At 39.8% G+C, this 144,179-nt stretch overlaps 2 pseudogenes; both read left to right on the top strand.

Annotated features, from left to right (window-relative positions):
• The first annotated feature begins 26,781 nt into the window (after positions 1-26,781).
• On the top strand, positions 26,782-91,670 carry LOC100660899 (ubinuclein-1-like; annotated as a pseudogene).
• Positions 91,671-91,765: 95 nt separating this feature from the next.
• LOC135227237 (ubinuclein-1-like) lies at positions 91,766-92,507 on the top strand (annotated as a pseudogene).
• Positions 92,508-144,179: the final 51,672 nt, after the last annotated feature.

Consider the following 144,179-nt stretch of genomic DNA (forward strand, 5'->3'; position numbering starts at 1 on the left):
TAGCTTCATAGAATGAGTTGGGTAGTATTCCGTCTTTTTCTATGCTTTGAAATACCTTCAGTAGTAGTGGTGTTAAGTCTTCTCTGAAGGTTTGGTAGAACTCTGCAGTGAAGCCGTCTGGGCCTGGACTTTTTTTTTGTTGGAAGTTTTTTGATTACCGTTTCAATCTCTTTTTTTGTTATGGGTCTATTTAGTTGTTCTACTTCTGAATGTGTTAGTTTAGGTAGGTAGTATTTTTCCAAGAATTTATCCATTTCTTCTAGGTTTTCAAATTTGTTAGAGTACAATTTTTCGTAGTAATCTGAAATGATTCTTTTAATTTCATTTGGCTCTGTTGTGATGTGGTCCTTCTCGTTTCTTATTCGGGTTATTTGTTTCCTTTCCTGTTTTTCTTTAGTCAGTCTGGCCTATGGTTTATCAATTTTGTTAATTTTTTCAAAGAACCAGCTTTTGGCTTTGTTAATTCTTTCAATTGTTTTTCTGTTCTCTAATTCATTTAGTTCAGCTCTAATTTTTATTATTTGTTTTCTTCTGGTGCCTGATGGGTTCTTTTGTTGCTCACTTTCTATTTGTTCAAGTTGTCGGGACAGTTCTCTGATTTTGGCTCTTTCTTCTTTTTGTATGTGTGCATTTATGGATATAAATTGGCCTCTGAGCACTGCTTTTGCTCTGTCCCAGAGGTTTTGATAGGAAGTATTTTCATTCTCGTTGCTTTCTAAGAATTTCCTTATTTCCTCCTTGATGTCTTCTATAACCCAGTCTTTTTTCAGGAGGGTATTGTTCATTTTCCAAGTATTTGATTTCTTTTCCCTAGTTTTTCTGTTATTGATTTCTAGCTTCGTTGCCTTGTGGTCTGAGAAGATGCTTTGTAATTTTTCGATGTTTTGGATTCTGCAAAGATTTGTTTTATGACCTAATATGTGGTCTCTTCTAGAGAATGTTCCATGTGCACTAGAAAAAAAAGTATATTTTGCAGCAGTTGGGTGGAGAGTTCTGTATAAGTCAATGAGGTCAAGTTGGTTGATTGTTGTAAGTAGGTCTTCCGTGTCTCTATTGAGCTTCTTACTGGATGTCCTGTCCTTCTCCGAAAGTGGTGTGTTGAAGTCTCCTACTATAAACGTGGAGGTGTCTATCTCACTTTTCAATTCTGTTAAAATTTGATTTATGTATCTTGCAGCCCTGTCATTGGGTGCATAAATATTTAATATGGTTATGTCTTCCTGATCAATTGTCCCTTTTATCATTATATAATGTCCTTCTTTATCCTTTGTGGCGGATTTAAGTCTAAAGTCTATTTTGTCAGAAATTAATATTGCTACTCCTCTTCTTTTTTGCTTATTATTTGCTTGATATATTTTTTTCCATCCTTTGAGTTTTAGTTTGTTTGTGTCTCTAAGTCTAAGGTGTGTCTCTTGTAGGCAGCATATAGATGGATCGTGTTTCTTTATCCAGTCCTTGACTCTCTGTCTCTTTATTGGTGCATTTAGTCCATTTACATTCAGCGTAATTATAGATAAATAAGTTTTTAGTGCTGTCATTTTGATGCCTTTTCATGTGAGTTGTTGGCCATTTCATTTTTCCACATACTTTGTTGTGCTGAGACGTTTTTCTTAGTAGATTGTGAGATCCTCATTTTCATAATGTTTAACTTTATGTTTGTTGAGTCGTTACGTTTTTCTTGGCTTTTTTCTTGAGTTATGGAATTAATATTCCTTTTTGTGGTTACCTTATTATTTACCCCTATTTTTCTAAGTAAAAACCTAACTTGTATCCTTCTATATCGCCTTGTATCACTCTCCATCTGGCAGTTCAATGCCTCCTATATTTAGTCCCTCTTTTTGATTATTGTGATCGTTTATCTATCGATTTCCATGATTCCCTGTTATGTGTATTATTTTGTTTATTTATTTATTTTTTAGAATTAACCTTAATTTGTTTGTTTTTGTGCTTTCCCTATTTGAGTTGATATCAGGACGTTCTGTTTTGTGACCTTGTATTGTGCTGGTACCTGATATTATTGGTCATCAGGCCGACCAATCTCCTTTAGCATTTCTTGCAGTCTTGGTTTAGTTTTTGCAAATTCTCTAAACTTGTGTTTATCTGTAAATATCTTAATTTCTCCTTCATATTTCAGAGAGAGTTTTGCTGGATATATGATCCTTGGTTGGCAGTTTTTCTCCTTCGGTGCTCTGTATATGTCATCCCATTCCCTTCTTGCCTGCATGGTTTCTGCTGAGTAGTCTGAACTTATTCTTATTGATTCTCCCTTGAAGGAAACCTTTCTTTTCTCCCTGGCTGCTTTTAAAATTTTCTGTTTGTCTTTGGTTTTGGCAAGTTTGATGATAATATGTCTTGGTGTTTTTCTTTTTGGATCAATCTTAAATGGGGTTCGATGAGCATCTTGGATAGATATCCTTTCGTCTTTCATGATGTCAGGGAAGTTTTCTGTCAGGAGTTCTTCAACTATTTTCTCTGTGTTTTCTGTCCCCCCTCCCTGTTCTGGGACTCCAATCACCCGCAAGTTATCCTTCTTGATAGAGTCCCACATGATTCTTAGGGTTTCTTCATTTTTTTTAATTCTTTTATCTGATTTTTTTTCAGCTATGTTGGTGTTGATTCCCTGGTCCTCCAGAAGTCCCAGTCTACATTCTAATTGCTCGAGTCTGCTCCTCTGACTTCCTATTGCGTTGTCTAATTCTGTAATTTTATTGTTAATCTTTTGGATTTCTACATGCTGTCTCTCTATGGATTCTTGCAACTTATTAATTTTTCCACTATGTTCTTGAATAATCTTTTTGAGTTCTTCAACAGTTTTATCAGTGTGTTCCTTGGCTTTTTCTGCAGTTAGCCTAATTTCATTTGTGGTGTCTTTAAGCATTCTGTAAATTAGTTTTTTATATTCTGTGTCTGATAATTCCAGGATTGTATCTTCATTTGGGAAAGATTTTGATTCTTTTGTTTGGGGGGTTGGAGAAGCTGTCATGGTCTGCTTCTTTATGTGGTTTGATATGGACTGCTGTCTCCGAGCCATCACTGGGAAACTAGTTTTTCCAGGTAATCAGCTGGTACGCTGGCTCCTGGTTCTGAAAACGATCACTGTCTGCCCATATTTGTTCGTTCTCCGTCTCTAAGTCTGTGTTTGTTGTTCAGAGTTCGTAGATTGTTATGTATGTGATCGATTCACTTGTTTTTCCGAGTCTTTGTTGCAAGAGGGATCCGCGGTAGCGTCCACCTAGTCTGCCATCTTGGCCCCGCCTCCAATCCGACTGATTTTTATATGCTTATCTTGCATCCTGATACTCTGCTGAACTCTTCCATTAGTTTTAGTAGTTTTCTTGAGGATTCTTTAGGGTTTTCTGTGTATAAGATCAGGTCATCTGCAAAAGGAGATACTTTTACTTCTTCCTTACCAATCTGGATGCCTTTTATTTCTTTAGCTAGCCTAATTGCTCCGGTTAGGACCTCCAGCACAATATTGAATAAGAGTGATAATAAAGGGCATCCTCGTCTGGTTCCCGATCTCAAGGGGAATGCTTTTAGACTCCATTTCGGATGATGTGGCTGTTGGCTTTGTATAAATGCCTTTTATTATGTTGAAGAATTTTCCTTCTATTCCTATTTTGCTGAGAGTTTTTATCATGAATGAGTGTTGAACTTTGTCAAATAACTTTTCTGCATCAATTCATAACAGCATGTGGTTCTTGTCTTTTATTTTATTTATATGATGGATTATATGAATTGTTTTTCTAATGTTGAATCATCCCTGCATACCTGGTATGAATCCCATTTGGTCATGGTGAATTATTTTTTTGATATGTTGTTGAATTCTATCGGCTAGAATTTTCTTGAGGATTTTTGCATCTAAGTTCATGAGGGATATAGGTCTGTCGTTTTCTTTTTTGTGGTATCTTTACCTGGTTTTCGTATCAGGGGTATGCTGGCTTCGTAGAATGAGTTTTTGGAGTATTCTGTCCTTTTCTATGCTCTGAAATACCTTTATTAATAGTAGTGTTAACTCTTCTCTGAAAGTTTGGTAGAATTCTGCAGTGAAGCCATCCCGACCAGGGCTTTTTTTTTGTTGGGAGTTTTTTAATTACCTTTTCAATCTCTTCTTTTGTTATGCGTTTATGTAGTTGTTCTATCTCTTTTTCTTTTAGTTTAGTTAGGTAGTGCATTTCAGGAAATTCATCCATTTTTTCTAGGTTTACAAATTTGTTAGAGTACAATTTTTCATAGTACTCTGTTATGATTCAATTTCTGTTGGGTCTGTTGTAATATCGTCGATCTCATTTCTTATTCAGGTTATTTGCTTCCTCTCCTGCGTTTCTTTTGTCAGTTTGGCCAGTGGTTTATCATTTTTTTCAATTGTTTGAAGAACCAGCTTTTTGTCTTGTTAACTCTTTCAATTGCTTTTCTGTTCTCTGTTTTATTTAATTCTGTTCTAATGTTTACTATTTGCTTTCTTCTGGGGCCTGAGGGTTTCTTTTGTTGCTCTCTTCCTATTTGTTCAAGTTGTAGGGATAATTCTTTGATTTTGGCCTTTTTTTCTTTTTGGATGTGTGCATTTATTGATATAAATTGACCTTTGAGCAGTGCTTTCACTGTGTCCCAAAGGTTATGTTACGAACTGTTTTCATTCTCATTGGATTCTCTGAATTTCTTTATTCGATCCTTGATGTCTTCTATAACCCAGTCTTTTTGAGCAGGGTATTGTTCAGTTTCCAAGTGTTTGATTTGTTTTCCTTGCTTTTTGTCTTATTGATTTCTACTTTTATGGCCTTATGGTCAGAAAAGATGCTTTGTAATATTTCAGTGTTTTGGTTTCTGCTAAGCCTTGCTTTATGACCTCATATGTGGTCTATTCTAGAGAATGTTCCATGTGCACTAAAAGAGAAAGTATACTTTGCTACTGTTGGGTGGAGTGTTCTGTATATGTCTATGATGTCAAGTTGGTTGATTGTGGCATTTAGGTCTTCTGTGTCTTCATTGAGCTTCTTTCTGGATGTGCTGTCTTTCACTAAAAGTGGTGTGTTGAAGTCTCCTACTGTCATTGTGGTGCTGTCTATCTCATTTTTCAATGCTGTTAGAGTTTGCTTTATGTTTCTTGCAGCCCTGTCACTGGGTGCATAAGTATTTAATATGGTTATATCCTCCTGGTATATTTTCCATTTAATCATTATATAGTGTTCTTTCTTATCCTTTGTGGTGGATTTAACTTTAAAGTCTATCTTGTCAGAAATTAATATTGCCACTCATGCTCTTTTTTTATTGTTGTTTGCTTGATATATTTTTTTTCCATCCTTTGAGTTTTAGTTTGTTTGTGTCTCTAAGTCTAAGGTGTGTCTCTTGTAGGCTGCATATAGATGGGTTGTGTTTTTTTATCCATTCTGCCACTCTCTGTCTATTTGTGTGTTTAGTCCATTTACATTCAGTGTAATTATGGATAGGAATGAGTTTAGCCCTGCCATTTTGATGTCTTTTTTTGTGTGTTGTTGACAGTTTCTTTTTCCCACTTAATTTTTTGTGCTGAGTGGTTTATCTTTATATATTATCTTTTCCTCTTATCCATTGTAGTTGAGTTTGTTTCTGTTGAGTCTCTTTTTTTTTCTTGTATTTTATTTTGATGAGTAGGATTGTTAGTCTCATTTGCGGTTACCTTACCCCTATTTTTCTAAGTTTAAAACTAACTTTTATGTCTTTATATCACCTTGTCTTCCTCTCCACATGAAAGATCTATGACTACCTTTCTTAAAACCCCTCTTTATTTTTTAATGTTGCCTTCTTTTACATAATGACATTGCTGTTTCCCTGTTTTGAGCGTTTTTTTGTCTTGATCTATTTTTGTGATTTTCCTATCTGGGTTGACATCTAATTACTCTGTTCAGTTTTCTAGTCTTGGGTTGATATCTGATATTATTGATTTTCTAACCAGAGAACTCCCTTTAATATTTCTTGTAGTTTTGGTTTGGTTTTGCAAATTCCCTAAACTTCTGTTTATCTAGAAATGTCCTAATTTTGCCTTCACATTTGAGAGAGAGTTTTACTGGATATATAATTCTCTGTTGGCAATTTTTTTCCTTCATTGCTTTATATAAGTCATTCCACTGCCTCCTGGCCTGCATGGTTTCTGCTGAGTAGTCTGAGCTTATTCTTATTGACTTTTCTTTGTAGATAACTTTTCCTTTATCCCTAGCTGTTCTTAAAATTCTCAGTTTATCTTTGGTTTTGGCAAGTTTGATTATAATATGTCTTGGTGACTTTCTTTTAAGATCTACCTTACATGGAGTTCGATGAGCATCTTGGATAGATATCTTCTCATCTTTCTCAATATCAGGGAAGTTTTCTGCCAACAAATCTTCAACAATTCTCTCTGTATTTTCTGTTATCATTCCCTGTTCTGGTACTCCAATCACTCGTAGGTTATTTCTCTTGATAGAGTCCCACATGATTCCTATAGTTTCTTCATTTTTTAAAATTCTTTTATCTGATTTTCTTCAAATATATTAGTGCCATGTGCTTTATCTTCAGTCTCACCAATTCTGCGTTCTATTTGCTCAGTCTGCTCCTCTGACTTTCTATAAATATGTGTAATTTTGTAATTTTATTGTTAATCTTCTGAATTTCTAATTGCCGTCTTTTTATGGATTCTTGCAGCTTATTAAATTTTTCATTATGTTCTTGAATAACCTTTTTAATTTCTTCAACTGCTTTATCTCTGTGTTCCTTGGCTTGTTCTGCATTTTGCTTGATCTCGTTCCTGATGTCTTGAAGAGTTCTTTATATCAATCTTTTGTATTCTACCTCTGGCAATTCCTTGATTATTTGTTTCAAGAGCTTGTTGAAGCAATCATGGTCTGCTTCTTTATGTGATTTGATATTGACTGTTGTCTCCGAGCCATCTATAAGTTATTGTATTAGTTTATTTTATGTTTGCTTACTATATCCTAGCTTCTTGCTTTTTTTTTGTTTCGATGTATCCAAATAGGCTGCTTGAGTGAGCTGGCTTGATTATTTTCACCTTTGAAGGTCTAATGTCCTCTCAACAGATGGCTAGAGCTGTTACCAGGTATATAAGCCTAGGAGTCCATTCACTTTTCTTGTATGAATTCAGCTAAGGTGTCCAGGTAGTTGGTCATCAAATGTGTGGTATAGGCTCTGTCTTACAGTCTTAGAGGGGCAGGGGTGATTGCTGTAGGTACTGGTATCTTGTTGCTGCAGGGGGTCATGCTCTGAACAAGGCAGGGAGCTGACAACCATCCACTGTCTGTGAGGGAAGTGCATCCCTATTCCCTAGTGCACACAGGTGGGTGGGTTCTGCAGATGGTCCTTGGGCACCTAATGCTTTTTGTTGTAAGGACTGGGAGGCACCAGTTATCCTTGGGCCCCTGTTGCGGGTGGCTGGGTGACCTGAGTGGAGCCACCAGTCCTTAGGCCCTTGGTGTGGGTAGGTGAGGACCCTGTTTATTAGGCAAAATGATGTCAGACATCAAACGCCCACCACTCCACTGCACAGCTGAAACAGTTGCAGTCTGCCAACAAGGGCCCATTCTCCTGAAATAGGCCCCCACATTCCATGCATGGGGGAAAGGTATTCAAAGTCCATGGGTCATATATGCCTGGACAGGAGCCACTTCTGTGCTGTGCTCCCCAGGTTAGTGGAGCTGGCAGATTATCTTTTCCCCAGTTGTGAATTTATTCCTTCTCCAAGGCCGGGAGAATGGCTCAGAGCATGCAATAGGACCTATCTCAGGCCCAGGGAAATCGACAGCCACTGAAGCTGGCTTGGGGTGGGGGAGGGGGGCGCAGTAAAATATATGCAGTTACTTAGCTTTTGCCAAGAGCGCTGTTCTTCTCTGGTTCCGGAGGTGTGAGTAGGCTGTGTGGCTCGCTCTTTCTCCCTGAGGAAACTGCGGCTAAACACTACCACTAGCCCACTGCAGCCTGAGGGTTCCCAGCAATTCAGGTCTGTCAACTTCTCTCAGCTTCTGAACTGTCTCTCCCTCCCTCTGCTGCTCAGTCCGTTTTCTAACTTTGCCCTTCATGTTCAGGGCTTCTAGCTTGTCATAAATGTAATTGTTTCACTTGTTTTTTGGGGTCTTTGTTGTAAGAGGGTTCACTGGAAGCATCTGACTACTCCGCCATCTTGGCCCCGCCTCCTACAGTTCACTTTTAACACAGAAGCCAGAGCCAAATGCAAATAAGATAATGTCACTCCTCCATCCAAACCCCTCTAGTGGTTGCCCATCTCATACTCTATGTCAAAGTCAATGTCTTTACTATGACCCATAAAGCCTGGCATGATCTGCCCCACATCCCCTTGCCTTCCTGACCTCACTGCCTACTCCCCTTCCCCTTGCTTACTCCAATTCAGGCTCAGTGCCCTTGTTGATATTCCTCAAACATGCCAAACACATGCCTAACTCATGTCCTTTGCATTTGTACCTCCAATTCCAGTGATTTCCCCAGTTATCTATATGGCTCAACCACTCTCTTTTTTTTTTAATTTTTATTGTGCTTTAAGTGAAAATTTACAAACCAAGTCATTCTCTTATACAAAAATTTACATACACCTTGCTACATATTCCTAGTTGCTCTCCCCCAATGAGACAGCACTCTCCTCTCCACCCTGTATTTCTGTGTCCATTCAGCCAGCTTCTCTCCCCCTCTGCCTTCTCATCTCCCATCCAGACAGGAGCTGCCCACATAGCCTCATGTGTCTACTTGATCCAAGAAGCTTGCTCTTCACCAATATCATTTTCTATCTTATATTACAGTCCAATCTGTGTCTGAAGAGTTGGCTTTGAGAATGGTTTCTGTCTTGGGCTAACAGAAGGTCTGGTGACCATGACCCCAGGGTTCTTCTAGTCTTAATCAGACCATTAAGTCTGGACTTTTTATGAGAAATTGAAGTCTGCATCCCACTGCTCTCCTCCTTCAGGGATTCTCTGTTTTGTTCCCTGTCAGGGCAGTCATTGGTTGTAGCCAGCCACCATCTAGTTCTTCTGGTCTCAGGCTGATATAGTCTCTGATTTGCGTGCCCCTTTCTGTCTCTTGGGCTCATAATTACCTTGTGTCTTTGGTGTTTTTCATTCTCCTTTGCTCCAGGTGTCAACCCCTCCCTTTCTTCAGGTTTTTGCTTAAATGTCATTTTCCTAGTAAGGCCTTCCCTGAATACTCTATTTAAAGTTGTCACCACTCAGCATTCTCTATTGCCCTTCCATGCTTGACTTTTTTTTCCACAGCACTTACTGCTTCCAGCATACTATAAAATATTCTTGTTTACTTTTGTTTACTGTCTGTATTACCCCTTCCCCCCACCACAAGAACATAAGACCTGGAGATAGAAAGTCAAAAGGGAAGAACATTTCTCAAGCTGAAAGAACTGAAGAAAAATTCAAGCCTCAAGTTGCAATATTGAAGGATTCTACTGGGAAAATATTAAACAACACAGGAAGCATCAAAAAAGGAGATGGAAGGAATACACAGAGTCACTATACTAAAAAGAATTGGTCAACTTTCAACCATTTCAGGAGCTAGTATATGATCAAGAACTGATGGTACTGAAGGAAGAGATCCAAGCTGCACTGAAGGCATTGGTGAAAAACAAGGCTTCAGGAATTGACAGAATGCCAATTGATATGTTTCAATAAATGGATGCTGCACTAAAGCACTCACTCATCTATGCCAAGAAATTTGGAAGACAGCTACCTGGCCAACTGACTGGAAGAGATCCATATTTGTACCCATTCCAAAGAAAAGTGTTCCAACATAATGTGGAAATTATTGAACAATACCATTAATATCACACACAAGTAAAATTTTGCTAAAGATTATTCAAAACTGGTTGCAGCAGTACATCGACAGGGAACTGCCAGAAATTCAAGCCAAATTCAGAAGAGGACTGGAACAAGAAATATGATTGCTGATGTCAGCTGGATCATGGCTGAAAGCAGAGAATACTAGAAAGATGTTTAGCTGTGTTTTATTGACTATGCGAAGGCATTTGACTGTGTGGATCGTAACAAATTATGGATAGCATTGTAAAGAATGAGAATTCCAGAACACTTATTTGTGCTCATGAGGAACCTGTACTTAGACCAAGAGGCAGGTGTTCAAACAGTTAAGGGAATACTGCCTGGTTTAAAGTCAGGAAAGGTGTGTGTCAGGGTTGTATCCTTTCACCATACTTATTCAATCCGTATGCTGAGCAAACAATCAAAGAAGCTGAACTATACGAAGAAGAATGTGGCATCAGGATTGGAGGAAAACTCATTAACAACCTGCAATATGCGGATGACACAACTTTGCTTGCTGGAAGTGAAGAGGGTTTGAATTACTTACTGACAAAGATCAAACTACAGCCTTCAGTATGGATTACACCTCAACATAAAGAAAATAAAAATCCTCATAACTGGACCAATAAGCAACATCATGACAAATGGAGAAAAGATTGAATTTGTCAAGGATTTCATTTTACTTGGATCCACAACCAACACCCATGAAAGCAGCAGTCAAGAAATCAAAGGATGCATGGCATTGGGCAAATCTACGTTGAAGACTAAGGTGTGCCTGACCCAAGCCATGGTGTTTTCAATCGCTTCACATGCATGTAAAAGCTGGACAAGAATAAGGAAGACCGAAGAAGAATTGATGCCTTTGAATTATGGTGTTGGCAAAGAATATTGAATATACTATGGACTGCCAAAAGAACAAATAAATCTGTCTTGGAAGTAGTACAGCCAAAATGCTCATTAGAAGCAAGGATTCTGAGACTTCATCTCACATGCTTTGGACATATTATCGGGGGGACCAGTCCCTGGAGAAGGACATCATGCTTGGTAAAGTAGAGGGTCAGTGAAAAAGAAGATTCTCAACAAGATGGACTGACACGATGGCTGCAACAATGGACTCATGCATACCAACAATTGCGAGGATGGTGCAGGACTGGGCAGTGTTTCATTCTGTTGTAAATAGGATCACTATGAGTTGGAATTGACTCGGCGGCACCTAACAGCAACAGACTATAAGCAGAGATTTACTCCCGTTTTTCCCCACTGCTATTGCAAAAAAATTTTTTTTTTTTTCGTTTTGCCAGCAACTAGAACAGTGTCTGGCATTTAATAGGTGCTCTGTAGAAATTTGTTTTATGAATTGGATAAATGAAATCTGCAAATGTGAGAGCTTGTGGAAAAGCCTGTCTGAACAAGGCCAGTTGATATTGAGAACCAGCACTCTCCACCCTCAGGAAGGACTAATCTCTGTTCCTGTCCTCCCAGAAGTTGCAGTACCTCTGTCTCTACCAGGATTTTCTACATTTGCCAATAAATACCCTTTTTGCCTAAGAGAGCTCCAGGTAGGTTTCTGTCACTTGCAATCAGAAGATTTCTGACTAATACATGAGCATTCTTTGCACAGACATATACAAGGCAAATTTTCTCTTCTACCAAGTAAAACCCTTTCTGAGTAGTCTAGGTCCATAGCTCAGACTCTGTTTCTTTTTCCAACTTCAGCTCTCCCTGACTTGGCCAATGGTAGTTGATTCCATTCTTGGAGACTGCAGTTGAGACATCATTTTCAAAGTCAGTCACAATCTCCATGAAAATATGTTCACCAACCTTGTGCAAAGTATGGCACCAGAATATAGAGATAAGGCAGGGTGTGCTGCCTCTCACCTCTGGCTCTATACCCACTCACACCACAAACACCAGATTTCTAGATACTTGCATACTTAAGTGTGTTCTCCCACCTCCTCTTTGTACCATAGTAATCCTACCCTGCCAGTCAGAAATCGGTATTAGAGAAGGTGGAAAACAAGGATATTGAGACACACCAAGAACATCTTCATGACCCACCAAAGTGTCCCAACCTTCTGGTTGGGAAATAACAGCTCAGAAAAGCATCATATGGGCTGTTCATTTTGCAAAACAGTCCACCAGTGAAATGGAAAAGGATTCAGAGAATTTAAGAGACATATTTATAAAAAGTTTTTAAAAATCTGAATAAACACATATGATGTTATAATAGACCTATTTTGTAACTTCTTAGCCAATACTACTACACACTCACATCCCAGTGCTATTAATGAACCCCGCCGCTCTTTCATCCAATCATTCATTTAACAAACATGAATCGAATCCCCGTGTCTGAGTCAGGCATTGCCAGATGCTGGGCCCTGAAGGAGCTCCTAGTCTGGAAGGAGAGGCAGACGCACAATAGACTGGGAAAGAAAAGCTAGGCTCAGGATATTTTGAAAGCACTAAGGAGAAGCATCTTATCTTGTTTTGAAGAGTCCAGAAAAACATCTTAGAGGAGATGATGCCTAGAGATTAATCTTAAAGGATTAGTAAGAGTTAATCCAACAAATAGGGGAAAGACATTTTAAGCAGAGAGGCAGCCTGAGCAAAGGTGTGGAGGCTACCAGCAATTTAGTACTGCTGGGCTATAAAGGGAGGTAAAGATGGCAGAAGAAGGGAATAGAAGGGTCAGGGATAGAGCTGTGTTGAACATGGAGCTGCACCTCCCAGAGCCCCCATCAAGGACAGACTTGGTGCCCCAGTTATGGGAGTGGTGTGGATGCACAGCCCTCAGCTGTCAGCCCCTTCAGAATCAGCCTCAGCTGAAGAGAACCACCTGGCCCCAGATAACACTATTCAGGGGACAGCCCACATACAATGACTGACAGAGGCAGGGGTATAAAGGCCTGGCCATTTTGGCCAAACTTGGTGCAACTTTGAAGGACCATGTCATTCCAGAGCTCCCTGTGGAGCTGGCCAAATCTGTCATTGGGCCAACATCACACCACAAGTTCTCACTGTGCCCATTCCTGCTTGCTTCTCCTCCCTTCCACAGGTGTTGATCTCAAGGGCCCTCCTCACTAAACATTCTGCATGTTAAACTCAGTCGCAGAGTCTGCTTCCCAGAAAACCCAACCTGCCACATTGGCCTTTAACACCTATCAAGAAACTTGGATTGAAAGCTATACTGGGGTTCTAAGCAAAGTTCGCTTCCAACATGACAACAAACCAGCTGCCTTCATCATCACCATGTGTTTTCCCCTCGGGAAACAACGCTGTCAGACACAAGGGGCATCCCTTTCACTTACCCTAGCAACCACACCTAAGCATGGCCACACAGGAGAGAAGTCCAACTGTACTCTCCAGTTTTCCCTGAAGGTGCCTTGAGTGTATCTGAGGAGATGGAAGTATCCTGACTACAGAACTTCACCCAAGGCTCAGCCACACCCATCCATCCATCCTTTGCTTACCCCTTCAAGAAATATTTCTTGAACATATGGTAAGCACTGCACTAACTCAGTCACTTCTTTTCCCAGTGTTAACTGTGGTCATACCAAAATTAGATTAAAAGAAACTTAGTCATAGAAACACCAATGTGTACGTTTTGCATTGGAATTCCTTAACTATTATCTGATTCCAAACCCACTCAGCGTGCACCTTTGTTTGCAATTTGACTTCCCTTGTGATGCTTGCAGAGAGAGACAAGGCCAGCGGGAAGACTGTCGGAACTCTCTGCAGGTACAGCTCCTATTGAGAATCCATAAATAGACATTCTGGACTCCCTTACCTGTGTGATAAGTTTATGAATTATGGAATACAATACAGAAATCCTTGGTTCCAAACACAAAATAGAAAATTTTGCTCAAAGTGGTATTAAGCTCAGCAACATTTATTAAGCTCTTTGTGCTAAGCACTGTGTGAATTAAGCAAGGCATATACAGGACCTTACAAAGCCCTCAGGCAGTTAAGATAATCCCGCAAATGACTGGTAAAATCAATAAAGATATAATAAAGGGAAAAAGAAAGGAGAGTGAGGGAGGATATCAAATTTGGATACCTTTTATGTGCCAGGCACTTCATCTATTTCATCTCATTTAATGCTCAAAAGAATCCTATTGTTGTTGTTGTTGACTCCATGAGTGCACTCTACAGGTTTTAAGGCTGTGGCCTTTTGGAAGCAGATCACCAGGCCTTACTTTTGAGGCATGTCTGAGTGTGTTTGAACCACCAACCTTTTGGTTAGTAGTTCAGTGCTTAACCATTTGTGTCACCAGAGACTCCATGAAGTAACTATTTTATCCCATTTTATTGATGAGAAAAACTGACGAACCCATGATCACGCAGCTAGTAAATGGAGGAGCCGGAATTCAGTCCCAGTCTGCTTGACTCCAAAGGCCAAACTCCTTCCCTTACAACCTGCCAGCTCCTGTAGCATCATAACAGAAATATGAAAAGGATGCAGCTGTTGAGGTCTTCAAAAGTGAAAGCAAAGACTTCTGGGTTGAGAAATCAGGGAAAAGTTTATGTAATAGGTGATGTTTGGGGAGGCCACGTATTGTCTTGGAAGAAGTACAGCCAGGATGCTCTTTAGAAGTGAGGATGGCGAGACTTTGTCTCACATACTTTGGCCATGTTATCAGAAGGAACCAGTCCCTGGAGAAGGACGTCATGCTTCGTAAGGTAGAGGGTCAGCAAAAAAGAGGAAGACCCTCAATGAGATGGATTAACACAGTGGCTGCAACAATGGGCTCAAACATAGCAATGATTGCACTGGACTGTGCAGTGTTTTGTTCTGTTGTACATAGTGTCGCTATGAGTTGGAACCAACTGGATGGCACCTAACAACATCAAGCATGGGTAGAGTTCTAACCAGTAGTGGATTATAGGGAGGGAAGGATGAATCCCTGGTGATGCAGTGGTTAAGAGCTTGGCTATTAACCAAAAGGTCAGCAGTTGGAATCCACCAGCCACTCCTTGGAAACCTATGAGGTGATTCTACTCTGTCCTAGGGTTGCTACGAGTCAGAATCGACTTGACAGCAATGCATTATAGGGAGGGTGGAAGGAACAGCATGATCAAAGGCCCCAAGCTATGGAAAAGGCCCAAGGATCTACAAGGTGTTTTGGGTCAAGTTTCCCAGGAAACAGACTCTGAGATGGAGTTTAGCCTTCAAGAAGTTTATTAGGCAATGTCCTTGGGATCAACTGCTGTGGGGGTGTGAAGGAAGTAGGATTGGACAGAGGAAGGTGTTGGCGTGCATTACAGTCACAAAAAAAGAAGAAAGAAAGAAAAAGAAGGCCTTAGCCAATCCCATGAGTTTCTCTGAAGCTTGGATGAGTTTTCAGAATTGTCTCACCTTCCGACAAGGGTAATAGCCTTTTGTTGTTGTTGTTAGCTGCTGTAGAGTCAGCCCCCAACTCATGACAACCCCATGCACAATGGCATCAGACTATTGTGATCCATAGAATTTTTGCTGTCTGATTTTCAGAAGCAGATCACCAGGCCTTTCTTCCTAGTCTGTCTTAGTATGGAAGCTCTGCTGAAACCTGTTCAACATCAGAGCAACACACAAGCCTCCACTGACAGACGGGGGATGGCTGCACATGAGGTACATTGGTCGGGAATTGAACCCAGGTCTCCCACATGGAAGGCAAGAATTCTATCACTGAACCAACACTTCCCCCAATAGGCATTTATAGCCCTCTTATTGGCGGGGTGTAAGCTGCCCCTGGGAAGTGAGTGTGAATCTTGGCTGAGGCAGTTCTCTTCAGTTGAGTGTAATTTCCAAAGGAGGGCTCATCTGAGAGGCATCAGCCACCAACATTCCCAGAAGCTGGGGGAATATGTGCCTCAGTCCCGGAGGGTCAATTCTAGGTGGACACCACAGCATCCACTATAGGATATGTGCCCGGGCAGTAAGCAGGCTGATTTGGCAAGACAAGAGAGTACAAGAGGAAAGAAAGCATGAGGTTGGAATGTTGGGAGGACATAGGTATTGAAGGCCAGACTTTGAGTTTTGTAAGGAAGGGAAAAGGGTTATTAAGTTTTGCATGAAGCAAGGCTAGAAGTTGCACCTGACACAGAACCTACAGGAAGAACCATTTGGTATTGTTTCCACAGTCCAGATTGGAAGTGCAGAGGTGGTGGGTCGGGGGGAGAGCTGGACAAGTGGCAGTGGTGATGGGAAGGAGGGGATGAAGGAGGCAGTAGCATTGAGGTCATACAGATATTGCATGCTAAGCATTTCCTACAAAAGGCCTATGAGACAGATCAAAAGACAGTAACCTTAACATTCCATGGAGTATAACCCAGCTTTTTGATGTAAACTCCATGTGGGCAAGGAGCATCTAGAACAATGCCTGGCAAATAGTAGGCATTTGTATCAGTCAGCTTTTGCTGTGCTAGTGCTGTGTTCCAAAATTCCAAAATCTTAATGGTTTACAGCAATGAATACTTATTCCTTGCTCATGGGTTTACAGTCAGCTGTAGCAATTCTGTTTCAACCCTGTTTAAGGCTGTGGGTTGGGTTCAGATCTGTTCCTATGCTGGGGTCCAGGCTAAAGAATGAAGGGGGTGTACTATTCTTTTAGTGGAGGGCAGGAGCCCAAGACGGCTGACAGAACTCGTAATACCTCTTAAAACCTCTGCTAGGGTCTAGTACACAGTCACTTCCATCACCCACATTCCCTTGGCCATAGCAAATCATATGACCAAGCTCAACAGCAATGGAGCAGGGAAATATACCTGTGCCCTGGAGCTGGGGAAAGGAGAGTGAATATTTGCTGAACAATAACAAAATCCACAATAGTGATCAATAAATACTTGATAAACAATTGTATGAATAAATCTACATATATTAATACGGAAACATCCCTAACATATCCCATTAAGTGAAAAAGGCAAGTGGCAAAGCAATGCATACAATGTGATTTAATTTATAAACCTATAACCCATTGCTATCAAGTCAATTCCAACTCACAAAGACCGTATAGGACAGAGTAGAATTGTCCCATGGGGTTTCCAAGGCTGTAATCTTTACAGAAGCAGACTGCCTCGTCTTTCGCCCATGGAGCAGCTGGTGATGTTCAAACAACTGACCTTTTGATTATCAGCTGAGCCCTTAACCACTGCACCACTAGGGCTCCTCAATTTATAAACACACATATCAAAAATAAAACCGTACATTGATACATGCACATATTTTTTCATAAATGCATAGAGAAGGAGCTGGAAGTGTATACACTAAACTATTAACGCTGTAACTTCTGGAAAGAGGAGTAAGATTGGGTAGGAATAAAAGGGGACATTTATTTTTTCATCAGTTAAAAGACTTTTACAATAAGAATGTATTTGTGGTTAATTTATATGGATTTTTAAAAATTGTTATGAAAAAGAAGAAAAAATAAAATAAGGCAATGCCCTTTGTGTAGCTCCTCACGCAGCCTGGATTAGAAAAATGTCACATGAGCAATTTGGAAGAAGGAAGTTAATGTCATAGTAAGAGTGACAAGTTAATAACAAAATGTGCCATAACTCTTATAATTGTTCAGTTACTGCTCTGACATTTAAAAAACATTACAACCTTTATGGCAACTGCCTTTATCTGGCTTATGAAATTGCTTTAACAGTATCTTGCACTTGTTGTTGTTATTGTTGTTAGGTGTTGTCGAGTCGGTTCTGACTCATAGCAACCCTATGCACAACAGAATGAAACACTGCCCGGTCCTGCGCCATTCTCACAATTGTTGCTATGCTTGAGCCCATTGTTGCAGCCACTGGGTCAATCTATCTGGTTGAGGGTCTTCTTCCTTTTTGCTGACCTACTTTACCAACCATGATGTCCTTCTCCAGGGACTGATCCCTCCTGATAATAGGTCCAAAGTATGTGAGACACAGTCTCACCATCCTTGCCTCTAAGGAGCATTCTGGTTGTACTTCCTCCAAGACAGATTTGTTAATTCTTTTGGTAGCCCACTGTATATTCAATATTCTTCGCGAACACAATTCAAAGGTGTCAATTCTTCTTTGGTCTTCCTTAGTCCTTGTCCAGCTTTCCCATGTATATGCAGCTATTGAAAACACCAGGGCTTGGGGCAGGCACACCTTAGTCCGCAAGGTGACATCTTCACTTTTCTACACTTTAAAGAGATCTTTTACAGCCAATTTACCCAATGCAATGCATCTTTTGATTTCTTGACTGCTGATTCCATGGCTGTTGATTGTGGAGCCCAGTAAAATGAAATCCTTGACAACCTCAATCATGTATCTGTTTATAATGCTTATTGGCCCAGTTGTGAGGGTTTTGGTTTTCTTATTTTGAGGTGTAATCCATACCTAAGGCTGGGGTCTCTGATCTTCATCAGTAAGTGCTTCAAGTCCTCTTCACTTTCAGCAAGCAGGGTTGTGTCATCTTCATAATGCACATTGTTAATGAGTCTTCCTCCAATCCTGATGCCCCGTTTTTCTTCATATAGTCCAGCTTCTCAGGTTATTTGCTCAGCATACAGATTAAATAAGTAGGGTGAAATGATACAACCCTGATGCACACCTTTCCTGACTTTAAACCATGCAGTATCCCCTTGTTCTGTTCAAATGACTGCCTCTTGATCATGACAGATTCCTCATGAGCACAATTGTTCCGTAATTCCCATTCTTTGCAATATTATCCATAATTTGTTATGATCCACACAGTCAAATGCCTTAGCATAGTCAATAAAACACAGGTAAACATCTTTCTGGTATTCTCTGCTTTCAGCCAGGATTCATCTGTCATCAGCAATGATATCCCTGGTTCCACATCCTCTTCTGAATCTGGCTTGAATTTCTGGGAGTTCCCTGTCTATACACTGCTGTAGCCACTTTTGAATGATCTTCAGCGAAATTTTACTTGCATGTGATATTAACGATATTGTTCCATAATTTCCACTTTTGGTTGGATCACCTTTCTTGGGAATAGGCAAAATATGAATCTCTTCCAGTCAATTACCCAGGTAGCTGTCTTCCAAATTTCTTGGCATAGATGAGTGAGCACTTCCAGCGCTGCATCCGTTTGTCAAAACATCTCAATTGGTATTCTGTCAATTCCTGGAGCCTTGTTTTATGCCAATGCCTTCAGTGCAGCTTGAACTTCCTTCAGTACCATCAGTTCCTGATCGTATGTATATTACCTCCTGAAATGGTTGAACATCGACCAATTTTTCTTGGTATAATGACTCCGTGTATTCCCTCCATCTTCTTTTGATGCTTCCTGCGTCATTTAATATTTTCCCTGTAGAATCCTTCACTATTGCAACTCAAGGCCTGAATTTTTTCTTCAGTTCATTCAGCTTGAGAAATGCTGAGCATGTTCTTCCCTTTTGGTTTTCTATCTCCAGGGCTTTGCACATGTCATCCTAATAATTTACTTTGTCTTCTCAAGCTGCCCTTTGAAATCTTCTGTTCAGCTCTTTTACTTCATCATTTTTTCCTTTTGCTTTTGCTATTTGGAAAACCCTGGTGGCGTAGTGGTTAAGTGCTACAGCTACTAACCTTAAAGGTCGGCAGTTCAAATCTGCCAGGCACTCCTCGGAAACTCTATGAGGCAGTTCTACCCTGTCCCATAGGGTCGCTATGAGTCGGAATCAACTCGACGGCAACAGATTTGGTTAGCTATGTGATGTTCGAGAGCAAGCTTCAGAGTCTCTTCTGACATCCATTTAGGTCTTTTCTTTCTCTCCTGTCTTTTTAATGATCTCTTGCTTTTTTCATGTATGACGTCCTCGATGTCATTCCGCAACTCATCTGGTCTTCAGTAATTAGTGTCCAATGCATCCAATCTATTCTTGAGATGGTCTCTAAATTCAGGTAGGATATACTCAAGGTTGTACTTTGGCTCTCATGGACTTATTCTAACTTTCTTCAGTTTCATCTTGAACTTGTATATGAGTAATTGATGGTCTGATCCAAAGTCAGCCCCTGGTCTTGTTCTGAGTAATGTTATTGAGCTTTTCCATTGTCTCTTTCCACAAATGTAGTCGATTTGATTCCTGTGTATTCCATGTGGCAAGGTCCATGTGTATAGTAATCGTTTCTGTTGGCAAAACAAGGTATTTGCAATGAAGAAGTCGTTGGTCTTGTGACATTCAATCATCTGATCTCCAGCATTGTTTCTATCACCAAGGCCATATTTTCCAACTATCGATCTTTCTTCTTTGTTTCCAACTTTTGCATTCCAATCACCGGTAATTATCAGTGCACCCTGATTGCATCTTCTATCAATTTCAGACTGCAGAATTTGGTAAAAATCTTCAATTTCTTCATCTTTGGCCTTAGTGGTTGGTGCATAAATTTGAATAATAATCATATTAACTGGTCTTCCTTGTAGGCATATGGATATCATCCTGTAGGATAGATCTAGAAATGTTCTTTTTGAGATGAATGCAATGCCCTTTCTCTTCAAGTTGTCATTCCCAGCATAGTCGACCATATGATTGTCTGATTGAAAACGACCAATACCAGTCCATTTCAGCTTACTAGTGCCTAGGATATCGATGTTTATGTGTTCCATTTCATTTTTGACGATTTCCCATTTTCCTAGATTCATACTTCATACATTCTAGGTTCTGATTATTAGTGGATGTTTACAGCTGTTTCTTCTCATTTTGAGTCACGCCATATCAGCCAATGAAGGTGCCGAAAGCTTTATTCCATCCACGTCATTAAGGTTGACTCTACTTTGAGGAGGCAGCTCTTCCCCAGTCATCTTCTGAGTGCCTTCCAACCTGAGGGACTCATCTTCCAGCACTATATCAGACAATGTTCCACTGCTATTCATAAGGTTTTCACTGGCTAATTCTTTTCAGAAGTAGACTTCTGGGCCCTTCTTCCTAGTCTGTCTTAGTCTGGAAGCTCAGCTGAAACCTGTCAGCCATGGATGACCCTGCTGGTATCTGAATACTGGTGGCATAGATTTCAGCATCACAGCAACATGCAAGCCCCCACAGTACGACAAACTGACAGACACGTGGGGGACATAATGGAATAAATGAATATATTTCAAATGTGTATTCTTGAATGCTCCCTAATTTCCCAACATCTGAACATCATTCAGAAATTTACATTTACCTTTGCATTTATAGCTCCTTAGATGCTCCCAATGATGTTGTGTCTAAGAAACATTAGAACTTTAGAAATATGGAGTCTGAGGCTCAGAGACTTGTCTGAAATCTCCCATCACTACATGATCCAAGTCCATTAACACCCACGTAGATCTACTACTTTTCATTACACATCAGATAACAAAAGGTGGGTTTTTTTCTTAGTAAATACATATAGAACATGCTTGCCTTGAGTATTAACTTTGATAGAAGTAAGAAAACCCTCTGGTATTTAGTCTTTAGGACTTAATTAGCTTACTCAACAGGATGGCATCTAACATATTTGAAAACCATTCATTTGGTGAAAACATAGACCTCTGACTCCAGTAATTTGCAACCTGTCCAGTACATGTGGAATGGTGTTAGTCTCTGAGTGGTTTTCATGAATATTTTCTCTTCTTCTGAAATCCAGGAGGACCTACCTACCCATGGGAACCAGTGGGTCCAACCACTTTGCAGAATGCTAAAACTGTGTCTGTTTCTCCCTTTTAGAGGGAATATGAGTGCCAGAAACCTGGAATGAGGGCAGAAAATAACAACTGTTATCTTACCACAAACTTTAGAGAAAAAAATAGTCATCATGAGTAGTGTAAGCTTTGGCCCATTCTGGAATGCAGTACCCTTTCCATGTGGGCAAATCCTTGATAGTGTTGATTTGGTTTTGTGTTGGCTTCTAATAATAAAAGAGAAGTGGGGGATTTCTGCTGGCAGGTGGCCAAACCATTCATCTAAAGATTTATTGTGTGTATGTGTGTTTACTTTGAATTATATAAGTTATTCCTCTTTAATGATTTACATTGACTGTAAAGAAGCAAACAGTACCTATGTGAAAAGTTAAATTTATCATGCGATACATCCAGAGATTTCTTCAGAAGTCTCCTATTCAAAAGAAAACATTCATTTGTCTAATCTCAATCAAATCCTGTGTGCATGGAACAGAAGATCACAGAGTCAAAGATGAAATAAATAGCACCTGCTGGGTCCTTTGAGAGGTATATCAGTTATGAGCGGGAAAGTTCTTCAGGACATACAATGCACATTGTTCTATGGGTCTCTCTCTCCTTCTTTGTCTCTCCACCCACCTGCAAGCCAAGGGAATCTGTGGACTTGCTGCCTGCCTTCATCTCAGCCAGTCTACAAGTGCACAGTGCCATACTCTGGGATCCTTTAAGAATAAAAGATGACTTCCTAAACACAAGATGTTAGTTATTATCACAGATTGCAACCCAAAGGAATTTTCTATAATAAGAGTACACCTGCTGAGCAGAAGTTCAGTTGCACTGGTTCCCTGGCTCAGGAAAGGTTTCAAGCAGTCTGATCTCAACACTGACATCCTTATAGTGGACACTGTTGATGCCTCACCCAAATCCACTTTTCCGGACCAGTACACTTGTTTCCCAGCTGCCAGGGTTGTTTGTTGCACAGAGTTCACAACTTCCCCCTTCTTCAGAGAATTGTCCTTGGCCAAAAGAAGCCATCTGGAAGAGGAGATTACACCCTAGCCATCACCCCTAGGTAGGCCAAAGTCATGACTGACTGGGAGGTACTAATTTTGTAATGCAATTAAGTTCCAGAGCTCTTCATGGGATCAGGCCGAAGCTAGTCTTTATGTTTTCTTTATGTTTTCCTTCTGCTCCAACCTTCTTCCCTCACTCTCATTCTCCTGAAAGCATTTCCTCAATAAATCACTTGCCCAAGAATCCTGTCGCAGGTTCTGCTTCTAAAGCCTCACCTAAGACACCTCCTTTATCTGGAGAGCAAGAGCAATCCTAGATAGCAGAAATGCTACCTCTTTGCCACACCCCACCAGGAAGGCCTGTCCTCTGACCTCTGACCCTCACCCTTGTGTCCAGTAAGTCACCAAACAAAACCTCTACCTCTTTGACATTTCAATATTTTGAGCCCTTCCCAGTCACCACCTCAGTTCAGACTCTTGTGACTCCTTACCTAGGTTAATGTCATTTTTTCCTGACTTCAGGCCTATTTAGCTATTGTTGACACCTTTCTGAAAGATAGATACGTTACTTTATCTTCAAAATCTTTCACTGACTACCTTATTACTTTCAGAATAATAATAATAGCCACCACTTATCATATACTTTTTTTTATCATATACTAAGAGATTTATATTCATTATCTTGTGGCGTAAAATGACAACAAAGTTATAATTATCCCCTTTTTACAAGTAAGAACATTGAGTATCCAGAAGGACAAGGAATTCACCCAAGATCACACAGCCTATGGAATAAGTTCTAGCTGACTCCAAAGATACACTCTTCACACACATGTTTATTGCAGCATTATTCACAATAGCAAAAAGATGGAAACAACCTAACTGCCCATCAACTGATGAATGGCTAAACAAATTATGGTACATTCACACAAGGGAATACTGCATAATGATAAAGAACAATGATGGGTACATGAAACATTTCACAACATGGTTGAATCTTCAGGGCATTAGACTGAGTGAAATAAGTCAGTCACAAAAGGGCAAATATTGTATGAGACCACTATTATAAAAAGCCAAGAAAAGGTTTAAACACAAAGAAACAATCTTTGGTGGTTATGAGGGAGTGGAGGGATGGGGAGGGGAAATCACTAACTAAATAGTAGACAAGTGTTAACTTTGATTAAAGGAAAGACAACACACAATATAGGGGAAGTCAGCACAACTCGACCCAGGCAAAGTCATAAAAGCTTCCTAGACACATCCAAACACCTTGAAGGATCAAGTTACTGGTGCTGAGGGCTGGGGACCATGGCCTTGAGGGACATCTAGGTCAATTGGCATAACATAGTACATAAATAAAATGTTCTACATTCTACATTGTTGAGTAGCACCTGGGGTCTTAAAAGCTTGTGAGTGGCCATCTAAGATACATCTACTGGTCCCATTCTGTCTGAAGCAAAGGAGAATGAAGAAAACCAAAGACACAAAGAAAATATTAGTCCAGAGGATTGATGGACCACATGAACCACAGCCTCCACCAGCCTGAGCCCAGAAGAACTAGATGGTGCCCAGCTACCACCACTGACTGCTCTGACAGGAATTGCAATAGAAGGTCCCAGACAGAGTGGGAAAAAAATGTGGAACGAAATTCAAATTCACCAAAAAAGACCAGAATTACTGGTGTGATGGAGACTAGAGGAATCCCTGAGACCATGGCCCCCAGACACCTTGCTAACTCAGAACTGAAGCCACTCCAGAAGTCCACATTTTAGCCAAATATTACGAAGGTCTATAAAACAAATAATAACACATGTGAGGGACTTGTTTCTTAATTCAATCAAATAAATGAGACAAAATGGACAACACCTCCCCAAAAGCAAAGACAAGAAGACAGAAAGGGACAGGAAAACTGGACGAATGGACAAGGGGAACCTGGGATGGAAAGGGAAAGAGGGAGAGTGCTGACACAGTGTGGGGATTGCTACTAATGTCACAAAACAATTTGTGTATAAATTTTTGAATGAGGAACTAATTTAAGTTGTAAACTTTCACCTAAAGCATAATAAAATTAAAACAAAAAATAACAAAGAGATGCTCTTAATTTCATCACGAGGTTGCCTCTCAATAAAATTGAGGCCCAGCATTCTGGCTTTCAAACCCTTCTGTGGACAAGACTCAAAATATTTTTGAGTCTCCCTCAATTTATCTCCCTCAATTCATCATACTTCTCACCCCAGGTATTCCAGACATCTTGCCATTCCTTAAACACACTTGGAACATTCTCCTTTCCTGCTCTTGTTGTTTTATCCAACTAGAAGATCTTTTGCCCACACCTCCACCTGTCAACATCCTTGTGGCAGACTGTTTTTCCAAAGATGTCTACAACAATATCTCCCATTTCACCTGCTGTTCTACAATGTGACCTTGACCCTCCTCCCATTGAGAGATGGGGTCTATGGCCTCTCCCCTTGAATCTGGGCTGGCCTTATGATTCTCCCGTTGTCAATAGAACGCAGCAGAAGTAACACCACATAACTTCCAAGGCTAGGTCAGAAAAGACCAAACAGCTTCTACCTGCAGCCACCATGCTAGAGAGAGGTCATATGTAAGTACTCCAGTGGACAACCCAGCTGAGCTCTCAGCTGAGAGCCAGCATCAAGTACCAGCCTTGTGAGTGTGCCATCTTGGAAGTCCAGCCACTGGTGTCTCCAGAGGACTCCAGCCCCAGCTGGCAACTGACTGTAAGAGACTCAAATGAGACTGCCTGGCCAAGACCTTCTTGAATTCCTGAACACAAAATTGACAGCAAAATTAAAATTATTGTTTAATGCCACTAAGTTTGGGGGAAAATTTTTACACAAATATAGTAACCATAGTAGAGCCCAAATCTTCCAGTGTCCTAATTAAATGCCAATTCCTGTAGGAAGCCCCCCCCCCACTAGGAATCAAGTTCTATATTCCTTTAACTCTCATGACAATTAACTTCTCAAATAAGTCACTTATTACGGTTGGCCTCATATTACAGTCATTTGTGTGCTTGATTCTCTCCGAAGTCCACATGTCTTGAGGGTAGGAACAGTGCTGTATTGATATTTATTAATCTTTATATTCCATAACCACTAACCCAGTGCCTGGTACCAGGTAGACACTCAATAAATATTTGTCGTCCTCATCTAAATTAAAGAGATAGAGAATATCTTATTCTCCACTGACAGGAGAGGGTTGCAACTCTCTAAACTGAATGCAACTACAGCCTTTTGCTGCATTCTGGACCCAAATAAAAGAGTGAAACATGCCAGTAAAAGAGTAAAAATTCCCCGTTAAATAGAAGAAGCAACATAGTGTAGTATGGTTTAAAAGAATGCATTCTGCCATCCTGGGTGGGAATGTCAATGCTACCACTTACTAGCTATATGATCTTGGCAAGCTGCTTCTCATCTCTGAGCCTCAGTTAATCTTCTCTATAAAATGGAGTTAATAGTGTCTACCTCCTAGAAGGCCCCATTGTGTAATGGTTAGCACTCTAGACTCTGAATCCAGCAATCTGAGTTCATGTCTTGGTGGGACCTTGGCTTTTGGAAACCCTGGTGGCATAGTGGTTAAGTGCTATGGCTGCTAACCAAAAGGTCAGCAGTTCGAATCCACCAGGTACTCCTTGGAAACCCTATGGGGCAGTTCTACTCTGTCCTATAGGGTCGCTATGAGTCAGAATTGACTTGATGGTAATGGGTTTTTGTTTCTGTTTTTTTTTTTTTACCTTCTAGAGTTGTTCTGAGGGAAAAAATGAAGTAATTTTTGTAATGTCTCTGTGTTTGTGTGTGCCTTCTCTGACACACACCAACTCTAAATATTCTCTTTGACACCAACTGACCCTAACCACTGGAGCTAGGTAAGATCTTATAATTTACAGGGCACAGTCCTCCAGACGGCCAAGTCTGTCTAAGACTTCAGACACCAATCAGAAGTTTAGGAGTTCCCAGGACACCTGAACTTCTGACAAACTGGCTACAGATTCAAGTGTTCCTACTACCTCCTCAGGATACCAGTCATCAGCTCAGGGTTTGCCAGGGCCCCCTTACTACTCATCTGCTGGCTAAAAGTTTAGGAGTTCCTACTGTCCCCTTGGAACCCTGGTGGTGCAGTGGGTACTAGCTTGGCTGTTAACCAAAAAGTTCGCAGTTCAAATCAATTGGATCATCTTTCTTTGGAATAGGAATTAATAAAGATCTCTTCCAGGAGGCAGGGTCAAGATGGCAGAGTAGTCAGATGCTTCCGGTGGTCCCTCTTACAAAAAAGATCAAAAAAATCAAGTGAATCAATTATATTTATGACAAGCTAGGAGCCCTGAACATCAAAGGCAAAGTCAAGAAATTGCACTGAGTGGCAGAGGGAAGGAGAGATGGTTCAGAAGCAGCAAGGAGTTGCTGGACCTGACTCAGCAGGAACTGGCACCCCTCAGCCCCAACCGCCTGGAGTGACCATGGCGGGGCTGAGGGTTGCATTCGGGACACGGTTTCCTCAGCCACAGAGAGCAAGTGGCACAGAGTCTACTCAGCCCTCCGGAATCAGCGAAGAACAGCACTCTCAGCAAAAGGTAAGAGCTTGCATCTACTTTACTGCACAGACCTAAAAGCACCCCTTTTGAAAGAACTCTCCCCCATTTACCCGATCCCTCCTCCCTCTGTCACAGGCCCCAAGCCAGTGTCAGTGGCAGTCGATTTCCCTGGGCCTGAGATAGGTTCTGCTGTGTGTCCTGAGCCATTTTCCCAGCCTTGGAGAAGGAAGAAATTAACAAATGGGGGAAAAAAATCTCCCAGCTCCCCTAAGCTGGGAACTCAGGGCAGAAGTAGCTCCCTTCCTTGGGTATAAGCACAATCCATTCATGGACTTTGAATGCCTTTCACCCCTGCATGGACCTGTGTGAGCCCATTTCAGCAGCTAGGCCCTTGATGGCACTGTGCAAGGGTGTATGTGCCTGAGGTCTGACTTTATCTGTTTCAGCTGTTCAGTGGAGAGGCACGTTTTTTACATTTGGCATTGCTCTGCCTATTAAGCAGAGCCCTCACCTTCCCACATAAGGGGCCTGAGGACTGGTGGCTACACCCACACCACCTAGCCACCCACGACAGAGGTCCAAGGATAAGAGGTGCCTCCCAGTCTTTACAGCTAAAACCATTGGGTGTTCATGGTCCAGCTGCAGAGCCCACCCACCTGTGTGCTCTAGAGAACACAGATGTGCCTTCCTTACAGACACTCAGGGGACTGTTATCAGCCCGCTGCCTTGCTCAGAGTGTGAACCCCTGCTGCAACCAGATACCTGTGTATACACCAAACACCACTGCTCCCCTAAGACCATAGGTGAGAGCCCGCACCACACACTTGGTGACTGACTACCTTGAAACATGAGATAAATCCATACAAGAAAAGTGAATGGACTCCTAGGCTCATATACCTGGTAATATCTCTACCCATATGGTGACAAGACATTAGAACTTCAAAGGCATCAACAATCAAGCTAGCTCACCCAAGAAACCTATTTGGGTATATCAAAGCAGAACAAAGCAAGAAGCTAGGACACAGTAAGCAAACATAAAATAAATTAATACAATAACTTATAGATAGCTCAGAGAAACAGTCAATATCAAATCACATAAAGAAGTAGACCATGACTGCATCAACAAGCTCCCAAAACAAAGAAAAAAGGAATCTTCTGGAAGAACAAATCTTCCTGGAATTACCAGATGCAGAATACAAAAAAATTAATATACAGAACTCTTCAAGAAATCAGGAACAAGATCAAGAAGATCAGGCAAAATACAGAACAAATCAAGGAACACAGAGATAAAGCAGTGGAGGAAATTAAGAAGGTTATACAAGAGAATGATGAAAAATTTAATAGGCTACAAGAATCCATAGAGAGACATCAGTCAGAAATTCAGAAGATTAAAAATAAAATTTCAGAATTAGTCAACACAATAGAAAGTCAGAGAAGCAGAATTGAGGAAATGGAAGGCAGAATTAGTGAAAGAAGATAAAACACTTGGCACCAATATATTCAAAGAAAAATCAAATAAAAAATGTAAAAAATAAAGAAACCTTAAGAATCATCTGGGACACTATCAAGAGGAATAACCTACAGGTGATTGGAGTGCCAGAACACGGAGGGATAACAAAAAATACAGAGAGAATTGTTAAAGATTTTTTGGCAGAAAGCTTCCCAGATATCGTGAACTACGAGAAGCTAACTATTCAAGACGTTCATCGAACTCCACACAAGGCAGATCCCAAGAGAAAGTCACCAAGACATATTATAATCAAGCTTGCCAAAACCAAAGATAAGGAGAGAATTTCAAGAGTGGCTAGGGACAAATGAAAAGTCACCTACAAAGGAGAGTCAATAGCAATAAGCTTGGACCATTCAGCAGAAACCATGCAGGCAAGAAGGCAATGGGATGACATATATAAAGCCTTGAAAGAAAAAAAAATTGCCAGCCAAGAATCATATCTAGCAAAACTGTCTCTCAAATATGAAAGTGAAATTAAGACATTTCCAGATAAATGGAAGTTTAGGGACTTTACTAAAACCAATCCAAAACTACAATAAATACTAAAGAGAATCCTCTGGTTAGACAATCAATAACATCAGATAAGAACACAAGACTAGAACACAGGACAAAGCAATCAGATATCAACCCATATAGGGAAATCACTAAAATAAATCAAGATTTTAAAAAAGGCTCAAAAAAGAAAAAAAGCAATGTCGTTATGTAAAAGATGACAAATTAAATCAATAAAGAGGAACTAAAAAATGTACCCATAGAACTTTCATATGGACAGGCATTCAAGGCTATATAGAGAGATAAAAGTTTGGTTTAAACTTAGAAAAATAGGGGTAAATAATGAGGTAACCACAAGAGACTAACTCAATCCTACACAAAAAAATAAAATACAAGAAAAACAAAAACTCAGCAAAAACAAAATGAACAACAATGAAAAAGAGGAAAAGACAGTATACAAAGAAAAACTACTCAGCACAAAAAATTAAGTGGAAAAAAGAAACTGTCAACAACACATAAAAAAAGACATCAAAACAACAGCACTAAACTCAAACCTATCCATAATTACGCTGAATGTAAATAGACTAAATGCACCAATAAAAAGACAGATGATGGCAGAATGGATAAAAAAACACGATCTGTCTATATGCTGTCACAAGAGACACACCTTAGGCTTAGAGACACAAACTAAAACTCAAAGGATGGAAAAAAATATATCAAGCAAACAACAATCAAAAAAGAGCAGGAGTGGCAATATTGATTTCTGACAAAATAGACTTTAAAGTAAAATCCACTCCAAAGGATAAGGAAGGACACTACATAATGCTTAAAGAGACAGTATACCAGGAGGGTATTACAATATTAAATATTTATACACCAAACACAGGGCTTCAAGGTACATAAAACAAACTCTAACAACATTGCAAAGTGAGACAGACAGCTCCACAATAATAGCAGACTTCAACGCACCACTTTCGGTGAAGGACAGGACAACCAGAAAGAAGGTCAATAAAGAGACGGAAGACATAAATGCCACAATCAACCAACTTGACCTCAGAGACATATACAGAACACTCCACCCAACAGCAGACAAGTATACTTTCTTTTCCAATGCACACAGAACGTTCTCTAGAATAGACCACATATTTGGTCATGAAGCAAGCCTTAACAGAATCCAAAGCATCGGGTACTACAAAGCATTTTCTCAGACCATAAACCCATAAAAGTAGAAATCAAAAACAAAGAAAGGAAAAAAAAATCAAACGCATGGAAACTGAACAACCCCTTGCTTAAAAACGACTGGGTTATAGAAAAATTAAGCACAGAATAAAGAAGTTCATACAATACAATGAGACTGAAAACACTTCCTATCAGAACTTTTGGAACACAGCTAAAGCAGTCCTCAGACATCAATTTGTGGAAACAAACGCACACATTCAAAAAGAAGAAAGGGCCAAAATCAAAGAATTATCCCTACACCTTGAACAAATAGAAAGATCAACAAAAGAAACCCTCAGGCATCGGAAAAAAGAAATAACAAAAATTACAACAAAATTAAATGAAATAGAGAACAGAAAAACAATTGAAAGAGTTAACAAGACCAAAAGCTGTTTTTTTTTAAAAGATTAACAAAATTGATAAACTATTGGCCAGACCGACAAAAGAAAAACAGGAGAGGAAGCAAATAGCTGGGATAAGAACTGAGATGAGTAATATCACAACAGACAAAACTGAAATTAACAGAATCATATCAGATTACTATGAAAAATTGTACTCGAACAAATTTGAAAGCCTACAAGAAATGGATGAATTTCTAGGAAAACACTACTTACCAAAACTAACACAAACAGAGGTAAAACAACTAAATAAACCCATAAAAAAGAACAGATTAAAGAGGTAATTAAAAAATTCCTAACCAAAAAAAAAAAAAGCCCTGGCCTGAGAGCTTCACTGGAGAATTCTACCAAACTTTCAGAGAAGAGTTAACACCACTACTACAAATGGTATTTCAGAGCATAGAAAAGGCTGGAATACTCCCAAACTCATACTATGAAGCCAGCATTTTCCTGATAACAAAACCAGGTAAAGACACCACAAAAAAAGGAAATTACAGACTTATTTCCCTCATGAACTTAGATGCAAAACTGCTGAACAAAATTCTAGCGAATAGAATTCAACAACATATCAAAAAATAATTCACCATAACCAAGCGGGATTCATACCAGTTATGCAGGGATGGTCCAACATTAGAGAAACAATCAATGTAATCCATCATATAAATAAAACAAGACAAGAACCACATGATCTTATCAACTGGTTCAGAGAAGGGATTTGACAAAGTCCAACACCCATTCGTAATAAAAAAAAAAACTCTCAGCAGAATAGGAATAGAAGGGAAATTCCTCAACATAATAAAGGGCATTTATGCAAATCCAAGTGCCAACATCATCCTAAATGGAGAGAGTCTGAAAGCATTCCCCTTGAGAATGGAAACCAGACAAGGAAGCCCTTTATTGCCACTCTTATTCAACATTATACGGGAGGTCCTAGCCAGAGCAATTAGGCTAGATAAAGAAATAAAGTGCATCCAAATCAGTAAGGAAGAAGTAAAAGTATCTCTATTTGCAGATGACATGATCTTATACACAGAAAACCCTAAAGAATCCTTAAGAATACTACTAAAACTAATAGAAGATTTCAGCAAAGTATCAGGATACAAGACAAATACACATAAATCAGTTGGATTCCTCTATACCAACAAAGAGAACGTCCAAGAGGAAATCACCAAATCAATACCATTTACAATAGCCCCCAAGAAGATAAAATACGTAGGAAAAAAACCTAACCAGACATGTAAAAGACCTATACAAAGAAAACTATAAGACACTACTGCAAGAAACCAAACGAGACCCACATAAGTGGAAAAACATACTTTTTTCATGGATAGGAATATTTAACATGATAAAAATGTCTATTCTACCCAAAGGGATCTATAGATGCAATACAATCCCTATCCAAATACCAATGACATTTTTTAATGAGATGGAGAAACAAATCACCAACTTCATATGGAAGGGAAAGAGGCTCCAGATAAGTAAAGCATTACCGAAAAAGAAAAACAAAGTGGGAGGCCTCATACTACCTGGTTTTAGAACATATTATATCGCCACAGTAGTCAAAACAGCCTGGTACTGGTAAAACAACATATACATAGACCAATGGAACAGAATTGAGAATCCAGACATAAATCCATCCACATATGAGCAGGCACAAAGTCTGTTAAATGGGGGAAAAGACAGCCTCTTTAACAAATGGTGATGGCATAACTGGATAAAACCAAAAACCAAACCCAGTGCCATCGGGTTGATTCCAACTCATAGCGACCCTATAGGACAGAGTAGAACTGCCTCAGAGAGTTTCCAAGGAGCACCTGGTGGACTCCAACTGCCAGCCCTTTGGCTAACAGCCATAGCACTTAACCACTACACCACCGGGGTTTGCTGGCATAACTGGATAATAGTAATCTGCAAAAAAATGAAACAAGACCCATACCTCATACCATGCACAAAAACTAACTCAAAATGGATCAAAGACCTAAATATAAAATCTAAAACGATAAAGACCATGGAAGAAAAAAAGGGACAAAGTTAGGAGCCCTAATACATGGCATGAACAGTATACAAAACATTACTAAAAATGCAGAAGAAAAACTAGATAACTGGGAGCTCCTAAAAATCAAACACCCATGCTCATCCAAAGACTTCACCAAAAGAGTAAAAAGATTACCTACAGACTGGGAAACAATTTTTGGCTATGACAATTCCAATCAGTGTCTGATTTCTAAATTCTACATGATACTGCAAAGACTCAACTACAAAAAGACAAATAACTCAATTAAAAATGGACAAAGGATATGAACAGGCACTTCATCAAAGAAGACATTCAGGTGGCTAACAGATACATGAGGAAATGCTCGCAGTCGTTAACCGTTAGAGAAGAGCAAATCAAAACTACTGTGAGAGAGGCGGGGCCAAGATGGCAGGTAGACAGACAGCTCCAGTGGTCCCTCTTACAACTAAGACCCCAAAACACAAGTGAATCGATTATACATATTTGACAGCCTAGGAACCCTGAGCATCAAAGGCAAAGTTAAGAAATCTGAGTGACAGCAGGAGAGAGAGACAGTGCAGAAGCAGCGAGGAGTTGCCGAGTTGTTAGCAGCACCTCAGCCCCTATTCCCCTGTGGTGGGGCTGGCAGTAGTGTTCTGGGATGCAGCTGCTTCAGAGAAAGCAGGCAAGCAAAGTGGCACACCCCCGATTCCCTGGTGTGACTGCAGCAAGGCGGGAGGTGGTGTTTAGGTTGCGGCTGCTTCAGCAAAAGAAGGCAAGCGAGGTACTGCAGCCCCAACCCCTTGGCGCGACCACGGGGCCAGTGGACACAATCTACACACTCCTCCAGAATCTGAGATAGAACAGCGTTCTCGGCACAAGATAAGTGATTTCACCTAATTTACCGCTCGGATCTAATAGCTCCTCCTTTTGAAAGAACTCTCTCCTATCTGATCCCTCCTCCCTCTGCCCCAGCCAGCTTCATTAATAGTTGATTACTCTGGGCCTGAGGTAGGTCCTTCTGTGCTCTCTGAGCCATTCCCCTGGCCTTGGAAAAGGAACAAATTGACAAATGGAAGAGAAATACTCTGCCGACTCCCCTAATCTGGAAACTCAGAGCAGAAGTGGCTGCAGTCCAGGCACAAGTGGTCCACAGACTTTGTCTTCACCCCTGCATAGATCCAGGTGGCCCTGTTACAGCAGATAGGATCTGGCTGTTATATTGCAAGGGCAAATCTGTTAGAGGTCTGACTATAACTGCCCCAGCTGTGCGGTGGAGAAGCAGACTTTTGATGTATGATACCGCTCTGCCTATTAAACAAGGCCCTCGCCTACTACCCACAACAGGGGCCTGAGGACTGGATTCTCCACCCACACAACCTAGCCACCTGCGACAGGGATCCAAGGATAAGTGGTACCTACCCATCCTTACAGTTAAAAGCATTGGATGCCTATGGTACAAATGCAGAGCCCACCCCTCAGAGCGCTCTAGAGAACGGGGACGTGCGTTCCTCACAGACATTCAGGGGAAGGTTGTCAGCCCCCTGCCTTCCTCAGAGTGTGACCCCTGCTGCTACAAAAACCTGTGCGTACACCAATCACCACTGCTTCTCTAGGATCATAGGTGAGAGCCTGCACCACACACTAGTTGACTGACTACCGGGACACCTGAGCTGAATCTATACAAGAACAGTGAATGGACTCCTGGCTCATACACCTGGTAACCACTCTAGTCATCTGGTAACAGTGCTCCAAAGGCTCCAATAATCAAGTTAGCTCACTCTTGTAGCCTATTTTGTTGTATCAAAACAAAACAAAGCAGGAAGTATGAGTAAACATAAAGTAAATTAATACAATAACTTATAGGAAGCTCAGAGACAACAGTTGATATCAAATCACATAAAGAAGCAAACCACGCCTGCTTCAACAAACTCCCAAAACAAAGAATCAAGTACTCTTCTGGATGAAGATTTTTCCTGGAATTACCAGATGTAGAACACAAAACATTAATATACAGAACTCTTCAAGGCATCAGGAAGGAGATCAGGCAAAACCCAGAACAAGCCAAGGAGCACACAGATAAAGCAGCCGAGGAAATTAAGAAGATTATTCAAGAACGTAAGGAAAAATTTAATAGGCTACAAGAACCCATAGAGAGACAGCAATCACAAATTTGGAAGATTCACAATAAAATTTCAGAATTAGACAACACAGTAGAAAGTCAATGGACCAGAATTGAGGATTTGGAAGTCAGAATTAGGGAGACTGAAGAAAAACAGTTGGTAACAATATATTTGAAGAAAAATCAGATAAAAGAATTTTAAAAAATGAAGAAACCCTAAGAATCATGTGGGATTCTATCAAAAGAATAACCTACGATGACTGAAGTACCCGAACAGGGAGGGATAACAGAAAATACAGAGAGAATTGTTGAATATTTGTTGGCAGAAAACTTCCCTGACATCGAGAAAGATGAAAAGATATCTATCCAAGATGCTTATCGAACCCCATACAAGGTACATCCCAAAAGAATGTCACCAAGACATATTATAATCAAACTTGCCAAAACCAAAGATAAACAGAAAATTTTAAGAGTGGCCAGGGATAAGCAAAAAGCTACCTACAAAAGAGAATCAATAAAGAATAAGCTCGGACTACTCTGCAGAAACCATGCAGGCAAGAAGGCAATGGGATGACATATATAAAGCATTGAAGGACAAAAATTGCCAACCAAGAATCATATACTCAGCAAAACTGTTTCTCAAATATGAAGGTGAAATTAGAACATTTCCAGATAAACAGAAGCTTAGGGAATTTGCAAAAACCAAATCAAAACTACAAGAAATACTAAAGGGAATTCTCTGGTTAGAAAATCAACAATATTAGATATCAACCCAACACTAGAACACAGGACAGAGCAATCAGGTATCAACCCGGATAGGGAAATCACAAAAATGAATGAAGATTAAAAAAAAAAAGCTCAAAACAGGGAATCACTGATGTCATCATGTAAAAGATGACAATATTAAATCAATAAAGAGTAACTAAATAATGTAGTCACAGATCTTCTATATGAAGAGGAAGTCAAGGATCCGATATATGGAGATACAAGTTAGGTTTAAACTTAGAAAAATAGGGGTAAATATGAAGCTAATCATGAAGGAATCTAACAGTCTTACACATCAAAAGAAAAACATGACTTAGTAAAAACAAAATCAACAAAAATGAAAAAGAGGAAAACACAATTCACAAAGAAAAACTACTCAGCACAAAAAAAGTGGAAAAATGAAACTGTCAACAACACACAAAAAAAGACATCAAAATGACAGCACTAAACTCATGCCTATCTATAATCACGGTAAATGTAAATGGACTAAATGTACCAATAAAGAGTTGCAGAATGTATAAAAATACATGATCCGTCTATATGCTGCCTACAAGAGACACACCTTAGACTTAAAACACAAACTACAACTCAAAAGATGGAAAAAAATATATCAAGCAAACAACAACCAAAAAATAGCAGAAGTGGCAATATTAATTTCTGACAAAATAGGCTTCAAACTTAAATCTACCACAAAGGAAAAGGAATGACACTATAAAATGATTAAAGGGACAATATACGAGGAGGATATTACCATGCTAAATATTTATGCACCCAACGACAGGGCTTCAAGATACATAAAACAAATTCTAACAGCATTGAAAAGCAAGATAGACAGCACCACAATAATAGTAAGGTACTTCAACACGCCACTTTCAGTGAAGAACAGAACATCCAGAAAGAAGCTCAATAAAGACAAGGAAGAGCTAAATGCCACAATCAACCAACTTGACCTCATAAACATGTACAGAACACTCCACCCAACAGCAGACAAGTATACTTTCTTTTCCAACCCACATGGAACATCCTCTAGAATAGACCACATATTAGGCCATAAAGCAAGCCTTAACAGAATCCAAAACATCGAAATATTACAAAGCATCTTCTCTGGCCATAAAACTAGAGGTCAATAACAGAAAACGAAAGGAAAAGAAATCAAACACATGGAAACTGAACAAAACTTTGCTCAAAAATGACTTGATTTTAAAAGAAATTAAGTACAGAATAAAGAAATTCATAGAATCCAATGTGAATGAAAACACTTCCTATCAGAACCTTTGAAACATAGCTAAAGCAGTGCTCAGAGGTCAATGGACCCATTCAAAAAGAAGAAAGGGCAGAAGTCAAAGAAATATCTCTACAACTTGAACAAATACAAAGAGAGAAACAAAGAAACAAAAAAAAACCTCAGGCACCAGCAGAAAGCAAATAATAAAAATTAGGGCAGAATTAAATGAAATAGAGAACAGAAAAAAACTATAACAAGAACAAAACCTGGTTCTTTGAAGAGATTAACAAAACTGATGAACCATTGGCCAGACTGACAAAATAAAAAAAGGAGATGAAGCAAATAACCCAAATAAGAAATGAGATGGGCAAAATCAAAACAGACTCAACTGAAATTAAAAGAATCATAACAGAATACTATGAAAAATTGTACTCTAACAAATTTTAATTCCTAGAGCAAAAGGACAAATTTCTAGAAACACACTACTTACCTAAACTAACACAAACAGAGGCAGAACAACTAAATAAACCCATAACAAAAGAAGAGATTGAAAAGGTAATTTAATGAGTCGAAATCGACTCGATGCCACTGGGTTTCTTCTTTTTTCTGGGCTGGGAACAAAAAAAAAAGCCCTGACCCTGATGGCTTCACTGGACAATTCTACCAAACTTCTAGAGAAGAGTTAAAACTACTACTGTTAAAGGTATTTCAGAGCATAGAAAACGATGGAATACTCCCTAACTCATTCTGTGAAGGCAGCATTTCCCTGATACCAAAACCAGGTAAAGACAACACAAAAAAAGAAAATGACAGACCTATATCCCTCATGAACAAAATGCTAGCCAATAGAACTCAACAACATATCAAAAAAAATAATTCACCGTTACCAAGTGGGATTCATACCAGGTATGTAGGGATCATTCAACATCATAAAATCAATCAATGTAATCCATCACATAAATAAAACAAAAGACAAGAACCACATGATCTTATCAATTAATGCAGACAACGTATTTGACAAATTCCAATACACATTCATGATAAAAACTCTCAGCAAAATAGGAATAGAAGGAAAATTCCTCAACACAATAAAGGGCATTTATGCAAGGCCAACAGCCAACATCATCCTAAATGGAGAGAGTCTGAAAGCATTCCCCTTGAGATCCGGAACCAGATAAGGATGCCCTTTCTCACCACTCTTGTTCAATATTGTGCTGGAGGTCCTAGCCGGAGTAATTAGGCTAAATAAAGAAATAAAGGGCATCAAAATTGGCAGAGAAAAAGCATAGGTATCTCTGTTTTCAGATGACAGGATCTTATACACAGAAAACCCTAAGGAATCCTCCAGAAAACTATTGATACTAAGAGAAGAGTTTAGCAGAGTATCAGGATATAAGATATACACACATAAATCAGTTGGATTCCTCTATACTAACAAAAAGAACATCCAGGAGGAAATCACCAAATCAATAACATTTACAATACCCTCTAAGAAGATAAAATACTTAGGAATAAATCTAACCAGAGATGTAAAAGACTTACACAAAGAAAAGTATAAGACACTACTGCAAGAAACCCAAAGAGACCTAAAACCCATGTAAGTGGAAAAACATACCTTGCTCGTGGATAGGAAGACTCAACATTGTAAAAATATCTATTCCACCCAAATCAATCTATAGATACAATGCAATCCCTATCCAAATACCAGTGACATTTTTTAATGATGGAGAAACAAATCACCAACTTCATATGGAAGGGAAAGAGGCCCCAGATGAGTAAAGCATTACTGAAAAAGAAGAACAAAGTGGGAGGCCTCACTCTACCTGATTTTAGAACTTATTATACCGCCACAGTAGTCAAAACAGCCTGGTACTGGCACAACAACAGATACATAGACCAATGGAACAAAATTGAGAATCCAGACATAAATCCATCCACGCACTAGTAGCTGATTTTTTAAAAATAATTTTCATTGTGCTTTAAGTGAAACTTTACAAATCAAGTCATTCTCTCACATAAAAACTTATATACACCTTGCTACATATTCCCAATTACTCTCCCCCCAATGAGACAGCTCCCTCCTTCCGCTCTCTCTTTTCGTGTCCATTTTGCCAGCTTCTAAGCCCCTCTACCCTCCCATCTCCCATCCAGACAGGAGGTGCCAACATAGTCTCAAGTGTCCACCTGATCCAAGTAGCTCACTCCTCACCAGCATCCTTCTACTACCCATTGTCCAGTCCATTCCATGTCAGATGAGCTGGCTTCGGGAATGGTTCCTGTCCTGGGCCAACAGAAGGTCTGGGGGCCATGACCACCAGGGTCCTTCTAGTCTCAGCCAGACCATTAAGTCTGGTCTTTTATGAGAATTTGGGGTCTACATCCTACTGCTCTCCTGCTCCCTCAGGGGTTCTCTGTTGTGTTCCCTGTCAGGGCAGTCATCTGTTGTAGCCGGGCACCGTCTAGTTCTTCTGGTCTCAGGATGATGTAGACTCTGGTTCATGTGGCACTTTCTGTCTCTTGGGCTCGTAATTGCCTTGTGTCCTTGGTGTTCTTCATTCTCCTTTGATCCAGGTCTTGAGACCTATTGATGCATTTTAGATGGCTGCTTGCTAGCGTTTAAGACCCCAGACGCCACTCTTCAAAGCGGGATGCAGAATGTTTTCTTAATAGATTTAATAATGCCAACTGACTTAGATGTCCCCTGAAACCATGGTTCCCAAACCTCTGCCCCTGCTTCACTAACCTTCGAAGCATTCAGTTTATTCAGGAAACTTCTTTGCTTTTCATTTAGTCCAGTTGTGCTGACCTCCCCTGTATTGAGTGTTGTCCTTCCCTTCACATAAAGTAGCTCTTATCTACTATCTAATTAGTAAATATCCCTCTCCCACCCTCCCTCCCTCCCCCCTCCCGTAACCACAAAAGAATGCGTTCTCAATTTAAACTGTTTCTCAATATCTTATAATAGTGGTCTTATACAACATTTGTCCTTTTGCAACTGACTAATTTCACTCAGCATAATGCCTTCCAGATTCCTCCATGTTACGAAATGTTTCTTTCACAGATTCATCACTGTTCTTTGTTGATGCATATGGTATATTCCATTGTGTGAATATACCATAATTTATCCATTCATCCATTGATGGGCACCTTGATTGCTTCCATCTTTTTGCTATTGTAAACAGTGCTACAATAAACATGGGTGTGAATATATCTGTTCGTGTAAAGGCTCTTATTTCTCTAGGATATATGCCGAGGAGTAGGATTCCTGGGTCGTATGGTAGTTCTATTTCTAGCTTTTTAAGGAAGCACCAAATCAACTTCCAAACGGGTTGTACCCTTTGACATTCCCACCAGCTGTATACAAGAGTTCCAATCTCTCCACAGCCTCTCCAACATTTATTATTTTGTGTTTTTTGGATTAATGCCAGCCTTGTTGGAGTGAGATGGGTTCTCATTGTAGTTTTGATTTGCATTTCTCTAATGGCTAACGATCGAGAGCATTTACTTATGTATCTGTTAGCTGCCTGAATGTCTTCTTTAGTGAAGTGTCTGTTCGTATCCTTTGCCCATTTTTTTAATTGGGTTGTTTGTCTTTCTGTGGTTGAGTTTTAGCAGAATCATGTAGATTTTAGAGATCAGGCACTGGTCAGAGATGTCATAGCTGACAATTTTTTCCCAGTCGGTAGGTGGTCTTTTTACTCTTTTGGTGAAGCCTTTAGACGAGCATAGGTGTTTGATTTTTAGGAGCTCCCAGTTATCTGGTTTCACTTTGGCATTTTCAGTAATGTTTTGTATTCTGTTTATGCCATGTATTAGGGCTCCTAATGTTCTCCCTATTTTTTCTTCCATGATTTTTATCATTTTAGACTTTAGGTTTTTGATCCATTTTGAGCTTGTTTTTATGCATGGTGTGAGGTATGGGTCCTGTTTCATTTTTTTTGCAGATGGATATCCAGTTATGCCAGCACCATTTGTTAAAAAGACTGTCTTTTCCCCAATTAACTCTGAGCCTTTGTCAAATATCAGCTAGTCACGTGTGGATGGATTTATTTCTGGATTCTCAATTCTGTTCCATTGGTCTATGTGTCTGTTATTGTACCAGTACCACGCTGTTTTAACTATCTTGGTGGTAAAATAGGTTCTAAAATCAGGTAGAGTGAGGCCTCCCACTTTGTTCATCTTTTTCAGTAATGCTTTACATTTCTGGGGCTTCTTTCCCTTCCATATGAAGTTGGTGATTTGTTTCTCCATCTCTTTAAAAAATGTCGTCGGAATTTGGATCAGAAGTGCATTGTATGTATAGATGGCATTTGGTAGAATAGACATTTTTACAATGTTAAGTCTTCCTATCCATGAGTAAGGTATGTTTTTCCATTTATGTAGGTCCCTTTTGGTTTCCTGCAGTAGTACCGTGTAGTTTTCTTTGTATAGGTCTTTTACATTTCTGGTTAGATTTATTCCTAAGTATTTTATCTTCTTCAGGACTACTGTGAATGGTATTGATTTGGTGATTTCCTTTTCGATGTTCTTTTTGTTGCCGTAGAGGAATCCAACTGATTTTTGTATGTTTATCTTGTGAACTGATACTCTGAATTCTATTAGTTTCACTAGTTTTTTTGAGGATTGTTTAGGGTTTTCTGTGTATAAGATCATGTCATCTGCAAATAGAGATACTTTTACTTCTTCCTTACCAATCTGGATGCCCTTTATTTCTTCATCCAGCCTAATTGCCCTGGTTAAGACCTCCAGCACGATGCTGAATAAGAGTGGTGATAAGGGGCATCCTTGTCTGGTTCCCATTCTTAAGGGGAATGTTTTTAGAATCTCCCCATTAAGTATGATGTTGGCTGTTGGTTTTGTATAAATGCCCTTTATTATGTGGAGGAATTTTCCTTCTATTCCTATTTTGTTGAGAGTTTTTATCATGAATGGGTGTTGGACTTTGTCAAATGCCTTTTCTGCATCAATTGATAAAATCATGTGGTTCGTTTTATTTATGTGGTGGATTACATTAATTGTTTTTCTAATATTGAACCTTCCTTGCATACCTGGTATAAATCCCACTTGGTTGTGGTGGATTATTTTTTTGATATGTTGTTGAATTCTATTGGATAGAATTTTGTTGAGGATTTTTGCACCTATGTTCATGAGGGATATAGGTCTGTAATTTTCTTTTTTTGTGTTGTCTTTAGCTGGTTTTGGTATCAGGGATATGTTGGCTTCATAGCATGAGTTAGGGAGTATTCCGTCCTTTTCTATGCTTTGAAATACCTTTAGTAGCAGTGGTGTTAACTCTTCTCTGAAAGTTTCGTAGAACTCTGCAGTGAAGCTGTCCGGACCAGGGCTTTTTTTTTGGGAGTTTTCTGATTGCCTTTTCAATCTCTTCTTCTGTTATTCGTCTATTTAGTTGTTCTACCTCTGTTTGTGTAAGTTTAGGTAGGTAATGTGTTTGTAGGAATTCATCCATTTCTTCTAGGTTTTCAAATTGGTTAGAGTACAATTTTTCGTAGTAATCTGATATGATTCTTTTAATTTCAGTTGGGTGTGTTGTGATATGGTCCATCTCATTTCTTATTTGGGTTATTTGGTTCCTTTCCTGTATTTCTGTAGTCAGTCTGGCCAAAGGTTTATCAATTTTGATGATTTTTTCAAAGATACCAGCTTTTGGCCTTGTTAACTGTTTCAGATTTTTTTCTGTTCTCTAAATCATTTAATTTTTTATTATTTGTTATTATTACTTTATTATTTGTTTTCTTTTGGTGCCTGAGGGTTTCTTTTGTTGCTCCCTTTCTATTTGTTCAAGTTGTAGGGACAGTTCTTTGATTTTGGCTCTTTATTCTTTTTGTATGTGTGCATTCATTGATATAAATTGACCTCTGAGCACTGCTTTCACTGTGTCCCAAAAGTTCTGATAAGAAGTAATTTTCAGTCTCATTGCATTCTATGAATTTCTTTATTCCCTCCTTAATGTCTTCTATAACCCATTCTTTTTTGAGCAGGGTATTGTTCAGTGTTCAAGTATTTGATTTCTTTTCCCTGGTTTTTCTGTTCTTGATTTCTACTTTTATGGTCTTATGGTCAGAGAAGATGCTTTGTAATACTGCTAAGGCTTCCTTTATGACCTCATATGTGGTCTATTCTAGAGAATGTTCCATGTGCACTAGAAAAGAAAGTATACTTGGCTGCTGTTGAGTGGAGTGTTCTGTATATGTTTATGAGGTCAGGTTGGTTGATTGTGGTATTTAGATCACCTGTGTCTTTATTAAGCTTCTTTCTGGATGTCCTGTCCTTCACCAAAAGCGGTGTGTTGAAGTCTCCTACTATTGTTGTGGAGCTGTCTATCTCACTTTTCAATGCTGATAGAGTTTCTTTTATGTATCTTGCAGCCCTGTCATTGGGTGCATAAATATTTAATATGGTTATATCTTCCTGGTAAATTGTCCCTTTAATCATTATATAGTGTCCTTCTTTATCCTTTGTGGTGGATTTAACTTCAAAGTCTCTTTTGTCAGAAATAAATAGTGCCACTCCTGCTCTTTTTTGATTGTTGTTTGCTTGATATATTTTTTTCCATCCTTTGAGTTTTTGTTTGTGTCTCTGAGAAGTCTAAGGTGTGTCTCTTGTAGGCAGCATATAGACGGATCATGTTTTTTTATCCAGTCCGTGACTCTCTGTCTCTTTATTGGTGCATTTAGTCCATTTACATTCAGCGTAATTATAGATAAGTGTGAGTTTGGTACCGTCATTTTGATGCCTTTTTTTGTGTGTTGTTGACAATTTCATTTTTCCACTTACTTTTTTGTGCTGACGAGTTTCCCTTTGTAAATCGTGTGTTCCTCATTTTCATAGTAATTCAATTTACTTTTGCTGAGTCGTTATGTTTATCTTGGCTTTTATTTTCAAGTATGGAATTGTTAGACCTCTTTGTGGTTACCTTAATATTTACCCCTATTTTTCTAAGTAAAAACCTAACTTGTATCGTCCTATATCGCCTTGTTTCCTCTCCATATGGAAGATCTATGCCTCCTTTATTTAGTCCCTCTTTTTTGATTATTTTAATCTTTTACACAATGACATTATTGATTCCCTGTTTTGAGCGTTTTTTTTAATTAATCTTATTTTGTTTTCATGATTTCCCTATCTGAGTTGATATCAGGATGTTCTGTTTTGTGACCTCGTGTTGTGTTGGTATCTGGTATTATTGATTTTCTGACCAAAGAATTTCCTTTAGTAATTCTTGTAGCTTTGATTTGGTTTTTGCAAATTCTCTAAGCTTCTGTTTATCTGTAAGTGTCTTAATTTCTCCTTCATATTTGAGAGAGAGTTTTGCTGGATATATGATTCTTGGCTGGCAGCTTTTCTCCTTCAGAGCTGTATATATGTCATCTCATTGCCTTCTTGCCTGTGTGGTTTCTGCAGAGTAGTCTGAACTTATTCTTATTGATTCTCCCTTGAAGGTGACTTTTCGTTTATCCCTGGCTGCTTTTAAAATTTTCTCTTTATCTTTGGTTTTGGCAAGTTTGATGATAATATGCCTTGGTGATTTTCTTTTGGGATCTATCTTGTATGGGGTTTGATGAGCATCTTGGATAGATATCCTTTTATCTTTCATGATGCCAGGGAAGTTTTCTGCCAACAGATCTTCAACTACTCTCTCTGTATTTTCTGTTATCCCTCCCTGTTCTGGAACTCCAATCACACGGAAGTTATTCTTCTTGATAGAGTCCCACATGATTCTTAGGGTTTCTTCTTTTTTAAAATTCTTTTATCTGATTTTTCTTCAAATATATTGGTGTCAATTGTCTTAACCCCAACTCCCCTACTCTGCATTCCAATTCCTCGATTCTGCTTCTCTGATTTCCTATTGAGTTGTCTAATTCTGTAATTTTATTGTTAATCTTTTGGATTTCTGAATGCTGTCTTTCTACAGATTCTTGGAGCTTATTAATTTTTTCACTATGTTCTTGAATAATCGTTTTGATTTCTTCACCTGCTTTATCAGTGTGTTCCTTGGCTTTTTCTGTAGATTGCCTTATTTCATTTCTGAGGTCATCCCTGATGTCTTAAAATATTGTGTATATTAGCTTTTTATATTCTGCATCTGGCAATTCCAGGAATGTATCTTCATTTGGGAAAGATTTTGATTCTTTGATTTGGAGGGTTGTAGAAGCAATCATGGTCTGTTTCTTTATGTGATTTGATATCAACTGCTGTCTCCGAGCCATCTATAAGTTATTGTAATGATTTATCATATATTTGCTTACTGAGTCTTATCTTCTTGTTTTGTTATGTTTCAATACACCCAGATGGGCTACTAGAGCAAGGTAACTTAATTGTTGGAGCCTTTGAATCGCTTATGTCCTGTTACCAGCTGGTTTGAGCTATTACCCGGTATATGAGCCTATGAGTCCATTCACTATTCTTGAATAGAATCAGCTCAGGTGTCCTGATAGTGGGTCACCTATTGTGTGGTGTAGGCTCTCCCCTACTATCTTAGAGGAGTAGTGGTGATGGTTGTATGGTTGTATGCACCAGTTTCTAGTACTGGCAGGGTGTCACACTCTGAGGAGAGCATGGTACTGACAGGCTTTCCCCAAGTGCCAGTGAGGAAGGAGCATCTATGTTCTCTAGAGTGCTCTGGTGGGTGGGCTCTGCAGCTGTACCTCAGGCACCCAATGCTTGTAACTCTATAAATTGGTAGGCATCATTATCCTCTGACCCCTTTAGCAGGTGGCTAGGTGGTGTGGATGGAGCCTTAGCCCTCAGTTCCCTGCTACAGATCAGTGAGGTCTCTGTTTAATAGGTAGAGTGGTATCAGACCTCCAAAACTTGCCTTCCCACTGCTCAGCTACAACAATTACAGTCAGATCTCTAAAAGAATTGCCTTTGCATTAAAATACTCACCTGGTTCCATGTAGGGGTGAAAGCCAGTGGTGCCGGTTCTGTACTGCTATTCCAGTTTAGAGAAATCAGGAAAGGATTTTTCACCTGATTGTTAACTGCTTCTTTTCCAGGCCAGGAGAATGGGTTAGAAAAAAAAACCTGCAAAGCATTTCAGTCTCTGGCCCAGGGAATTCCAATGTTACTGAAGCCAGCTGGGGCAGGGAGGGGAGGGATCAGATAGATAGAAGAGAGTAAAATAGATGAACTCACTAATCTTCTTTGGTGAGGACTGTTTTATCTGAGATTCCAGAGGGGTGTGTAGCCTGTGTGTGCTGTCTGGGTCCCCATGGAGATTGCCCCAGGGAGTTAGCGCTGCGTCCCTGCTTGACTTGTCTCAGGAAGCCACGATCATCTCCACTGCTCTGGTCCCAAGGCTTCACAAGGGTTCAGGCCTGGGGTGCATCTTGCTGGGCTCAGGAACTGGTTGCTTCTTCAGAGCACGGTTTCTCTTTCCTCTGAGGGCTCAGGGCTGGGATGTGACACGCTGGGCTCTGGAACTGGTCAGTGCCCCAGTGCACGGATTCTCACCCCCCTGAGGACTCAGGGCTGCGTTGCCGCACACTGGTCTCCGGGACCCGCTAGGTGATTCAGTGCAGACTCTTGCTCCCCTGAGGGCTCAGGCATGGGGCGTGGCTCGCCAGTCTCCGGGAGTGGTCACTGCTTCAGCAAGCAGATTCTCGCTCCCCTGAGGGCTCAAGGCTGGGGGGAGGCATGACAATCTTTGGGACTGCTCACTGCTTCAGCGCAGGTGGATTCATGCTCCCCTGAGGGCTCATGGCTGGGGCACAGCTTGCCAGTCTCTGGGACTGCTCCCTCCTTCAGTGCACGGATTCTCACTTCCCTGTCACTCAGGTCAATTCCCTAGTTCTGAGTTTGATGGTCAGGGTTCGTAGATTGCCATGTATGTAATCGATTCACTTGTTTTTCTGAGTCTTTGTTGCAAGAGGGGTCAGCGGGAACTTCTGCCTAGTCAGCCATCTTGGTCCTGCCTCCAGCAGCTGATATTTGACAAAGTCCCCAAGACAGTTAAATGGGGAAAAGACAGTCTCTTCAACAAATAGTGCTGGCGTAACTGGATATACATCTGCAAAAAAAATGAAACAAGACCCATACCTCAGACCATGCACAAAAACAAACTCAAAAGGGATGAAAGACCTAAATATAAAATCTAAAACAATAAAGATGAAGGAAGAAAAAATAAGGATGACGCTAGGAGCCCTAATACATAGCATAAACAGTATCCAAAACATTGCTAACATTGTACAAACACCAGAAGAGAAATTAGATAACTGGGAGCTCCTAAAAGTCAAACACCTATGCTCATCCAAGGACTTCAGCAAAAGAGTAAAAAGATTACGTATAGTTTGGGAAAAAGTTTTTAGCTATGACATTTCTGATCAGCGTCTGATCTCTAAAATCTACATGACACTGCAAAAACTCAGCAACAAAAAGACAAGCGAATTAAAGAATGGGCAAAGGATATGAACAGGCAGTTTACCAAAGAAGACGTTCAGGCTGCTAACAGATACTTGAGGAAAAGCTCACGATCATTAGCTATTAGAGAAATACAAATCAAAACTACAATGAGATTCCACCTCACTCCAACAAGGCTGGCATTAATCCAAAAAACACGAATAAATGTCGGGGAGGTTGTGGAGAGACTGGAACACTTAAACACTGCTGGTGGGAATGTGAAATGGTACAGCCACTTTGGAAATCAATTTGGCACTTCCTTGAAAAGCTAGAAATAGATCTACCATACAACCCAGCAATTCCACTCGTTGTAATGTACCCTAAAGAAATAAGAGCCTTCACACCAACAGATATATGAACACCCATGTTTACTGCAGCACTGTTTACAATAGCAAAAAGATGGAAGCAACCAAGGTGCCCATCAACAGATGAATGGATAAATAAATGATGGTATATTCACACAACAGAATACTATGCAACGATTAAGAACAACGATGAATCTGTGAAACATTTCCTAACATGGAGGAATCTGGAAGGCATTATGCTGAGTGAAATCAGTCAATTGCAAAAGGACAAATATTGTATGAGACCACTATCATAAGAACTCTAAATAAAGTTTAAACACAGAAGAAAATATTATTTGATGTTTACTAGAGTGGGGAGGGAGGGAGAGGGATATTCACTAACTCGAATAGTAGACAGAAATTTTTTTAGTTGCAAGGAAGGGCAACACATAACACAAGGATAGTCAGTACAACTGGACTAAACCAAAACCTTCAAAGGCCAGAAGTAGCAGGGATGGGGGTTTGGGGGGGCCATGGTTTCAGGGGACATCTACGTCTATTGGCATAACAAACTGTATTAAGAAAACGATCTGCATCCCACTTTGGTGAGAGGGGTCTGGGGTCTTAAACACTGGCAAGCGGCCATGTAAGATGCATCAATTGGTCTCAACCCACCTGAAGCAAAGGAGAATGAAGAACACCCAAGACACAAGGTAAATATGACCCCAAGAGACAGAAAGGGCCACATAAACCAGAGACTCCTTCAGCCTGAGACCCAAAGAACTAGATGGTGCCCAGCTACCACTCATCACTGCCCTGACAGGGAACATAGCAGAGAATCCCTGATGGAGAAGAAGAACAGTGGGATGCAGATTTTAAACTCTCATAAAAAGACCAGCCTTAATGGTCTGACTGAGACCAGAGGGACTCTGACAGTCATGGTCCCTGGACCCTTTCACAGCCCAAGATTGGGACCATTCCCAAAACCAACTCTACAGACAGGGATTGGCCTGGACTATAAGATAGACAATTATGCTGATGAGGAGTGAGCTTCGTGGTTCAAGTAGACACATGACACTCTGTGGGCAACTCCTGTCTGGTGATGAGATGAGAAGGAAGAGGGGGACAGGAGCTATTCAATGGACATAGGGAATACAAGGTGGAGAGGAGGAATGTGCTGTCTCATTAAGGGGAGAGCATCTGGGAGTACACTGCAGGGTGTGTATGGTTTTTTGTATGAGAGACTGACTTGATTTGTAAACTTTCACCTAAAGTACAATAAATAAATAACTAAATTCAATCTGCGGAAGAAAAAACTACAATGAAATACCATCTCATCCCAACCAGGTTTGCATTAATTCAAAAAACACAAAATAATAAATGTTGGAGAGGTTGTGGAGACACTGGAACACTTACACACTGCTGGTGGGAATATAAAATGGTACAAGCACTTTGGAAATTGATTTGGCGCTTCCTTAAAAAGCTAGAAATAGAAGTACCATACGATCCAGCAATCCCACTCCTTGGAATATATCCTAGAGAAATAAGAGCCTTCACACAAACAGATACATGCACACCCATGTTCATTGCAGCACTGTTTACATTAGCAAAAAGATGGAAACAAGGTGTCCATCAATGGATGAATATAAATAAATTATGGTATATTCACATAATGGAATAGTACACAAAGACTAAGAACAATGATTAATCCATGAAACATCTCATAACATGGAGGAATCTGGAAGGCATTATAATGCTGAGTGAAATTAATCAGTTGCAAAAGGACAAATATTGTATGAGACCACTATTATAAGAACTTAAGAAAAATTTTTAAACAGAGAAGAAAATATTCTTTGATGGTTACAAGGGTGAGGAAGGAGAGAGAGGGGTATTCACTGATTAGATAATAGACAAGAAATACTTAGGTGAAGGGAAATGCAACACACAATACAGGGGAGTTCAGCACAAGTGGACTAAACCAAAAGCTAAGAAGTTTCCTGAATACAACCAAACACTTTGAAGGCCAGAATAGCAGGAATGGGGGTCTGGGGACAATGTTTTCAGGAGACATCTAGGTCAATAGGCATAACAAAATGTACTAAGAAAATGGTCTACATCCCACTTTAGTGAGTGGTGCCTGGGGTCTTCAACACTAGCAAGCGGCCATCTAAGATGCATCAATTGGTCTCAACTCACTTGGACCAAAGGAGAATGAAGAACACCCAAGACACAAGGTAAATATGACCCCAAGAGACAGAAAGGGCCACATAAACCAGAGACTCCATCAGCCTGAGATGGAAAGAACTAGATGGTGCCTGGTTACCACCGATGACTGCCCTGAAACGGAACGCAAGAGTGAGTCCTTGATGGAGCAGGAGAACACTGGGGTGCAGATCTCAGATTCTCATAAAAAGACCAGACTTAATGGTCTTACTGAGACTAGAGGGACCCCGGAGGTCACGGTCCCCAGACCCTCTGTTAGCCCAAGACTGAAACCATTCCCAAAGCCAATTCTTCTGACAGGGATTGGACTGGGCTATAAGACATAAAATGATACCAGTGATGAGTGAGCTTCTTGGCTCAAGTATAAACACATGAGACTATGTGGGCCTCCTGTCCAGAAGCGAGATGAGAAGGCAGAGGGGGACAGGAGCTGGTTGAATGGACACAGGGTATACAAGGTAGAGAGGAGGAGTGTGTTTTCTCATTAGGGGGAGAGCAGCTAGGAGTACATAGCAAGGTATGTGTAAGTGTTTGTGTGAGAGACATACTGGGTTTGTAAACTTCCACTTAAATCACAATAAGTTTAAATATATGGATCTCTCCTAGTCGGTTGGTCAGGTAGCTGTCTTCCAAATTTCTTGGCATAGAAGAGTAAGCACCTGCAGCACTGCATCTGTTTGTTGAAAAATCTCAATAGGTATTTCATCAATTCCTGGAGCCTTGTTTTTTGCCAATGTCTTCAGTGCAGCTTGGACTTCTTCCTTCAGTACCATCAGCTCTTGATCATATGCTACCTTCTGAAATGACTGCATGTAGATCAATTCTTTTGGGTATAGTGACTCTGTGTATTCATTCCATCTTCTTCTGATGCTTCCTGCATCATTCAGTATTTTCTCCATAGAATCCTTCACTATTGTAACTTGAGGCTTGAATTTTTTCTTCAGTTCTTTCAGCTTGAGAAATGCAGAGCATGTTTTCCCCTTTTGGTTTTCTAAATCTAGGTCTTTGCACATGTCATTATAATACTTGAGTTTGTCTTCTCCAGCTGCCCTTTGAAATCTTCTTTTCAGCTTTTTTTTTTTCCTCACCATTTCTTCTGTTTGCTTTAGCTACTCAATGTTCAAGAGCAAGTTTTAGAGTCTCTTCTCACATCCATTTTGGTCTTTTCTTTCTTTCCTGTCTTTTTAATGACCTCTTGTTTTTTTCATATATGATGTACTTGATGTCATTCCCTAACTCGTCTGATCTTCGACCATTAGCGTTCAATGGGTCAAATCTATTCTTGAAATGGTCTCTAAATTCAGGTTGGATATACTCAAAGTTTTACTTTGGCTCTTGTGGAATTGTTCTAATTTTCTTCAACTTCAACTTGAACTTGCATATGAGCAATTGATGGTCTGTTCTGCAGTTGGCCCCTGGCCTTGTTCTGACTGATGATACTGAGCTCTTCTATCGTCTCTTTCTACAGATGTAGTAGATTTGATTCCTGTGTATTCCATCTGGCAAAATCCACGTGTATAGTCCCTGTTTACATAAGTAAACAGAGACTTCCAAAAATTGGCCAATGAAAACCCTGTGGATCGCAACAGAGTGTTGTGTGATATAGTACCAGAAGATGAGCCCCTTAGTTTGGGAGGCACTCAAAACACACAGTGGCAGAAAAAATGGACTCGAGCATACCAACGATCATGAACACGATGGAGCACCACCAGGCAATGTTTCATTCTGTTGTACGTGTACTAACAACAACAACTCACGCTGGCAGTGAGCATACATTCAGTATTCCTGGGACAACATCAATTACATAATTTCATTCTTCTTCACACAATGATTAGTCAAATAAATAACTAAGTTATTTGTAAAACCGCTTTAAATGTACTCTCGAAACATAAATAATACCTTCACAGACCATTTGTCTGGATTTTGGTTTGAGAAAGTACGGTCTCCAAGCCCAAAGACTAAAGGGCCAAAATCTCTGTCTTAGATAGGTGACCTGCTGTGCTGTGAGCACCATGAGTGCAGGGACCAGGCCTTAATCACTCTTCCTCATCCAGCAGTGCTCAGAGGCAGTATGGTTTATTAAACTAGTTTGGTTGCCACAACAATACTCACCTCAGGTTGTGCCCTGGAATGCTTACTAGGGACACTAAATGAGGTAAAATTCCAGAAGTGGCATTTTGAAGCAAGCGTTTGGACACTACTAAGTGAAGTACAACTCCAGGGCTGACCATTCACACTGTTGTATCCCAGAGGGTGCCATTCACACAGACTACAATGTAAATGACATCCCCTGGAGTTATGCAATATGGAAGAAGGCCAGACACTGGTGAATGCCGTACATGCTGCATGCACCCTTACCCAACCTACCTTCCCTACTGCAAAAGAAAAAATGGTGTGGGCACACTCCACCCCCAATCTGCATCTGTAAGTTGTCTACTGTGTATGTACCAAGAGGTACTTTATTCTGGAAAAGAGAATAAACAATTTGTGCAATGATTATTTTATAAGATGTAAAGACATACTCTCAAACTATCATCTAACACAAGAGCCTCAAAACAAACCTAGTTTTCTAATTTTTCCAAAACAGAAAACTCTTTTGGCATAAATTTTGCCTAAACAAATGTTTCAATTTTCCTTTCTCAAAGAAAACAAGTATGCAAATAAAATTTTCACAATGCTTCCTATTATACAACATCAATATTTATGAGCAGGAAAACAGTGGGGGATATAATGAAAAAAGATACTTTGAAACTTCCCAAAAAAATGATTTTAATCCTGATGAAGGATTTTAAAAAAACAATCCTTGGCTTTGTTCTTAATGTATGCATTTTGTATTTTGTGCAAGCATTCCTTTGGGTGGCTTAGACAATACGAAGCCATCGCTGAATCATAAAGCTAACTACACTCAAATAAACCCAGAGGCAATGTGTTCACAGTATGAAGTCTTCCAGCACTGGGGGTCTTAGGTCTTGCTTAATTCATCCTAATCTCTTCTGCTGCAGCTTTTCCATTTCCTTTTACGTTGTCTTCAATAGAAATGGGAAAATTTTTTGCCATTATAATTTCTTGCTATATAAGGAGTCAGTCCTTTTTCTTGGGTACAGGTCATTGGGTTCCAAAGCATTTGCCAGAAGAGAAAATCCAGGCACCCACATGCTCTGGCTTTCTTTCATTGGAGTCCATGCCAGCCCCTGAATAAATTAGGAGATGGAGGCAGTGGGAGGTAAGTATGGGCCTTCGTTAATACAAAGGGATTGGAATAAGGCAAGGTGAAAAGTGGGGCTGTCGGCACTTGAAGACTAGGAGCCATTCTCCTGGGCCGCTTCTGTGCTGAATATGCATTCCACTTTCTTAGCGTTTACACTTTCCATCATAATCAATGAGAGCTTTCCACGTAACCACAATTCTGACTACCTTTTCAATACTCTTTACACAATGATACACAGGTATCAAACACATCCAATTGTCACGATAACTTCACAAGATATCACTATTTAACTGAAAATGTTACCAAGCAGTAACGTTACAGAGCTACAAGGTGGTAGAGCTGAGATTGGATCTCAAGTTTACCTGACCCCAAAGCCCACAGCAGGCAGCCTGTAGCTTATGCAAACCACACTGCAGCTTAAACCATATATCCCCTAAAAGCATTAATCAAGGTTGGACCCAGAAGTAGATTCTCCCTATGGATCCCAAAAGTTGCCATGCTTGGTCAAGATTTAAAAAAAAAAAAAATGAGATGCCAATCCTCATATCTTGTTAGATCTTATACCTTATTATTAAAATATACTTGCTAGCCCTTCTCTTAACACAAGGCTCTCCCCACCATCTACTTTTCAACATTCACTGACACCAACAGCAAGTGGAATTGCCATGAGGTCAGTGGCCACATGACATTTGAGATGGAAACATAACTTATTTAAGCAGACATCTATCCTTGTTCTTCTGGAAATAAAAAATAAAAGTACAGGTACACTGCACTAAATATACCATTACCAAAACGACAGACCAAAAAACCAAAACCAAACCCACTGCTGTCAATTGCGACTCATAGCAACCCTATAGGACAGAGTAGAACTGCCCCATAGAGTTTCCAAGGAGCGCCTAGCGGATTTGAACTGCCAACCGTAGCACTTAACCACTATGCCACCAGGGTTTCCTAACAAGAGAGGCAGCATATATTAACTCTTTCACTAATATTTGATAAGCAATTAAGATGATAAGATCTTCCCTGACACTTTTCATTGCTAGGATGACTCTAAACTGGTGCAACCACTATGGAGGGAATTGAACAACATCAATAAAATCTGTAACAATTACATGTGCATATACAATTTGTCCTAATTTGTCCTACACCAACTTCCCTAGAAACAGAAGCTGAGACAAGGATTCCTGTGCAGGTGACTTCTCGAGAGAGGGTTCTCAGGAGAAACACGTAGGGGAGTGACAGAAACAGGATGGCAGGGGAAGGAGCTAGGGCAAGATATGGTTTCAGAAGTCTAACTTCAGCCTGCTCCCACAAGGAGCTCTTGAGCAAAAATTTGAACTACAGAGGTAGTCCTGCCCAGGCACAGGGAGGCTGGGCTGTTACACCCAGGCATCTGTTAGTCATTGGCCAAGGGCTGCCCCCAGCAGCGTGTGTAACTTCCAAGACATTACTGGGCCAGGCAGCAACTGCCATCCAACAACCATTCCCCAGAAAAGAATGCAGGTGTGAGCTTTAGCAGCCAACATCTGCAGCAGTTGGGAGGGGTGTACACCAGCCCCATAAAGGGTATCTGGGCCAGGCACCAAAAACACCTGCTTCATCATTTGACCCAGCAATCCCATATCTAGGAATTTGTTGTCAGATATGCTTGAACATGTTACAAAGTGATATGTGTCCAAGGTTACTCACTGCAACATTGTAATAGGAAAAGGCCCATCAATAAGCGACTGGGTTAATTACATTGTTTTACATCCGTACAATGGAATACTAGATGTATATTGGAAAAATGAGCGAGAATACTTTCCATGTGCTGATGGGGAGTGACGTTCAATATATATTTTCACATGAAAAAAGCAAAGTGCAGAATACAATATGCATAGTATGCTACTATATGTTTTTTTTTAATTTTTATTGTGCTTTAAGTGAAAGTTTACAAATCAAGTCAGCCTCTCACACAAAAACTTATATACACCTTGCTACATACTCCCAATTACCCCCTAATGAGAAAGCCTCCTCCTTCCCTCCACTCTCTCTTTTCGTGTCCATTTTGCCAGCTTCTAACCCACTCTACCCTCTCATATTCCCTCCAGGGAAGAGATGCCAATGTAGTCTCAAGTGTCCACCTGATCCAAGAAGCTCACTCCTCACCAGCATCCCTCTCCAACCCATTGTCCAGTCCAATCCCTGTCTGAAGAGTTGGCTTTGGGTATGGTTCCTGTCCTGGGCCAACAGTAGGTCTGGGGGCCATGACCACTGGGGTCCTTCTAGTCTCAGTCAGACCATTAAGTCTGGTCTTTTTATGAGAATTTGGGGTCTGCATCCCCCTGCTCTCCTGCACCCTCAGGGGTTCTCTGTTGTGTTCCCTGTCAGGGCAGTCATCGGTTGTAGCTGGGCACCATCTAGTTCTTCTGGTCTCAAGCTGATGTAGTCTCTGGTTTATGTGACCCTTTCTGTCTCTTGGGCTCGTAATTACCTTGTGTCCTTGGTGTTCTTTATTCTCTTTTGATCCAGGCAGGTTGAGACCAATTCATGCATCTTAGATGGCCCCATGCTAGTGTTTAAGACCTCAGACGCCTCACTCCAAGGTGGGATGCCGAATGTATTCTTAATAGATTTTAATATACCAATTGACTTAGATGTCCCCTGAAACCATGGTCCCCAAACCCCCACCCCTGCTACGCTGGCCTTTGAAGCACTCAGTTTATTCTGGAAACTTCTTTGCTTTTCGTTTAGTCCAGTTGTGCTGACCTCGCCTGTATTGTGTGTTGTCTTTCTCATCACCTAAAGGAGTTCTTATCTACTATCTAATTAGTGAATATCCCTCTCCTACCCTCCCTCCGTTCCCCCTCTCGTAACCATCAAAGAATATTTTCTTCTCTGTTTAAACTATTTCTTGAGTTCTTATAATAGTTGTCTTATACAATATTTGTCCTTTTGCAACTGACTAATTTCACTCAGCATGCCTTCCAGATTCCTCCATATTATGAAATGTTTCACAGATTCCTCACTGTTCTTTATCGATGCATAGTATTCCACTGTATGCATATAACAATTTATTTATCCATTCATCCCTTGATGGGCACCTTGGTTGCTTCCATCTTTTTGCTATTGTAAACAGTGCTGCAATGAGCTTGGGTATGCATGTATCTGTTCATGTAAAGGCTCTTATTTCTCTAGGATATATTCAAAGGAGTGGGATTGCTGGATCCTATGGTAGTTCTATTTCTAGCTTATTAAGGAAGTGCCAAATCAATTTCCAAAGTGATTGTACCATTTTACATTCCCACCAGCAGTGTATAAGTGTTCCAATCTCTCCACAGCCTCTCCAACATTTATTGTTTTGTGTTTTTTGGATTAATGCCAGCTTTGTTGGAGTGAGATGGAATCTCATTGTAGTTTTGATTTGCATTTCTCTAATGATCGTGAGCATTTCCCCATGTGTCTGTTAGCTACCTGAATGTCTTCTTTAGTGAAGTGTCTGTTCATATCTTTTGCCCATTTTTTAATTGGGTTATTTGTCTTTTTGCAGTAGAGTTTTTGCAGTATCACGTAGATTTTAGAGATCAGGCGCTGATCAGAAATGTCATAGCTAAAACCTTTTTCCCGGTCTTTAGGTGATCTTTTTACGCTTTAGGTGAAGTCTTTGGATGAGCATAGGTGTTTGATGTTTAGGAGCTCCCAGTTATCTAGTTTTTCTTCTGCATTGTTAGTAATGTTTTGTATACTGTTTATGCCATGTATTAGGGTTCCTGGCGATGTCCCTATTTTTTCTTCCATTATCTTTATCATTTTAGATTTTATATTTAGGTCTTTGATCCATTTTGAGTTAGTTTTTGTGCATGGAGACAGGTATGGGTCTTGTTTCATTTTTTTTGCAGATGGATATCCAGTTATGCCAGCACCATTTTTTCAAAAGACACTCTTTTCCCCATTTAACTGTTTTGGGGCCTTTGTGAAATATCATCTGCTCATATGTGGATAGATTTATGTCTGGGTTCTCAATTCTGTTCCATTGGTCCATGTGTCTGTTGTTTTACCAGTACCAGGCTGTTTTGACTACTGTGGCGGTATAATAGGTTCTAAAATCAGGTAAAGTAAGGCCTCCCACTTTGTTCTTCTTTTTCAGTAATGCCTTACTTATCCGGGGCCTCTTTCCCTTCCACATGAAGTTATTGATTTGTTTCTCCATCTCATTAAAGAATGTCTTCGGGATTTGGATCGGAATTGCATTAAATGTATAGATCACTTTTGGTAGAATACACATTTTTATGATATTGTCTTCCTATCCATGTGCAAGGTACGTTTTTCCACTTATGTAAGTCTCTTTTGGTTTCTTACAGAAATGTTTTGTAATTTTCTTTGAATAAGTCTTTTACATCTCTGGTAAAATTTATTCCTAAGCATTTTATCTTCTTGGGGGCTACTATAAATGATATTGATTTGGTGATTTCCTCTTTGATATTCTTTTTGTTGGTGTAGAGGAACCCGACTGATTTTTGTATGTTTATCTTGTATCCTGATCCTCTGCTGAACTCTTCTATTAGTTTCAGTAGTTTTCTGGAGGATTCCTTAGGGTTTTCTGTGTATAATATCATTTCATCTACAAATAAAGACAATTTTACTTCTTCCTTGCCAATCTGGATGCCCTTTATTTCTTTGTGTACCCTAATTGTTCTGGCTAGGACCTCCAGCACAATGTTGAATAAGAGTGGTGATAAAGGGCATCCTTATCTGGTTCCCAATCTCAAGGGGATGCCTTCAGATGCTCTCCATTTAGAATGATGTTGGCTGTTGGCTTTATATAAATGCCCTTTATTATGTTCAGTAATTTTCCTTCTATTCCTATTTTGCTGAGAGTTTTTATCATTAATGGGTGTTGAACTTTGTCAAATGCTTTTTCTGCATCATTTGATAAAATTATGTGATTCTTGTCTTTTGTTTTATTTATGTGATGGATTACACTAATTCTTTTTCTAATGTTGAACCATCCCTGCGTACCTGGTATGAATCCCACTTGGTCATGGTGAATTTTTTTTTATATAATTTTTATTGTGCTTTAAGGGAAGAGTTTACAAATCAAGTCAGTTTCTCACACGAAAACCCATATACACCTTGCTACCCTCCCCCAAAAAAACCAAACCCAGTGTACACACTCCCAATTACTCTCCCCCTAATGAGACAGCCGGCTCTCTCCCTCCACTCTCTCTTTTCGTATTCATTTCGCCAGCTTCTAACCCCCTCTACCCTCTCATTTCCCCTCCAGGCAGGAGATACCAACATAGTCTCAAGGGTCCACCTGATCCAAGAAGCTCACTCCTCACCAGCATCCTTTTACTACCCATTGTCCAGTCCAATCCATGTCTGAAGAGTTGGCTTCAGGAATGGTTCCTGTCCTGGGGCAATAGAAGGTCTGGGGGCCATGACCACCAGGGTCCTTCTAGACTCAGTCAGACCATTAAGTCTGGTCTTTTTATGAGAATTTGCGGTCTGCATGCCACTGCTCTCCTGCTGCCTCAGGGGTTCTCTGTTGTGTTCCCTGTCAGGGCAGTCATCGATTGTAGCTGGGCACCAACTAGTTCTTCTGGTCTCAAGATAGTCTCTGGTTCATGTGGTCCTTTCTGTCTCTTGGGCTTGTAATTGCCTTGTGTCCTTGGTGTTCTTCATTCTCCATTGATCCAGGTGGGTTGAGACCTATTGATGCACCTTAGATGGTTGCTTGTTAGCGTTTAAGACCTCAGATACCACTCTTCAAAGTGGGATGCAGAATGTTTTCTTAACAGATTTTATTATGCCAATTGACTTAGATGTCCTCTAAAACCATGGTCCTCAGACCCCTGCTCCTGCTACGCTGGCGTTTGAAGCATTCAGTTTTTTCTGGCAACTTCTTTGCTTTCGGTTTAGTCTAATTGTGCTGACCTCCCCTGTATTGTGTGCTCTCTTTCCGTTCACGGGATGTAGTTCTTATCTACTATCTAATTAGTGAATGCCCCTCTCCCACCCTCCCTCCCTCCCCCCTCTCGTAACCACAAAAGAATGTTTTCTTCTCAGTTTTAACTATTTCTCAAGTTCTTATAATAGTGGTTTTATACAATATTTGTCATTTTGCAACTAATTTCACTCAGCATAATGCCTTCCAGGTTTCTCCATGTTATGAAATGTTTCACAGATTCCTCACTGTTCTTTATCAATACGTAGTATTCCGTTGTGTGAATATGCCATAATTTATTTATCTGTTCATCCATTGATGGGCACCTGGGTTGCTTCCATCTTTTTGCTATTGTAAACAGTGCTGCAATAAACATGGGTGTGTGTATATCTGTTCGTTTAAAGGCTCTTATTTCTCTAGGATATATTCTAAGGAGTGGGATTGCTGGATCATATGGTAGATCTATTTCTAGCTTTTTAAGGAAGCACCAAATTGATTTCCAAAGTGGTTGTACCATTTTACATTCCGACAAGCAGTGTATAAGTTGAATTAATTTTTTGATATGTTGGTGAATTCTACTGGCTAGAATTTTGCTGAGGATTTTTGCATCTAAGTTCATGAGGGATATAAAACCCAAAACCAAACCCATTGCCTTCGAGTCAATTCCAACTCATAGCGACCCTACAGGACAGAGTAGAACTGCCCCCATTGAGTTACCAAGGAGTGCCTGGCAGATTTGAACTGCCGACCTTTTTAGGTTAGCAGCCACAGCACTTAACCACTATGCCACCAGGGTTTGCATGACGGATATAAGTCTGTAATTTTCTTTTCTTTTTGTTGTGTCTTTACCTGGTTTTGTTATCAGGGATATGCTGGCGTCATAGAATGAGTTTCGGAGTATTCTGTCCTTTTCATGCTCTGAAATACCTTTAGTAGTAGTGGTGTTAACTCTTTTCTGAAAGTTTGGTAGAACTCTGCAGTGAAGCCGTTCAGGCCAGGGCTTTTTTTTTTTTTAATGGGAGTTTTTTTTATTACTTTTTCAATTTCTTCTTTTGTTATGGCTCTATTTAATTGTTCTACCTCTATTTGTGTTAGTTTAGGTAGGTAGTGTGTTTCAAGGAAATCATCCATTTCTTTTAGGTTTTCAAATTTCTTAGAGTACAATTTTTCATAGTAATCTGATATGATTCTTTTAATTTCAGTTGGGTCTGTTGTAACATCACCCATCTCATTTCTGATTCGTGTTATTTGCTTCCTTTCCTGTTTTTCTTTTGTGAGTTTGGTCAATGGTCTACCAATTTTGTTGATTTTTTCCAAAGAACCAGCTTTTGGTCTTATTAATTCTTTCAATTTTTTTTTTTCTGTTTTCTATTTCATGTCGTTCTGCTCTAATTTTTATTATTTGTTTTCTTCTGGTGCCTGTGGGTTTCTTTTGTTGCTCTCTTTCTATTTGTTCAAGTTACAGGTATAATTCTTTGATTTTGGCCCTTTCTTCTTTTTTGTATGCGTGCATTTATTGATATAAATTGGGCTCTGAGCACTGCTTTTGCTGTGTCCCAAAGGTTCTGATAGGAAGTGTTTTCATTCTCATTGGATTCTATGAATTTCTTTATTCCATCCTTAACGTCTTCTATAATCCAGTCTTTTTTGAGCAGGGTATTGTTCATTTTCCAAGTGTTTGATTTCTTTTCCCTGCTTTTCCTGTTATTCATTTCCACTTTTATGGCCTTATGGTCAGAGAAGATGCTTTGTAATATTTCAATGTTTTGGATTCTTCTAAGGCTTGCTTTATGACCTAATATGTGGTCTATTCTAGAGAATGTTCTATGTGCAGGAGAAAAGAAAGTATGCTTGGTTGCTGTTGGGTGGAGTGTTCTGTATATGTCTACGAGGTCAAGTTGGTTAATTGCGGCATTTAGATCTTCCGTGTCTTTATTGAGCTTCTTTCTGAATGTCCTGTCCTTCACCGAAAGTGGTGTGCTGAAGTCTCCTACTATTATTGTGGAGCTGTCTATCTCACTTTTTAATGCTGATAGAGTTTCTTTTATGTATCTTGCAGCCCTGTCATTGGGTGCATAAATATTTAATATGGTTACATGTTCTTGCTGTATTGTCCCTTTAATCATTATATAGTGTCCTTCCTTATCCTTTATGATGGATTTAAATTTAAAGTCTATTTTGTCAGAAATAAATAGTGCCACTCCTGCTCTTTTTTGATTGTTGTTTGGTTGATATATTTTTTCCATCCTTTGAGTTTTAGTTTGTTTGTGTCTCTAAGTCTAGGGTGTGTCTCTTGTAGGCAGCATATAGACGAATCTTGTTTTTTAATCCATTCTGCCACTCTCTGTCTCTTTATTGGTGCATTTAGTCCATTTACATTCATCGTAATTATGGATAAGTATGAATTTAGTGGTGTCATTTTGATGTCTTTTTGTGCTTTGTTAACAGTTTCTTTTTTCCCGCTTTATTTTATGCACTGAGTAGATTATTTTATTATTGTACTTTCCTCAAATTTGTTGTTGTTGATTTTGTTTCTGCTGAGTCTCTATTTTCTTCTTGTATTTTATTTTGATGAGTAGGATAGTTTGTCTTCTCTGTGGTTACTTTATTATTTACCCTTATTTTTCTAAATTTAAACCTAACTTTTATTTCTTTACATCGCCGTATCTTCCTCTCCATATGGAAGGTCTATGATTACATTTCTTAGTCCCTCTTTATTGTTTTAATGTTGCCTTCTTTTATATAATAACATAGCTATTACCCTGTTTTGAGTTTTTTTTTTTTTTTTTAATCTTGCTTTGTTTTTTTTTTATTTTCCTGTCTGGGTTGACTTCTGATTGCTCTGCCCAGTGTTCTACTCTTGGGTTGATACCTGATATTATCGATTTTCTAACCAAGAACTCCCTTTAATATTTCTTGTAGTTTTGGTTTGGTTTTTATGAATTCCCTAAACTTCTGTTTATCTGGAAGTGTCCTAATTTCACCTTCATATTTAAGAGACAGTTTTGCTGGATATATGATTCTTGGCTGGCAATTTTTTCCTTCAATTTTTTAAATAAGTCATCCCTTTGCCTTCTTGCCTGAATGGTTTCTGCTGAGTAGTCCGAGCTTATTCCTGTTGGCTCTTCTTCGTAGGTGGCTTTTCGTTTATCCCTTGCTGCTCTTAAAATTCTCTCTTTATCTTTGGTTTCGGCAAGTTTGATCATAATATGTCTTGGTAACTTTTTTTTAACATCTACCTTATGTGGAATTCGATGAACATCTTGGGTAGATATCTTCTCATCTTTCACAATATCAGGGAAGTTTTCTGCCAACAAATCTTCAACAATTCTCTCTGAATTTCTGTTATCCCTCCCTGTTCTGGTACTCCAATCACTCGTAGGTTATTTCTCTTGATAGAGTCCCACATGAATCATACGGTTTCTTCATTTTTTTTAATTCTTTTATGTGATTTTTCTTCAAATATATTAGTACCAAGTGATTTATCTTCAAGTTCAGAAATTCTGGCTTCTACTTGCTCAATTCTTCTCCTCTGACTTTCTACTGAGTTGTCTAATTCTGTAATTTTATTGTTAATCTTCTGAATTTCTGATTGCTGTCTATGGATTTTTAAAGATTATTAAATTTTCCATTATGTTCCTGAATAATCTTTTTAATTTCTTCAATTTCTTTATCTGTGTGTTCCTTGGTTTGTTCTGCATATTGCCTGATTTCCTTCCTGATGTCTTAAAGGGTTCTGTAGAGTAAACTTTTGTATTCTGCCTCTGGTAATTCCAGGAATGCACTTTCATCTAGAAGATCCTTGGATTCTTTGTTTTGAGAGGCTGTTGAGGTGATCATGGTCTCTTTCTTATGTGACTTGATATTGACTGTTGTCTCAAAGCCATCTATAAGTTATTGTAATAGTTTTTTTTTTTTTTTATGTTTGCTTACTGTGTTGTAGCTTCTTGCTTTGTTTTGTTTTGATATGTCCAAATGGGTTGCTTGAGTGAGCTAGCTTGATTATTTTCGTCTTTGGAGCTCTGATGTCCTGTCCCTAGATGGCTAGAGCTGTTAACACGTATATCAGTCTAGGAAGTCTAGGAGTCCATTCACTTTTCTTGTATGAATTCAGGTCAGGTGTCCAGGTAGCTGATCATCAAGTATGTGGTACAGGCTCTGTCCTACAGTTTTAGAGGGGCAGGGGTGATCTGTGTATGTACCAGTATCTAATTGCAGTAGGGGGTCACGCTCCGAACAAGGCAAGGGGTTGAGAACTGACCCCAGACTGCCTCTGAGGAAAGCTCGTCCCTACTCCCTAGAGCATGCAGGTGGGTGAGTTCTGCAGACAGACCATGGGCACCCAATGTTTTTGTTTGTAAGGACTGGGAGGTACCAGTTATGCCTGGACCCCTGTCATGGGTGGCTGGGTGGCCTGAGTGGAGCTACCAGTCCTTAGGCCCCTAATGTGGGTAGGTGAGGACCCTGTTTAATAGGCAAAGGAATGTCAAACATCAAATGCCCACCTCTCCACCACACAGCTGAACTGGTTGGAGTCTGCCAACACAGGCCTATTCTTCCAAAATAGGCCCACACAGGTCCATGCAGAGGGCAAAGGTGCTCAAAGTCCACAGATGGTTTATGCCTGGACAGGAGCTGCTTCTGTCCTGTGCACCCCAGGTCAGTGGAGCTGGCAAATTATCTTTTCCCCCAAATGCAAATTTTTTCCTTCTCCAAGGCCGGAAAGATGGCTCTAGGCACTCAGCAGGGTCTATCTCAGGCCCAGGGAATTCAGCCGCTGAAGCTGGCTCAGGGGTGGGGGGGCACGGTAAAATATACACAAGTACTTAGCTTTTGACGAGAGCACTGTTTTTCTCAGGTTCCGGAGGTGTGAGTAGGCTATGGGGCTGGCTGCTTCTCCCTGAGGAAACTGCAGCCTAACGCTAGTACCAGCCTGCCACCACGGCTCTAAGAATGGTGCCTGAGGGCTCCCCACGTTTCAGGTCCAGTACCTCGTCTCCACTTCTGAACTGCCTCTTCCTCCTTTTGCCCCTCTGTTCATTTTCTAAGCTTGCCTTTGATGCTCAGGGTTCCTAGCTTGTCATAAATATACTCGTTTCACTTGTTTTTTGGGGCCTTTGTTGTAAAGAGGGCTCGCCGGAAGCATCCGTCTATTCCGCCATCCTGGCTCCGCCTCTACTGTATATGTTTTAAGAGCATATATATGTATTTGCTTATATATGCTTAATTAACTTTGGAAGGACAGATCGAAACAATGAAACCAGTTGCTCTGGAGTCAGTTCTGATTCATGGCAACCCCATGTATGTCAGAATAAAACTGCACTCCATGGGGTTTTCAATGACTGTGAACTTTTGGAGGCAGATCACCAGACTTTTCTTCCAAAGCACCTCTGAGTGAATTCAAACCACCAACCTTTTGGCTAATAGTGAAGTACTTAGTTGTTTGAGCCACAGAAAGACAGATAAGAAACTGGAAACACTAGTTGAAAGACAGAGAAGGAGAGTTTTTAGTGTATACTGATTTGTACTTTATGAATTTTTATAATATTTTACAGAACTTTATACCTATTCAAATGAAGATGGATGAATAGATCAATAGATAGACAGACAGACAGATAGATAATTGATTTTCCCTAAGACCCCGCCAGGAGTTTCTGCAGCTCCTTTGACAGCCAAAAGAAACAGAACCAAATGGGCATTTCAAAACCCAACTGTTTTCTATTTAGAAGTAACTTCCTTCCTAATTTTTCATGATGTATTCCCTGCATTATGTGTAATTTCTGGCTTAATCAATAGGTTTTTTATTTTCTTATATCGCAGTGCAAGAGGTTTCTCTTTATATATGGCCTTCCTGGCCCTGGCTTTGTAGTTCTACCAAGATGATTTGCTAGGCCACAATCTTGCAAAGGGACTAAACAGTTTACTGTGCAAATAAGGTGCATAAAGCCCTTGCAGGGATTGGACAGTTTAGTATGCAAATTAAGGTGGCTGTGGTCTACCAAGCAGAACAGTCAGTTGGTGGTCTTGGTGGGACGAGTGGACTTATAAAAGAACCAATCCCACAGAGGTTGAGGGGGACCTCAGTACCATAAAAAATAAAAACCTGGAGCGAAGTGCATCCTTTGTACCCAGGGTCCCTTCACTGAGAAGCTCCTAGACCCAGGAGGGAGAGAGCTGTAACACCGAAGGCTGCAGTAGCTCAAGACAACAGCATCTCGAGAAGGCAGCAGCACCAGACAGCTGATGGCTGCAGTAGGCTGGTTGACCTACAAAGCGAGAGAACTGAGCACCTTTGGACAGAAAGCTTGCTGGCGGAGCCATTAGAGCTGGAGCATTTGCCCAAGCAGGGCAGCGGCTAGGCCCAAGTGGGGCTGGCAGCAGAGGCCAGGCCAAGAAGTTAGGCCTGCCTGCTGGCACGGCAGAGAGAAAGATGAAAGTTGTCCTGATTGGAAGCTGTCTGATTGAGGAACTGTCCTGTCTCCTAAGTTATTCCTGTTACTTCCAAGTTGATTCTGATCCTGAATTGAACCTGTTATTTCCCTAATAAGCCCCATAACTGCGAGTACGGTCTGAACTCTGTATGGCCATTGCAACGAATTACCAAACCCGGCAGAGAAGTAGAGAGTGCTGTGGGGGGAACAGCTGGTGTCAGAATTGGTAAAAAGGTTGGTGAATGGAGGTATGTCTGACCTCCACCTCACAGGAATCAGCTTTGGGCTAACAGTTCTTCTCATTTCCCCTCATGAATTTAGGTGACTTCCTACACTACTACTTAACCAAAAAAAAAAAAAAAAAAAACCCATTACCGTTGAGTCGATTCTGACTCAAAGTGACCCTATAGGGCAAAGTATCCTGCGCTGTAGGATTTCCCAGGAGCAGCAGGTGGATTCAAACTGCCGAGCTTTTGGTTAGCAGCCAAATGCTTAACCACTGTGTCACCAGATACGATATTTCAGATTCTCTACCCATCCCTATTACTCATACCTCTTGATGTTTATCAAGATGAGGTCAAAAAACTATTGCAACAGCCACAGGCTCTCATTCTGAATTGTGAGGCAAGCGATAATCTCAAAGTCTAATTAGAAGCATTTCCTAAAGTATATTGATCAGCTCGTTAATTCTATCAATGAGATGCTAATAGATGTTTCAGGACATGGCTTCATGGCTAAATAAGCTTGGGTTAAACAGATTTATGTATTGCAAGACTTATCAGAGCCTTTAGTCTCATAATGTGCATCTTGAGGTTTATGTTGTTGTTAGGTGCCGTCAAGTCAGTTTCGTCTCATAGCGACCCTATGTAAAACAGAATGAAACACTGCCCAGTCCTGTGCCATCCTCACAAATGTTATGCTTAAGCCCATTGTTGCAGCCACTGTGTCAGTCCATCTTGTTGAGGGTCTTCCTCTTTTTCACTGACCCTCTACTTTACCAAGCATGATGTCTTTCTCCAGGGACTGATCCCTCCTGATAACATGTCCAAAGTATGTGAGACGAAGTTTCATCATCCTTGCTTCTAGGAAGCATTCTGGTTGATCTTCTTCCAAAACAGATTTGTTCATTCTTCTGGCAGTTCGTGGTATATTCAATATTCTTAACCAACACCACAATTCAAAAGTGTGAATTCTTCTTCAGTCTTCCTTATTCTTGTCCACCTTTCACATGCATATGAGGCAATTGAAAATACCATGACTTGGGTCAGGCGCACTTTAGTCTTCAAGGTGACATTTTTGATTTTTAACACTTTAAAGAGGTCTTTTGCACCAGATTTGCCCAATGCAATGCATCTTTTGATTTCTTGACTGCTTCTTCCATGGGTGTGGATTGTGGATCCAAGTAAAATGAAATCCTTGACAACTTCTATCTTTTCTCTGTTTATCACGATGTTGCTTATTGGTCTAGTTTTGAGGATTTTTGTTTTCTTTATATTGAGGTGTAATCCATACTGCAGGCTGTTCACTTTTAGAAAGCAAGGTTGTGTTATCTGCATGACGCAGGTTGTTAATGAATCTTCCTCCAATCCTGATGCCCTGTTCTTTTCATATAGTCCAGCTTCTCAGTTCAGCATACAGATTGAATAAGTATGGTGAAAGGATACAACCCTGAAGCACACTTTTTCTGACTTTAAACCACACAGTATTCCCTTGTTCCGTTAGAATGACTGCCTCTTGATCTGTGTACAGGTTCCTCATGAGCACAGTTAAAACCAAACCCAAACCAAACCTGCTGCTGTCAAGTTGATCCATACTCATAGCAACCCGTAGGACAGGGTAGAACTGCCATATAGAGTTTCCAAGGAGTGTCTGGTGGATTTGAACTGCCGACCCTTTGGTTAGCAGCTGTAGCACTTAACCACTGTGCCACCAGGGTTTCCAAGCACAATTAAGTGTTCTGGAATTCCCATTCTTCAAAATGCTATCCATAATTTGTTATGATCCACACAGTCGAATGTATCTGCATAGTCAATAAAACATAGGTAAACACCTTCCTAGCATTTTCAGCTTTCAGCTGTGATCCATCTGACATCAGCAATGATATCCCTGGTTCCACGTCCTCTTCTGAATCTGGCTTGAATTTCCAGCAGTTCCCTGTCAATATACTGCTGCAGCCACTTTTGAATGATCTTCAGCAAAATTTTACTTGCGTGTGATATTAATGATATTGTTTGATAATTTCAGCATACAGTTGGATCACCTTTCTTGGGAATAGGCACAAATATGAATCTCTTCCGGATGTATAAAGACACGGAATTCTCCCAAAATTATATGACTACAGAATGGTGAAAGGGCTTACCTGGAGGGTTTTGCTTGGGATCTCACAATGACAAGAGTCATATGAAGGCTCAACTCAACCGGATGTTCAAAATGGCTTATTCACATAGCTGGCAGTTTGACTGTCAGTTGGGAGTTCAGCTGGTCTGTTGACGAGAGCATCGACACATGGCCTCACCAATGTCAGAGTCTCAGGCTAGTTGGACTGCTTGCATGGTTCCTGGCATCTTTCAGAGTAAGTGTCCCAAGCAAACCAGGCAGAAGCTGCATGACCTTCTATGATCTGACCTCAAAGTTATATGATCAGTTCTGCTGAATCCCATTTGTTACAAATCAGTCACTAAGGTCAGCCCAGATTCCAGTGGAGAAGCCATACAACCCCCTCAAAAAGAGGGTCAAAGAATTTGTGAACATATTTTTAAAACTGCCACAATTCATTATTGCTATGTCTGTAGAGGTGAGATCCAAAAAATATTTTTGACCCAGAACAACTGAATTCATGCTACTAAAAAGACAAAAGTGGCAACATATACATTCAGTCTCAAATACAGGATCTCCTTAAGCACTTTGAGGATGCTATATAAATAGGTGTTGCCATTTAATCAAAGCCAAAGCTGATTTCTGCATAAACCTTCTCTGGACCATGAGTCATGTCTATTTATCATAGAACCATGCCATGTGTTAACTGAATGTTTCACTGACTAATCTTTCAAAATTGACAAATAAAGTTGGTTTCAAGATTAATTATGGTGTATAAGAAGGAAAGAGCTGTCAAATGTTCTATGCACTCAATTTGATAAACATACCATTTGCAATTATGAAGAAACTGTAACATTTCTGATCAATTAATTCTACCATGTTTATGAGTTTTGAATTGTGCATCCCTTTTTAAACTAAAATTTGAGGGGAGAAATGAAGATCTATGCTTCCCTTGACAAAAAGAACAACAACAAAAAAATTAACTTTTAGTATAGAAATTTTGAGAACTCAGTTTAGACCACAATTTTACTTCAGTCTCTCAATGATATTTTTCTGTGGAAGTAAAGTTGAACATACAGATTAAAGAAAGTGCTGGTTTCCTTTTCCATCTAACTAAAGGGAGAAAATGTCAAAAGAATTTTATTTAATCAGGGCAATGAACCAAAAATGAGATTAAGCTCATCATAGTGGTGAAAATCCCTGTCGGCAAGTCTGAGGATTATGTAACTACTACAAGTACCTTCTTCCCATCCGGTTAAATGACATTAGCAACAAAAGCTCTGAGTGAGTGAGTAATACATAATTAACACATTTTGAAAACCATGTGGCTAAGGCAAGTAAGTCTTTCCCAAGCTCTTAGTGTACAAGAAAGATTTTATATGTTCAGTAAAAAGAGGAGAGCAAAAGAAGCTGACTGGAAAAGAGGTTTTAAAAAAAGGTGGACTCATTTTTTTTTCTTTAAATAGGAGGGAGGCATGGGTCCATTTCCCTGGGGAAAAGATCCCCCTACATATGGCAACTGGTTAAAGAGATAGAGGAGGCAAAAATGCTTCTGTCCTCTCCAGTCCAGCATTTCTTCTCCTGCTGGGAATAATGGTACCACTCACAGACTAACATTAGGAAAATCAGATGGGGCAAGAAAGTGCATCTTCAATGACAAGTCACAGTGTAAAAAATCAAGGGCAGAAACAATGGAAAATGGGTGAGGGTTAGCGGGAGGGCTAATTGGTTCAGGAAAGCCAAAGTTATAAAGAAAACAAACTGTGCTAAAACACTGAACATCATCTTTCCAACGACAGGCCAAAATGTCTCCAGGCACTTTACTAAGAGTGGCTCAGCTCTGTGTTTCATTTTTTCTTTGCTACTGATGAGTCTGCAGGGGACATTACATGGATCATGTTAAAGATTCAGTACATCTTAAAATTAGAAGGGAGGTCATTTGGTTCAGCCATTTTTGTCTTGAGAGAAGTCCTCTGGCTCTCAATACACGACTAGTGTCTTGACTTCAAAGTTCCTTGGACCAGATTATTGGCAACTTTGCATTGTTAACATCCATTTCTAAGGTCTCTTCTGAAAACTCCAACTGCTCAGAATTGTCCATAATTTCCCACTTTGCAGTCATTGTGGTCAAATGCCATAGCTTCTCAAACTTCTCTTCAAGTTCTCACTTCACTGCTAGAGAGTGAGACAGTTTGGTTGGATTATTTGGACACATCAGAATTGTGGTAATTTACTGGAGAACTTTTGAGAAGGACCTGTTCCAGTCCAATGTACATGCTGAACATCTGTGACTATTTCTCTGATCTTCCAGCTACAGCCTTCAGATCTTCACTTTCCAAGCTCCATCACGTTCATGTCTTAATTCCTACCTTAAACTCATTTGTTTTCTGCAATACATTCCCTACCAAGCCCTGACTGACAAGTCTTCCTGCCAAAGTTTGTGTGTAGTAAGAGGTATCCAAACTCTTTCTGTGGACAGTGGGAGCCAAGATTGCTACTTTAAAGTAGGAGTTCTAGGAGTGGGAACTGTGTGTGGGTGCAGTGGTGCTTGGAACAGGAATCATAAGGACACTGTACCAAGGGAGGCCCAAAAGACATATATTCACCATACCTGTTTCAATTGCTAGTATCAGAAGCCAACTTCAGCTAGCTTAAGCAAAAATATATGGAATAGCAAAAAGATGGAAACAACATAGGTACCCATCCACAGATAAATGGATAAACAAATTATAATACATACACACAATGGAATAGTATGCAATGATAAAGAACAGTGATGAATCCATGACACACCTCACAACATGGATGAATCTGGAAGGCATTATGCTGAGTGATATTAGTTGCAAAAGGACAAGTATTGTATGAGACCACTATTATAAGAACTCAAGAAAAGGTTTAAACACAGAAGAAAGCATTCTTCAATGGGTATGAGGGTGGGGGACAAAGGAGAGGAGAATTCACTAACTAGATAGTAGACAAGGATCATCTTCAGTGAAGGGAAGAACCACACACAATACAGGGAAGTCAGCACAACTGGACCAAAGAAAAAGCTAAGAAGTTTCCTGAATACAACCAAACACTTTGAAGGACAGAGTAACTGGGGCTGGGCCTGGGGACCATGGTTTCGGGGGATATCTAAGTCAATTGGCATAACAAAGTTTATTAAGAAAACGTTCTGCATCCCACTTTGGTGAGTGCCATCTGGAGTCTTAAAAGCTTGTAAGCGGCCATCTAAAATGCATCAATTGGCCCCAACCCACTTGGAGCAAAGGAGAATAAAGAACACCAAAGACACAAGGAAAGTATTAGCTGAAGAGACTAAAGCGCCACATAAACCAGAGGTTCCATCAGCCTGAAACCAGAAGAACTAGATGGTGCCTGGCTACCACCAATGCCCGCCCTGACAGGGAACACAACAGACAGTCCCTGACGAACCAGGAGGAAAGTGTGGAGCAGAACTCAAATTCACGCAAAAAGACCAGCCTTAACGGTCTGACAGAGACTGAAGGAACCCCTGAAACTATGGCCCCCAGACACTCTGTTAATCCAGAACTAAAACTATTCCCAAAGCCAATTCTTCAGACAAAGATTAGACAGGACAATAAAACAAAAAATAATACTCATGAGGAGTGTGCTTCTTAGTTCAATCAGATACATGAGACCAAATGGGCTTCTCCTGTTCAGAGGCAGGATGAGAAGGCAGGAACTAGTGGAATGGACACAGGAAACCCAGGATGGAAAGGTGGATTTTGCTGTCACATTGAGGGGATTGCAACTAATGGCACAAAACAATATGTGTATAAATTTTTGTAGGAGAAATTAACTTGAGCTGTAAACTTTTACTTAAAGCACAATAAATATATATATACATGGGAATGGTATTATAAAGGTAATGAGGTATCTCCTGGAATCTAAGGAAAAGCTAAACAACCAAACTTCTGGAAAGTCAGAGGACAGGGCCTGAGAAAAATGGGCAATTCACTAATTCCTTCTCCCCATCTCCAAGTTTCATTTCTCTCTGCATTTCTGCTTTGTTCCTTATTTTCAATGAAGAAAGATTTTCTGCATCTCCCAAGACAAGTGGAAACAAAGATTTAAGATTAGTTTGTCCATGAGAAGCAGACAGATATAGGAAGAGAATCATCCCCCTGCACCCAGACTGGAATCAAGTTCACAAAACTTTGGATGCAGTGTGTGTATACAGAGGCCAAACCTCAGCCTGGAAAGAGATCATGGTTGGGGCCCCAGTAAGGGAGAAGTCCAAGCTGGTGCAGAATCACATTCCAAGAGAAGTTATAGGTTCAATGTGGAAATAGTGGTTTCATTTTCACAGAAAATGGTTCTTCAAATATCTATGGAGAAGACAAACTCAGGAATAGACGTTTGAATGACACTTGTATTCAATTTCATGCTACTAAAAGTGTGCAAAGAGACATTAGTGAAAATGGCAGAGTTAAGACCTTTGAAAATTCTCTGCCATAAAAGCAACAAAAACCTAGTGAAAATTATCAGTATTGACTTTTGCAGCACTATGGAAACTAAAAAAATGCTTGTAGCAACCTGGGGAGCATGTATGCAAGAAAATCAGTTGAATTTTGGTAATGATAGCAAGCTTCGTGACTTTTTTAATTGTTCTAGATCCATCTTTGCTCTCCAATATACAGTAACCTTGAAAAATTACAGCCCACATTCCCAGTGCGGCCTGGCAGACACCTTGGCCTGTCTGTGGTTCCCTGGAAGTCTCCATTTTGCAAGACTGTCTATACTTGGCCTTGCTCAGAGTTTTCCCAGTGCAAAAAGCTTTTTCCTCAGACGGTGTTTATTGAAAACAATTACAGCAAGTATTTTAACTTTGTGACTGCATGAGGCAGTAAATACCAGTTGGGACAAAAAAATAGATTAATTAAAAAGTTTAAAAGAAAAAGTTAAGAAATGAGGTGTACACGGAGGCTTTGAAAAGCTGTGACATATTCCTGGGAACCTAGGAGGCCACATACATATATAGTAGGGCTGTGCACATGCCCAGAGTTATGTGCATGCTCAGCAAAGACATGAGAAGGCCCTAAGCTCTCACCTCTGGCTGAACTTAAAGCTCTACATAAGCAGGAAGTAAAGGCTAAAGTAGAATTGTAAACTGCCTAGCTGAGTGTTGAAGGCTTGCCCCAAGACAAACACAGAGCCCCTCAGCAAAGACTGGGAATTTGATTGCTTTCAGGCTTTTAAGGACAGATCTGTCCAATCATTAGCTCACCATTAAGCCAACCAAATAGAAACTTCAGTGGTCACATAATGACAAAGAATACAGACTTTACAGAATTACTTCAGAAAGGTCACTAAACAATCAACAACTACAACCAGCAGCAAAAACAATGCATCCTGGGGAGAGAGTAGAATCTGGTTCCCCGAACTGACACATTATATTGTTTTAAATGTTCAGTTTTCAACAAAAACATCATGAGGCATGAGAAGAAAAAAGAAAGTATAGCCTACACACAGGGAAAAAAGCAATCAATAGAAACTGTCCTTGAGGAAGCCAGATGTTAGATATACTAGCCAAAGAATTTAAATAAGCTACTTTAAACATGTTCAAAGAGCTAAAGGAAACCATGTATAAAGAACTAAAGTATGAGAACAAGGTCTCAACGGATAGAAAAATCAATAGATACAAACTATAAAAAGGGAACTAAATAAAAATCCTCGTGTTGAAAAGCACAATAACAAAAATGAAAAATTCAATAGATGAGCTAGCTCACCAGCAGATTTGAACAGGAGAAGAAAGAATCAATGAGCTTGAAATTAAAATTATCCAGTCAGAGGAACAAAAAGAAAAAAGAATGAAGAGAAATGAACAGAGACTCCACAAAGTATACCGACAAAACCAAACCAAACCCAGTGCCGTCAAGTCAATTCCAACTCATAGTGACCCTATAGGACAGAGTGGAACTGCCCCATAGAGTTTCCAAGGAGCTCCTGGTGGATTTGAACTACTGACCCTTTGGTTAGCAGCTGTAGCACTTAACTGCTACACCACCAGGGTTTCCCAAAGTATACCAGCATATGCATAATGGAAGTCCCAGAGTAAAGAGAGAGAAAGGGGCAGAAACAATATTCAAACAATTAATGGCCAAAAACTTCCCAAATTTGATGAACATTAATTTACATATCCCAGAAGCTTAACAAACTCTGTGCCTTAAGGAACATTATCGAGAAAGTGAAAACACAACCTAGAGAATGGGAGAAAATATTTGGAAACCATATATCAAATAAGGGTTTAATATGCAGAATATATAAAGAACTCCTACAACTCAACAACAAAAAGACTAAAAACTCAATTATAAAATGGACAAAGGACTTGAACAGACATTTCACAGAAGAATATATACAAATGACAAATAAGCACATGAAAATATGCTCAAAGTCCCATGGTCTCTGGGAATACCCAGCTCAATTGGCATAACATAGTTTATAAAGAAAATGTTCTACATCCTACTTTGGTGAGTAGTGTCTGGGGTCTTAAAAGCTTGTGAGCCACCATCTAAGATACTCCACTGGTGTCACCCCATCTGGAGCAAGGGAGAATGAAGAAAACCAAAGTGACAAAGGAAGATTAGTCCAATGGACCACAACTACCACAGCCTCCACCAGACTGAGTCCAGCACAGCTACCACCACCAACTGTTCAGACAGGGACCACAATAGAGGGTCCTGGACAGAGCTGGAGAAAAATATAGAACAAAATTCTAACTCAAAAAAAAAAATATCAGACTTACTGGTATTACAGAGACTGGGAAACCCCCAACAGTATGGCCTCCGGACACCCTTTCAGCTCAGTAATGAAGTCACTCCTGAGGTTCACCGTTCAGTCAAAGATTAGACAGGCCCATAAAACAAAACAAGACTAAATGGGCACACCAGCCCAGGGACAAAGACAAGAAGCCAGAAGGGAACAGGAAAGCTGGTAATGGGGAACCTAAGGTTCAAAAGGGGAGAGTGTTGACATATCATGGGGTTGGCAACCAATGTCACACAACAATATGTGCATTAAAAGCTTAATAAGAAGCTAGTTCACTCTGTAAACCTTCATCTAAAGTACAATAAAAAAGAAAAAAACAAAAAAATGCTTAAAGTCATTAGTCATTAGGGAAATGCAAATCAAAACGGGAATGAGATACCACTTCACCCGCACTAGGATGGCTATTATCAGAAAAATGGAAAATAACAAGGGTTAGAGAGGATGTGGAGAAATTGAAACCCTCTTCCATCACTGGTGGGAATGTAAAATGGTGCAGCTGATGTGGAAAACAGTTTGGCACTTCCTCAAAAAAAAAAAAAAATTAAACATAGAATTACCATATGACCCAGCATGCCACTCCTAGGTGTATACACAAAAGAATTGAAAGCAGGGGCTCAAATAGATACTTGTACACCAACGTTCATTGCAGCTTTATTCGCAATAGACAAAATGTGGAAAGAACCGAAGTCTTAACATAGCCTGGGTTGGCCCTTGTGACAAAGAAGTCATACAATTACAACTTCTATCAATATAAGAGCAGATAAACAAAATATGATATAGACCCACAATGAAATATTACTCATTCATAAAGCGAGGTGACGTTCTGATACATGCTACAATATGGATGAACCTTGAAAACATTATGCTGAGTAAAATAAGGCAGACATGAAAGGACAAACACTGTATGATCCCACTTTCATTCCATGTGGCTAAACAACCAAAGCCCATAGAAGCAGTAGTCAAGATATCAAATGACAGTTACATTGGGCAAATCTGCTGGAAAAGGCCTATTTAAAGTTCTAAAAAGCAAAAATGTCACTTTGATGACTAAAGTGCGTCTGACACAGGCCATGCATGGTGTTTTCAATTATCTCATATTATGCAAAAGTTGGGTGTAGAGAAAGGAAGATAGAAGAACAATTGATGCATTCAAACTGTGGTGTTGGTGAAAAATATTGAATATACCTTGGGCTTCCAGAAAAAACAAATCAATCTTAGAAGAAATAGGTCTTCTATGAGGATGGTGAGACTAATCACTGGAAAAGGATATCATGCTTGGCAAAGGGGCGGGTCAGCTAAAACAAGGGAAACCCTCAATGAGATGGATTGGCACAACAGCTGCAACAATGGACTGTTGTTGTTGTTAGGTGCCTTCGAGTCTGTACCACAGTATGAAACACTGCCCAGACCTGCACCATGCACTGTGTCAGCCACTGTGTCAGTCCATCTCTTTGAGGGTCTTCCTCTCTTCTGCTGACCCTCTACTTTACCAAGCATGATGCCCTTCTCCAGAGACTGATCCCTCCTGACAACATGTCCAAAGTATGTAAGATGTAGGCTAGCCATCCTTGCTTCTAAGGATCATTTTTGTTGTACTTCTTCCAAGACAGATTTGTTTGTTCTTTTGTCAGTCCATGGTATATTCAATATTCTTCGCCAACACCACAATTCAAAGGGGTCAATTCTTCTTTGGTCTTCCTGATTCGTTGTCCAGCTTTCATGTGCATATGATGCAACTGAAAATACCATGGCTTGGGTCAGACACACCTTAGTCTTCAAGGTGACATCTTTGGTTTTCAACACTTTAAAGAGGTGCAGTAGATGTGCCCAATGCAATGCTTCTTTTGATTTCTTGACTGCTGCTTCCATGGGTGTTGATTGTGGATCCAAGTAAAATGAAATCCTAGAAACTTCAACATTTTCTCCATTTATCACAATGATGACTATTGGTCCAGTTGTGAGGATTTTTGTTCTCTTTATGTTGAGGTATATAATGCATACTGAAGGCTGTGGTCTTTGATCTTCATCAGTGTTTCAAGTCCTCTTCACTTAAAGCAAGAAAGGTTGTGTTGTCTGCATAACACAGGCTGTTAATGAGTTTTCCTCCAGTCTGGATGTCCCATTCTTCTTCATATAGTCCAGCTTCTCGGATTATTTGCCCAGCATACAGATTGAATAAGTATGGTGAAAGGATACTACCCTGAAGCACACCTTTCCTGACTTTAAAACAAGCAGTATTCCCTTGTTCTATCCAAATAACTGCCTCTCGACCAATGTACAGGTTCCTCATGAGCACAATCAAGTGTTCTGGAATTTCCATTCTTTGCAATGTTATCCATAAGAGGGCCTTCCTCTTTTTCACTGGCCCTCTGTTTACCAAGCATAGGGCCCTTCCCCAGGGACTGATCCCTCCTGGTAATATGTCCACCAAAGTATGTGAGTCATAGTCTCACCATCCTTGCTTCTAAGGAGCATTCTGGATGCACTTCTTCCAAGACACACTTGTTCGTTCATTTGGCAGTCCATGGTATATTCAATATTCTTCACCAACACCATAATTCAAAGGCATCAATTCTTCTTCAGTCTTCATTATTCATTGTCCAGCTTTCATATGCATATGAGGTGATTGAAAACACCATGGCTTGGGTCAGGCGCACCTTTTGTCCTCAAGGTGACATCTTTGTTTTTCAACACTTTTAAAAAGTCTTTTGCACCAAATTTGCCCAAAGCAATGCGTCTTTTGATTTCTTGACTGCTGCTTTCATGGGTGTTGATTGTGGATCCAAATAAAATGAAATTCTTGACAACCTCAATATTTTCTCCGTTTAACATGATGTTGCTTATTGGTCCTGTTGTAAGGATCTTTGTTTTCTTTTTGTTGAGGTGCAATCCATACTGAAGGCTACTGTCTTTGATCTTCATCATTAAGTACTTCAAGTTCTCTTCACTTTCAGGAAGCAAGGTTGTGTCATCTGCATAACACAGGTTGTTAATGAGTTTTCCTCCAAACCTGATGCCCCGTTCTTCTTCAAATAGTCCAGCTTCTCGAATTATTTGCTCAGCATATAGACTGAATAAGTATGGTGAAAGAATACAGCCCTGAAGCACACCTTTCCTGACTTTAAACCAAGCAGTATCCTCTGTTCTGTCCAAATAACTGCCTCTTGGTCTATGTACAGGTTCCTCATGAACACAATTAAGTGTTCTGGAATTCCCATCCTTCAAAATGTTATACATATTTTGTTCTGATCCACACAGTCGAATGCCTTTGCATAGTCAATAAAACACAGGTAATTTAAACATCTTTCTGGTATTCTCTGCTTTCAGCCATGATCCATCTGACGTCAGCATTGATATCCCTTGTTCCACAACCTCTTCTGAATCCAGCCTGAATTTCTGGCAGTTCCCTATTGATATACTGCTGCAGACACTTTTGAATAATGTTCAGCAAAATTTTGCTTGCATGTGATAATAATGATATTGTTCAATAATTTCCAAATTTGGTTGAATCAACTTTCTTGGGAATAGGCATAAATATGGATCTCTTCTAGTCGGTTGGCCAGGTAGCTGTCTTCCAAATTTCTTGGCATAGGCGATTGAGCACTTCCAGCACTGCATCTATTTGTTGAAACATCTCAGTTGGTATTCCATCAATTCCTGGAGCCTTGCTTTTTGCCAATGCCTTCAGTACAGCTTAGGCTTCTTCCTTTAGTACCATCCATTCCTGATCATATGCTACCTCTTGAAATGGTTGAACGTTGACCAATTCTTTTTGGTATAGTGACTCTGTGTATTCCTTCCATCTTCTTTTGATGCTTCCTGTGTGGTTTAACGTTTTCCCCATAGAAGAACACATTCAGCACTTCTCAAGTGGAAAGAACTGAAGAAAAAATTCAAGCCTTGAGTTGCAACACTGAAGGACCATCAATTGCTTACATGCAAGTTCAAGCTGAAACCAAAGAAAATTGTAACAAGTCCATGAGAGCTAAAACAATGGAGTAAGGTATACCAATGATCCTGAAGATGTTCTGGTATACATAAGGTTGCCATCGGTCAGAGGTAACTTGATGGCAACTGACAACAACATATCTGTGGATATAATCCTACTTGGAAATAGGATTTTCATTGTTATACAATTAGATTGTACCCGAGTAGGGTGAGTTCTAACTCTAAACACTTCTGAGTTATAAAAAGCAGATTAAACAGATGTGAAAACACGGGATGAAGTCAGATGCCATGTGAGGATCATCTACAAACCAAGGAACTCCAAGGAAAACCTGGGACTACCAACAAGGAAGGAATCAACATGGCTGAGACCCTGATTTGGACTTTTAGCCTCCAGAACTGTGAGAAAATAAATTTCTTTTTTTCAAAGTCACCCACTTGTGGTATTTCTCTTACAGAAGCACTGGGAAACTGAGATGAGAATGTAGGACTCGTTCCTCTCTCCTTTTGGCTTTTGACCACAAGTGTGCTACTCCTACTCCCCTCTCCTTTAAGGCCATCAGTCCAATACCTTTACCTCTGGGGTCTCTGCTTAACTTCAGGCCTTAGGAAGCCCAGTCCCCTCCTCTCTCAGTTTAAGGCACTGGGTTTGATGACTACTCTTCCAGGTGATCTAGATGCCATTTTGTCCACCAAACATCACCTTGCAGAAGATCTGTTCTCCCACTGTCTGCTATGAATGCTCTTTTTAATGACTTATTTCCAAAAGTCAGATATCCAAGCTCTCCCAGGGCCTTAACTACAAATCTCCCCCATTTGTCTCTTGTGATGCTTCATAGGCCCTGAGTTGGGATTTTTCCTTTCTTGCTTGCTTCTCACAGGAGATTTCTGATCTGTGAACATAGACTGTAAGGCTGCACAGGTTACCCGTTGGTAGACTTGCCTGAGGGCCCATTTGCTAACTGCAGCTACAGTTCATCATACCAGTGAGTGGGCATTTGCAGTCCATGGTGCTATAGCCTGGACTGACACTTGTGACAAAGAAGCTATGCTATTACAACTTCCAAGACTCGTTTGCAGTCATCCTGGAAACCCACAGGAACCAGCCCACCTCTCTCATGGGCCTTCCAAATGCCACATCTTTTAATAAATCCCAGCCAGAAGAGTTTGAAGAGACAGAACACCATCAGGACTTATCAGGACACCTCTCAGCAACTGTTCAGATTATACTCACCCTCTTTGACCCAGATATCAAGGGCTGCCCCGAGTTCTACCTACAGTTGGTAAAGAATGAACAGGAAAAAGGGGAAGGTCTTCCACCTGGAAACAAGAGTGGAAAGAATTATAGAAAATACCAAACACAGGGGGCGGGGCAAAGATGGCAGAGTAGTCAGATGCTTCCTGTGATCCCTCTTACAAGAAAGACCCAAAGAAACAAGTGAATTGATTATATATGATAATCTAGGAGCCCTGAACATCAAAGACAAAGTTGAAGAGTCAAACTGAGCAGCAGAGGGAGGCAGAGACAGTTCAGAAGCAGCGAGGATTTGTCAGACCTGACCTGGCCAGCACCCTGCAGGCCGGGTCATTTGGCACACATGGGCTGAGGCAAGCAGAAGTGGCCATGATGTGTTTTCCACACCAGGAGAAACTGAGCAGCAGAGAGTGGGCTCAAGCCTCTGGAACCAGGGAGAAGCTACACTGAATCTGTGCAAGTTAAGTGCAACTGTCTAACCTACAGCGCAGGATCAAAAAAAATTCTTCCCCCTCTGGAAAGTACTTCTCTCCCATTTACCAGCCCCCTCACCATTTTGATCCACTCCCAGGCCAGCTTCAGTGATTGCTGTGCCCCCGGGCCAGAAACAGGATCCATTGCTCATCCCCAGCCATTCTACTGACTTTGGAGAAGAAACAAATTAATAAACAGGAAAAAAAAAATCTTTCAGCTCCCTTAAGCTGGGAAATCAGGGCAGGCATAGCTCCTTTGCGTAGGCACATGTGTAAGGGGTCCACAGTCTTTGGATGCCTTTCACCCCTGCCTAGACCTGCATGGGCCTATTTCAACATCATAGGCCCTCATGAGCACAGTACAACAGGGTATATACCCAAAGCCTATTTTCAATTGCAACAGCTAAGGGGGAGTGGCAGATTCATGACATTTGACATCGCCCTGCCCATTAAGCAGAGTCCTCATCTACCCATATCAGGGGCCTGAGGACTGGTGGCTACACCCACTCCACCTAGCCACCCACAACAGGGGTCTGAGAATAAGTGGTGCCTCCCAGGCCTTATAGCCAACAGCATTGGGTGTCCAAAGTCCACTGCAAAACCAACCCACCTATGTGCTCTAGGGAAGAGGGACACAGGTTCCAAACATGTATTCAGGGGAAGCCATCAGCCTCCTACTTTGCTCATCACATAACCCCCTATGGCAGCCAGACACCAGTAGCTCTGCCCTTCTAGGACTGTAGGTGAAAGCCTGCACCACACACTCAGTGACCAACAATCTGGACACCTGAGCTGAATCCACACAAGAAAAGTAAACAGACTCCTGGGCTCACACACATAGTAACAGCTCTAACCACCTGGTGAAAGAATGTGAGAGCTTCAAAGAAGCCAATAAAGTAGCTCACATGACCAACCTATTTGAGCATATCAAAACAAAACAAAACAAGAAGCTATGACACAATAAGCAAATATGCAATAAATAAATATAATAACTTATTGATGGCTCAGAGACAAGTCAGTATTGAATCACGTAAAGAGGCAGGCCATGATGGTTTCAGCAAGTGACCAAAACAAAGAACCAAGAAACCTCTCAGAGGAAGAGAAGTTCTTGGAGTTACCAGAGGTAGAATTCAAAAGATTAATACACAGACCTCTTCAAGAAATCAGGAAGGAGATTAGGCAAAACTCAGACCAAGCAAAGGAACACACAGACAATGCAACAGAAGAAATTAAGAAGGTTATACAAGAGCATAATGACAAATTTAACAGGCTGCTAGAATCCAGAGAGAGACAGCAAATAGAAATCCAAAAGATTAACAATAAAATTTCAGAATTAGGCAATTCAATAGAAAGTCATAGGAACAGAATTGAGGCAATAGAAGTCAGAATTAGACTGAAGATAAACACTTGACATGAATTTATTTGACAAAAAATCAGATAAAAGAATTTTAAAAAATGAAGAAACCCTAAGAATCCTGTAGGACTCTATCAAGAGGAATAATCTACATGCAATTGGAGTTTGAGAATGGGGGGCATAACAGAAAATACAGAGAGAATTGTTGAAGATTTGTTGGCAGAAAACTTCCCTGATATCATGAAAGACGAGACAATATCTATCAAAGAAGCTCATTGAACTCCACACAGGGTAGATCCCAAAAGAAGGTCACCAAGACATGATATAATCAAATTGCCAAAACTAAAGATAAAGAGAGAATTTAAAGAGCAGCTGGGATAAATGAAAAGTCATCTACAAAGGACAGTCAATAAGACAGCTCCTGCTACTCAACAGAAACCATGTAGGAAAGAAGGCAATTGGATGACATATATTATATAAAGACTTGAAGGAAAAAAACTGCCAGCCAATAATTATATATCCAGCAAAACTGTCTCTCAAATATGATGGCAAAATTAGGGCATTTCCAGATAAACAGAAGTTAAGAAAATTTGTAAAAATCAAACCAAAACTACAAGAAATACTAAAAGGAGTCCTCCAGTTAGAAAGTCAAGAACATTAGATGACAACCCAAGACTGGAACACAGGACAGAACAACCAAATATCTACCTAGATAAAGGAAGTCACAAAAATTAATCAAACCTAAAACACTGAAAATAAGGAAACAGAGATGTCAATATATAAAAGATGACAACATTAAAACAAAAGAGAAGGACTAAATAGTGTAGTAATAGAACTTTCCTATGGAAGGGAAGTCACGGTGATATCAAGAAATAAAAGATTGGTTTAACCTTAGAAAAATAGAGGTAAATATTAAGGTAACCACAAAGGAAACCAACAATCCTACACATCAAAATAAAAAAGAATAAAAACATAAAGATTCAGCAAATACAAAATAAACAAAAATGAAAAAGTTGAAAAGAAAATACATAAAGAAAAACAACTTGGCACAGAAATTAAGTGGAACAAAGAAACTGTCAACAAGACACACACACACAAAAAAATGCATCAAAATGACAGCACTAAATTCATACCTATCAATAATTACACTGAATGTAAATATACTAAATGCACTAATCAAGAGAAAGAGTGTGGTAGAATGGATACAAAAACACGATCCATCTATATGCTGCCTACAAGTGACACACCTTAGACTCAAAGACACAAAGAAACTAAAACTCAAAGGATGGAAAAAAATATATCAAGCAAACAACGATAAAAAAAAAAAAAAAACCAGGAGTGGCAATATTAATCTCTGACAAAATAGACTTTAAAGCAAAATCCACCACAAAGAATAAGGAAGGACACTATATAATGATTAAAGGATCAATACACAAGGAGAACATAACCATAATAAATATTTACACACTCAATGACAAGGCTCCAAAATACATAGAACAAACTCTAACACCTTTGAAAACTGGAATAGACAGCTCCATAATAGTAGTAGGTGACTTCAACACACCACTTTTGGTGAAGGACAGAACATCCAGAAAGAAGCTCGATGAAGACACAGAAGATCTAAGTGCCACAATCAACCACCTTGATCTCATAGACAATATACAGACCACTCCACCCAACAGCAGCCATGTATACTTTCTTTTCCAATGCACATGGAACACTCTCCAGAAGAGACCACATATTAGTCCACAAAGCAAGCCTAAAGAGAGTCCAAAACACTGAAATATTACAAAGCATCTTTTCTGACCATAAAGCCATAAAAGTAGAAACCAATAACAGAAAAGGCAAGGAAAAAAATCAAACACATGGAAACTGAACAATACCTTGCTCAAAAGCTACTGGGTTATAGAAGAAATCAAGGATGAAATAAAGACATTCACAGAATCAAATGAGAATGAAAACACAACCTACCAGAACCTTCCCCCACGCGTTTGCCAGTTTTTCATACTGTGGGGGCTGGCGTGTTGCTGTGATGCTGGAAGCTATGCCACCGGTGTTCAGAAACTAGCAGGGTCACCCATGGAGGACAGGTTTCAGATGAGCTTCTAGACAAAGACAGACTAGGAAGAAGGAACCGGCAGTCTACTTCTGAAAAGGCATTAGCCAGTGAAAACTTCATGAATAGCAACGGAACATTGTCTGATATAGTGCAGGAAGATGAGCCCCCCAGGTAGGAAGGCACTCGAAAGATGACTGGGGAAGAGCTGCCTCCTCAAAGTAGAGTCGACCTTCATGACATGGGACATTCATTTGCTGATGTGGCATGACTTAAAATGAGAAGAAACAGCTGCAAATATCCATTAATAATCAGAACTTGGAATGTACGAAGTATAAATCTAGGAAAATTAGAAATTGTCAAAAATGAAATGGAACGCATAAATATTGATATTCTAGGCATTAGTGAGCTGAAATGGACTGGTATTGGCCATTTTGAATCGGACAAGCATGTAGTCTACTATACTGGGAATGGCAACTTGAAGAGGAATGGTGTTGCATTCGTCGTCAAAAAGAACTTTTCAAGATCTATCCTGAAGTAGGACATTGTCAGCAATAGGATAATACCCTAATGCCTGCAAGGAAGACCAGTTAATACGACAATTATTCAAATTTTCACACCAACCACTAAGGCCAAAGATGAAGAAATAGAAGATTTTTATCAGCTGCTGCAGTCTGAAATTGATCGAACATGCAATCAAGATGCATTGATAATTACTGGGGATTGGAATGTGAAAGTTGGAAACAAAGAAGAAGAATCAGTAGTTGGAAAATATGGCCTTGGTGATAGAAACAATGCCAGAGACCGAACGTTAGAATTTTGCAAGACCAACAACTTCTTCATTGCAAATACCTTCTTTCACCAACATAAACAGCAACTATACACATGGACCTCACCAGATGGAACACACAGAAATCAAATTGACTACATCTGTGGAAACAGACGATGGAAAAGCTTGATATCATCAATCAGAACAAGGCCAGGGGCCGACTGTGGAACAGACCATGAATTGCTCATATGCAAGTTCAAACTGAAACTGAAGAAAATCAGAGCAAGTCCACGAGACCCAAAATATGACCTTGAGTATATCCCACCTGAATTTAGAGACCATCTCAAGAATAGATTTGATGCATTGAACATTAGTGACCGAAGACCAGATGAGTTGTGGAATGACATCAAGGACATCATCCCTGAAGAAAGCAAGAGGTCATTGAAAAGACAGGAAAGAAAGAAAAGACCAAGATGGATGTCACAGGAGACTCTGAACCTTGCTTTCAAATGTAGAGCAGCTAAAGCAAAAGGAAGAAATGATGAAGTAAAAGAACTGAACAGAAGATTTCAAAAGGTGGCTCGAGAAGACAAAGCAAAGTATTATAATAACATGTGCAAAGAGCTGGAGATGGAAAACCAAAAGGAAAGAACATGCTCGGCGTTTCTCAAGCTGAAAGAACTGAAGAAAAAATTCAAGCCTCAAGTTGCGATAGTGAAGGATTCCATGGGGAAAATGTTCAGTGACACAGGAAGCATCAAAAGAAGATGGAAGGAATACACAGAGTCATTATACCAAAAAGAATTAGTCGATATTCAACCATTTCAAGAGGTGGCATATGATCAGGAACCGATGGTACTGAAGGAAGAAGTCCAAGTTGCTCTGAAGGCATTGGTGAAAAACAAGGCTCCAGGAATTGACGGAATATCAATTGAGATGTTTCAACACAAGGATGCAGTGCTGGAGGTGCTCACTCGTCTATGCCAAGAAATATGGAAGACAGCTTCCTGGCCAACTGACTGGAAGAGATCCATATTTATGCCTATTTCCAAGAAAGGTGATCCAACCGAATGTGAAAATTATAGAACAATATCCTTAATCACATGCAAGCAAAATTTTGCTGAAGATCATTCAAAAACGACTGCAGCAGCATATTGACAAGGAACTGCCAGAAATTCAGGCTGGTTTCAGAAGAGGATGTGGAACCAGGGATATCAGTGCTGATGTCAAACGAATCCTGGCTGAAAGCAGAGAATATCAGAAGGGTGTTTACCTGTATGTTATTGACTATGCAAAGGCATTCAACTGTGTGGATCATAACAAATTATGGATACCATTGTAAAGGATGGGAATTCCAGAACACTTGATTGCGCTCATGAGGAAGCTTTACATAGATCAAGAGGCAGTTGTTCGGACAGAACAAGGGAATATTGATTGGCTTAAAGTCAGGAAAGGTGCGCGTCAGGGTTGTATTCTTTCACCATACCTATTCGATCTGTATAGGTTGAGCAAATAATACCAGAAACTGGGCTGTATGAAGAAGAACCGGGCATCAGGATTGGAGGAAGACTCATTAACAACCTGTGTTATGCAGATGACACAACCTTGCTTGTTGAAAGTGAGAAGGACTTGAAGCACTTACTAATGAAGATCAAAGACGACAGCCTTCAGTATGGATTGCACCTCAATATAAAGAAAACAAAAATCCTCACAACTGGACCGATGAGCAACATCATGATAAACAGAGAAAAGATTGAAGTTGTCATGGATTTTGTTTTACTTGGATTCTCAATCAACAGACATGGAAGCAGCAGTAAAGAAATCAAAGGATGCACTGCATTGGGTAAATCTGCTGCAAAGGACCTCTTCAAAGTGTTGAAGAGCAAAGATGTCACCTTGAAGACTAAGGTGTGCCTGAGCCAAACCATGGTATTTTCAATCACATCCTTGCATGTGAAAGCTGGACAGTGAATAAGGAAGATCAAAGAAGAATTGACACCGTTGAATTGTGTTGTTGGCGAAGAATATTGAATATACCATGGACTGCCAAAAGAACGAACAAACCTGTCTTGGAAGAAGTGCGGCCAGAGTGCTCTTTGGAAATGAGGATGGCAAGACTGCGTCTTACATAATTTGGACATGTTGTCAGGAGGGATCAGTCCCTGGAGAAGGGCATCATGCTTGGCAGAGTACAGGGTAAGCGGAAAAGAGGAAGACCCTCAACGAGGTGGTTTGATACAGTGGCTGCAACAATGAGCTCAAGCATAACAACGATTGTCAGGATGGCGCAGGACCGGGCAGTGTTTCGTTCTGTTGTGCATAGGGTCGCTATGAGTCGGAACCAACTCAACGGCACCTAACAACAACACCACCAACAAAGAGAACTTCGAAGAGGAAATCACCAAATCAATACCATTTACAATAGCCCCCAAGGAGATAAAATACTTAGGAATAAATCTAACCAGAGACTTAAAAGACGTATACAAAGAAAACTACAAGGCACTACTGCAAGAAACTTAAAGAGACCTACATAAGTGAAAGAACATACCTTGCTCATGGATAGGAAGACTCAATACTGTGAATGTCAATTCTACCCAAAGTGATCTACAGATACAATGCAATCCCAATCCGAATTCCAATGACATTTTTTAACGAGATGGAGAAACAAATCACCAACTTCATTTGGAAAGGGGAATAGGCCCTGGATAAGTAAAACATTACTGAAAAAGAAGAACAAAGTGGGGGCCTCACACTACCTGATTTTGGAACCTATTTTACCTCCACAGTAGTCAGAATAGCCTGGTACTGACACAACAGCAGATACATACATCAATGAAACAGAATTGAGAATCCAGACATAAATTCATCAACCTATGAGCAGCTGATATTTGATAATGGCCCAAAGTCCATTAAATGGGGAAAAGACAGTCTTTTTAACAAATGGTGCTGGCATAACTGGATATCCATCTGCAAAAAAATGAAACAGGACCCATACCTCACACTAAGTATGAAAACTGACTTAAAATGGGTCAAAGACTTAAATATAAAATCTAAAACGATAAACATTATGGAAGAAAAATAGGGACAATGCCAGGAGCCCTAATACGTGGCATACACAGAATATAAAACATAACTAACAATGCACAATCTCCAGAAGAGAAGCTAGATACCTGGGTGCTCCTAAAAATCAAACACATGCTCATCAAAAGACTTCACCAAAGATGGTAAAATTGGCACGAAACGAGAGACTGAAAGGGCTGACTCAATAGGGGGAGAGCAAGTGGGAGAAGGGAGTAAGATGTATGTAAACCTACATGTGACAGACTGATTGGAATGGTAAATGTTCACTTGAAGCTTAATAAAAATTAAAAAAATAAATAAATAAAATAAAAAAAAAGGAAAGGGAAGCAAGCAGAGAGTTGGGGACCTCATACCACCAAGAAAGCGGCACCGGGAGCAGAGTGAATCCTTTGGACCTGGAGTCCCTGCACCTGAGAAGCCCCTCGACCATGAGAAGATTGAGGACAAGGACTTTTCTCCAGAGCTGACAGAGAAAAAGCTTTCCCCTGGAGCTGATGCCCTGAATTTGGACTTTTAACCTACTGGACTGTGAGAAAATAAATTTCTCTTTGTTGAAGCCAAAAAAAAAAAAAAAAAAGACTTCACCGAAAGAGTAAAAAGACAACCTACAGACTGGGAAAAAATTTTGGCTACAACATATCCCATCAGGTTTTAATCTCTAAAATCTACAAGATACTGTAAAACTTCAACAACAAAAAGACTAATAACCCAATAGGCAAAGGATATGAACAGGCATTTCACCAAAGAAGATATTCAGGCGGCTAACAGGCACATGAGGAAAAGCTCATGATCATTAGCCAGTAAACCAAAAAAAAAAACCAAACCCACTGCCGTTGAGTCGATTCCGACTCATAGCAGCCCTACATGACAGAGTAGAACTGCCCCATAGAGTTTCCAAGGAGCACCTGGCGGATTCGAACTGCCGAACCCTTGGCTAGCAGTTGCAGCACTTAACCACTACGCCACCAGGGTTTCCCATTAGCCAGTAGAGAAATGCAAATCAAAACTACAATGAGATACCATCTCACTCTAGGCTAACATTAATCCAAAACACACAAAAGAATAAAATGTTGGAGAGGTTGTGGAGAGACTGGAACACTTATACACTGCTGGTGAGAATGTAAAATGGTACAGCCACTTTGGAAATCAATTTGGTGCTTCTTTAAAAAGCTAGAAATAGGCATACCATAGGATCCAGCAATCCCACTCCTTGGAATATAAAAAAAAAAAAAAAAAAGAGCGGTCACATGAATAGATATATGCATACCCATGTTCATTGCAACACTGTTCACAATAGCAAACAGATGGAAACAACCTCGGTACCCATCAACAGACGAATGGATAAACAAATTATGGTATATTCACACAATGATGAATCCTTGAAACATCTGACATCATGGAAAATCTGGAGGGCACTGTGCTGAGTGAAATTAGTCAGTCATTAAAGGTCAAATATTGTATGAAACCGCTATATAAGGACTCAAGAAAAGGTTTAAACACGGAAGTAAACACTCTTTGAGGGAAGAAGAGGGGAATTCACTAGTTAGACAAGAATTATCTTAGGTGAAGAGAAAGACAACACACAATACAGGGGAAGTTAGCACACCTGGACTAAACCAAAAGCTAAGAAGTTTCCTGAGCACAACCAAACATTTTGAGGGACAGAGTAGCAGGGGCCAGTGTCTGGGGATCATTGTTTTGGGAGACATCTAGGTCAATTGGCATAACAAAGCTTATTAAGAAAATGTTCTGCATCCTACTTTGGTGAGTGGTATATGGGGCCTTAAAAGCTTATGAGAGATCACCTAAAAAAAAAAATCTAAGATGCATCAATTGGTCCCAACCCACCTGGAGCAAAGGAGAATGAAAAATACCAAAGACACACGGACAATATTAGCCCAAGAGGCAAAAGAGCTACATAAACCAGAGATTCCATCAGCCTGACACAGAAGAACCAGATGGTGCCCGGCTACCACCAATGACTGCCCTGACAGTGAACACAACACAGAGTCCTTGAGGGAGCAGGAGAAGTGTGGAGCAGAACTCAAATTCACATAAAAACACCAGACTTAATGATCTAAATGAGACTAGAGGAACTCCAGAAGACATGGCCCTCAGGCTCTCTGTTAACCCCAGAACTGAAACCATTCCTGAAACCAATTCTTCAGACAAAGATTAGACTGGACTCTAAAACATAAAACAATACTCGCAAAGAGTGTGCTTCTTAGCTCAAGTAGATACATGAGACTAAATGGGCAGCTCCTGTCCAGAGGTAGTATGAAAAGGCAGAAAGGGATAGGAGCTGGTTGAATGGGCACGGGAAACCTGGGGTGGAGAGGGGGAACGTGCTGTCACATTATAGGGATTGCAACTAGGGTCACATAACAATATGCATATAAGTTTTTGGATGAGAAATTAACTTGAGCTGTAAACTTTCACCTAAAGCACGAAAAAAAAAAAAAAAAGAAAGATCAAACACAGGGCTTTACTGGGTTGGTGGATGGACATGATGAATCTGTTTCCTCATTGACTGACTTGGGCTTGAAGTACATGATGAGCTTGTTCCTGGTTCTCTGACCACAAAATAAGGAGGATTTTACATTCACTTGAGAACCCTGCAGTTAAGACAAACATCAGAATATGACGAGGACTTCAATAAAGAAAAGAAGAAAAATCACCAAAGCAGCATAAGTTGAAAGAAGGTTTTTTTTAATGAGAAGATAAAGAAGAAAAATAGATGACACTTTCGACAAGGAGGAAAAATCAACAAAGGCTAGGTTTTCCAGAGCTGACTTCACAGCTCTCTATGCTGGTAAGGAAAAGAAATGCTCTTGGTCTTTAAAGTGATAAAGAGCTGTTAAAGAAATTTCTGAACGAGAAAGAGGCCCAGGAAAAAAGGGACGTGGAGCACAAGCCTGTAAGCATCTCATCAGTGGAAGCTCAGAGCCTGTGGGAATTCAAGACCCCCTCTGACTCTTTGCTTCTTTGTCTCTGCTCCTGACAACAATTTGCTTCAGGCAGCCACTGCCATGGTCTCCTTAACTGTTTTGGACTTGAAGCAGCTGCTCAGTAAGTCCCCCAGACGGAATACCCTTCCATGATATAAACGATGAAAGAGATTCCCTTGGGTGGGATTAGACCAGGAATTCAGTCAGCCCTCTTCCCCCATTCCCCCAAAGGCCTGCCAGTGCCCCTAGAGAGCACATTAAGCTGCTAAGGGAGAGAGCAAACAATTCTTTACCCAGAAAATTATTAATGGGATCCTAGTTAGCCACCACCTGTCTGTCAGTTTGTCATACTGCGATGGCTTGCATGTTGCTATGATGCTGGAAGTTATGCCACCAGTTCAGAGCAGCTTCCAGACTAAGACAGATGAGAAAGAAAGGCCTGGTGACCTACTTCCAAAAATTAGCCAATGAAAACCCTAGGTTGGAAGGCACTACTCAATGGCTGCAGCAATAGACTCAAACATGACAACGATCATGAAGATTGTGCAGGGCAGGGCAACATTTGTTTTGTTGTACATGGGGTCACCACGAGTCAGAGCTGACTCAAGCGCAACTAACAACAAGTACACAAAGAGGTGCAAAATTGGAAGCTGCACAGCCACATCCATTCTGAGGTACATGGCTATCTCACATCATTCCTGTCTTGCTACAAAGACAGATTGATCACACTTGCTCAGAAACTTCATTGCTTTGAGCTTGGGAGAATGTCTGAAGGAGCCTCTATGAGAAACTTAAAGCCATTGTCAGGGCAGATGGCCAAGTACAAGGATGAATGCCAGGCACACACATACACACAGAGGCATAAAGATTGTGAAGATGCTGGAAGAGGAGAAAGACAAGAAACAGAGAGAACAGATTTGCTCGGATCAGGAAGAAGACTCTGAAAAAATATCAAAGGGACGATGAAATCAGAGAACTGCTCTGTCAGGTGGTAAAGATGAAACTAGAGGACTATGATCTGGAAAGAAACAAGACCCAGTCTGGGGAGGACTACATGAAAGCTTTTCTAGATACTGAAGTCAAAACGCTCTGACCCAAAGGCCGGATGCAGCCCAGGTCTCTGTTTAAGGAAAGCAGACCATGCCATGGGTCCCTGACATCAATACTGAACGAGAAGAAAGTAATGGCTCCTTCTAAAGTCAAGGTGAAAGAATCATATACTAAGCCTGGTAAAAAGGCTTTCATCCCATCAGGCCAAATTGGCAGCCCCATAGCTTTACCACCCAAACATCAGGGAGAAGATCTGAACATTGAGACTTCCAATAGGGTGCTCTCATGTAAGGCATCTGGTAGTCTTGCTATTCCTGCTTCTATCAATCTGGAAAACTAATTGGATAAAGACTTTAATATTATTTTAGCCCTTTGTTAACAGCTGTGTCCAAGGAACTGACTATGTTGAATATCAGAGTGAGTGGCAGCTCTGAATTTGTGCTCTCTACATCCTTGAAGGGGGCATTACTGTTTCAGTGGTAGAATTCTCGCTCATGCACAGCCATCGCCCATCTGTTAGTTGACGCTTGTGTTTTCCTATGATGCTGAACAGGTTTCACTGGAGCTTTCAGGCTTGTCAATCTACTTATAAAAATCAGCTAATGAAAACCCTATGGATCATAATGGTCCAATCTGCAATCGATCATGGGGATGGTGCAGGACTGGGCAGCGTTTAGCTTCGTTGTGCATAGAGTTGTCATGAGTCAGGGCCAACTTGATGGCAGCTAACAGTAATAATGCCCTTAAAAGTGTCTGCAGGAAGAAAAAAAAAGATCACAGGTCTTTTAAGTACAAAAGAAAAAAAAGGGAACTTTCCAAAGCCCAACCCTTCTGCACCACTACCCTCCAGCTCTTTGAATCACCCCCTCAATTTTCTGGCTGAATGGGCACTGGCAGTGGGGCAGTCTTCTCAGGAGAAAAATCCCAAAAGTTCTGGCTACAAAGAACTCTGCTGCCAGGCTCTCCTCAGCAAAAGCTTTCCAGAAGAGCCATAATATAAATTGCAGCACAACAGTTTGCCACTGATATCTCATGGGCTCCAGCCCAAGCCCCCAAGTCAGTCTTTTATGCAGGCAATCAACAAGACAACAGCTTCACTCCTCTACCCCACCCCCACCCATCTCCATTTGGCAACAAACTCCCAGACCCCAAAACTCCCTCCCCCAGTCTCAGCAGTCCCTCCTCCAGCTAGTGAAGACAGTGATCAAAGGGCAGAGCTTCCATTCCTCCAAAGGAGCCTCTTCAGGAGGCACTTCAGCCTCTAGCAGCAGCTCTCTTAAGAATACAGCCTCTTCCTTAGCCATTCAGCCAGCTCTTTAGGGCAATCTTTAAGTCTCCCTTTGCTGACTTTAGCTCCAAACATGGGGTTTCTTCTAGAAACCCTCACGTCCGAGTTCCACTTCCTTCAGAAACACGCTCCCAGGTGTACAGCCTCCCTCCACAGAACAGTCTGCCAAATGACAGATCCCAAGCCTAGCAGTGAACAAACCTTCTGTTTCCCAGAAGCTGACCTTGGTGGTCCAAATGGAGATTATAGTGATGGGTCCCAAAGAGTAGCAAAGTGACTGACCTCATCTCTAAATCCCACCAGGGTTAGCCACCATATGTTCCTGCTCTGGACATCATAGATTACCGGAGAGTTAAGGAGGGACAGATCTTAGAATGGAGAGAGGTCTGGGTTAGGGGTATGGGCGCATATGTGTTTATGAGTTCCAGCACCGTGCACATCAGTTTGTACACCTATATTTCAAATCTCCCATATACTTTGGCATTTGGCCAGAGTGCTTCATGGAATCCTAGAGGACAAGGGCTCCTTCTGGCCACAAGAAGATCCATGGGCTAGTCATGGTATCCATACTATCTCGAGGCTGTGCGTTCAAGAGGACCAAAACCTGGACTAAAGTCACAACTGGAAGACCTAGCCTTGTCTTTTTTTTTTTTAATATTAACTTTTATTGAGCTTCAAGTGAACGTTTACAAATTAAGTCAGTCTGTCACATATAAGTTTATATACATCTTACTCCTTACTCCCACTTGCTCTACCTCTAATGAGTCAGCCCTTCCAGTCTCTCCTTTCATGACAATTTTGCCAGCTTTCAACTCTCTCTATCCTCCCATCCCCCCTCCAGACAGGAGATGCCAACACAGTCTCAAGTGTCCACCTGATATAATTAGCTCACTCTTCTTCAGCATCTCTCTCCTACCCACTGTCCAGTCCCTTTCATGTCTGATGAGTTGTCTTCGGGGATGGTTCCTGTCCTGTGCCAACAGAAGGTTTGGGGACCATGATCGCCGGGATTCCTCTAGTCACAGTCAGACCATTAAGTCTGGTCTTTTTATGAGAATTTGGGGTCTGCATCCCACTGATCTCCTGCTCCCTCAGGGGTTCTCTATTGCGCTCCCTGTCAGGGCAGTCATCAATTGTGGCCGGGCACCAACTAGTTCTTCTGGTCTCAGGATAATGTAGGTCTCTGGTTCATGTCTAGCCTTGTCTTTTTGAAAATATATTAAGGACATGTAACATGTGTTCATTGTGGGGACCAATTTCTCCTCTGAACATGACACTGATGCTCTTTTAGAGATAGTCATTTGTAGATTCAGTCATCAAACAATTGTGACAGGATTTTTAAGGGCACTTATTTTGGGTTCAGTTTTTACCATTACCATTAAATGCATTGGATAGAATGAGACTGTTCATGGCATGTCATATTACAGGAAGATATAATTACAGTGCCTGTACGGTGGAGCAGAATTAGATAACACATCTATTTCAGCCCTCTAAGTACTTCTTAAAGACCTTGTTTTAAAGATATGTTTTTATTTGAGACATAGCCAGTTTTATTTAGTTGAGCTTTTTACAGTTGCCATCTATAAATCTGTGCCATCTTGACTTGAAAGTCATTTTGGCCCTGAAAATCCAATTTCCAATTCAGTTTGTCTCTTCAGGGTTCATACAGATGGGCCTCAGAGCCTCAAAGCCCTTGTTGGGCAAATCTTCATCTCTTTATGGACAGAGGTTACAAGAGGTTTTAAGTCGCTAATAGACATTCCAGCTGGTTTTGTTCTTAGAAATCATCCTTAGGCAGTGCTGCAATAAGAGGCCCTGAAGTGCTAGGGCTCTCCAGGCAGTGAAGCATACAATAACTTAATGGTAGCATGCAGTTATGCTTAGAGAATGAATCAAGGACAGACTACAACAGATATTCCAGAGTTCCCAAGTCACCAAGCTATTCATCAAACTAGTGATTGTTTTACAAGAGCTTTTAGAGTACTTCCTGTTACCTGTAAAATTGGTACCACAAGTTGTATTTGAACTGTCTGCTCTAGATAAGTTAATTCAAATATGTTAAGTATATATCTGTACACCAGTGTTCATTACAGCATTATTTACCATAGTCAAAAGGGGGAAACAACCCGAGTATCCATCAACAGATGAATGGATAAACAAAATGTGGTATATCCATACAATGGAATATTATTCAGCCATAAAAAGGAATGAAATTCTAATATATGTGACAATATGCTAAGTGACAGAAATCAGACACGAAAGAATAAATATTGCATGATCCCACTCATATGAAATATCTGTTGTTGTTAGGTGCTATTGACAACTTCAATTTCTTCACCATTTATTATGATACAAGTTGTGAGAATTTTTATTTCCTTCATATTTGAGTGTAATTCATAGTGAAGTCTTTTACCTTCATCTGTAAGTGCTTTGAGTGACCTTCATTTTCAGAAATCAAGGTGGTGTCACCTAATTATCTCAGATTGCTAATGAGACTTCCCCAATCCTGATTCCTTTATCTTCTTCATACAGTTCAGCTTCTCAGATTATTTGCTCAGCATATAGATTGAACCAGTAAGGTGAAAAGATACAATCCTGACGCACACCTTTCTTGACTTTAAACCACATGGTGTCCCCTTGTTGAGTTCGAATAACTGCCTTTTGATCTGTGTACATGTTCTGCATGAACACAATTAAGTGTTCTGGAATTCCCATTCTTTGTAATATTATCCATAATTTGATACAATCCACACGGTTGAGTGCCTTTGTGTAGTCGATAAAACACAGGTAAACGTCTTTCTAGAGTTCTTTGCTTTTGGTCAAGATCCATCTGATATCAGCTATCAGGTATAGCTGTTCCATGTTTTCTTCTGCATCCAGCTTCAACTTCTGGAAGTTCCCTGCAGATGTATGGCTGTAGCTGTTCTCAAATTACCTTCAGCAAAATTTTTCCAGCGATGAAATATCTAGAATAGGCAAATTCATAGAGACAGGAAATAGACTACAGGTTACCAGGGGCTGAGGCAAGAGGACAAGGGGGAGTTATTGCTTAATGGGTACAGTTTCTGTTTGAGGAAATGAAAAAGTTTTAGAAATAGATGGTGCCAATGGTTGCACAGCATTGGGAATGTAATTAATGTTACTGAATTGTACACTTAAAATGACTAAAATGGCAAATTTTTTATGTATATGGAACCCTGGTGGCATAGTGGTTAAGCACTACGGCTGCTAACCAAAAACAGGTCAGCAGTTCGAATTCACCAGGCGCTCCTTGGAAACTCTATGGGGCAGTTCCACTCTGTCCTATAGGGCTGCTATGAGCTGGAATCAACTTGATGGCAATGGGTTTGGGTTATATATATGTATATGTATCCAGTGAAACCTGTGAGAGCTGCAATTCAACGGGACTGCCTTGTTTTTCCAGGTTTTGTAAGTTTTCCACCTTTGACCGGGTACAGCCTTACTACTTTTCTATCACTCTCTATTAGTGGAAAATATTTGAGTTTTCCTTCTCTCATAGGTTTCTGCCTTAAAGAGATTTTGGCTTTGCAGGTTTTACCATACACACACACACATATATATATTCAAAAAAATAAAATAAAACCAAACGCATTGCCATCGAGTCAATTCCAACTCATAGTGACTTTATAGGACAGAGTAGAACTGCTTCATAGGGTTTCCAAGGAGCAGCTGGTGGATTCAAACAGCCGACCTTTTGGTTAGCAACTAAACTACGTATATAAAAAATATAGATATATATGTATGTATATATGTGTATGTATGTGTGTATATATATGGAAATCCTGGTGGCGTACTGGTTAATTGCTACGGCTGCTAACCAAAGGGTCGGCAGTTTGAATCCACCAGGTGCTCCTTGGAAACTTTATGGGGCAGTTCTACTCTGTCCTATAGGGTCGGTATAAGTTGGAATCGACTCGACGGCACTGGATTTGGGTGTTTTTTTTTGGTATATATGTATATATTTGGAGCCCTGCTGGTGCAATGGTTAAGAGCTTAGCTGCTAACAAAAGGTAGGCAGTTCAAATCTACCAGCCACTCCTTAGAAGCCCTATGAGGCAAGTCTAATCTGTCCTATAAAAACTTACTGCCATTGAGTTGATTCCGACTCATAGCAACCCTTTAGGACAGAGTAGAACTGCCCCATAGAGTTTCCAAGGAGCACCTGGCAGATTTGAACTACCGACCTCTTGCTTAGCAATCAAAACACTTAACCACTATGCCACCAGGGTTTCCCTCTGTCCTATAGGGTCACTATAAGTCAGAACTGACTCAGTGGCAATGGGTTTGGTTTGGGTTTTACATATACATATATTTACCACAATAATAAAAAGAAAAAGCAAAAAAATATTACATATAAACAGTTTCTGGGTGAATTTTATTATTATGTATATTATACTTCCATTGAAGCTGTTAAAAATACAAATTAATTTTTAAAAGAGTAAACAACATCGTCAGAATGTATGCTTGGGAGAAAACACTAATAACAATTTTGGTTTCTGAATCCCAGAATAAAATGCTCAGTAACTCATAATTATTGCAGAGCTTTGCCAGCTTTCCCAGAATTCCATCTAAAAGAGCAAGATCTGTTAAGTCTCTGCTCTAACTTTTTTTTTTTTTAAGTTAGAACCAATAGGAATTTCCTATCAGGGAAAGTGGAATCTTTATCACTATATAATACATAAATATATATCTTACAACTTGGATTTCCAGTTTGTTTACTAAATAATATTAGTAGCAAAAGAGCCAAAGTAGAAGGCTGTTTTGCCTGGATCAAAGTAGATCAGTGGGTGTGATATCAGCAAAAACGTTACAGTAAATACCATTGAAAATTCTCTCCTCCATAAAAACAATGAGAACAAAGTGGGGAAAAATGTCAGAACCAACATTTTTAGAACTTTGGAAATTAGCCAAACACTTGAAGCAATCAGGGTAGCATTAATTCAGGAAAAATAGTTGAATCTCAGTAACACTATCAGGTTTGAGGAATTTTAACCCACCCTATTCCCATCCCCCACCCCTCATAAGCACTATGGTAGGCTTAAAAACCAATCAAGCAGAGACTTTAGTGGCCACAGACAAGAAAGAATCCAAACTTCATATAATTAATTTGAAAAGTCATAAAAAAAAAAAAAAGTAAATGAACAACAAACAGTAAAAACAGCAAACCCTGGTGTCTTAGGCTGGGTTCTCTAGAGAAGCAAAACTAGTAAAGCATATAAATATCTATATAAAGAGATTTATATCAAGGAAATGGCTCACATGGTTGTAGAGGCTGGAACACCCCAAATCCATAGGTCAAGCTGGAGGCTCTTCCTGGTTCATGCAGCCACAGGGGCTGGCAAACCCAGGATCAGCAGGTCAGAGAGCAGAACTTTTGCTCACGGGCTGCAAAAATCAATGAATCCCAAGATTAGCAGGCAAGACCACAGGTAAGCTGCCAACTCAAGTCCCAAGAACCAGAGGTAAGATGAACAGGAGCCAGCTGCAAGATCCAGAGCAAGCAAAAGCCCCTGAGCCTTGCCAGAGAATCCATTTATAGTTGATGCAGGCCGCACCCCCAAGGGAACTCCCTTTCAACTGACTGGCTACTCACAGCAGATTCCATCATGAAGGTGATCACATTATATCAAATCTCATCATGGAAGTGATCACATCATCATAAGACTGCCAAACCACTGAGAATCACGGTTCAGCCAAGTTGACACACAACCTTAAGGATCACACCTTGGGAGGAGAAAGAACCTGATTTTCAGAGTTGACATATTACATTGTTTAAAATGCTCAGTTTAAAAAAAAAAAAATGAGACATGCAAAGATACAAGGAAGTATGACCCAAACACAGGGGAAAAAAGCAGTGAATAGAAACTGTCCTTGGAAAACTGAGAGGTTGAGCTTATTAGAAAGAGATTTTAAACCAACTATTTTTTTATTTTAAATATACCCAAAGAGCTAAAGAAAAGTATGAGAAAAATATCTCCACAAATAGAGAACATTAATGAAGAGATAGAAATTATAAAAGTGAATTAAATAGAAATTCTGGAGTTGATAAGTAGAAGAACTGACATTAAAAAACTCCCTACAGGGACTCAACAACAGATTTGAGCAGGCAGAAGAAAGAATTAGTGAACTTAAAGATAGATTAATTGAGATTATCTAGTCTATGAAACAGGGAGCCCTGGTGGCACAGTGGTTAAGTGCTTGACTGATAACCAGGAGGTCGATGGTTTGAACCCATCAGTTGTTCTGCAGGAGAAAGATGTAGCAATCTGCTCGTGTAATGACTAGAGCCTTGGAAATCCTATGGGGCAGCTCTACTCTGTCCTATAGGGTCACTATGAGTCGGGATCGACTTGGTGGCAATGGGTTTGGATTTGGTTTTTTAGTCTATGAAACAGAAAGGAAAAAGAATGAAGAAAAATGAGTAGACCTTATGAAACCTGTGGAACACCGTCAAATGTGTCATCATAAACATAATGGGAGTTCCAGAAGGAGAGGAGACAGAAAAAAAGGGGCATGTCATGGATTAAATTCTATCCCCCCAAAATATGTGTCAACTTGCTTAGGCCATAATTCCCAGTGTTGTGTGGTTGTCCTCCATTTTGTGATCTGATGTGATTATCCTGTATGTTGTAAATCCTAACCTCTACGATATTAATGAGGCAGAATGAAAGGCAGTTAGGTTAATAAGGCAGGACTCAATCTACAGGATTAGGTTGTATGTTGAGTTAATCTTTTTTGAGAATCGCGTAGAAAGGAGAGGGACCTCATTACCACCAAGTGAGAAGAGATAGGAGCAGAGTGTGTCCTTTGGACCAGGGTCTTTGTGCTGAGAAGTTTCTAGACAAGGGAAAGATTGATGACAAGGACCTTCCCCCAGAACCAATAGAGAGAGAAAGCTTTTCTCTAGAGCCAGAGCCCTGAACTTGGACTTTTAGCCTCCTAGGCTGTGAGAGCATAAATCTCTGTTTCTTAAAGCCATTCACTTATATTTTCTGTTATGGCAGCACTAGGTAACTAAGACAGGGCAGACAGAATATTTGGAGAAATAATGGCTGGGAGGTGGGGCCAAGATGGCAGAGTAGTCAGATGCTTCCAGTGATCCCTCTAACAACAAAGACCTGAAAAAACAAGTGAAATGATTACATATAGGCAAAGTTAGGAAATTGGACTAAGCACCAGGGGGAGGGAGGGAGTTCAGAAGCAGCAAGGAGTTGCGGGACCTAACCCGGAGGGAACTGGCGTCCCTCAGGCACGATCCCCTGGTGTGAGCACGGTAGGGCTGGCAGTAGCATTCGGGAGGCAGTTCCCTCAGGGAGGGACATCAAGCCGCACAGTCTAATCACACCTCCGGAATCAGAGAAGAACAGTGCTCTCAGCAAAAGCGAAGCACTTGCAACTATTTTACCACACCCCCAGCCCGCAAGCCGGCTTCAGTGGCTGCTGATTTACCTGGGCTTGAGATACGTTCTGCTGCATTCCCTGAGCCATTCTCCCAACCTTAGAGAAGGAATAAATTAACAACTGGGGGAAAAGACAACAGCCAGCTCCCCTAAGCTGAGGAGCACAGAAGTGGCTCCTGTCCAGGCACAAACAGTCCATGGACTTTGAATACATTTTACTCCTGCATGGACTTGTGTGGGCCAATTTCAGGAGCTTAAGCCCTTGTTCACAGACTGCAACTGTGTATGTGCTTGAGATCTGATATCAACTGTTTCAGCTGTGTGGTGAAGAGGTGGGTTACAGATGTCTGACACCACGTTGTCTATTAAACAGGGTCCTCACCTACCCACATAAGGGGGCTGAAGACTGGTGGCTCCACCCACATCACCTAGACACCCACAAAGGGGTCCAAGGATAAGTAGTGCCTTGCAGTTCTTACAACCAAAAGTATTGGGTGCCCATGGTCAAGATGCAAAATCCACCCACTTTTGCACTCTAGGGAACAAAAAATCCGCTTTCCTCACAGATACTTGGGGGATGGTTGTCAGCTCCCAGCCTTGTTCTCCCCTGCTACAACCAGATACCTGTACCTAGACCAATCACCCCTGCTCTTCTAAGACTGTAGGACGGAGCCTGCACCACACACTGGACCCCTAAGCTGAATCCATACGAGAAAACTGAATGGACTCCTAGGATTACATACCTGGTAACAGCTCTAGCCATCTCGTGACAGGACGTTACAGCTTCAAAGGCGAAAATAATCAAACTAACTCACTCAAGCAGCCTCTTTGGGCATATTAAAACAAAACAAAGCAAGAAGCTAGGATACACTAAGCAAACATAAAATAAATTAATACAATAATTTATAGAAGGCTCAGAGACAACAATCAATATCAAATCACATAAAGAAGCAGACCATGATCACTTCAACAAGCTCTTGAAACAAATAATCAAGGAATCTTCCAGACGAAGATGTATTCCTGGAATTACCAGAGATAGAATACAAAAGATTAATATAAAGAACTCTTCAAGACATCAGGAAGGAGATCAGGCAGAATGCAGAACAAGCCAAGGAACACACAGATAAAAGCAGTTGAGGAAATTAAGAAAGTTACTCAAGAACATAATGAAAAATTCAATGGGCTGCAAGAATCCATGGAGGGACAACAATCAGAAATTCAGAAGACTAACAATAAAATGACTAACTTGACCTCATAGACATACACAGAACATTCTACCCAACACCTGCCAAGTATACTTTCTTTTCCAATGCACATAGAGTAGACCACATATTAGGTCATAAAGTAAGCCTTAGCAGAATCCAAAACATCAAAATATTACACAGAATCTTCTCTGACCATAAAACCATAAAAGTAGAAATCAATAACAGAAAAAGCAGGGAAAAGAAATCAAATACTTGGAAAATGAACAATGCCCGCTCAAAAACAACTGGGTTATAGAAAAAATTAAGGACAGAATAAAGAAATTCATAGAATCCAGTGAGAATGAAAACACTCCATATCAGAACCTTTGGGACACAGTGAAAACAGTGCTCACAGGTCAATTTATATCAATGAATGCACACATACAAAAAGAACGGCCAAATTCAAAGAATTATCCCTACAACTTGAGCAAATAGAAAGAGAGCAACAAAAGAAACCCTCAGGCCCCAGAAGAAAGCAAATAACAAAAATTAGAGCAGAATTAAATGAAATAGAGAACAGAAAAACAATTGAAAGAATTAACAAGACCAAAAGCTGGTTCTTTGATAAAATTAACAAAATTGATAAACCATTGCCCAAATTCACAAAACAAAAACAGGACAGGAAGAAAATAACCTGCATAAGAAATGAGATGGGTGATACAACAACAGTAACAACTGAAATTAAAAGAATCATATCAGATTACTATGAAAAACTGTACTCTAACAAATTCGAAAACCTAGAAGAAATGGATAAATTTCTAGAAACATGCTACCTACCTAAACTAACACAAAGGGAGATAGAACAACTAAATAAGCCCATAACAAAAGAAGAGATTGAAAAGGTAATTTAAAAAAACTCCCTACAACAACAAAAAAAGCCCTGGCCCTGATGGCTTCACTGGAGAGTTCCACCAAACTTTAAGAGAGAAGATAATGCCACTACAACTAATGGTATTTCAGAGCATAGGAAAGGATGGAATACTCCCAAACTCATTCTATGAAGCCAGCATATCCCTGATACCAAAACCAGGTAAAGACACCACGAAAAAAAAGAAAATTACAGACCTATATCCCTCATGAACTTAGATGTAAAAATCCTCAACAAAATTCTAGCCAATAGAATTCAACAACATATCAAAAAAATAATTCACCATGACCAAGTAGCAGTCATACCACGTATGCAGGAATGGTTCAACATTAGAAAAACAATCAATGTAATACATCATATAAATAAAACAAAAGACGGGAACCACATGATCTTATCATTGACGCAGAAAAGGCATTTGACAAAGTCCAATACACATTCAGGATAAAAATTCTCAGCAAAATAGGAATAGAAGAGAAATTCCTCAACATAATAAAGGGCATTTACACAAAGCCAAAGGTCAACATCATCCTAAATGGAGAGAGTCTGAAAGCATTCCCCTTGACAACAGGAACCAGACAATGATGCCCTTTATCACCACTATTATTCAACATTGTGCTGGAGGTTCTAGCCAGAGCAACTGGGCTAGATAAAGAAATAAAGGGCATCCAGATTGGTAAGGAAGAAGTAAAAGTATCTCCATTTGCAGATGACATGATCTTATACACAGAAAACCCTAAAGAATCCTCAAGAAAACTACTGAAACTAACAGAAGAGTTCAGCAGACTATCAGGATACAAGATAAACATAAAAAAAATCAGTTAGATTCATCTACATAAACAAACAGAATGTCCAAGAGGAAATCACCAAATCAATACCACTTACACTAGCCCCTAAGAAGATAAAATACCTAGGAATAAATCGAACCAGAGATGTAAAAGACCTGTACAAAGAAAACTACAACGCACTACTGCAAGAAACAAAAAGGGGCCTACATAACTGGAAAAACATACCTTGCTCATGGATAGGAAGACAAGATTGTAAAAATGTCTATCCTACCCAAAGTGATCTATACATACAATGAAATTCCGATCCAAATCCCAATGACATTTTTTAATGAGATGGAGAGATAAATCACCAACGTCATATTGAAGGGACAGAGGCCCTGGATAAGTAAAGCATTGCTGAAAAAGATGAACAAAGTGGGATGCCTCCCACTACCTGCTTTTAGAACATATTATACTGCCACAGTAGTCAAAACAGTCTGGTACAGGCACAACAACAGATACATAGACCAATGGAACAGAATTGAGAATCCAGACGTAAATCCATCCACATATGAGTAGTTGATATTTCACAAAGGCCCAAAGTTTGTTAAATGGGGGAAAAGACAGTCTCCTTAACAAATGGTGCTGGCATAACTGGATATCCATCTACAAAAAAATGAAACATGACCATATCTCACACCATGCACAAAAACAAACTCAAAATGGATCAAAGACCTAAATATAAAATCTAAAACAATAAAGATCATGGAAGAAAAAATAGGGACAACACTAAGAGCACTAATATATGGCACAAACAGTATACAAAACATTACTAACAATGCACAAACACCAGAAGAGAAACCAGATAACTGGAAGCTCTTAAAAATCAAACACCTATGCTCATCCAAAGACTTCACCAAAAGAGTAAAAAGATTACCTACAGACTGGGAAAAAGTTTTTAGCTATGACATTTCTGATCAGCATCTGATCTCTAAAATCTACATGGCGCTGCAAAAACCCAACAACAAAAAGACAAATAACCCAATTAAAAAATGGGCAAATATGAACAGGTACTTCACTAAAGAAGACATTCAGGTAGCTAACAGATACATGAGGAAATGCTCATGATCATTAGCCATTAGACAAATGCAAATCAAAACTACAATCAGATACCATCTCACTCCAACAGAAAAAAAAAAAAAAAAACTCCAACAAGGCTGGCATTAATCCAAAAAACACAAAATAATAGATGTTGGCGAGGTTGGGGAGAGACTGGAACACTTAGACACTGCTGGTGGGAATGTAAAATAGTACAACCACTTTGGAAATTGATTTGGCGCTTCCTTAAAAAGCTAGAAATAGAACTACCGTACAATCCAGCAATCCCACTCCTTGTTATGTAGCCTAGAGAAATAAGAGCCTTTACACAAACAGATATATGCACACCCTCGTTCACTGCAGCACTGTTTACAATAGCAAAAAGATGGAAGCAACCAAGGTGCTCATCAACAGATGAATGAATAAATAAATTACGGTATATTCACACAATGGAATACTATGCAACAATAAAGAACAATGATGAATCCGTGAAACATCTCATAACATGGAGGAATCTGGAAGGCATTATGCTGAGTGAAATAAGTCAGTTGCAAAACGACAAATATTCCATGAGACCACTATTATAAGAACTCAAGAAATAGTTTAAACAGAGAAGAAAATATTCTTTGATGGTTATGAGGGTGGGGAGGGAGGGATGGAGACAGTTATTCACCACTTAGATAGTAGAGAGGAACTATTTTAGGTGAAGGGAAAGATAACACACAATACAGAAGAGGTCACCACAACCGGAATAACCAAAAGCAAACAAGTTTCCCAAATACAACCAATCACTTTGAAGGCCAGGGTAGCAGGGGCGGGGGTCTGGGGACTATAGTTTCGGGGGACATCTAGGTCAACTGGCTTAACAAAATTATTAAGGAAATGTTCTGCATCTGACTTCAGTGAGTGGCGTCTGGGGTCTTAAAAGCTAGCAAGCAGCCATCTAAGATGCATCAATTGGTCTCAACCCACCTGGAGCAAAGGAGAATGAAGAATACCAAAGACACAAGGTAATTAAGAACCCAAGAGACAGAAAGGGTCACATAAATCAGAGACTCCATCAGCCTGAGATCAGAAGAACTAGATGATAGTGCCTGGCTACAACTCATGACTGCCATGATAGGGGACACAACAGAGAATCCCTGATGGAGCAGGAGAACAGTGGGATGAAGACCTCAAATTCTCGTAAAAAGACCAGATTTAATGGTCTGAGTGAGACTAGAAGGACCTCGGAGGTCATGGTCCCCAGGCCTTCTTTTAGCCCAAGGCAGGAACCATTCCCAAAGTCAACTCTTCAGACAGGGATCGGACTGGAGTACAAGACGGAAAATGATACTGGTGAGGAGTGAGCTTCTTCACTGAAGTAGACACATGAGACTATGTGGGCAGCTCCTGTCTGGAAGGGAAATAAGAAGCAGAGAGGGACAGGAGCTGGGTGAATAGTCATGGGGAATACAGGGTGGAGAGGGTGAGTGTGCTGTCTTATTAGGGAGAGAGCAACTAGGAGTACCTTGCAAGATGACTATAAATTTTTGTATGACAGACTGGATGTGTAAACTTTCTCTTAACCAAAAAAACAAAAAAAAAAAACAGTGCCATTGAGTTGATTCCAACTCATAGAGACCCTATAGAATGGAGAAGAACTGCCCCACAGAGTTTCCAAGGAGCGCCTGGTGGATTCAAACTGCCAACCCTTTGGTTAGCAGCCTTAGCACTTAACCACTATGCTACCAGGGTTTCCACTTTCTCTTAAAGCAGAACAAAAAAAAAATGCACATTAAAAGAAAGAAATAATGGCTAAAAAATACCTAAATTTTATGAAAAACATTAATGTACACATCCAAGAAGCTCAATGAATTCCGAGTAGGATAAACTTAGAGTCCTGCACTGAAAAACATAACCAAAGGTAGAAAGACAAAGAGACAATGCTGAAATCAGCAGGAGAAAAAAACAATCACTTACAGGGGATTCTCAAAATTAACAACTGACTTTTCATCAGAAATCATGGGGACCAGAAGGCAGTGGGATGATGTATTCAAACTGTGGAAAGAGAGACTGTCAATGAATTCTATGTCTATCACATCTATCCTTCAAAGCTGAAAGAAAAACTAAGATAATTTCAGATAAATAAAAACAGATTTCATCACTAGCAGACCTGTCCTACGACAAATAGTAATGGGGCTCCTTCAGGCTGAAATGAAAATACCTTATAGAGTAACCCAAATTCACATGAAAGAATAAAGAATACCAGTAAACGTAACAACATAGATAAACAAGACAATATAAATGCATTTTTGTTTGTAACACTTTCTTATATACCTGATTTTTAAAAAATATTACATGCAGCCAATTGGTCTCAACCCACCTGGAGCAAAGGAGAATGAAGAACACCAAAGGTACAAGGTAATTATCAGTCCAAGAAACAGAAAGGGTCACATAAACCAGAGACTACATCAGCCTGAGACCAGAAGAACTAGATGGTGCTCAGCTACAACCGATGACAGCCCTGACAGGGAACACAACAGAGAACCCCTGAGGGAGCAGGAGAGCAGTGGGATGAAGACCTCATATTCTCATAAAAAGACCAGACTTAATGGTCTGACTGAGACTGAAGGACCCCAGAGGTCATGATCCCCAGACCTTCTGTTAGCCCAAGACAGGAAAATTCCCAAAGCCAACTATTCAGACAGGGATTGGACTGGACTATGGGATAGAAAATTATACTGGTGAAGAGTGAGCTTCTTGGATCATGTAGACACATGAGATTATGTGGGCAGCTCCTGTCTGGAGAAGAGATGAGAGGGCAGAGGAGGTCAAAAGCTGGCTAATGGACATGAAAATAGAGAGTGGATGGAAGGAGTGTGCTGTCTCATTAAAGGGAGAGCAGCTAGGAGTATATGGCAAGGTGTATATAAGTTTTTGTATGAGAGACTGACTTGGTTTGTAAGCTTTCACTTAAAGCACAATAAAAATTTAAAAAATCTGCATGCAGTAAGAATAATAACTGTATTGATGGACACACAATGTATAAGTGTACAGTTTGCATGACAATAGCAGTACAAAGGAAAGATAGAAAATGGGGCTATATAGAAGCAAAGTTTGTGTATACAATTTTAGTTTAGTTGCTATTAATCCAAACTAGCTTGTTATAAATTAAGATGTAAATTTTAACCCCCAGGGCAACCACTGAAAAATAAAAAATATATATAGTAAAAGAAATGACGAGGGACTTAAAATAGTACGTGAGAAAATATCTATGTAACACATAATAAGGTACTAATGGAAGAATAAAAAACCAAAACCAAACCTGCTGTCAAGTTGATTCTGACTCATAGTGACCCTATAGGACAGAGTAGAACTGCCTCAAGGTTTTCAAGGAGGACCTGGTGGATTTGAACTGCTGACCTTTTGGTTAGCAGCCATGGCACTTAACCACTACACCACCGGGATTTCCAATGAAAGAATAAAGGGACATAAAAACACATAAGATATAGAAAACAAATAGCAAAACGTCAGGCTTAAATCCTACCTTAGCAGTAATTACACTAAATGTAAGTGGATTAAACTCTCTAGGGAAATGGATAAAAAGAAAATGCTCCACTGCATGCTGTCTACAAAAGAAATACTTTAGATTTAAAGACACAAATAAGTTGAAAGTTAAATTAAGGAAAAAGATATACCATGCAAACAGTAGTGAAAAGTTCCCTGGGTAGGGAAAATGATTTGCACTTGGCTGGTAACCAAAAGGTTGGCAGTTCAAACTCATTCAGCAGGACCATGGAAGAAACAGGCCTGGTGATCTGCTTCTGTGAAGATTATATCCAAGAAAAACCTATGAAGCAGTTCTACTCTGTAACAGATGGGATCTCTTCAGAATTACAAACCAACAACAAAAATAAAATCAACAATAGAAAAGAGCCATAGTGGTTATAATAATATCAGTCAAAATAGACTTAAAAGCAAAAATTGTTACTAGAGACAAAGAAGGACATTATATAATGATAAAAGGTCAATTCATCTAGGCGATATGACAATTATAAACATGTATGTAACTAACAACAGAGCTCCAAAATATATGAAGCAAAAACCGATAGAACTGAAAGGAGAAATAGACAATTAAAAAATAATAGTTGGAGACTTCAATACACCATTTTCAATAATGGCTAGAATAACTAGACAGAAGATCAACAAGAAAATAGAAGACTTGAACAATATTATAAATCAACCAGGCCTAACAGACATCTACAGAACACTCCACACAACAACAGCAGAAAACACCTTCTTCTCAAGTGCAAATGGAACAATCTCCAGGATAGACTATATCTTAGACCATAAAAAACAAGTCTCAATAAATTTGAAAGAAATGAAATCATACAAAGTATGTTCTCCAATGAAAATGGAATGAAATTAGAAATGAATAACAATGAAATTTGGGAAACTCACAAATATGTGGAAATTAAACAACACACTCATATATAATCAATGGACAAATCACAAGGAGTATTAGAAAATATTTCAAAACAAATAAAAACAAAATACAACATAACAAACTTACAGGATGCAGCTAAAACACTATAAGAGGGAAATTTATAGCTATATAAAAAAAACCCATTGCTCTCAAGTCGATTCCAACTCATGGTAACCCCATGTGTTGCAGAGTAGAACTGTGCTCCATTGGGTTCTCTTGTCTGTAATCTTTACCAAAGCAGATCACCAGGCCTTTCTTCTGTGTCACCAGTGGGTCAATTTAAACCACCAACCTTTCAATTAATAGATGAGTGCAAACTTTGCACTACCCAGGGACCTTATAAACCAATATAAAAAAGAAGGGTTTCAAATCAATAACCTAACATTAAGAAACTAGAAAAAGAACAAACTAAACCCTAAGCAAGTAGAAGAAACTAATAAAGGCTAGAATGAAAATGAGGATGTGGCATGAGGGATATCATTGCTGATGTCAGATGGAGTTTGGCTGAAAGCAGAGAATACTAGAAAGATGCTTACCTGTGTTCTATTGACTATGCAAAGGCATTCGACTTTGTGGATCATAACAAAGTTGGATAACAAAATTATGGGTAACACTGTGAAGAAGGAAAATCCCAGAACACTTAATTGTGCTCATACGGAACCTGTACATAGACCAAGAGGCAGTCGTTTGAACAGAACAAGGCGATTCTGAGTGGTTTAAAATCAGAAAAGGTATGTGTCAGGGTTGCATCCTTTCACCATGCTTATTCAATATCTATGCTGAGCAAATAATTCAAGAAGTTGATGGTGCAGTGGTTAAGAGCTCAGCTGCTAACCAACAGGTGGGCAGTTCAAATCCACCTCCTGCTCCTTGGAAACGCTATGGGGCAGTTCTATTCTGTCCTATAGGGCCTCTATGAGTTGGACTCGACGGCAATGGGTTTGGTTTTCGGTTTGGGACTATAAGAATTACGTGACATCAGGATTAGAGGGTGACTCATTAACAACCTGTGAAATGTAGATGACACAACCTTGCTTGCTGAAAGTGAAGAGGACTTGAAGTACTTACTGATGAAGATCAAAGATCACAGTCTCCAGTATGGATTATACCTCAACATAAAGAAAACAAAAATTCTCACAACTGGACCAAGAAGAAGCATCATGATAAATGGAGAAAACACTGAAGTTGTCAAAGATTTCATTTTATTGGATCAACAATCAATGCCCATGGAAGCAGCAGTCAAGAAGTCAAAGACCCATTGCATTGGGCAAATCTGAGGCAAAGACCTCTTTAAGGTTCTAAAAAGCAAAGACCAAGCCATGGTATTTTCAATTGTCTCATATGCATGCAAAAGCTGGACAATGAATAAGGAATACCAAAAAAGAATTGATGCCTTTGAATTATAGTGTTGATGAAGAATATTGAATATACCATGGACTGCCAGAAGAATGAACAAATCTGTCTTGGAAAAAGTACAGCCAGAATGCTCCTTAGAAGCGAGGATGGTGAGACTTTGTCTCACATACTTTGGACATTTAATCAGGAAGGATCAGTCCCTGGAGAAGGACATCATGCTTGGTAAAGTACGGGGTGGGGAAAAAAGAGGAGGACCCTCGAGAGATGGATTGACACAGTGGCTGCAACAATGGGCTCAAGCATAGCAATGATTGTGAGGATGGCACAAGACTGGGAAGTGCTTCATTCTGTTGTACGTGGTGTTGCTATAAGTAGAATTTTCCTTGATGGCACCTAACAACAACAGAGTGAAAATAAATAAAACAGAGAATAAAGAAAATCAGCAAAACCAAAAATTGGTTCTTCGAAAAGACCAACAAAATTGACAAACTTTTGGAGCCCTGGTGGTGTGGTGGTTAAGAGTTTGTCTGCTAATCAAAAGGCCAGCAGTTGGAATCTACCAGCCACTCCTTGGAAACCCTATGGGGCAGTGTTACTCTGTCCTATATGGTCACTATGAGTTAGAGTTGAATCAATGGCAATGGGTTTGGTTTTTTTGGTCTTAGCTAGACTGATGAAGAAAAAATGAAAGGTAAGACTCAAATTACTAAAACCAGGAATGAGAGAGGGAACATTAGTACTGACCCTACAGAAATAAAAAGGATTATAACTGAGTACTATGAACAACTGTACACTAACAAAGAGATTAAATGGACAAATTCCTAGAAGAACACACACTACAAAACTGACTCAAGGAGAAATAGAAAATCGGATTAGATCTATAACAAGAGATTGAATCAGTAATCAAAAAACTTCTCTCACACACACAAAAGCCCAGGCCCAAATGTTTTCACAGGTGAATTCTATCAAATACATAAAGAATTAATACCAATCCTTCACAAACTATTCCAAAAAAATTGAAGAGAAGGGAACACTTCCCAACTCATTCTATAAGTCCAGTATTACCCTGAAGCCAAAATCAAAGAAATCACAAGAAAACTGCAGACCAATATCTCTTAAAATTTTTTGACAAAATATTAGCAAACCAAACCCAGCAACATATAAAAAGGATTATACAGCATGACCAAGTGGGGATATATGAAAATCAATCAGTGTAATACACCATATTAATCGGAAAAACATTTTTTAAAGAAAAAAAAAGATCATCTAACAATGCAGAAAAAGCATCTGACAAAATCCAACACTCTTTCATGTTAAAAACACTCAAAAAACTAGGAAGAGAAGAGAACTTCCTCAACCTGATAAAGGGCATCTATGAAAAAACTACAGTTAACTTCATACTTAATGGTAAAAGACTGAATGCTGTTCCCCTGAGATCAGGAAAAAGACAAGGGTGTCCACTCTTGTAACTTCTGTTTAACATTGTACTGGAGGTTCTAGCCAGGACATTTGGACAAGAAAGGAAAATAAAATTCATCCAGATTGAAAAGGAAGAAGTAAAACTATACTTGCACATGACATGATCTTGTATATAGAAAATACTAAGGAATCCACATATACACAAACCTATTAGAGCTAATAAATGAGGTCAGCAAAGATGCAGGATATGAGATCAATATGCAAAAATCAATTTTATATATATATATATACTTTAGCAATGAAAAATCCAAATATAAATTTTTTTTAAAGTTCCATTTATAATAGCTTTAAAAAGAATAAAATACTTGGGAAAAAATTTAACAAAATAAGTGAAAGACTTGAACATTGAAAACTACAAAACCTCACTGAAAGAAAAAATGAAAAGCTCTCCCATATTCACGGATCAGAAGACTTAATACTGTTACTTCCCAAACTGATCTACAAATTCAACAAAATTACTATCAAAACCCTAGCCTAGTTTTTTACAGAAATGGACAAGCTGATCCTAAAATGTATATGGAATTGCAAGGGATGCAGAATAACCAAAACCATCTTGAAAAAGAACAAAGTTAGAGGACTCACCCTTCTCTATTTCAAAACTTACTTCAAAGCTACAGCAGTCAATATAGGTACTGGCATAAAGACAAACATATAGATCAATGGAACTGAATTCAGAGTCTAGAGATAAACCTATATATTTACGGCCAATTGATTTTTGACAAGGGTGCCCATGGGGAAAGAAAAGTCATTTCAACAAATGATGCAGGAAGACTGGACAGCCATATGCCAAATTATGAATCTGGACTCCTACTTCATACCATATGCAAAAATTAACTCAAAGAGGATCAAAGACCTAAATGTAAGTAGGAACTAAAAATATCAAAACTCTTAGAAGTAAGCACAGGTAAAAATCATTTAGGAATCTATTGCTGTCTCTTGGTTGATGGAAATGTTTCTTTAATTGAGAGTCTGTGGTATTTTTCTTGTTTATATTTTACTTGTGTTAACAAAAGAGTGTATGATTTGAACAAAGCCATGTCAAGGCAGAACTAAAGGCAGAGGCTGTAGAGGAAGGTGGGGGCATAATGCAGCTCCAGGGACTCAGGCTCTGGTAGCTGCAGCAGCTACAGTGTACTCCTTAACGCAGTGGACTTACTGAGCATTTATTGGGTATGGCAGTCGTCTTAGGCTGGGTTCTCTAAAAAAAAAAAAAAAGTTCTATTGAGTCAATTCCAACTATTAAGCATATAAATATATATAGAGAGAGATTTATATCAAGGAAATGGCTTATGCAATTATAGAGACTGGAATGTCCCAAGTCTGTGAGTCAGGCTGGAGGCTTCTTCTGATTCATGTAGCTGCAGGGGCTGATGAACCCAAGATCAGCAGGTCAGAGAGCAGGGCTGTTGCTCACAGGCTGCGAAGATAGAAGAATCCCAAGATTGGAAGGCAAGACTGCAGGTAAGCTGCTAGCTCAAGTCGCAAGAACAGGAGGTCAGATGAAGAGGAGCCAGCTGCAAGATCCAGAGAGAGTAAAAATTCATGAGCCTTGCCAGAATGTTCACTTAGATGCAGGCCACATGCCCAAGGAAACTCCCTTTCAACTGCTTGGCTACTCACAGCATGAGGGTGATCACATTATATCAAATCTCATCATGAAAGTGATTATAACATCATACAACTGCCAAAACACTGAGATCATGGCCCAGCCAAGCTGACACACAATCTTAAAAATCATTGCAGAATCTTAGGCATGAAAGGAGTTGTGGTTTTTGTGCAGGACTATGCAACTATTGGAAACCCTGGTGGCGTAGTGATTAAGTGCTACGGCTGCTAACCAAAGGGTCAGCAGTTTGAATCTGCCAGGCGCTCCTTGGAAACTCTATGGGGCAGTTCTACTCTGTCCTATAGGGTCGCTATGAGTCGGAATCAACTCGACGGCACTGGGTTTGGTTTTTTGGGTTTTATGTAGCTATTAGGTAGCTATGGAAATTTTCATTTTTGTATAAATCAACTCATTCAATTGCTTAAAAGATTCACCAAAAAATGATATTATAAAACAAAACTAAGTATAGATTTAAAAAAGGAAAAACACTAGGATATGGAAAAAACAACTAGAAATATTGGAAATTAAAAATATAGTCAATATATACCATTTTCAATATTGGACAGAACATCTAGAAAGAAGACCAACAAACAGGGGACCTGAGTGACACTATAAACCAACTAAACTTAACACCCAAACTTAAAAAACTTAAACTTAAAAAAACTTAAAAAACTTAAACTTAAAAAAACTTAAAAAACTTAAACTTAAAAAAAAAAAACTTAACACCCAAACTTAACAGACATATGTAAAACACTCCACCCCAAAACAGCACAATATACATTCTACTCCAATATACTTGGATCGTTCTCCAGGATAGACCACATGTTTGGTCATAAAACAAGTCCTGATAAATTTAAAAAGATTGAAATCACACAAAGTATTTTCTCTGACAAAAATGGAGTGAAGCTAGAAATCAATAACAGAAAAAAAAAAAGAAAATACACTAACATATGGATATTAAACAACATACTATTAAACTACCAGTGGGTCAATGAAGAAATCACAAATTTCTTAGAGTCATATGACAATGACAGCATGACATACCAAAACTTATGGAATGCAACGAAGACAGTACCCAAAGTGAAACTTTTAGCAATAAATGCCTACGTGAAAAAAGGAAGGTCTCAACTCAACAGCCCAGCTCAACAACTCCAGGAACTTCAAAGAGAAGAGAAAACTAAGCCTAAATCTACCAGAAGAAAGGAAATAGCAAAGAGCAGAGCAGAAATAAATAAAATGAAAAAGAAAAAAACAATGGAGACAATCAATAAAACCAGAAGTTGGTTCTTTGAAAAGATAAATAAAAGTGACAATCCTTTAGCTAGACAGACAAAGAAAAAAAGAGAAAAGTCACTTTGGGTAGATCCAACACCTTTCTTGATGAAAACCCTAAAGAAAAGTGGAATAGAAGAGAAATTCCTCAATATGATTCAGGGTATATGTGAAAAGCCAATAGCCAACAATATACTTAATGGAGAAAGACTGAGAGCTTCCCCTTGAAATCAGGAACAAGGCAAGGGTCCCCACTCTTGTCCTAGCCAGAGCAATAAGACAAGAAAAAGAAATAAAAATTATTGAGATTGAAAAGAAGTAAAATTATCTTTATGCAAGGATGATAAGATCCTATATGTAGAAGATCCCAAAGAGTCCGCAAGAAAATTTCTAGAGCTAATAGAGGAGCTTTGCAAAGTTTCAGGGCACAAGGTCAACAAACAAAAATTAGTTGGGTTTCGATACACCAAAAAACAAACAAACAAAAGTTGCTGTCAAGTCGATTCCAACTCGTATCGATCCAGCAATGAAAAATCTAAAAGGGAAATAAGGGAAATGATTCTGTTTATAATAGCATCTAAGAGAATAAAATTAAAAAAAAAATTTTTTAAAAGAGAATAAAATACCCAGGAATAAATCTAACCATGATGTGTAGGACTTACACAGTGAAAATTATAAAACACTACTGAAAGAGATTAAAGAAGACTTAAATAGATGGAAAGATGTTCCATGTTCATGGATTTGAAGACTTAATATTGTTAAGATGTCAGTATTACCCAAAGTGATCTATAGATTCAACACCATCCAGATCAAAATTCCAACACCCTTATTTACAAAAATGGAAAAAATCAATCTTCGATTTTATATGGGATAGTAAAAGACCCCAGATAGCTAAAGCATGTTGAAAGAGAAGAACAAAATAGGAAGACTCACACTTCCTGATTTTAAAACATATTATACAGCTGCAGTAATCAAAACAGCCTGGAACTGGTATAAAAATAGACACATAGACCAATGGAATAGAATTGAGAGTCCAGAAATAAACCCACACATCTATGGTCAACTGATTTTTTACAAGGATGCTAAGTCCATTCAATGAGGAAAGAAGAGCCTCTTCAATAAATAAAAAAGAATAATAATAAATGGTGTTGGGAAAACTGGATTTCCACATGCTGAAAAATGAAACAGAATCCATGCCTCACACCATACACAAAAACAAATTCAAAATGGATTAAGGACCTACATGTGCAATCTAAAACCATAAAATTCTTATAACAAAATGCAGGAGAAAGGCTGTCTGGCCTAGCTTTTAACAATGGATTATATAGTATAATAACAAAAATGCAAACAGCAAAAGACAAAATAAATAAACTGGATCTCATAAAAATTTAAAACTTTTTTCATCAAAAGACTTTACCAAAAAAGTGAAAAGACAAGCTACAACTAAGAGAACATCTTCGGAAACCATATACCCGGTAAGAATCTAATAACCAAAATATACATAAAATTTCTACAACAAAAAGATAAATAACTCAACCTTAAATGGGCAAAGGACTTGAATAGACATTTCACCAAAGAAGAAACTCAAATGGCCAACGAACGCATGAAAACATGCTCAGCATCGTTAACTATCAGAGAGATGCAAATCAAAACCACAATGAGAAACCATCTCATTCCCACTAGGATGGCTAAGATTAAACAACAGCAACAGCAACAAACCCCAGAAATTAACAAATTTTGACAAGAATGTGGGGAAATTGGAACCCTTACAGATTGCTGGTGAGAATGAAAAATGGTACAGCTGTTTTGGAAAATAGTGTGGTGGTTCCTCAAAAAAACTAAAAACAGAACTCCCATATGACCCAGCAATTCAACTCCGAGGTATATACCTAAAAGATATGAAATCAGAGACTCAAAAAGAAACCTGTACACCGGTGTACATTGTAGCAGTACTCACAATAGCCAAAAGGTGGAAACAAGCTAAAAGCCCATCAACAGATGGATAAATAAACAAAATGTGATATATACATACAGAATGGGAATAAATTTTGGGCTACGACATATCCCACAAGGGACTAATCTCTAAAAATTTATGGAAAACTTTAATATCTCACCAATAAAAAGACAAACAATTCAATTAAAAAAATGGGCAAAGGATATGAACAGACACTTCACCAGAAGACATTCAGGTGGCTAAGAAACATATGAAAAAATGATCATGATCACTAGCTATTAGAGAGATGAAAATCAAAACTGTACTGAGATACCAATTTACCCTGACATTACTGGCATTAATCAAAAACAGAAAGTAACAAATGTCAGTGAGATTGTGTGGAAATTAGAAATCCGATACACTGTGGGAATGTAAAATGGTATAATCACTTTGGAAAACAGTATGACACTTCCTCAAAAAGCTAGAAATAGAAATATCATATGATCCAGCAGTCCTACTCCTAGGTATATACCCTAAAGAAATAAGAGCTGTGACATGAATAGACATATGCACACCCGTGTTCATTGCAGCATTATTCACAATAGCAAAAAGATGGAAACAATCTAAGTGCCTATCAACAGATGAATGGATTAACAAAACTGTGGTAAATACACACAATGGGGTACTATGCAAAGACAAGAATAATGATGAATCCATGAAACATCTCACAACATGGATGAACTTGGAAGACATTATGCTGAGTGAAATAAGTCAATCACAAAAGGACAAATATTGTATGAGACCACTACTATAAAATAACAAAAGGTTTACGAAAAAAAAATAAATAAATAAATAATTTTTTTAAAGGTTTACACACAGGAAAAAAAAACATTCCTTGGTGGTTACCAAGCACAGGAGAGGGAGAGAGGGGAAATTACCGATTAGATAGAAGGCATGAGTTAATACTGGTCAAGGGAAAGGCAATACATTATATGAGGGGAGTCAGTACAACATGACCAAGGCAAGAGAGGGCACTGAGAGGAATGCAAGAATAAAGAGCAACTACAATAACTACCACTATTTTTTTTCACAATAACTACTATAGCTTAGACGTTCCTGCATCATTAGTATTAACGAACAATAATTTATGAATTGACAAACAGGTATATAGATATGCCAAGAGGTGTGGGATAATGTAAGGGAACACACCCACCTGCAGTTATAGATTTAGTGGTGGATATTTCCACATACATGACTCTAGGTGCAGCTCATATAGAGCACACAAGATGTGTAGTTAGGGAAACCTCTGAGACATAACCAAATGCCTCATGGGATGAAATTCCTAGGTTAGACGACAAAGGACCACAGACTCGGGAAATATACGTCAGTTGGCACAACACAGTACATAAAGACAATGTTCTGCATCCTACTCTGGTGAGTAGTGTCTGCGGTCTTAAGAGCTTGTGAGCAGGATGCAGACCCCAAATTCTCATAAAAAGACCAGACTTAATGGTCTGACTGAGACTAGAGGAATCCTGGCGGTCATGGTCCCCAAAACTTCTGTTGGCTCAGGACAGGAACCATTCCCGAAGACAACTCATCACAAAATGGAAGGGACTGGACAATGGGTTGGAGAGAGATGCTGACGAAGAGTGAGCTACTTGTATCAGATGGACACTTGAGACTGTGTTGGCATCTCCTGTCTGGAGGGGAGATGGGAGGGTAGAGAGGGTTAGAAACTGGCAAAATTGTCACGGAAGGAGAGACTGGAAGGGCTGACTCATTAGGGAGAGAGTAAGTGGGAGTATGGCGTATATGTGACAGACTGACTTGATTTGTAAACATTCACTTAAAGCTCAATAAAAATTATTTTAAAAAAAGTTCAAATAAAAAAAAAGCTTGTGAGCAGCCATCTATGATCCAGCTATCGGTCTCTTCCCATCTGGAGTGAGGGAGAGTGAAGGAGACCAAAGACTCAAGGGAGCAATTAGTCCAAAAGACTAATGGACCACATGAACCACAGCCTACACTACCCTAAGACCAGAAGAACTAGATGGTGCCCAGCTACCACTAGCAACTGCTCTCACTGAGATCACAACAGAAGGTCCTGGACAGAGTGGGAGAAAATTGTGGAACAAAAAATCAAATTCACAAAAAAGACCAGGCTTGCTGGTCTGACAGGGACTGGAGGAACCCCTGAGACTATGGCCCTAAGATACCCTTCTAACCTGGAAATGAAGCCATTGCCAAAGATCACCTCCAAGTCAAACAATAGACAAGCACATAAGATAAACAATAATCCCCGAGAGGAACATACTCCTTAAAGGGCATTATCTGACCCAAAGCAAAAATGAGAAGGTAGGAAGGGGTAGAAAATCAGGATGAAAGAAAATCAGGAAACCAGGGGGGAAATGGGAAGAGTGCTGACACATTGTGAGGAATGAAATCAAGGTCATGAAACACCTTACGTACAAACTATGGAATGGGAAATTAATTTGCTCTGTAGACTTTCACCTAAAGCACAACTAAAAAAAAAAAAAAGGAAGAAAGAAAGAAGATTTCAGGGGATATATTTGGTTTAAGGTTTAAAGAATAACTCAGGGCAATTAAAAAAAATGTGGTACATACATACAATGGAATACCACTCAGTCCATAGGAGAAATGAAGTCTCGATACATGCTATATAATATGGCTGCAGGTTGAAGACATTACGTTGAGTGAAATAAGTCAATCACAAAAGGACAAATTTTGTATGACCTCACTTATATAAAAAGACAAGAAAAGGATTTTTCTATAGATCTTTGATCAAAATGTTGATTGTGGATCCAAGTAAAATGAAATCCTTGACAAATTTCATCTTTTCTCCATTTATCATGACGTTGCTTATTGGCCCAGTTCTGAGGATTTTTGTTGTCTTTATGTTGTAGTGTAATTCATACTGAAGGCTGTAGTGTTTGATCTTCATCAGTAAGTGCTTCAAGTCCTCTTCACTTTCAGCAAGCAACATTGTGTCATCTGCATATCACAGGTTATTAATGAGACTTTCTCCAATCCTGATGCCCAGTTCTTCATATAGTCCAGATTCTTGGATTATTAGCTCAGCATACAGATTGAATAGGTATGGTGAAAGGATACTACCCTGACACACACCTTCCCTGACTTTAAACAACGTAGTATCCCCTTGTTCTCTTCGAACAACTGCCTTTTGATCTATGTACGTGTCCCTCACGAGCACAATTAAGTGTTCTGGAATACCCGTTCTGCCCAATGTTATCCATAATTTGTTATGATCCACACAGTCAAATGCCTTTGCATAGTCAATAAAACACAGGTAAACATCTTTCTGGTATTCTCTGCTTCCAGCCAGGACCCATCTGACATCAGCAATGATACCCCTGGTTCCACATCCTCTTCTGAATCTGGCTTGAGTTTCTAGAGGTTACTTGTAGATATACTACTGCAATGGCTTTTGAATAATCTTCAGCAAAGTTTTACTTGCATGTAATATTAAGGATATTGTTTGATAATTTCCGCATTTGGTTGGATCACTTTTCTTGGGAAAAGGTATAAATACAGATCTCTTCCAGTCGGTTGGCCAGGTAGCTGTCTTCCAAATTTCTTGGCATAGGCGAGTGAGTACTTCCAGTGCTGCATTCGTTTGTTGAAACATCTCAATTAGTACTCCATCAATTCCTGGAGCCTTGTTTTTCACTAATACCTTCAGTGCAGCTTGGACTTCTTACTTCAGTACCATCAGTTCCCTGATCATATGCTACCTCCTGAAATGGTTAAACGTCTACCAATTCTTTTTGGTACAGTGACTCTGTGTATTCCTTTTTTTTTTTTTTTTTTTTTTGATGCTTCCTGTGTCATTCAATATTTTGCCCATAGAATACATCAAAATTGCAACTTGAAGCTTGAATTTTTTCTTCAGTTCTTTCAGCTTGAGAAATGCTGAGTGTGTTCTTCCCTTTTGGTTTTCTATCTCTAGCTCTTTGCACATGTCATTATAGTACTTTGTTTTCTTGAGCTGCACTTTGAAATCTTCTGTTCAGCTCTTTTACTTCATCATTTCTTCCTTTTGCTTTAGCTACTCGATGTTCGAGAGCAAGTTTCAGAGTCTCCCCTGACATCCATCTTGGCCTTTTCTTTCTTTCCTGTCTCTTTAATGACCTCTTGCTTTCTTCATGTATGATGTCCTTGATGTCATTCCACAACTCATCTGGTCTTTGGTCACTAATGTTCAACGCGTCAAATCTATTCTTGAGATGGTCTCTAAATTCAGGTGGGATATACTCAAGGTCGTACTTTGGCTCTGGCAGACTTGCTCTAATTTTCTTCAGTTCCAACTTGCACTTACATATGACCAATTGATAGTCTGTTCCACAGTCAGCCCCTGGCCTTGTTCTGACAGAAGATATTGAGCTTTTCCATCGTCTCTTTCCATAAAGGCAGTCAATTTTATTCCTGTGTATTCCATCTGGTGAGGTCCATGTGTATAGTCACCATTTATGTTGGTGAAAAAAGGTATTTGCAATGAAGAAGTCATTGGTCTTACAAAATTCTATCATGCAATCCCTGGCATCATTTCTATCACCAAGGCCATGTTTTCCAACAACTGATCCTTTTTCTTTGTTTCCAACTTTCACGTTCCAATCACCAGTAATTACCAATTCATCCTGATTGCATCTTCTATCAATTTCAGACTGCAGAAGTTGGTAAAAACCTTCAATTTCTTCATCTTTGGCCTTAGCAGTTGTGCGTAGATTTGAATAATAGTCGTATTATCTGGTCCTCCTTGTAGGTATATGGATATTATCACTGACAGGATCTTGAAATGATCTTTTTGGTGATGAATGCAATGTCATTCCTCTTCAAGTTGCCATTCCTGGCATAGCAGACCATATGATTTTCCAATTCAAAATGATTAATATCAGCCCATTTCAGCCTACTAAGGCTGAGAATATCGATGTTTATGCATTCCATTTCAGCTTTGACAATTTCCAATTTTCCTAGACACATACTTCCTACATTCCATGTTCCAATTATTAATGGATGTTTGCAGGTGTTTTTCTCATTTTGAGTCATGCCACATCAGCAAATGAAGGTCCTCAAAGCTTGACTCCATCCACATGATTAAGAGTAGAGCTGTCTCCTCTCTAACCATAATGCAACTAAATTGTGAATGAAAATTAAACAATATATATGTATGTATAAAAACTTAGAAATTCTTCTCAAATTGATCCACATATTTAATTCAATTCCAATAAAAATGCAATGGACTTTTTGTGAAAATTTACTAGCTAATCCAAAAACTTAATTAGCCATACAAAGGACCAAAGAATAACCAAGACACTCTTGAAGAAGAAAAACAAGATGGGGGGATGTATTCTACCAGATACTGAGACTTACTTTAAGTCTATAGTAATTAAGACAATCTGAGATATTGAAGCAGAGATAGACACACATACAAATGAAACAGAATAAAAAGCCCAGATGAACAGACCTAAGTATATATGGAAATGGTATATGAAAGAGATGATACTCTAATCAATAATAATATAATCAAACATTGAAGGAATGATAGAATATCACCATTTTGCAACCCTTACTGAAAGAATGTTTATACGTATTGACTGTCAATGACAAATGAAATCATTAAGTGAAAAGTTGTTGGGAACTTTGAAATGGAGGGATCAAGATGATAACTTCTGAGCCCACTGATCAATATTAACATTACAAAAAGAGAGCGAATCTGACCATATGGACGGCATCACCTATGTAGTATTTTTGCCAGTAAAAACAAACCTGAATCTGATCAAACATTTATAGCTAACAACCAGTTTTCGGGAAATACACAGCCCAGAGGGATACGTTAAATGAGCATGGGCATCCAATCTGCAAAATCCAGAATGTGGGAAACTCTACAGGAGAAATCACCGGTTTTCTTACACAAATTGCAAAGAAAAAAAAGAGGGAGGGGAACCTACAGACTAAAAGAAGCTTAAGATACATATTATCAGCTAAATGCAACCTGTGAAGCTTGCTAGGATCCTGATTTGTAGAAATCCCATTGTTAAAAAATTGAGAGAATGGAAGAAATTAGAACATGTATTAGATATTTGGAAACCCCTGTGGGGTAGTGGTTAAGTGCTACAGCTGCTAACCAAGAGGTCGGCAGTTCAAATTGACCAGGCGCTCCTTGGAAACTCTATGGGGCAGTTCTACTCTGTCCTATGGGGTTGCTGCGTCGGAATCGACTCGACGGCAGTGGGTGGGTTTATTAGATATTTGATGAAAACAAAGAATTAGTGTTAATTTTTTTAGATATGAGAATGGCATTGTGGCCTTTTTATAACTGAGAAGGTTTAGGATCTACCCTACCTACACTGGTATGACCCCATTAACGTAACTAAAAAGCTCTATTGCCTGCAAATTAAAACTATGATGAGATTCCATCTCACACCAACAAAAAGGCTGGCATTAATCCAAAAAACACAAAATAATAAATGTTGGAGAGGCTGCGGAGAGATTGGAACTCTTATTCACTGCTGGTGGGAATGTAAAATGGTACAACCACTTTGGAAATCTATCTGGCGTTATCTTAAACAGTTAGAAATAGAACTACCATATAACCCAGAAATCCCACTCCTCAGAATATACCCTAGAGAAATAAGAGCCTTCACACAAACAGATATATGCACACCCATGTTTATTGCAGCTCTGTTTACAATAGCAAAAAGCTGGAAGCAACCAAGGTGTCCTTCAACGGATGAATGGGTAAATAAATTGTGGTATATTCACACAATGGAATACTATGCATCTATAAAGAACAGTGAAGAATCTGTGAAACATTTCATAACATGGAGGAACCTGGAAGGCATTATGCTGAGCGAAATTAGTCAGAGGCAAAAGGACAAATATTGTATGAGACCACTATTATAAGATCTTGAGAAATGGTATGAACTGAGAAGAACACTTACTTTTGTGGTTACGAGGCGGGGAGGGAGGGAGGATGGAAGAGGGTTTTTTACTGAATAATTAGTAGATAAGAACTGCTTTAGGTGAAGGGAAAGACAATACGCAATACATGGAAGGTCAGCTCAACTGGACTGGACCAAAAGCAAAGAAGTTTCCGGGATAAACTGAATGCTTCAAAGGTCAGCGGAGCAATGGCGGGGGTTTGGGGAACAGGGTTTAAGGGGACTTCTAAGTCAATTGGCAAAATAATTCTATTATAAAAACATTCTGCATCCCACCTTGAAATGTGGCGTCTGGGGTCTTAAATGCTAACAAGCGGCCATCTAAGATGCATCAATTGGTCTCAACCCACCTGGATCAAAGGAAAATGAAGAACACCAAGGTCACACGACAAGTAGGAGCCCAAGAGACAGAAAGGGCCACATGAACCAGAGACCTACATCATCCTGAGACCAGAAGAACTAGTTGGTGCCCGGCCACAATCGATGACTGCCCTCGCAGGGAGCACAACAGAGAACCCCTGAGGGAGCAGGAGATCAGTGGGATGCAGACCCCAAATTCTCATAAAAAGACCAGACTTAATGGTCTGACTGAGACTAGAGGAATCCCGGCGGTCATGGTCCCCAAACCTTCTGTTGGCACAGGACAGGAACCATTCCCGAAGACAACTCATCAGACATGAAAGGGACTGGACAGTGGGTAGGAGAGAGATGCTGATGAAGAGTGAGCTAATTATATCAGGTGGACACTTGAGACTGTGTTGGCATCTCCTGTCTGGAGTGGGGATGGGAGGATAGAGAGAGTTGGAAGCTGGCAAAATTGTCACGAAAAGAGAGACTGGAAGGGCTGAGTCATTAGGGGGAGAGCAAGTGGGAGTACGGAGTAAGATGTATATAAACTTATATGTGACAGTCTGACTTGATTTGTAAACGTTCACTTGAAGCTCAATAAAAGTTAATAAAAAAAAAAAAAAAGCTCTATTTCCAAACAGGATCACATCCACAGGTATAATGGCCAGGAATTCAACATATATTTTGGGGGCACAAAATTCAATCTCGAATCAACAATATCTAATAAAATCGAAGATGTGCATACCCTTTGACCCAAAAATTCTACATATGGGAATACATTTCAGAGAAATATCTTATACATAGGTTCAGGAAAACATATACACAAGTGCTGTCGAGTCAGTTCCGACTCATAGTGACCCTATTCACAACAGAACGAAACACTGCCCGGTCCTGCACCATCCGTAAAATCGTTGTTATGCTTGAGCTCATTGTTGCAGCCACTGTAGCAAACCACCTCGTTCAGGGTCTTCCTCTTTTCCGCTGACCCTGTACTTTGCCAAGCATGATGTCCTTCTCCAGGGACTGATCCCTCCTGACAACATGTCCAAATTATGTAAGACGCAGTCTCACCATCCTCATTTCCAAAGAGCATTCTGGCTGTACTTCTTCCAAGACAGATTTGTTCATGTGTCCATGGTATATTCAATATTCTTCGCCAACACCACAATTCAAAGGCGTCAATTCTTCTCTGGTCTTCCTTATTCATTGTCCAGCTTTCACATGCATATGATGCAATTGAAAATACCATGGCTTGGGTCAGGCACACCTTAGTCTTCAAGGTGACATCTTTGCTCTTCAACACTTTAAAGAGGTCCTTTGCAGCAAATTTACTCAACGCAATCCGTCTCTTGATTTCTTGACTGCTGTTTCCGTGGCTGTTGATTGTGGATCCGAGTAAAATGAAATCCTTGACAATTTCAATCTTTTCCCCATTTATCATGACGTTGCCTATTGGTCCAGTTGTGAGGATTTTTGTTTTCTTTATGTTGAGGTGCAATCCATACTGAAGGCTGTGGTCTTTGATCTTCATTAGTAGGCGCTTCAAGTCCTCTTCACTTTCAGCAAGCAAGGTTGTGTCATCTGCATAACACAGGTTGTTAATGAGTCTTCCTCCAATCCTGATGCCCCATTCTTCTTCATATAGTCCAGCTTCTCTGATTATTTGCTCAGCATACAGATTGAATAGGCATGGTGAAAGAATACAAACCCTGACGCACACCTTTCCTGACTTTAAACCAATCAGTATCCCCTTGTTCTGTCCGAACAACCGCCTCTTGATCTATGCAAAGGTTCCTTATGAGCACAATTAAGTGTTCTGGAATTCCCATTCTTCTCAATGTTATCCATAATTTGTTATGATCCACACAGTCGAATGCCTTTGCATAGTCAATAAAACACAGGTAAACATCCTCTGGTATTCTCTGCTTTCAGCCAGGATCCATCTGACATCAGCAATAAAATCCCTGGTTCCACATCCTCTTCTGAAACCAGCCTGAATTTCTGGCAGTTCCCTGTCGATGTACTGCTGCAGCCATTTTTGAATGATCTTCAGCAAAATTTGCTTGTGTGTGATATTAATGATATTGTTCTACAATTTCCACATTCGGTTAGATCACCTTTCTTGGGAATAGGCATAAATATGGATCTCTTCCAGTCAGTTGGCCAGGAAGCTGTCTTCCATATTTCTTGGCATAGACAAATGAGCACCTCCAGCACTGCATCTATTTGTTGAAACATCTCAATTGATATTCCATCAATTCCTGGAGCCCTGTTTTTTGCCAATGCCTTCACAGCAGCTTGGACTTCTTCCTTCAGTACCATCATTCCTGATCAGTTTGTCGTACTGTGGGGGCTTGTGTGTTGCTGTGATACTGGAAGCTATGCCACTGGTATTCAGATACCAGCAGGGTCACCCATGGAGGACAGGTTTCAACTGAGCTTCCAGGCTAAGACAGACTAGGAAGAAGGACCCGGCAGTCTACTTCTGAAAAGCATTAGCCAGTGAAAGTCTTATGAATAGCAGCAGAACATTGTTTGATATAGTGCCAGAAGATGAGCCCCCCAGATTGGAAGGCACTCAAAAGATAACTGGGGAAGAGCTGCCTCCTCAAAGTAGAGTCAACCTTAATGACGTGGATAGAGTAAAGCTTTCGGGACCTTCATTTGCTGATGTGGCACGACTCAAAATGAGAAGAAACAGCTGCAAACATCCATTAATAATCAGAACCTGAATATACACAAGTATCATTGGAATATTATTTGCAATATTGAAAAATTGGAAACAACCTAAGTGTCCATCAACAGAATGAATTTAATGAAGCTGTCTTTTTTTTATTCCTCAATATGCTTATTTAATCTTTACTGCCAAAACATCTGCTAATCTGCAAGCGAACCACCCCATTTGGAAATGAACTGCTTATTTCACCATCTATAAGAGTTATCTGTCATTCTCTCTATTGTTGCCATCCAAAGAAAACACTTGCTTCTGAGTTTTCACTGACGATGATCTTCAGAGAAGGCCTCTGAGCCAATGGGGATCAAAAATGCCCAATGTTAGTGGACAATGGGCTGGAGAGAGATGCTGATGAAGACTGAGCTACTTGTATCAGGTGGACACTTGAGACTGTATTGGCATCTCCTGTCTGGAGGGGAGATGGGAGGGTAGAGAGGGTTAGAAACTGACAAAACGGTCACGAAAGGAGAGTCTGGAAGAAGGAAGCGGGCTGACTCATTAGGGGGAGAGTAAGTGGGAGTATGGAGTAAGGTGTATATAAGCTTATATGTGACAGACTGACTTGATTTGTAAACTTTCACTTAAAGCACAATAAAAATTATTTTTTAAAAAATGCCAAGTGTTAACCGGAAATTCACTTCCACCCAAGGATTATATGACTTATTAGAGGGAGCTAGAAATTGCTGAGCTAAAAGAGAATATGAATAATCCAAGTAAGGCAAATGAATACTTTAAGCTGCTGAAAAGGGAATGTTCTTTTGAAAGGCACCCCCCAGACCACACGAGAAATAATTGCATTGAATGACACTGGGCATAAGGGATGCTTAGTGTCTAAAAGTCAATCTGTGGATAGCTCCAAACATACTAGTCATCATGTTCCGCTGTTTAGAAGATGCCCAGCTTTGGAAATATCTCCAAACTTTCCCATCTTTATTTTGGTTTTATTTATACCTTCCTATCTCAGATGGGAAATGTCTAACTAAGATACAGGCTAGTGAAAGCATGAGATACCCTCAATAAGTCATTGTGTATGGATCAACAAAATAAAATGAAAAAGAATGTTGAATAGTGCTTTTACCTGTTCATGACAAACTTTCACTTTTTAAAGGTTTTTCATATCCATTCTAGATCCAATTTATATTTCTTTATATTAGATATTTATTAGGGAGGACAGATTAGAAGCAGGTATACTTTGTATTATTTATAATTGTATTTCTTAGATACTACCTAACAAAAATGTAAGTGGAAATAGCCAAGATACTTTTTTCCATTTTTATTGATAAACAGTTACATTGGAGTGACATTTTAAAATTCCAAGAACATATTTTCCTAGAATATTCTAATTGCAGAGTTGTGTATGAGACGCTACAAAATGTATGTGAGTTTGATTAACAGTTTTGTGAATAATCATACCACATAATTACCCAGATTTATCACTTTAAAGTAAATGAAAATTCTTTGTGGCAGAAGCTTTGTATGAATATAAAAGTGTTTTTGTTCTCATTTGCTCAGTTTGAACCGCGCAACACTGTAACTTGCAAAGCCACTTTCTCTTTGTGCTAATTATCCAAAAGCCAGTTCAAAGTGCTTTTTCATTTACCTAAATATACAAAATCAAAAACCTAATTGCTAAGCCACAGTGCTGAGCAAAGGCTCTAGATTTCTCCAATTCCAGTCCTGATGGCTCTTAACACGATGACTATTTTATCAAGCCAAGGAGGGCTCTCTTGCTTAAAGCAATTACTGAGCTCAAGGCAACAGAGTATCTAATTATAATAAATTGATGAGGGATGAAAAGAATAAACAAGACCTTTTACATGATATTTCAAGGGGAAATGAGCAATGCCATCTCCTTAAGAAGTCAGTAAAATAAGAGGTGGAGTTGCCCCTGGTAGCCACCCTTTCTGGGCCAGAATTTTGCTCAAATGGAACATGAGCTCCCCTTTCCCCATCATGTGGCCGAGATGTTGGCTGTCTTCTCCCCTCTGCCAGTCTCCACACAGGGGCCTACACCAACTTGCGTTCTCCTGAGATAATTCAGTTGGATCAAATCATTCAGAAGTGACCTGGATTTTCTGAGATAGATGTAGAAAGGGATTACACGGCACCCCACAGAGCAGGCTCAGTCCCTCTTGATATTTCTCTCTTTCATGACCCACTTGCTCACCTTACCACAAGAACCCCTCTTCCTGACCTCCCCCAACAGGGTTCTACCACCTCAACTACAGCCTTCTGCTCCCAAATCTTGCCGGTCCTTAGTATCTTAGCTGATTCTTATGAAAAGCAGTTTAACCCTCTCTTAGCTTCTATGTCCAAATTTGTCCCCATCACCTGCTCAGCAAACAGGGTCCTCCATTTACGGAACCCATCCTCCTTATGGTCCAGGGAGGGATCATAATTAACAACCACTACAAAAACCTTTTTTTATTCTGTCACATCTACCTACCTGCCCTGGCTATCTCACAGGATTCAGAGATAATAAATACGAATTTTTTTTAACCATAAAGTTTAATAAATACTTTTTATCATTGATTATTTATTTTATATATATGTGTGTATGTGTATATATATGTGCACTTTTACTCTATTTTATATACTTTCCCTCTATTCCAAAGTTCCCCGATTTATAGATAATATGAATTGAAGTCCAGAGAGGTTAAATAACTTACCCGAGCCCCACAGTGGCTAGTAGCAAAGCTTGACTAAACCTGGTCTCTAGCCCACTGTCCTGTTATTTCTTGCATTAATCTGAATTGCTCCAGGGAAGACATGGATTTCTGGGAGCTCTGCTTTCCCACTCTCCATTACTGTGACTTTTATCCTGGGGCTCTCCACCACGTTCATGCACAGGCATAAAATCATTCACATGGAACCCATGGTCGAGGAAATGGAAGGAAAGGTACTATTCATTATTTTATTGATTCATTTATTTAACAGATACTTATTGAGCACCTACTAGGTTTCAGGGAGCAGTGGTGGTTCAGTGATAGAATTCTTGCTGTCCATGAGGAAGACCCGGGTTCAATTCCCAGCCAATGCACCTCGTGTGCAGCCACCACCTCTCTGTCAACAGTGGTTTGTATGTTGCTATAATGCTCAACAGGTTGCAGTGGAGCTTCCAGACTAAGACGGACTAGAAGAAAAGCCCTGGCAATCTACTTCTGAAAATCAGCCAATGAAAACCCTATGGATCAAATGGTTGGATTCCGTTTTGCATGGGGTCATGTGTCGAGGGCCGACTTGATGGCAGCTAACAACAACAACTAGGTTCTAGGTGCTATTCTAAACTCTGAAGATATAGACAGAAAACCTAAGCCCTTGTGGACTTTGCTTTCTAGTGAGAAAAAGACACGATAAACAAATACATAAAATATTTAGCATGTAAAATGGTAGAGAATGCTAGGGAGGAAAATAAACCATGGAAGGGAGATAGGGAGTATTAGAGAGAGGGGGAGAAGGCTGAAATTTTAAATAGGATGGTCAGAGAAGTCTTCCCTGAGGAGGTGACATAATGAGCAAAGACCTGAAGGAGATGAAGGATCAAACCATGTGGATATTGGGAAAAGAGCATTTCTAGCAGAAGAAACAGCTATTGCAAAGGCCCTGCAATGAGAAGCAGGCCTGGCATGTTCAAGGAGAGCTAGGAGTCAGTGTGGCTGGAACACTAAGATCAGCAGATGAGAGTAAAGAAATGACAGGAATAACAACACATATGCTAATATGGGCCATAGTAAGGACTTTGGCTTTTAATCTGAATGGGATGGAAGACCATTGGAAAGTTTTGACCTTAAGAGTGTCTTCTGCCTCCACATCACTCCTGCTTTCTTCCTCTTCCAATGTCATCCACACAAAGCTTCTGGAAAAGAGTTAGGGACATCAAGTCATCTAGGCCTGGGTGGGAAGTACAGGCACTACTTCCCCTTTAACTTAGATATCTGCTCTTTAAGTGCGGCTTCCTTTGCAGAAAAAAAAAAAAAGCTTAATTAAAGAATTTTCAAGGATCTGGGGTAGATGTTTCTTAAGGTCCCTCAGATTTGCCTAAAGTCTTTACAGAACAGAAAGTAAAAACCAAGGAAATACGAGTTTAAAAGAGGAAGCTGACTCAGGAGGCTTTGAGGAAGTTAAGAAACAAGGAGAAAACAGTCAAGAGACCAAAGAAGTAATACCTGATACATGTTTAGGACTGTCACATGCATTTCAATATTTGATAATTCTGTGTCCCTGGGACTCAGGCAGAGCAGATGGTATTCATTCTATTATACAGTGAGAAAACTTAGGCACAGAGAGATTACATGATGTGCCACTATCACACAGGTTGAGGGCAGAAGTGGGATTAGCACACAAATAGAGGTTCCTAAACCCAGTGCTCCTGCCAATTTTCCATGCTGCAAGCTTACAAAACAAGAAGATTCTAAAAGGGGAACTGACACAGCCCTTGTCAGGAGGAAAGATAGGGCCTTGAGGAGGCAGCTCTTTATGTTGTCACATACAAATTTCTTTCCAATATGAATTAACAAATTTTTAAAAAGAGTCTAGAGTGGTGGTTGGGAGAGCAAGTTCCTAAGCCTTCTCACCACTGCCTGACACTCACAAGAAACTCTCCCTGAAGCTCTGGGGAGTATTTTTTTTTTAAGTTTCCATTTAGTGGATTCCGACTCATGGTGGGTGACTCATGTGTGTCATAGTAGAGTGGTGCTCCACAGGGTTTTCAATGGCTGATGTTTTGGAAGTAGGTTGCTAGGCCTTTCTTCTGAGGTACCTCTGAGTGGACTTGAACCTTCAACCTTTCAGTCAGCAGCCAAGCACTTAACCTTTTGCACCTCTCAGGGGCTCCCTGGGGATGATATTTGCCCCATAATCTTCTGGGGACTATGGCAAGAAATTATTCAATTAGATGTGAATGAGCCCTTAGCGTCTCTCTGAATGGAAGCTTGGGGGTGATGAGCCAAGCTGGCTGGTCTAGTGTAGCCTCAGCCCAGATGTACTTGATGTTGGAACTTGAGTTTCTGGCCCACCTTTTCCAAGTATCTTTCCTAATAGGTTCAGGTTCTAGATATCCCTCTTGCAGTAAAGTCCCTATCTCCCACACACTTCTGTATTTCCTTCAAATGTCCTAGAAGAGAAAATTTGGTGCTTGGGGCCTGAGAAGCTGAGTTTCTGGCCTTCGGTAAATTTTCTCCCTCCTCCTTGTGAACTAGGGCTTCTTGGCATGGCTGCTTTGGTCTATTTTCTCTCCACTAGCCAAGCTAACCCACTGCCATGAAGTCGATTCCAACTCATAGCAACTCTATAAGACAGAGTACAACTGCCCCATACGGTTTCAAAAGGCTGCTGGTGGATTCAAACTGCCGACCTTTGGGTTAGCCACCAAGCTTGCCCTGGTGGTTCAGTGGTTAAGAGCTCGGCAGCTAACCAAAATGTCGACAATTTGAATCCACCAGCCGCTCCCAGGAAACCAACCCTATGGGACAGTTCTACTCTGTCTTATAGGGTCACTATGAGTTGGAATCGATTCCACGGCAATAGCCACAGCTAGGCTTCTCCATGTTTTGTTTTGTTTGTTTGTTTTTTGGGAGGTGAGGGGTGGAGTGAAGAAGTTACCAGTTCATGCATCTTTCTGCCAGTCATCAGTCATCACTGGACATCTAGTTACCATTAACTGAAGGTCTTCTGTGTACCTGTTAATAACTGTAAGTGATTTGCATATATTTCTCAAAAACTGGTAAAGGTCTGATCTTTTACCTTACTTGCAAGCTAACCAGTTAGCCTCCCACAGTTTCATGGATGCTGGCAGAAGACAAAGAACAGTTTATTACTCACCACAATAAAAGAAGCCAAAGTATCATCACTTGTACCATTTCCCAACCTCTTTTTTTTTTTAACTCCCACAGTTTTTAACTCCCACAGGGTGATGCAATGAAGGCTGGGTGACATCTGCATTACAGGACAGGAACCCCACACTTAAGGAACCCAAATTTTTACAATGGACAGTAAGTCTACCTGAGCTTTGCCCCAGAGGGAGACACTATCTTTATTATACTTGACAGCCCACAAATCTTCCATCTTCCAAGGCTGTTTGCTATACAAAAATACTTGAAAAGATAGTTCAGAACAAAAGCTGTCAGTGGCACTGCTCACAAGATCTGCAGATATGCAAGAGACCTGTGGAGAATTGTCTCCAAACAATGTTATCTCTTTAAACTGTAATGGACATTATTTTCTCCAGTTTTCAGATGAGGAAAATGAGGCCTAGAAAGTAACTTGTCTAGGATTACACAATTTAAGAGGGAAGGTCTGTGTGGGCCCAAAGCCTGGGCCATGTCCTTTTGTACCTAGAGCAGATATCAGTAGGGCACTTGCTATGTTAGATGTGGGGAACACAGAGAACTGAAGGACACTGCCCTGTCTCTGAAGGACTTACAGTTGGGGAGATAGAACATACCTTTCACATCCCTGAGGAGAGTGGGTAGGACTCATGTGGGGGCCCAGGGTCCCCTCTAATAAGCTCCAGCAGGAATGGTCTTTTCCTAGTTTTCTCTCTCTCATACACACACACGTGCTAATACAATTGCTGACAGATGTCTTACTTTGCTAGTGCTGCTGTAACAGAAATACCACAAGTGGATGGTTTCAAAGAACAGAAATCTATTTTCCTACAGTTCAGGAGAACAGAAGTCTGAATTCAGGCACCATCTCCAGAGAAAAGCTCTCTTTCTGTCCACTCTGGGGAAAAAAATCCTTGTCTTAGCCTCTCAAGCCCCAATGTTCCTTGGTTCCTTGGAGATCGCCACATGGCATCTATCTTCCCCCATTTGTGCTTGTTTCTTTCTGCGTCTAATCTGCTCTTTTTATGTCAAGTCATTAGGTTTAAGATACACCCTACACTGATATGGCCTCATTAACATAAAAAGAAAACCCCATTCCCCAATGGTATTGCATCCACAGGTATAGGGGTTAGCATTCCAACACATATTTTGAGGGGGACACAATTCAATCCATAACACATACATAATTTTTTATAAGTAGTTCTCCCTTTGGAGCTTGCTACTGCTTATCTGCTGGAAGCCAATTAAATAAATAAATATGTAAATCAAATATTAAGAGAAAACAGTTGTCTTTTTTCAAGAACATGCTTGCTCCAGCTGTAATTTTTTAATATTACGTACTTATATATTTTGGTTAATGTAATCATTCCAAGTTGCTGTGATATAATTGCTCTTAGGTGCTGTCATGGATTGAATTGTGTCCTCCAAAAATATGTGTATCAACTTGGCTAGGCCATGATTCCCAGTATTGTGTGATTGTCCACAATTTTGTCATCTGATGTGATTTTCCTATGTGTTGTAAATCCTACCTCTATAATGATGATGAGGTGGGATAGGCGGCAGTTATGTTAATGAGGCAGGACTCAATCTACAAGATTGGATTGTATCTTGAGCCAATATCTTTTGAGACATAAAAGAGAGAAGCGAGCAGAGAGACAGGGGGACCTCATACCATCAAGAAAGCAGCACCGGGAGCAGAGCACATGCTTTGGACCAGAGGTTCCTGAGCTGAGAATATCCCAGACCAAGGTAAGATTGATGACAAAGACCTTCCTCTAGAGCCCACAGAGAGAGAAAGACTTCCCTTAGAGCTGATGCCCTAAATTTGGTCTCATAGCCTGTAGGGTAATGCTATTCAGCTATATGCATCCCCTCCTAATGGAATCAGCTTTGCTCTTCCCCGAAGCATGCTGGGGATGAATTTGGGATGGACTCAGGCTAAGGTACAAGGCTGGGAGTGTCATGACTGGACCAGTGGCCAAGACCGAGGAATGCCTTAGCAACAGGAAGGAAAACATTTGGGCCTGTACCTGAAGTCCCCGGGAACACTGACTTCCCAAGGATGTGGAAGAAAAACAATGAGCCTTGGTCCCAGCTGGAATGGTATATAAGTTTGTGTGCCTTGCTAGGTGGTTGCAGAGCACTAAACTGGTCCAGCTGCCGCCCTGGGCCATGGTCCTATAAGTAAGCTTTGCAAATAAACCATACATATGTCATGATCTCTGGTTCCAGAGTCTTTCTTCAGTCTCTTGGAGATGCGGCTGACCTTGGGTTCAGGTGCCGCTGGGTTTCTCTGGTTCCAGAGTCTTTCTTTAGTCTCTTGGAGATGCGGCTGACCTTGGGTTCAGGTGCCCCTGGGTTGTTACCCAACATAGCCTACTAGACTATGAAAAAATTAATTTATCTTGTTAAAGCCATCCACTAGTGGTATTTCTGTTACAGCAGCACTAGATGACTAAGACAGGTGCCGTCGAGTTGATTTCAACTCATAGCACCCCCATGTGACAGAGTAGAACTGCTCCATAGGGTTTTCTTGGCTATAATCTTTACAGAAGCAGATTGCCAGGTCGTTCTCTTGTGGAGCCGCTGGATGGGTTGGAACTGTCAACCTTTTGGTTAGCAACTAAGTGCTTAACTGTTTGTGCCACCAGGACTCCTTGCAATATGCTTAAATATACCAATATTTTATGTCTTTCCACAAAGTGCACCCTGATTGCAGGGGTTTCCCTACTCTCAGCTAGCCACAGAACATCTGGTGGGAGCCCAGGCTGGAAAGTGGCTAGTCACATTTGGAGTTTAATTAAGAAACAAGAACTGAACCAGTCTGACTGAAGCAGAGCAGCCATAAAGAGGGAAAGAGAATGACTAAACAGACAGGTATGAGATGGGGAACCATTCCTAGAAGGTTTTAAATAACAGGATGGATTTTGTTCCAAGCAAACAGACAACCACCGGAGGTTTTTGACCTGAGGATAACTTAATGAAAGAATTGTATTAGGAAGCTGCATCTACAAGCCATACAAGGGTGGACAAAAGTGGAAAGGGTCTAGACATAGTGATTCTCAACCCTTAATGCACATTAGAATCACCTGGAAAGCTTTTAAAAAATATTGATACACACAATGGAATACTAAACATTTCATAACATGGAGAACTCTGGAAGACACTATACTGAGTGAAATTAGTCAGTTGCAAAAGGACAAATACTGTATAAGACCACTATTATAAGAACGGCAGAAATAGTTTAAACAGAGAAAAAAATATTCTTTGATGGTTACGAGAGGAGGGAGGGAGGGAGAGGGGTATTCACTAATTAGACAGTAGATAAGTTTTATTTTAGGTGAAAGGAAAGACAATACAACATACAGGAGATATCAACGCAACTGGACTAAACCAAAAGCAGTTTCCTGAATAAACTGAACACCTCAAAGGCCAGCGTAAGAGGGGCAGGGGTTTGAGGACCATGGTTTCAGGGGACATCTAAGTCGACTGGCATAATAAAATCTATTAAGAAAACATTCTGCACCCCACTTTGGAGTGTGGCGTCTGGGGTCTTAAAAACGCTAGCAAGCGGCCATCTAAGATGCATCAATTGGTCACAACTCACCTGGAGCAAAAAAGAATGAAGAACACCAAAGACACAAGGTAATTATGAGCCTAAGAGACAGAAAGGACCACATAAACCAGAGACTACATCAGCCTGAGACCAGAAGAACTAGATGGTGCCCAGCAGCAACTGATGACTGCCCTGACAGGGAACACAACAGGGAACCCCTGAGGGAGCAGGAGAGCAGTGGGATACAGACCCGAAATTCTCATAAAAAGACCAGACTTAATGGTCAGACTGGGACTAGAAGGACCCTGAAGGCAATGGTCCCCAGAGCTTCTGTTAGCCCAAGACAGGAACCATTCCCAAAGCCAACTCTTCAAATAGGGATTGGACTGGAATATGGGATGGAAAATGATACTGGTGAAGAACGAGCTTCTTGGATCAAGTAGACACATGAGACTATGTTGGCATCTCCTGTTTGGAGGGGAGATGAGAGGGCACAGGGGGCCAGAAGCTACCCGAATGGACACGAGAAGAGAGAGTGGAGGGGAGAACTGTGCTATCTCATTAGAGGGAGAGCAATTAGGAGTGTATAGCAAGGTGTATGTAAATTTTTGTATGAGAGACTGACCTGATTTGTAAACTGTCACTTACAGCACAATAAAAATTAAAAAAAAAAAAAATATATATATATATATATTGATACCCAGGCCACATTCCAGACCTATTAAATCAAAATCTTTGGGTGCAGAGCCCAGGCATTCATACTTTTTTAAAATTCCACAGAATGATTGCTAATGGGCATGGGGTTTCTTTTTGTGTTGATGAAAATATTCTGGAATTAAATAGTGGTGATGGTTGTATAACTTTGTAAATATACTAAAAACCACTGGTGTACACTTTAAAATGGTAAATTTTATGGTATGTGAATTATATCTCAGTTAAAGAGAGAAAGAAGGAAGAGTGAGGGAGAGAAAAGAAGAAAGAGACGGATGGAGGAAGAAAGAGTTATGGATTGAATTGTGCCCCCAACAAGGTATGTTGAAGTCCTAACTCCCCATACCTATGAATGTGACCTTGTTTGGAAATAGGGCCTTTGAGGAAGTTATCAGTTAACAGGAGATCATACTGGAGTAGGCTGGGCCCTAATCCAATTTGAGTGGTGTCCTTGTAAGTGAGAAGAGACACAGAAGGAAGATGGCCATGTGAAGACAGAGGCCGAGATTGGCATGATCTATAAGCCAAAAAAAAAAAAAATTTTTTTTTTTTTTATAAGCCAAGTAACACCAAGGATCACCGGCTGTCACCAGAAGGTAGGAAAAATGAATAAAAAACATTCTCCCTTAGAGTTCAGAAGGAATTAAAACTGCCAGTACCCTGATTTGGATTTCTCACCTCCAGAACTGTGAGACAATACATTTCTGTTCTCATAAGCTCCCACTTTGTGGCACTTTGTTACAGCAGCCCTGGGAAACTAAGACAGAAAGTTAGCTAGCTCCCCAATAGATCACAATGTGCAACTAGAGTAGAGAGCCACTGGTCTAGAGAAAAGAAGACTTCTACCATGATTCAGACATAAAATACAAGGCCTGGTGTGGGCTATGGCAGTGGGACAAGTCCCAGTGGAAGGGTCAGCTGTGAGGAACAGGATGGAGGAAAATGTCCCATCAGCTCTGTACTTAGTATCTGATTGGTTACAAAACGTGAGGAAAAGAAAAAAGGTGAGAGCTGAAGCCAGTGTTTTCAGCCTCAGTAAGTAAAGAAGTGTAGATTTGGTAAGGGAAATGGGGAGTAGCCAGAATTGAGTTTCATTTGAAAGTGTTGAATTTAAGATGTTGCAAAGAATTTCAGATGTTCAGTAAACAACTGAAGGTTAAAATATAAACCATGTACTTTTACCATGAGATAGGAACCACAATAGACAGCAGTGAAGACTGGATGTTTTCTCAGAGGCTATTTTTTATCCTGGCTGCCACTTATAGCTGTGTGAGTTTAAACAAGTCACTTAACCTCTCTGAACCTGTGTCCATATTTGTGGAATGTGGTTAATAATACCTCCCTGCCTACCTCACAAAGTTGTTGTATAGATGAAATTAACATTAAAGAGCTTCTAAAATTATAGTTTTATACAAATGTAAAGTATAAGACATATACAGTCACATGAGTTTCAACAAAGGCACAAAAGCAATTCAATGGAGAAAAAAGTCTTGTTAATAAATGGTAATGGAGCAAATAGATATCCATAAGGAAAAAAATTAACCTTGACCCCTACCTCACACCATACAAAAGTAAGAGGTAGACTTTTTTCACATTTACCTCTTATGGAAACATTAAACATTCAATAAATCAAATAAGTCATTCATCACTAAATATTATTAATGTTGTGCTTTGATGTTACTGAGCTAAGCCAACTAACTGTAAATCATGGGCTCCATAAATCCTTGCAATCACTACCATTCTCTATTATAAAGAGGGTCACTCAAATGATGCCTTGTATTACAGACAAATATCTAAAACACTGACTTCTTTACCTGGCTTGTCAGGTTAACCAGGTATGAAACAGCAGCTCAAAGAGTTAGCTATTTCTCATTAAGCAGATAAGATTAGCTTTCTGTACCTTAGCTAAAAACGGATGGGGAGAATGAGGAAAACGTTCCTACAAATGAGCCATTAAAGTGAGTTACATTAACCTTCAGTTAAAATGCTAAATGAACCAGAAAAGAAAAATCTCTTGGTAGTTTTGCTTCAGCCCAGCTTTCAGGTGTACTCACACTTTGAGGTGGAGTGCAGCCTTTGGCCTCAGTCAGGGCTATAGTTCTGTATCTAGAACACAAGTACAGAGCCCCTTACTTCCCTAGAACCTCTCCAAGATGGCATCCAGGCCCCTAGGTGGGGTTTCAAGTCTACATCTGTCGACCCTAGAGATATGGAAACTCACTACATCTCAGGGACTGGTGAGTTTGTGGATGACCATGGCTTTTGCCATTCTCCTCACATCACAGCCTCACCTCTGAGTAGGACTCCTCTCTTGGAGAGGTCAAGGGAGGACAAGAGGCAGAAAAATCCAGGAAAACTCAACTCAATCAGCAACTTCTTGGAATAGCTCATGAAAGTGAATTTCTAACCAATGGAAAATACTACACACTTGCATCATCTAAGAGATTCACAGTTGTTTTCATATCCCTACTGAGCATAGGCAATTGACAGTCAACCTCACAAAATTTGGTCTTTACTTTCAAAGAACAACAACTCATGCCAGAAATTGCACACAGAATCCAAAATACATTTCCCTACCTGGAAAGGGAAACCACCCCTCAAAAAAAAAGTAAACTGTTACAATTTAACAAGAATAAGATGAACAACCCGATCAAAAAATGAGCAAGGACTTGAATAGACACTTCATCGAAGAAGAAATACGAATGGTCAATAAGCACATGAAGATGCTCGACATTGTTATAAAAACCAAACCCGTTGCCGTCAAGTTGATTCCAACTCATGAACGACCCTATAGGACAGAGTAGAACTGCCCCATAGAGTTTCCAAGGAGTGCCTGGTGGATTCGAACTGCTATAGCTCTTAACCACTACGCCACCAGGGTTTCCTCATTATCATTAATGAAACGCAAATCAACACCACAGTGAGATATCACTTCACACCCATTAAGATGGCTGTGATTTACAAAACAGAAGCAACAGGTATTGCTGAGGATGTGGAGAAATTGGAACCTTCATCAGTTGCTGGTGGGATTGTAAAATTGTATAGTTACCGTGGAAAACAGTCTGGTAGTTCCTCAAAAAGTTAAACATAGAATTACCATATCATCCAACAAGTCCACGTCTATGTATAAACCCAAAAGAATTGAAAGCAGAAAACACAGAGATACACGAACACCAGTGTTCATTGCAGCACTGTTCACAATAGACAAAAGATGGAAACAACCTAAATGTCCACCAACAGACAAACAGATAAGCAAAATGCGGTACAGACATTCAACGGAATATTAATCAGCCATAAAGTAAATATTTTAGGCTTTGTGGGCCCTATGGTCTCTGTCACAACTCCTCAGCTCTGCCATTGTTGTATGAAAGCAGTCGTAGAAAATGAAGCCCTGATTCACGCTCTAATGTGGATGGACCTTGAAAACATCATGCCGAGTGAAAGAAGTCAGCCACAAAAAGACAAATATTGTACGATTCCACTTATATAAAATATCTAGAATAGGCAAGTGTATAAAGATCAAAGTTTATTAGTGGTTCCAGGGCTGGGCAGGAGGGAGAGGGAAAGGGGAAGTTATTGTTTAGGGGCCACTGAGCTTCTGTTAAAGGTGATGGAAAAATCTGGAAACGAATAGTGGTGATGGTTGCACAACATGATGAACACAATTAATGTCACTGAATTGTACATGTGAAGAATGTTGAAATGGCAACTCTTCTGTTACATACATATTCACCACAATAAAAAATATATATAAACTGTTGTAAGATCCAATAATCTTAAAAACTACATTTTTACAGAAATAATTTAAAGACAACTTGAATATTCCATTCAGGTTGATGTCAGAGGGCGTATTAGAATGCAGATTAAAAAGCTGACAAAGTAACATCAAAAAGTTAAAAGTAGCATATTGGTAAAATAGAAAATGAAGCAATAGCTACTCTAATCTAGTGTCAGATCATCTTCTGGTTTAAAGCCGTTTACCACGTTAGCAATGTCATAACCTAAGTCATTTACTTCATTTATGGTGAAAATAGCATCTGAGAACTTCCTGAAATCAAACACATCCTAACATTGCTTCATGTCCACATAATCTGATTCAACGTAAAATAATTGGTGTAGATTATTTAGTCAGCACTACATTTAGCTACCATAACTAGAAAATGACAGTCATAAGAGGAAGACAATTTATTTAGACTTTTCACTCGTGAAAATTTGACCTTCAGCCTACAGAATTTGTACCCAGATTAAATTCTGCATGGGCCCTGCAATTGAGTGAAATCTAGCTATATCTCGTTTTATATACAGCAAAACCTGTGAGAGCCGGAACTCAACGGGACTGCCTTGTTCTTCTGGGTCTCAGAAGTTTTCCTCCTTTGACAGGGTACATTCTCACCACTTTTTTTATGGCCCTCTATTGAGAATCCTACCTCATAAACATCCAGAAAGTGTTTCTTTTTTATGTTATAGGACTGAAAAAGAAACTAAATCATTTTCTATGATTTGTATGTTTAGTTAAATTACATGCAGATACGTACACATACTATTCAAACAAATACATGGGTAAAGTTCGTTTTTTAATATAAACATCTAACACCAACTCTTTAGTTTGTTTTGTTTTTTGATGAAATTACTGAAACAAATTTCTAAGTCTGTAGCCTTATCAAAAACTCTTGCTCTCCTTTAACTTTTCCAAATTCCTTCAAGGCCCTCACAGGCATACTTTGGAGATATTGCGGCTTGGTTCCAGACCACCGCAATAAAGCAAATATCACATAAAGTGAGTCACATGAATTTTTTGGTTTCCCAGTGGATAAAAAAACTATGTTTACACTATACTGTAGTTTCTTAAGTGTGCAATATCATTGTCTAAAAAACAATGTACGTACTTCAATTAAAAAATACTTTATTGCTAAAAAATGCTAATAATCATATGAGCCTGCAGCAAGTCATAGTCTTTTTGCTTATAGAAATCTTGCCTCGATGCTGATGGCTGCTGACTCATCAGGGTGGTGGTTGCTGAAGGTTGGGGTGGCTGCAATAATTTCTTAAAATAAGACAATAATTAAGTTTGCCACATTGATTTACTCTTCTTTCATGAAAGATTTCTCTGTAGCATGTGATGCTATTTGATAGCATTTTACCCACAGGAGTTCTTTCAAAATTGGAGTCAATCCTCTCAAACCTTGCTGTTGCTTTATCAACTAAGTTTATGGAATATTCTGAATCCTTTGTTGTCATTTCAACAATGCTCACAGCATCTTCACCAGGAGTAGGTTCTATCTCAAGAAACCACCCTCTTCACTCATCCATAAGAAGCAACTTCTCGTTTGTTTCCAATTCAGTCACATCTTTGGGCTCCACTTCTAATTCTAGCTCTCATGCTATTTCTATCACATCTGCAGTTGCTTCCTCCACTGAAGTCTTGAAACCCCTCGAAGTCATCCATGAGGGTTGGAATCAACCTCTTCCAAACTCCTGTTAATATTGTTGCAGTTCCTGGCACCCCAAAAGAATTACAATAGTAACATCAAAGATCACTGACACAGATCACCATAACAAATAATGATGAAAATGTTTGAAATACTGCAAGAATTACAATTGATATTTTTTACCTCCTCCCATGAATCACAAATGTTCTCAACAGCATCTAGAATGATGAATCCTTTCCAGAAGGTTTTCAATTTACTTTGCCCAGATCTATCAGAGAAATCACTATCTATGGCAGCTATAGCCTTACGAAATGTATTTCTTAATAATAAGACTTGAAAGCCAAAATTACTCCTTGATCCGTGGGCTGCAGAATGGATGTTGTGTTAGCAGGCGTGAAAACAACATTAATCTCCTTGTGCATCTCTGTCAGAGCTCTTGGGTGACCAGGGGCATTGTCAATGAGCAGTACTATTTTGAAAGGGATCTTTTCTTTGGAGCAGTAGGTCTCAATGATGGGCTTAAAATATTCAGTAAACCATGTCGTAAACAGATGTGCTGTCACCCAGGCTTTGTTGTTCCATTTACATAGAACAGGCAGAGTAGCTTTAGCATAATTCTTAAGGGCCCTAGGATTTTTGGAATGGTAAACGAGCGTTGGCTTCAACTTAAAGCCACCAGCTGCATCAGCCCCTAACGAGAGAGTCAGCCTGTCCTTTGAAGCTTTGAAGCAGACGTTGACTTCTCCTCTCTGGCCATGAAGGTCCTAGAGGGCATCTTCTTCCAGTAGAAGGCTGTTTCCTCTGCACTGAAAACCTGTTGTCTAGCGCAGCCCCCTCCATCAGTCAGCTGGATCTCCTGGGTAACTCGCTGCAGCTTCTTCATCAGCACTTGCTGCTTCACCTGGCACTTTTATGCTACGGATACGGCTTCTTTCCTTAAACCTCACGAACCAACCTCTGCCAGCTTCAGACTTTTCTTCTGTGGCTTCCTCACCTCTCTCAGCCTTCACAGAATTGAAGAGAGTTAGGGCCTTGCTCTGGATTAGGCTTTGCTTAAGGGAACACTGTGGCTGGTTTGCTCTATCCAGACCACTAAAAATTTCTCCATATCAGCAATAAGGCTGTTTTGTTTTCTTATCACTCCTGTGTTCACTGGAGTAGCACTTTTAATTTCCCTCAAGAACTTTTCCTTTGCATTCACAACTTGGTGAATTGTTTGGCACAAGAAGCCTAACTTTCAGCCTATCTTGGCTTTAGACATGCCTTGCTCACTAACCTTAATCAGTTCTCGCTTTTGTTTTAAAGTGAGAAATGTGCGACTCTTCTTTTCACTTGAACACTTAGAGACCATTGGCCTAAATTCAATATTGTTGTGTCTCAGGGAATACGGAGGCTCGAGGAGAGGGAGAGAGACGGGGGAATGGCCAGTCGGTAGAGCAGTCAGAACACACACGACCTGTATTAAGTTTACTGTTTTATATGGGTGCAGTTCCTGGAACCCCAAAAGAATTACAATAGTAACATCAAAGATCACTGATCACAGATCACCATAACAAATAATGATGAAAATGTTTGAAATATTGCAAGAATTACCAAAATGTGACAGAGACACGAAGTGAACACATGCTGTTGGAAAAATGGTGCCAATAGACTTGCTCGACACAGGGTTGCCACAAACCTTCAATTTGTAAAAATACTCAATATCTGCAAAATGCAATAAAGCAAAGTACGATAAAACGAGGTATGCCTGTATATCACTGAAAAACTTGTGTCTGATTTAAAGGCTCAGGCTCTTTTAATGGTAGATCTTCATCATCTTCATCATCGTCATCTTGAGATTGCGAGTCCACAATTACTTGCAGGTTTATATCATCATTTCTGTGGCAATTTCTTTGTTGATATCAATGTAAGATGCAGCACTGACCCTATTTTCTGAAACACCACTATAAATGCCATTTATTGCATCCTGAATCTGCATGATGTTATCGGGCTCAATAACTGTTTTGTTTTGTATACTATTGCCACTGCCAAATAAGAAACTGCAGCTCTTAAAGCATTTTGTTACGGTTTCTTCCTTAATCATTTTGACTGATTGCTTAAGAAATGAAATTGCATCAAGGACATTGATTTTCCCCAAAATCTCCGATGCCATCCTGCACATCTCAAGGTTGGCAATCACTTTTTGAAGCAATAGTTTCCTGTAGTTTACTTTAATATCTTGGATATTAAAATCCAGAGGCTGTAGGACCTACGTTGTGGATGGCGGGAAAAAATTAATTTAACATTGAAAAGGGGCAGCGAATGATGACAAGAACCATTGCCAATGAACAGAAGAATGCTTTGATTTGTTTTCTCATGCTGTTGTTGAGCTTATTTTAAAAATCTGTAAATTGCTCCTGTCATCCAAGCTTTTTTCTCCATTTCCATTCTACTGAAAGCTGGTTAATTTCAAAATTCTTCAAGCACCACGGTTTATTCCTCTTTCCAAATACCCACGTTTCTCAAATGTCCCATCCACAAACATGGTCAAGAGGACAGTAAACCACTCTTTGGAAAGCCAATCCCTTGAACAGTTTTGCCCCTTCATTTTCTGAGTCCTATTAGGCATT

This window comes from Loxodonta africana, chromosome X (assembly GCF_030014295.1).
Source record: "Loxodonta africana isolate mLoxAfr1 chromosome X, mLoxAfr1.hap2, whole genome shotgun sequence".
Lineage (NCBI taxonomy): Eukaryota > Metazoa > Chordata > Mammalia > Proboscidea > Elephantidae > Loxodonta > Loxodonta africana.